The following is a 142,554-nucleotide window of genomic DNA, read 5'->3' on the forward strand; positions in this document are numbered from 1 at the left end:
AAAATAAAATAATAAATGTGACTAAATTCAGATTTCATGGGTTTTTGCACATAATATCATCCATTTTGGTTCTGCTGTCATAGACACAAGAGGTTATAACAAGAGGTTATATAATGGTACATTTGTTGGAATCAGTCAGGTGTTTAACAAACATGCCTCTCGTAGCAGGAAAGCAACACGCTAGATCCCCTGAGTTTTTAGTGACCGGAAGTCTTTGAATTTGTCTTTCTTGTAATCAATGGAAAAGTGTAGGAGGCTTCTTTCATCCGGCTGGCTAACAACACACCACGACAGCACCATCAAATCAGTAACAATCAATAATTGTAGAAAATGTGGACAAAAAATCATATTGTTAAAGCAACTTTTCCCCAAAAGTATAAAGATAAACAGGAAACCGGTGAGCAAGTTCCCAAAGCCTGGCAGTCACACTGAGGTATGATCTTATGAACCTAATGAAAAGTTGAGCTTTCAAACACACCCCACAGACACATAAAAATTTAAGCATTCAAACATCTTCAGTTTATGTTTCATGTATTGCACATTAAATAAGGCTTATATGATTTAGCCTTAAAAGTGGCCACTTTTATATGTATTTCATATATTAAACAAAATATGGTAATTTTACAGTGCTGAAGTTGGCCAGAGGTTCTCTAATCAGAACTGAACTGAGCTTTATGTCAACCATTCACTTTCCCACAGACTTTCACAAAGCTATAAATGCAACTCAGATAGTTAGACCATGTATGGGCATACAACGTCCACTGTCCAGCTCGATTGTATATCGGCTACTAAACACGCATTACTGCAAGTCATCTAAAAAAGGATCACAATTTGGGTTTCTGAGCTAATAAGGAAACTTTCTAAACAGAAATTTAATTTAACAAATGAAACTGGACCTCAGTGAAGGAAATGTCCATTTGTTGTTTTGTGAAGCATTGTGCAATGCCTGTTTTCAACATATATGTATTTTGGTGAAAATTACCAAAGAACAGTTGTTTAGTGGTACAAGCATCACTATAATGAACTCGGGTTATGTGAAAAGATAACCAAGTATTTACATTTATTCCAAAAGATAATGTGCTATATATGCAATCTCTTGATCTTGTGCCAAATTAAAAGTATTTCTCCCAAAATAATGAATGTAATAGTCTTTTATGAAATGCTTACAATGCCTCCAAACTGTTTGACAGAAATAACAATGAAGTGTCCCCTGCTTTTTGTATAGTCATGCATTTACTTAATTTTATCATCAGATTTGATTGTAGTTTATGTATATCTTATATTTGTGACAGCACAAGTATTTTCTATGTGTCTTGCAGTAGTTTAGTTTCACTGATTAGCGACCAGTCATATAGGTTTGATAGTAATATTTTTCTACTAAGCATATTGTATGTGAAATTACTGTCATATATTGTTCTGATAAGAACCCAAATCCTAAGTTTCATTTTGTACTAGTTTACCAGGATTTTTGTATCTGGTTTGACTGTCTGATGCATTACATTCAAGTTTCAACTAAAAGAGATACAAACTTTATAAGATGTATATATATATTTTTCATATGGGCAGTCACAAAAGACATTACACATCACCAAAAAGACCGCCATGCACCCAGCAAAATAATGAATGAAAATAATAGAAAGGTCCTTTAATGTCCCACAGTAGGAAAATTTGGGTGTACCAGCACTAAACACTGGAAAAAGTAATGTACAGTTAATAGAAATGGCATACATTAGCTTACATTTAAAAAAGTGTGCAAGTGAGTAGGGTGAGTTTAAGAAACATGTTAAACGTGTATGTATATTTAAGCATTAAAAACCTCAATAGACAATTTACAAGAACAAGTTTTTCAGTTTCAAGTAACTGAAACTAAACATTTGCTTCACTCAGTTTTTAATTTCTCATACCTTAAATAAGACCAGCCAAACATTATATATAAGACAATACCTGCTTTAAACTCCTGTTGATATCACTGCTATGAATGCATTTCTGCCTGTTATTGTGGGTTGATGGGTATGTTTTGATACAAGGCAGAAGAAAACACATTGCTGGAAATTAAAATATGTGTTTTACAACCCACAGTGGGTCACAAAACTCTACTTTGGAAACTGAAGCAAATAATGCATTTCAACAAACACTAGAGGGCATGAGAGGACAGCAACGGGAGCTTCAAAGCACCAGTTCCTCTACCTCTGAGAGGTTTTTGATTTATGTGTGTAAATATATGTTATACCTAACAGCTTACTGCTTCCACCTTCCCTTTTGGAATGTTTTAATCTCCAAACCTACATATTAATTAACCTTTAGTAGGAAATACGACTGTTGTGACTTCATGGAGAGATATGATGTAAAAAACAGTGTGCACCCCTGTAGATCTCAGTGCTCTGTTGTCCTACCAGGGTTCTTACCTCTTCAGCTTTTATTACAAACACATATCATTAGCATGTTAAAGGTCTTCCTTCTTGGCAAGGCACGTGTATTTGTGTAGCAGATTTCAGTAAATAGACAATTCAAATTGTTGTGCATGAACAGAACACAAGAAAATAACACATTACAGAGGAAAGCACATTGCAGTGGAATTGTAGCAGCAGGTTAGCATATAAAGTAATTAGGACTACAAACCTAAAGGACTACAAACCTAATGTAATGAAGTTTCAGTTAACTACAACAATTTGAATTGAACATTAACATTTAAAGGAAATTCTAAACAAACAGCTTTTTAACCTTGATTTATAGGAACTCAGGGTTTCAGCACTTTTACAGTCTTCTGGGATTAATAATAATAATAATAATAATAATAATTATTATTATTATTATTATTATTATTATTATTATTATTATTATTATTATTATTATTATTATTATTATTATTATTATTATTGTGTGTGATGGAGGCAAAACTACCCTCCGCGTTTTTCTGCGCGTGCATCCAGGTTAATGGAAACTGCATTCATGACGTCTCAGAATGGGAGGAATATTTAATGAAACGCTCTCGTTCACCCCCTCCTTCTCTCCGTTTTCTCTGCCCTGATGACGCATCTGCACGTTGCTTTCTCCTGTTGCTGAGAACTCCCCGTTTCCACCGGCCGTGCGCTGTTTCCGCAGCGGTGCTGTCGTGAGTCAGTACTACGCTGCGCGTCCACGGTCTGTGCCCTCCTTCTCTGTCCCCACGCCCCGCCTTTTCATCGGGAGGGTTTCTTCTTCCCCATCCAACCATTATTTTGATTCCCTTCTCAATTTAGTTTTATCTTCCCCCTTTTCATCCCTTTGCATGATCTGAACGGCTCGGTCAAACAAAATGGGGATTTAAAACAGGAGGAAAACTCTCTGAGTCTTTCTCTCTCCATCCATCCGTTGCAGTACAGCTTCAGAGGGATCATGCAACATCTGAAGCCATGGCGAGCTCTGCTCCTTTTGGCGGTGCTCTACCAACCAGCTGTCTCGGAGAAATACGGTAAGGTGATGATGTTGCTGCTTATCACAATTTACTTTAAAGAGTTTTAACCGCAAACAACTAAATATTGCAACGTCCACCGTATCTCCTCTTGTGCATGGTGTATCAGCTGCATTTACGCATTACACGGTCTGTCTTTACCAAATTAACTCAGTGATTGCCTCCATGGGTAAATACGGGGGTCTGTAATGAGATTAAACAGGGGAGAAGAGATGGAAGATAAGGGAGGATGGGGAGGAGAAAATCTGGGTATTTTTAAAAGGCAGTTTTGTTTTCTAGCCTCATAAAATAATCTTATCACTTTGGCCCTGTATTTTATTGTGTTTACTTTTCTGTTTTTTCTGTCTTAAAGGTAGAGTAACACAGAACCGTGGACTAAATGGGGGAAAAAAATATTTAATTTAGATGCTTAAATCTTTTGAAATATGAAATGAGAACAATAAAACGATTTAGGCTCTGTATTTTGATTGCACACCCTGAACTCTGTTTTCAGAAAAATGTTCTTTGCTGAGTAAAAGATGAGTGTGATTACAATGTCTAATATGTTTACTGATCGGTCCTGTATTTTACTACTCTTCATAGAAAATGCAGCAACACTTGTGTTTTTTATTTGGATGTTAATATTTCTAACAATAGCAGTTTCAGCTTCACTATTTAAAACAGATTTTGCATTGTGTGACATAATACTTGTTTTTGTTGATGCATAGTTTGGTCTATTTTAATGACACAATTCTGCAACAAGTGGGTTTTATATATCTTTTTTTATTTTATTTGAAGCCTTTAGATGATTTGAGCGTTGCATATCACTGAAGTAATTTGAGCCCTTGTTGACATCAAGTGAAATGTTTTCTCTTGCTCATACTCTTTGCCCCCTGAAAACAAAAAGAGTGTCACCATCAGCTTCCCCACTCCTGGTATATGTTTTATTTATATTCACTCACACTGGCAATCTAATGTTTATATTCCGTTTAATATTTTTGTTTGCCCAAATGTATTAAAAAAAAAGCTATGAAACGTTTATTTGGAAATTGATCAGGGCAAGTTCAGGGAATGCACATTGTACCTTCATCTATATAGAATAATAGAAAAGAATAGGAGATAGCCTGATGAGCATTAATGTCACAATGACGAGTGGACTTCAGCACCATGGAGAGAAACCAGTAGCTGTTCTGTCATCCGCTGGCATCTCTTTGGTGTTTTCTTTTTTTCACACTTTAATCCGGCCAACTGTTTTCTTGATACATCCATATGTGCGATGGTGTGATGCTCATGTCTGTGTTGACGTCTTGGCAGCCAGCTTTTTTTTTTTTTTTTTTTGTCTTAGAGCCAGATGTCCTGTTGCTATGACAAACGCTGCTGTTGGATGACCACGATCACAACGTTGATTGGAGCGTTTGGTCTACTTTGCAATTTTTTTTTTACATGATATCTGTTTAATAAGATACAATAGTAATGGTTAGTAAATCATATGGCGAGAAGAATGAATCTTTTCCAGCTTCATGCTCAAGCTTTGTGTCAAGACATATTGGAAACCATTTTATGCAAATATTGTACACTGTTGATATCAGCCATTGCAATCACCTACTAGTTTGCAATAACACTACAAGTAGAACCAAAAGTCCTACTCGTAAGACAAAACTGTGACACTAGTAACACTAAAGTCCCAACTAGTAGGCTTTTTGGTGAATAAGTTAATGACTGTCATGTTAGTTACCTAGTTGCTATTAAAGGTTAAATGAATGAAATTCTGCCTGCTAGCTTACTAGCCAACCATAGACTTGCGTATTTAGGAAAAGGTGATTTTTTTTTCAAATGTTAAATATCCATGATGCTTTTTCCATGCATTTTGTGTTACCAATCTGCAGCAGTTGGACATTTGCTCACACTACTTCCGTATTTTCCTTCTCTAGCGAAACATACTCTAACTCGTTACAGTTTTTGGCCCTTAGTGGCTCTTTCGCCCCACTAGTAGGCGCAGAAGTCCTACTAATAAGTCAGAATGCCACTCAGGTAGCACAAAAGTCCAAATCAGTGGGGTTTGTGATACACTAATCAATGACTAGACTCCATTTTAGTCTGTGATTACATTTTATGAGGGAACCAATTGGCATTAAAAGCCCTAACATTGAACTAGATGACAGATTCAGCCTACTAACATAAAACTGACCTCAAGTCTACATGCTATCCAAGTGGTGAACTGGTGGAGCGAGCCCAAATAATCACATGACTCTTTGAGCAAACCCTTTCTGCCGAGAAAACCTACCATAATAAAATTTTATATTGATTATACACACAGACAGAACCTCAATTCATGCACATTAATTTCCTAGTCGATGTTTTTATTGCCTTGCTAGCCTTACAAGATTACTCACTTACTAGTTAACAAGTTGACCATTTTTAGGGCTTTAATGGCAGCTAGTAATATGACAGTCATAAACTATGCTTGTTTGGTCATTGACTAGTGCATCGAACAGCCTACTGGACATTTGCGCTACCAAGACAAACTACTTTTGCTCCTTCTAGTTCTTTAAAACAACATGCATACTGATGTTATTTTTGACCAAGTGCAGCACAATATGGAACATGTTTGAGCATGTGTCTAGATAGTGAAGTGGCAAAGTAGAAGGTGACAAGAAAGTACCTGTTTACTCAAACTGGTCACTGTATGTGTTGGTCTTTTGCTCTTGACATTTTTAGTGGCAGGAAAACAATTTGTTTAATTGACTGGAATCTGATTCCTTGTTTTCACATGTTGCCTCTTGATGAATCACCAGGAGAAATTTAACCAAAGTGCAAAATAAAAATGACAATTATTTTTACATTTGATCCTTTGCAAGCTCTTAAGCTATATTTAGATACCATTTGGTTTGTTTTGTCCTTCTTTTCCGACCACTGTAATGAAGGTTAATCACTGCTGAAATTATAGTCCATGATGGCACAAGACACACAGTTGTTATTTGAAAAGGGCAGCAACATTTATGTAAAATTGAGGTAATGTAAAACAAAATGCTTCTCAAAACCAAAATAACCGTTTTAATGTCCTGCTCTGTAAATATGAGTCACCGTTACACTTTTCCTTTAATTTAAACGGATAACCTCACACCACCTTTCATGTGCTGCCTTTAATTTTGTTTTTAGTTATCTAAAGTTCCAACGCAGATTCGGACTGCTCTGATCACGGTTGATTTAGTGAAATATTTGGTTTCCTTCAATTGTAGGTTTCATAATTTGAAGAGATCCAAGGTGTGCTGTGAGAGAGAAAGGACAGAAAGCCAGACAGACTTATTCATGCATCCCTATCTTTCTCTGACCACCTGTTCCTTCCCACACTGCTAATACACCAAGGTCTTACTCACCAAACTAAAATAGGAAATGGTTTAAAAGCTAGAAAAATAAACACCGAGGTATCACCCTGTGCTCGTCTCCACGTTTAGAAAAGGTCATCTTTGTACCAATAATTTTTTGGATCTAAAGGCATGGAGTGGAAAAGGGTAAAGGGTTGATTGATCAGGTTAGGCAAGCATTTGAAATAGAGCATCACTATTATAAAGATTCACAAACACACACACTCACACACACACACATACATTTATATATATATATACAATTTTTTTTGTATTTATATATATATATTATATATATATTATATATATATATATGTATATATATATATATATATATATATAGAGAGAGAGAGAGAGAGAGAGAGAGAGAGAGAGAGAGAGAGAGAGAGAGAGAGAGAGAGAGAGAGAGAGAGAGAGAGAGAGAGAGAGAGAGAGAGAGAGAGAGAGAGAGAGAGAGAGAGAGATAAGAACATAAATGCACACAGATATTGTGAGTCAGGATTGGATCTTTTTGCGTCCTTTTCACTCTTTCGATGTGTTGGTAGAAGTAGAAGTGTTTGCAAAGATGGTCTGTCAACTTTCTCTGTGTCCTTCTATCTCAGGTTGCCTGTTTGAGAGAAAATTGTGCATGAGGGATCAGTTCTGCTCTGATGGTGAGTAAAACATGCAGTCATTTTGCATAATTCAACATTACATCCTTTTTTAAAACTTACTGTTGTATTTTTTTTACTAAAAATGCATCTACTTTGAGGGAATCCTTAAACACACCATAGGTATTGAAATAACAACATGCATTTATGTGAGAAGTGGAAAAGTATGCAGACGTACTAAAATGAAAACAAAAGATTCCTCCCCTTTTGCTTCATTCGTCTTCGTCTCTCCGTCACCTGTCCCTCATCTGTATTTAAACCCCTCCCCACGACCCCCTGTCTCCATAGCAACACTGACATCACGGGAAGGTCGACTCCCCCACACTTGTTGTGTTGACACAGTGATGACTCACTAACACGGGCTTACGTCCTTCTCTGTGGAAACGGCACTTACGCACACACTCGACGCTTGAGCAGAATACCAAATGGATAAGTGAGCTTGCTTAAACACAGAGGAGAAGGAGAACAGGGGGGAAATGTTTGGAGAAGTACTCAAATATATTATTTTGAGCCCCTGCACTTTCAAGAGCCTCATATGCAAAGTAACCAGTAAACAACCTCAAACATTATTCGGCACTAATTCACTTTTTTAATAGCGTGAGAGCGTCTTACAACCAGACAGAAAATAAAAACAAAGCCACTACATTCGCAGTGAATAACACTTCATAAGAAGTATTTAGCTACCATATTATACTTAGATAAAGATGTTGATGGAAACGTTTGAGGGACATGATTGCAGGATTTTTTTTAATCAACAAAAAGTCATATTTTCTCTTTATGATTTAAATAAAGTTGCTGCTTACTTCCTACAGTTTTATGCCCATATTTTCAGATAATAATAACATTGTTTTTAAACATTGCTGACAAAACATGCACTAAAAACAGAAAAAAATATTTATTTTCTGACTGATCAACTCTCTAAAACCTGCTGGATGAAATACTATTCGATTACGATTAATTTGCTTATCATTCTCGGGTCAAAAATGGACAGGTCGAGTTTGTTTATCCCAATCCAAATATGTTAAATTAAATTGAGATAGAACTATTTCTAGAAATAGAGACTATATGTTTTCAGAAGTAAAGCCCTGTAACGAGATTTAAAGAAATTTAAGAGAAATGAATTCAGAGAGATTATAGGCCCTAATCTGGGATTTGTGGGTGTTGGACCTTGGTTGCAAGCTTTTATTTTAGGGCACATAAAACGCTGATACTGTTTTCTTTCCTGCTTCAGTTCTGCTCATAAAACTGCATTCAGAATCTATTTAAGTTTCTTATTTTTATTTTGTTATGCTTCAAGATGTGATCAGGTGTTTTTTTCTAAGTAGTTTCTATTTATCAAAACAGACTTTTTCCGCTCAAATACAGTTTTATTAATGACGAATGACAACACGAAATTAAGTTGATGAGGTCGTAGAAAATAACTGTGACCTGGTTTTATTTGATGTATAGTAACTTCCAATATAGCAAGAAACATTTTACTGAAGAAAACATTGTCTTCTGAATCTCATCGGACAGATGACTAGCGAAGTTATAATAGTTGGAAATATATATTGCTTAATAAAATCCAAGATATTTTGGTTTTTATTCTGTTACCTGATTTTTCTTATATTCTCATAATGTATCAAATATGTCCGGCCATTTAAATAAAATAAAAAAGTGGTAAGTAAATTACATTTGCCTAAGCAGATGAAAAATAAACAGTTTATTCATCATGGATGAGACATACAGCAGCATATGTGCTTCCCTCCAGATCTATGGCTTCGCTGACGTTTGCTTTTGTGAGCGTTTCGCTTTTCTCTTATGACGTCAATGAGCCCTCTACGAGTGATTAAAAATTCCCTGGGTCCCCATTGTTTTTGCCACTGAACTAGTTTTCTCATAATCCATTGACATTGTAAGTTCTATTATCCTTGAAATGCCTGAAGGCAGTAATTGTGCTGCTGGGGGCACGACGCGTGTCTTAGGACCATTGCACGAATGCCATGTATGGGTTGAGGAGAGAGCTAGAGGGAGAGAGAGCGTCTCCTGCAAGCTGCACCTTACGTGTATCATCTTCATCTATAAATAGGTTTGCAGCGATTCAATAAAACGCAGAACAAAATATGACCTGATTGAGTTAAGCAGTTTTAACTGTCAAAAACCAAATGTTGTTGTATTTTAGTCGAAGGCTGAGTTAGGTCTTCCACCCAAGAAATGGGTGGAAGTTACCAATATCAATTGTGAAAGGAACCCAAAAGCGTGCTGAAAAGAATAACCCATAACCTAAAATAGCACTAGATTTCTATACCAGCATAATGCAAACAGGACTGCATCGGGGCCTGTGCTTATTTCTAATAATCAAAGGACACAAGCATTCTACCATGGATAGGTCGCCATTCCATCACAGAGACACACACAACAAATAGCCATTCTTAAACATACTCTCAACTTAAAGAGATTGATTAATCCTAACTGCATTATTTTTAAATTGCGGAAGGAATCATTTGGGACCAGAAAAGAGTGAAACACAGAAAGTTTACAGGCAGAGCAACAAGAAACAGGTGGTATAGTTTAACTGAGAGGAACCCAAGTCATTAGATGTATTGAGAAGCGCTGTTGGGAGGGAAGGTAAATTGGTGAAGCACTGAAACTGATTAAACAACTCAAGGGGCAACAACAATGAAGGAAACAGCAATCGAAAGAAACACAAAAAATAGGGAAAACAATCACAAATTATAAACACAATAATCTACTGAATTGTCTGAAAATACTCAAAATACACATCTTGAAGGCCCAAATGGCATGCCATTACCTTTATATTTCTGCATCATCCTACCACTGCTTATTTCATCCTGTGGAAAAGGTAAAGTGAAATCTGATCCAGTAATTAATCCAGCATAGTTGTCTGTCTCATCTCTTGTCTGACCCAACAATCTGGGTCACAATATTTGAAAGCCATGTTTGGTTAGAACTGCCAAGTGTCTTTTCAAACAGCATGAGCCCAGAACTTGGGTTAAAGAAGGGACAGCTGTGGCTCTTTACAAAGTCTTTGTGAACTCTTTAGTCTTTAACCAGCTGGACATTTTTGGTTCAATTCCAGCTTTCTGCCGGGCAAAATGTTGATGTGCCTTTAGGCAAAGCACTTAACCACAAGCTGCCTACTAATGCTAGTTTTTGAGTCTGGGTGCGACTGTGCGCAAGAGCTCTTGATCAGTTTTCCAAGAAATGTGCTATAAGTTCAGTCCATTTACCAATAAAATGTTTGGTGTCTCTCTAACACAAAGATGGAGGGAATTGGCTTCACTTTACTGTAGTTCATTATTAGAGCACAACAGAGTAACTTGCGGTGACCCTTTAAAGTTTAAACTAAACTGAACATAGCAATTTGAACTCGGACAGCAATGATTTCCTTTTCATCCTGGCACTGATAAGAGCTATTAGAGTGTAATGAGTAGAGCCCTCTAAGGCTTTTTCAATGCTGTGGTGCATCAAAAAGTGGCCTTCCAGCCATAATTGCTCTAAAATGTTTAATAGGGATTGCTAAAACACAGCTTTCCATCTACTTTCAGTAAATCCCAACAAAGTAAAATATAATCCACTCAAACCAGCAGTCTCTGCTTATAGAATCAACTCGTATCCACTTTCTCATGTTCACATATATGTATGTGTCAAAAGGGATAAAATTACCTACTTATACCTTTGCTTGTTTCCAAAACGTTACAAAGATTTTGTTTTTGCAGTAACATCATTGTGATGTGAATGCTATTTACCTTGAACTACTATGTCAACACTCTGGCAGTATTGTACTTAAAGAAAAAAGCTGAAAGCTGAAAGCTTGTTTACTCTTGAGGATATCGTAAATAATGTTACAAATAAGCTTAATATTTTTTGTTTTTACCTAAGGGTTGCTGTTTTTTTTTGTTTTTTTTTTGCTTTCTATAAAGTAATAGAATAAAGTAGTAAAATACATTTCTTTAAATCTATTTAAAGATACACAGATCAAGCGTTTTTAGACCAATATCAAGGTCTTTTTTAAGGTCTGAGATAGCAGTTGTTAGTGAAGCAAACTTTGTTTTTAGTCAACATTAAATGTAATAAACATTTAAATGCGCTTCATCTTCCATCATAGGTGTAGCAATTTTGAATTCACCTGAAAATGCAGAGAATCCTAGTTGTCCATTTGTGCACCAAAACATATGGTAACCTTTATCTGATTTTTACCTCTTTTGAAATAAACAGCATAAAAAAAGCATTTTACAGACTAAAACAAGCATGGGTTTTTAATTGGGATGCTTTAAATAAACAGGAAAAACAAACAGCAAAAATAGTACTTGAGTTGTCAGTCTGCTGTCAGAGCAAATTTAAATCAAATTTTCTAATTTACTGAGATGTATCTCTAGTCCAAAACAGCTTATGCTTGATTTTAAAAAGTGCTTTGCAATGCTTGATGTGTAAACTTTGGCAATCTTGCCACACTTCCCTGCTCTATAAGCAGCTGAGCACCTAATCAGCATTCTGTGGGTTTTCAAAAACAATCAATCCTTTTTTTTTTATCTGAACAGAAAGGATGCTGATTAGGTGCTCAGCTGCTTGTAGTGCAGTTGCCTCTATAGGCTGGATTAGTCAGTTCATGAGAGAGTGATTTGGGCCGAATCCCCTTGACGTGCATGTGGGTGTGACCTGATGCACTTTCTCGTTTACCCTGCTTTGTTGAGTCTCCGCTGTAACCTATGCATTAGCAAGAAAACATGGGCTAAATTCAATATTTATAGCTTTCTTACCATCACACCACTAAAAAAAAAAGACATGTGCAGTCGCCGCGGCAGATGATTTTCCTCTTCTCGCATGCACGTGCACAACACTGGTGTCATTTCAACTTGTCGCCAGAGGGGGCAGATGTCTGCAAAAATCATGGAATCTACACTATGCTCCTTTAATTATTTAATTTCTTTGTCTTTTTAAGGGCAGAAAGCATATCTGCTCATTTCAGAGTCTCAACATATAACATGGCCATATTGTAGGCTTTGCAAAAAGAAAACCAAGCAGCAAAAGGTACATCACTAAGTAGTTTGTGAAATGTTACTTTGAAGCTTTAGGATTTGGCCATCAATAATTCAGTAGTGCTAGAAGTGTTTATATTTGTCCAAGAGAAAGGAGAGTTGTTCTAAATAGGCCACAATGCTTTCAATGTAGGTTTAGTGTACAACTAAATATAGATCAAAAAAGACTCCCAGCGCAATATAAAGAAGAAACGTGATACACGTTATGATACATTATTTATGTTTTAACTATAGAATATATAGGAAAAGCTGATTTGTGTTGTTACAAAGCCTTGTCTGACCCGGCTGTTGTGTATGCAGGTCAGGTGGAAACAGCCTGAAGCTAATTCCTTCCTATCTAGACAGTTTGCATGGATTTAGTGGAGATGGTGTGCATAGATGTTGCACGATTACTCCTTGCAGTAAAGAGGGGTCCAGCCATTTTCACTCAAGTAAAATCATGTAGAAGATATTTCTTTTTAAATTACAATGAAAACCCTGATTCTTTTGGGGCCATAAATCCTCTCATAGACGAAGAGTTTTCTGCGTTATCCCAACCACTGAAGCTTAAGAAAAAAAGATTTAAGTGATGACATCTTAACAGTACCTTGTTGTGTTCTTGTAAGTATGTTGCTGTTACTTTGCAGGTGCCTAATCTGAGTGCAAATTCCTGTTAATCAGAGCATGAACATCACCTGAACCTTGTGCATGCAGGTGCAGCTTTAGGAAACCTAGCTGCAGTGTGAGGCATATATGGTCATTTATTATCTTTCTCATTTCTGAGGTTGGGTTGTAGGGGTAACGTGTTCGGGAGGGATAGCTAAGCATCCCTCTCACCTGCAATACTCATCCGCCTCATTCTGGGGGATTCCAAAACATTACCAGGTCAATAGTAAATCTATTGTTCCTCCAGTGATGTTTGAGGGTTCCTCTTAGTAGAAAGTGCCTGGAAAACCTACCTGTAATGTGTCCTGCAGGCCACCTGTACCATCTACGTGAACTACATCTGCAGAGGAGGAGCAGTGGCAGAGTCCTGCTATCCTATGAAGAAAGCTGGGTTCCGTGACTCAAACCCAGGATCCCTCTTTTGAACATGACCCATGTTTCCTGATCAAAATTAAGGGTTGGGAAGTGGTCAATAGATTGGGAGCTGTGTCTTTCAGCTTGGCTTTTAGTTTAGCACAAAAACTCAGACATGTGTCCACATGCGGCCAAACTGATGGCTTTCAAACAATGGTACATGTACCACTGGTGATATTTGGGATGCACCAGTCTCTCAAAATAAATTTTAGTATTAGCTATTTGTTCAAGCTGGTTAGGCTTTGCTTTCTCTAATGAGAATTGTAGGTGTAAATAAATGAGAAAACTCCTATAGCGAACTAAAATGGACAAAGGTAAACTGAATGAACAACTTATACTGTGTTGCATTCACTTCTGATGTTGTAACTTTGATCTGCCATTAACATTAAACCTAACTTAACACTCATTTAGTTTAAAGTTTAAAAACCTCTGTGACTAATTAATATGCTCCCTTATTAAATGTATACAAGCAAATTTTGCTGCTTTTTGAACTTTAAATATTCTCATTCTGTTTACTATTGAAGGTTTTTCAGAATGGTGTGTGAAATACTTGATGGGACAAATCCTCCAGAAATGCAGCCATATTGGATTTTGGGGTCAGGGATACAGAGAAAACTTGCCATTTCCTATTTGGAAAGAAAAAAAAATCTAACTTAAGCTTGTGAATTTTAACTAAGAATGTTGTTAAAAATGTTCCAGTGCATTATTTTTTGAAGGAGTTCGTCAGCGTGGTAATTCTTGAAAAAAAAAAAAACTTAATTGTAATGACTAATAGTGGTGAACCTGATATTCAGCCAGACACAGAGTTACGTTTCTTTTAAAGGTTTATTGTGACAGATGAATAGTGGCAGGTGAGGGAGACAAGCAGAACTAGACTTGAACAGATGTGTTATGGCTGATGATGCAGGCAGGCAGGGATGAGCAGGAGACCAGAGGATGCAGGTAGTGAAAGACCAAAACAGGCAACGTTTACTCGGGAACCACCAGAACGGTCAGAGCAAGCGGCTGGAACTCACAGGGAAACAGGAAGAACTGCAGCATGCAGACAACAGGCAACTTTAACTGAAGAGCCCAGCTGGCTGAGCACACAGGATCTGGTAGAGGCAGATCAGATCACACTGAACCAGACGGCCGAGAAGAGATCACATGAGACGAGAGACGTTTCGGCAGGGATGAGTTGGCTGACGCAGGTATATGTAGATAGGTGAACAGGTGAGCTGAGTAGAATAATTAGTAGCAACAGGTGAAGATGATCTAGAGTAGACTGGTGGCCGGAGGGAGACTGAGCTGATTGGATGATGACTGATATATATATATATATATATATATATATATATATATATATATATATATACATGGTCTCTAGGATCATTTTAGTACTCATACCACAGCACAAGCAAAAGCTAAATTGGTAAGCCTACGTCGATCCTGACGCTTGAATTCTCATTCAGGATTTTATTTTACTTGGAAATCAGTCTCACCTGACTCATACATTCCCCCATGCATACCTCCTGACTTTTTACTGTTCTGTTCTGGTTATAAAACTTTATTTTCAGCTCGGTATAACATATTCCCCTTTTATCTCGCTGTAGCAGATTTGGTTGTGTGCAGTTTAGCCGGTGTGGGGCCTGCAGTGACTCATCAGTGCACCAAATGAAAAAAAAAATCCTCTCCCCTGCGTTATCTTTCTTCTCACTACAGTTGTGCTTAATCTAATGATCTTTACTCACAGTCAAATCTCAGAAAAAACGATTTTTGGGAACAAAAAAAATGCACCTTTATCTATGTCATTAGGTTAAAATGGCCTCTGTTTATCATTAAATTGGATACCCTGCTGTTGGTGCACAGTTTCTCTCCTTTTGAATCTTCTAAACTATGTAAACCTAAAGAGTATAAATGTTAATTACTTTTATTTCATTTGGATTTCATAGTATGCAACGTTGTTTCCTTACAATATTGGACTAAAGCAAATGCGGATGTTGTCAGTCTTGGATTGATTCATATGCGTCTCTTCATATAGTCAATACATTAGCAAGTGCCTACGTTGATGTAAATGCTGTGTATGCTCTGCCAACTTATGTGTTGAACTCAACATAATGCATTTACTTAAAATAACATTCAACATGCAAGAGTGCAATAGCAAAATCCGTTATATTTGCATTAGTGTTCCAGCAGCGGATTCAGGTTTGCTGAGGAAAACAGACACTGTTTTCACACAATAGACAGAAACTTGTCAAACTGACTGCAAGAAGCAATGTAGGGTTGTAATTTTTCAAACCATGACACGTAAACATGTTAATTTCATGTCCTTTTAAATGCTTTAATCTTGAAAAATGGGTGTAATTTATATACTTCAATCATATCTCAGTAGCATTATATAGACACTGTCGACACAGTGTGCTTTGTTTGTTGACGAATCTGTGAAAATGGATCTATTTGCTTTCTTGAATTGTACATTTTCAATAAAAAATACTATCCACTTCTTGCATAAACATTGCATTAAACTAATAAAGGGATGACTCAGCATCCTGAATTATATGCTTTTAGTTTATCTGACATAAAATGTCTGCATTACCACTGAGATCGCTTTACTTTTGAAAGATTTCAGAAAAAAAAGAGTTCATCAAGCAGTTGATATATTGTATGCACATAAGGTTTTCTCTTTTGAGTACATGTGATATACTATATGTTTGCCTGTTCTAGATGGGCTGTTTGGCCAGTGTCGGAGCTCCAGCCAGGACCTGGTCCAGTACCAGGTGACAGTTCCTGTGCTGAAGAGGATGCAGGAAGTCCTCAAACAGCTCATGTTGCAAGGTAAGACAGACCACGAAGAACACCAGTAGCTGGGGTCTGTTTGCAGATCATTTTGGGTTGTGACACATAAAGTCAATCTTTAAGATCCTTGAATGATCTTAGAAAGAAATCTTATGGTGCCAGCAAAAGATAAATATCCATCCATCCATCCATCCATCCATCCATCAATTTTCTAACATGCTTATCCCTTGTGGGGTCACGAGGGTTTGCTGGTGCCTATCTCCAGCTGTCAATAAGCGAGAGGCGGTGCACACCCTGGACAGTTCGCCAATCTATCGCAGCAAAAGATAAATAAGTGTAGAAAATCTCTATTGGCATGTGTCCATTTTTCATACACCCTCCTCCAGCTTAGCTTTCACGGTCTTGATTGATGTTTCTGTGTGCCTGTGTGCAGGTCTGTCATGGCAAGATGACATCACCCAGTATATCTTATCAAAAGAGCTAAAGAGAGTTCCCCATAACACTGTTCCCTCGAAGCCAAGCTCCTCCTCGCCCTCTTCTCATTTTTCTCAGTGAGCATTTCTACTCAGCTATTTGATGAACAACCTAAGATTGCAGAGAAACGACACACGTGTAAATAAATCCTGCCTGCGTTTCTGTACCGTCTGATAGCTCAAAACAGCACGTCTCCCACCACCCCAACTCCAAATCAGGGACCCACATCTTCTGGCGGTAAATATGTGGACTATATGTATGTGGAGCCTCCTCAGTCCCCGCTGCGCATGCAAGCAGCGTCCTTGGACCCGTACGCATACCACCAGGTACATGAGCACACTTAATTCTTCCAAATCTGATTTTAAAGTCATAGTTTTCCAGATCGCAGCTGTCAAGACATTACATTCTGAAATGAAAATCAAAACCTCACTGTAGGTGGTGCTAATTAGAAGTGATGGTTTTCAATCTCCATCAATCACAGCAGAGATACCAAGATGAAGAGGAGAGATCTCTTCTGAGCGCGGGAGGCGGATATGCCCGCCCACCTTCCAGGTCCCAGGCCAGCCAGAGAGAACGAGAGCGAGACAGGCAGCTGCTGCAGGAAGCTCTGTCGCTCTACCTGGCTTCTGCACAGCCGTCTCAGCGGCACAGAGGGTCTGCTCCCATAGCTCCTGCAGGTAAATCCATCCTTGGCTTATTCAAGATTTAATGCTATTATCTAAAGGGTATTTCTAAGAACTCTTGCATGCTTGACTTGGAAATTAAGTACAATTTTTTATGCTAGTCCTCGGTTTTTGACCAAAACTATCCTCACAGAGATCAAATCAGTGCCGATTTTTCACTAAAGTAATAGTTTAAAATTTCCAATTTGGAGGCAAGACTTATCGCTGTTCATGCTTCTTTTAAAGATTTTTTTTTTTTTTTTTGCTATTCAGATTGGTATTATGCAAGTATGCTATACGTCACAATCAGAAAACTTGGTCTGAAAGTGAGTCATTGCAAACCGGACAGGTGCGTCATCATGTGTGGGAGAGCATAACTTCTTTTAGAGTGTAACTGTGTGAACACTTAACATTCTCTAAAATCTATATTCATCATTAGAAAATAAGCAGAAGCAGACAAAATACATATTATATCACATAAACATTTTATAATATTCAGTTGTATACAATAAACTGTAATACAATTGAAAACTTTTTCTTCAGTAACTCATTTTACTAAGTGAAACATAAATTAATTACAAGCACAAACGGTTGTTTTCAAGCCTTTCCATCTGTTAATTATGTTGAGTTTACACTTATAAATAATAAAAGCACAACATTTAAGACTATAATATAATTGGAACAATAAAAAATATAACACATAAATACAAGATTTTTGAAATATAGTTGTCATACCTGCTTAAACGTTGTGATTTTACAATATACTTTATGCTTTGAATCTGACCAATAAGCCTCATTGGAAGGCACAATCTTTTGTTTAATTGTTCAATACGACTGACATTCAGATTATGCTTCAAAAGAAGGAGGATTTATTTTGTAACCTTTTAAATCTTCCGTAATAGTTATTTGTTTTCTGAAAATGTATTACTTTTAGTCCAGCCACTGCATCCCTTTTAGGAGGACTATTTGTATTATTGTTTAATCAGCTACTTTTATCTGACATGGATTATTTAGACCTAAAAGGAACTCTTAAACTCAAAGGATGGATCTGCCGTGTCTGCACTTTTTGCTTGTTTGTATTTAGCCACTTTGTTTTTCTAACAGCAGAGCAGACACGAATAGTTGAAAGAGGTTACTACCCCTTAATCTCATTTTACTTGAACCTGTCTAAAAAGCCTAAAGACAGAAAAAAATTGACATGCAAATTATTAAAGAGTAGATGAACTAATTGTAGTTTATGGAGTTAGAAAGATCTTTTTTGATCCGTTTAGGTCTTTGATGACCCCCCCCCCCTCACCAAATCCCCCCCCCCCCCACCCTGTATGTTAAAAACCTGAACTTTAGATGCTACCCCCACTTATTTATCTGCTGTATTGTTAGACATGACACTTTTTTTCCTTTGGCCTCCACTTGTCAAATTCCATCAAAGTACAATGCAGCTCATGATGGCAAATGCCAAATTTCTTGGATAATATCACTCTTTGAGTCATTTTGTAGATACAGTTGTGCAACTTACTGTCAATCACACTGCAATTTGATTGGCATCCCTGCAAATGTGAAAGCAAAACAAAAAAACTAAATACATTGTATATTGGCAGCCCATCGTGAGTGTCAAAATAAGAACCTGAGTGTTTTTATGATTCCCTTGGTTAAATTCTACAAAGAGAATAACACATACATGTGCATTCTAGATCATATCACCAGCAAAACATGTTACTATGAAAATTATCAGGTAGATAACTGTTCTGTGATGAGAGAAAAACAGCCAAAATCTATTAAATTAGCCGTTCAAATTTTAAGAAAACAAGGGTGGATCATAACTGTACGTAGTACTAATTTTGTTGACGTATTTTAAGATGAAAAAATTCCTGCTAACATATCAGACAGATCACGAGCACACACATAATTAACCCATGATAACCATGTTTCTGTGCAGCTCTCCCTTATTATCAGGACATAGAGATACCAGTGGACTATGTGGAAGACTACACCCTAGAGGAGAGGCTTGGTACTGCAGGCAGACAACAAAACTTGCAGAATAAGAAAGTGCCACAGGACTCTGCTTCCCTGGCTGCTAACAATGGTGAACATAAGATCTTAAAATGAAATGTTTGTGTGCAACATAATACCTTTAAGGATAGTCTAGTGCGACTTGCTTGCTAGCCATGTAAAAACATTTCTCTTCCATGCTAGATGGCTTGCTCCAGAGGATGTTGGGTGTCTTGCAGAGGTACAACATTGATCCCAGGGAACTCAGTCAGGAGCAGCTCTACAAGCTGGCTCTCATTCTGCAGCTGTTGCAAGGGCAGGAGAAAACCGGTACAGCAAGGAATATCTAATCCTTTTTCATGAATTAACTAAAATGTTCCTTTTAGGAGGAAAGCAACAGCTGTATCGTGATTTATTGTAGCAATAGTCTGAAACTGAGCTTTGTCTCCCTCAACATAGACCCAAATGAGAAAGATCTCATCGCTCTTAAGCAGGTATGTCAGTCTTCATAATTAGCAGCAATCAAAACATGTCACCCATCCACTTTTCTACACTCACCTGTCTGCTACTACCGTTTTAGATGCAGTTTTTGCAAAAAGAGAGTATGCCTAAACCAGAGAAGGCTGCTTCTGTTCCTGGTCCACTTGATGCTCCTGCCGCTTCCTCCGCTCCACTCCCTGATAAAACCCTAGCTAAGAATGCCAGCCTCCCCACGTCTGCCTCCAGACCTCCACAGGCTGTCCCTGCTGAATTTGAAAAAGGCTTTAAAGAGCCTTTAGTGGAGGGTACCGGAGGCAAAGAGGAATATGGTTACATCGTCACCAACCAGAGGTGGGCAATCTGCGCTTTTAGCAACGTGCCATTGATATCCGTTGCGGCCATTTGTGGACAAAAACAAACGGAAAACATCTTATGCATAAACAGGATGATTTCAATGAGGACTTCTTTCTTTCTTCTGCAGTCCCCTGAGTCTGTATGACGGAGTGAAGCTGTTGCAGCTTCTGGCTGAAAAAATACACCTGACAACCAGCAGCTTCATCAACATCAGGTAAGGCTGCAGCCATGTCGTTCTAACAGAGGGTAACTAATTCTTCTTTTTCACGAGCCTTCTACACGCCATGTCCGTTTTTTTATTTTTTAATATGTATCCCCAGCGTGGTGGGTCAGGCGCTGACTTTCCGCATCCGCCAGAATGAACACAACATGACGGCTGCAGAGGTGGCCGCCAAAGCCGGTGAGAAGCTCACATTCGCTCTAACACCTATGATGCGTAGCCACACACACATACGCACACGGGCATTGTGTGTGGGCACCTTATTCTGTCACATTTGCAGTTTAATGCTTTTCTCCGATCTTGATTTCTGAGATGATTTGTCCACCTCAACAGAATCTGAGAAGAACTTTCTGGAGTCTGAGACTGGCCTGAAAATTGTCCAGACTGGGGTTGGAGAGGTAATTAAACGCATATGGTTTAAGAGATTTGACTGGTAGTCTTAACTATCTCGTACTGCTTTAATCATCTTGATCTACTTTATCAATGGCTTGTAGCTATTAGTATGGAAAGGTGATTCTTACCTTAATCTACTCTACTGTGAAATAAACTAATTAATAGCAAGAAAACAAAAAATACAAAACAAAACAATTAAAAGAAAGCTGAGAATTGATAGGAATTGAATGGTTTTCTGAGGGGCTGAAAGAAAAATTATTCAATGGCCGGATTCTGCGTTTTGATCCGTAGCTTTGATCTAAGATGTAAAATTTGGGTTTGGAAATGCCTTCAGTTGTCGACACCACCTTTATAGTCACGCAGTGGTGCATAACATGGAGCGTTACGTGAGCTTTGACTAGTTGCTGTCACACTGACAGTTGTGTCTGAGCAGCTAGATTATATATATATATATATATATATATATATATATATATATATATATATATATATATATATATATAGAATCCTGTGGCTATTTGCTAAATGTAAGTGTTTACAAGTCTATTATTTAGTCTTCAACTGATAACCCTTGCCCCACAGCAAACAGCAGTCCATATATCTCACCTTCAACCATTGTTTCCCATCCCCCATTGCCTTCTAAGCTTTAATGCCATGAGTCTTTCATTTTTCTTCTCCTGTGTTTGTCTGCAGTCTGCAGCTAGAGTTAATAAGTCAAGCGACACTTTCAGAGAGCCAGTACTCCACTTGTTGCCATGGCGTTTAAACTCCTCCACCTCCCACCCCTTACTCGCAGATCCCAGGTGCTATGGCAACTGTCACACAAGCATCGGTGACCTCAGTCTTTGCCATTCGCACAATGAGCCTTCACCACATCTCTCACTTTGCTCGTTATACATTAACAAAATAAATTGAGTATGGACTATAAGACATATGTAGCTTAAAGGCATAAGCTACGTATCCTGCCACATGTATTTACATTTTTTAAATCAGTGAATCATGTATGGTTTTACTCGTTGCACTTGCTTCTCAGTTATTTTTATATTGCTAAATTCAGATCCGTGCCCCCCCCCCCCCCCCCTCCCCCCTGATAATGTATATTATCTGATAGAGCACTGCATATTGGATACTGCTTAACATAATGCTAAAAAAAACAGGGACAGTAATAACAGGATTTAAGAAAGAAGCATTTATATTTTCTGGTTTTAATTAATGTTTTCTTTGTGACAACTGCAATGCATCTAAACCCAGCTCATCTGCAGATGCCCTTGATACAGACTGCCTTTGAAATTAATGTTAAGGCTTTTGTGTTATTGGGAAATTCATTTATTTATTTACTTTTTCTTGGATGGATGGATTGAGAATTAATTGTGAGTGAACGTAAAAACAAAAGATATTGAACCTGTAATCGCTCCTTCTGTAGATATGGGTCACATATTGCACAGTGCTTTAAAAAACAGGTGGGATGACATTGTTTGGATAGCGCTGATATGTGGACTGCCCCATGGGACGGTTGGTTGGTCTTTATGGGAACCTCAGCTGTCTTTTTACTAGATTTATAGAGCACAGCACCCTGACCTTTCAGACCTCTGTCTGTGAAACTCAACCTCGGCTGCTCGTCGAGCAAACACAGCTGTCTTGTGCTGTTACAGAGAATCAGATCAGTTGTGGAAATAAAATAAGGCGACCTTTAAATCAGAGTCATGAGATAGAGACATTCTGAAGCAGCTTAACGTTGCTGACAACTGAAGTTCGAGAAAATAACTGCTGCAACACCCGGTTGTCTTTACATTCCTTTCCCTGTTCTTTACAACGTTTTTTTTTCTTCGTTTTCCAGAGAACAGATGCACGAGGTCTTCCTCAGGTCATTAGGGTTCCCCCAGGATCCAGCGGTACAGTCGTCACCCTTGTTTCCATGGCAGTGGTTGGCGGTGTGCTCGTCCTGGCCATGGGGGTGGCGTGTTTCAGGCACTACGGTCATCAGGTGGCCAACGGGAAGCTCGGCCTGGGCCCAGAAGGAGGAGCAGACACACACTTTGACTACCAGGTGAGACTATAAACAACATATTAACCTTTAGCAGGAGTATTTAAGGAATTTACGGCTCAAAGAGGATGGACGCTTATTTTTGACAGACCTGTGTACTATTTGTTTTTTGTTGTTTTTACATTGGAGTAGGATTGAAAAGCAAGTAAATGTTTGCATGGAAAAAGAGACTGCTATAAAATAATTGCTTTCATTACTAAACTGTGCTACATTTAGCTTTGGTTGCTTTGCCACTTACCAGTCCTGATATTTCTTTTTTTCCCTGTAAGGCTGTGTACAGTCTATTGGAAAGTATTTAGACTTCTTGAACGTGTTCAGATTTAATCACAAGTCAGCATAAAACGTTGTTATGCCTTATTGGGATTTAATTAAATCGATTAGCACAACATGGTTTAAAGTGAAAAAAGATGATGCATCTCTTTCAAGATTTTCACAAATACAAATCAGAAAAACATGGCATGCATTTGAATTTTGACCCCCTAAGTTAAGCCTTTGCAGAACCAACGTTGCACGGGCTTTTCGGTTGTGTTTCTATGAGCTGTGCACATCTGGGTCCTCGAGTTTTTGACCACTCTTCTTTGCAAAATAGCTCAAGTGCAGTCAGATTGATGGCAAGCATCGTAAACAACTATTTTCAATTTATGTAATTAGCATCAGACAGCTTCTCTTCCTGTAGTTAGCTCCATTTTTCTTTCTGTCAACTCAGTCCACCGTCCCTGTCCTTGCTGAAGAAGAACATCCACAGAGCATTGTGCTGCCACCACTATGTTTTATTTATTTGTTTCTTTGAGATGGACATCACATATACATCGGGCAACCAGTTGTGCTGCTTGGATGTGTTAGCTCAAATGCTAGTTTTATAACTTACCAGCTGGGTTTCTTGGCTGAACAATTCTTCATCTTGTAGTTTTGGATGATGGCCATGCATTGGTAGGTTTTCAGTTGTGCTGTAGTCTTTACATTTTCCGATGATGGGTTGAACAGTGCTCCATGAGGGATTCAAACCATAGGAAATTGTTTCTTTTTTTATCTAACGTTGCTTTAAAGTTCCCCACGACTTTATCCCTGACCTGTCTGGTGTGTTCTTTGGTCTCCATGATGCTTGTTCTCTAATCTTCTCCAACAAACCTCTGAGGTCTCCGCTGAACAGCTGTATTCATAATGAGACATTGCAGGTGGTTTAGAAGTATCAGGTTTGCCATTGCTTGATACATCCTTCAGATTTTTACTTGTAAAAAAACAAAATGTATCAATTTCTATCCACTTTTTAATTATGCCCTACTTTGTGTTGGTCTAGATCCAGATAAGATATACTGAAGCTTGTGGTTATAAAATGTTAAAATGTCCTTTTACTGGGATTGGATTACCCACAGAGGGACTCTATTAGTTAAGGGACCTTTGGTTGCACTTAATTTTATTTAGAAATTTAGGATTAAAGGGACACAAATAGAGATATACTGCAAACTGACCAATGGCTAATTGAGCCACAAAGAGCAGGCAAACCTGACAGAGCTAAATTTGTTATTTACCAAAAATAAATGTTTGACAGACAAAAAAATAATACTAAGTTGCAAGAAGTCAAATCCCAGTAAACAAACTAGCTTAAATCTGGGTCTGTAAAATGATTAACTAAAGGATGATGCATCCCGGAAACTGACGAACTTGGGGATAGCTCTAGTGTTCTGCACATTACCCTAAAGGGAGGTTTGCTGTATAAATATGTTGTATAAAGTATCATTAGATTAATTCACTAAACGCATCCATTTTATTCCTTTATTTAGGAGCTCTGCCGGCAGCACATGGCATCCAAATCCTCCCTCTGCCGCCAAGATTGCGTTGCAGGGGTGAGCGGCGGCATTGCGGGGCCTGCCACGGGAGCTGGAGCTGGCGGACGGAGGGGCACTGACACGTCCCGTGTCAGCAGCGTGTCCTCCCAGTTCAGCGACGGCCCGCAGCACAGCCCGTCCTCCACTCACAGCTCTACCCCATCCTGGAGCGAGGAGCCAGCCCAGTCTAATATGGACATTTCCACGGGTCACATGATACTGGTGAGGGAACAGCAGAATCCTCAGTGCGGAATGGACGGCCAGGTGCATGCTGTGTGAACGTTGACTGCTCTTGTGGTGACAGGCGTACATGGAGGACCACCTGCGTAACAAGGACCGGCTGCAGAAGGAGTGGGAGGCTCTGTGCTCCTACCAGGCGGAGCCCTGCTCTGTAGCTGTGGCCCAGGAGCCTGCCAACATGGACCGAAATCGTCACGCTGAAGCCCTCCCCTGTTAGTCACCAATGAATCCCTTCTTTCTGATTATTTCTGTCACTGTCCTTTGCCCTGCAGTGAGTGCTGGTGTAAAAGAGTGGATAGAAGCACCACAACTAAACATATAGGACATGTTTGGTTTTTTTTTGAAAAATGTTTTGAACGTTATTTGTCTGAAAACCCTTTACAGCCAGCATTCTTGTATTCTCTTTTTTGTGTTTTCAGATGATCACTCTCGTGTGAAGCTGAAGCACGACGTAAACCCCAATAAACAAGATTACATCAACGCCAGTTTTATCGTAAGAAATCTTTAATGTGAAGATTTTATAAGATCTACTATTTAAACGATAAAGAATAATTAATGACAAGGAAAAACAAACACTCAACTTCTCTACAGGTCAAATGGAAAATGTCATAGCTTTTGCGCCCTTTCTTAGTTTTCATTATTGTCATAAATGCCTGCCATAAATCATCTAAATGTCCTTAGAAGTAAATTTACATGCCTCGTATTTCTCTTTCTTACTTTCAGTTTGATCATGACCCTCGCCAACCAGCCTATATTGCCACACAGGGACCTCTGCCACACACTGTTGCTGATTTCTGGCAGGTCAGTCGGCCCTTTCTTATTTTTTATTCATTTATTTATTTTGTGTTTGTGTATGCTTTATTTGCTTCCAGACTGCCGATGTGATGCATTTACTCTCTACAACCTTTTGTCCAAAGAAATCTGCAGCATATTGTGTGGAACATTGGAGATAAAACGATCTGAACATGAATTTTACGTAATAAACCAACACAGTGTTGTACATATATTTAAGTGGAAGGAAATCGTTACATCGCCTTCAGATGTTTACAGCTAGAAGTCTGAAAAGTGTGTCATCCATAAGCATAAAGTCCCATTTACTCTGACGTCCCTAAATGCAATCAAGTGCAGAAGTAATAGAAATCTAAATCCAACCCTGATGTAATGTCTTTTATACATGTTTGCTCTGTAAAGATCACTGGGGTTTGGTATAGGTGAAATAGCAGCATCATGAAGACCAGCGAACACTGTAGACAGGTCAGGGGTAAAGTTGCCTGTCGTTTTGTCAAGCTTTGCACATCTCTATCCACTTGAAAGGCCAAAGAGCATAAATTGGAAAAGCAGCCAGGGCTCATCATAACTCTTGAAGAGCTGCAGAGATCTACTGCTTAGGAGGGGAGAAAGCGTCAACTCAACAGCTATTAGTCACTGACTGCATAAATCTGACCTTTATGGAAGAATAGCAAAAAAAGAAACCAGAAGTCCAGCTTAAACTTCCCCACAAGCCGTGCAAGGGACACAGCGACCTTGTGGAAGACGGTTGTCTGTATAGATGATTGCAAAACTGAACCTTTTGGCCCACATGTAATACGTTTTGTGACATAACTAACTTTTTACATCACCCTGAATACGTCGCACCCAACATGAAATATGGTGCTAGCAGCATCGCTGCTGTAGGGTCGCTTTTCTTTAGGCAGGACAGGGAAGCTGGTGAGAGTTGACAGGATGATAAATGAAGCTAAACACGGCAATCCATTAAGAGAACCTGCCTGCACAATACGTTACTCTGGATAACTTTCATAACTGCAAAAATAAGGTCTACGAAATATTCACTCAGGTGGGCTGAATAGAAATGGCCATCAAACCTCATGTTTTTGGTATATGAAACCATAAATCAAATTCCTTCCACTTTACCATGCACTATTTCATGTTAAAGTTTTTATAGGGTACAAATACTTTCTTGAGGCACTGTTCAGCCCATAAACCCAATGCATAGTTAGAAAAAATCCATCTAAAGATCGGATCTTAACATCACAAATATGTAGTCCAACAGAAGACTAGGACATTTCACCTACTTCACTTCCATGTGCTAATCAGAGCGGTCTGTCTCATATGCAGATGGTTTGGGAGAATGGCTGCACAGTGATCGTGATGATGACCGCTCTGGTGGAAGACGGGGAGAAGCAGAGCGAACGGTACTGGCCAGATGAGGGTTCTTCTCTCTACCACATCTATGAGGTTTGTCTCTTAGCTGTAACTCTGGAAAACACATGGCGTTGAATCACAAAGAAAGACAAGGAAATTGACAATCTTCCTCTTTTCTTATGCAAACCTAGGGAGATTACAGCTGTTAATAAAGCAAGGCATTTTAAACCCTCCCGCCTTCGTTTTGGTTCTGCTCGTGTCTTTTTCTCACCCAGGTGAATCTGGTGTCAGAGCACATCTGGTGTAAGGACTTCCTGGTGCGCAGCTTCTACTTAAAGAACGTCCAGACGCAGGAGACAAGAACATTGACTCAGTTTCACTTGCTGAGCTGGCCGGGTGACGGCATTCCCACCTCCACGAGACCGCTGCTCGACTTTCGCAGGTAGAGAAACCACATTCCACAGGAACACCTGCTGTGTTTTCTCCTATGAAGGTTCCATATAACTCAGTCTTTTACTACACATAAAAAAAAACTACAGAGCTTGTTGAGTGTTGTGTTTAATTCCTTTTAATTACCTTCATTAAGTCCGTATTTCTATTTGTTTTCTTATCTTCTCAACCCTCTAATTAAATAAGCCATTCTTGCATCTCATTTCGTAGCGCATCCGTTGCCTCTCCCTTTCTCCCGGTGTGCAGGTTGATAGGTTTGTATTTTAACATCTCCCAGTGTCATTTTTGTGGTTTGCAGCTAGTACTCTGGCTCCAGTTGCATAGTCACAAAAATGAGCATTGGCAGGTGTGACTGGCTGCTGCAGGCTTCTCCTTCTCCTCGTGTCCCAGCCCCACATCCTCATATCAAATCTCCAATTTTTTTCTTTTTACTTTTTTTTGTCAGTGCGTCTCTCACTGCAAATCTGGACACTTTTATATGTCCCTTCACACGTTTCCATACTTTCATTCTTTCTGCTTCAATCATTTCATTCATCTTAACAATAATCCTCATGAGCCTGAATATGCTTAAGAAGCCTTTAGGTGTACATTGCCTTGCAAAAGTTCTTCTACCTGTTGGATTATTGTTTTCCTTTTTGAAACGTTTTAACCACAGAGATCACTGTGTTTAATTGTGATTTTTTTTATGTGACAGGCCAACACAAAATACTGCACAATTATGATGTGAAAGAAAAGTTTTTATTTGATTTTTGACATTTTTTGCCAACAAAATCTATACAATCCAGGGCAACCAATTTTTTTCAAAAGCCCCTAGTTTGTAAATATTCCGCCATCTGTGTGTAATTTACCCTTAGAATAAATACAAGGGTTTTTGTTTTTTTTTCATGCAAAGGCTACAGGTTTCTCACAAACGTCATTGTCAAGACCGAGTTACAAAAAGAAATATCCAAAGCCCTGACAGTATCACAGAAGACTGTTCCAAACCTGGCACGGCTAGAAACATGTCTAAACATGACTGTCCATTTAAACTGACAAGATGGGAGAGAAGAGCATCAATCAGAAGAACAGCTATGAGGATCATGGTAACTCTGGAGAAGCTGCTGAGATCCACTGCTCAAGTCGACATGACACCTCTTTGTCTTGCATTTCTCACCGGCCTTCATAGAAGAGTGTGAAGAAGAAAAACAAGAAGTCCAGTTTAATATTTGGCACAAGCCATATATTTGAGAAACTAAGCATATCAGATGAGATCAAAATGTGACTTTTTTTAGCCTATATACAAAACGCTTAATGACGTTAAAAAGAGGGAAATCCTGGAAGAAAACCAGTTGTCGGCTGCTTCAGATAAGATTTGAGACTGGGGAGAAGGTTCACCTTCCAACTGGATAGCAGTCGGATTCCCACAGCTACAGATGTAATGAAATTATTTAGATCATACTTTATGTATTTGTTAGAACAGCTAACTCAAACTCTACAGATGTTTTCTTTCCTGTCTTACTGACATTTATTTTACAATTGTTTTTTTACAACTTTTTTTTTTACAATGACTTCCAATCTCTGAAGGTGCAATGCAGGTAGAACCATTCGGGTAAAGATTTGCAGCTGTAGTGGCACTAAAAGGCGAATCTAAAAAGTTTTGACTGAGAAGGAGAGATTACAAATGTATGCCACCATTTTCACATTTGTATGTAAAAAGAATTGGAAAATTATAATTTTCCTTCCACTTGACAGTACTGCTTTGTGTTGGTGTATCACAAACAATCCTAATAAATATAGTGATGTTTGTGGTTGAATTGTGGCAGGAAATGGAAAACATTTCTTGGGTATGGATACTTTAGCAAGGCACTATTTATTGTATTAATTTAACTCATTTTCTAGAAGACTGAAACCTGCATATGTGTATGTGTGTTTATCTTGGGGTTTTCTTTACTTACAAAATCATTTTATGAATTTTTTAACTTTTAATAACACATTCTTGTTTTTGTTTGTTTTCTTCACTGTCCATTGGTTGTTCTTTCCAGGAAGGTGAATAAATGTTACCGAGGTCGTTCCTGTCCCATCATTGTTCACTGCAGGTAACAAAAAAGACTGATAAATATATACAGCATTAATGTTCTCAGTTTAGGTAAACTTTTATTAAAAATAGTCAATTTTGTTATTTGGTGTTTGCTGCAGCGATGGGACGAGCAGGGCTGGCACGTACATCCTCATTGACATGGTGCTGAATCGCATGGCTAAAGGTGGGTATCACACACTCACACACACACATACACACACACACACACATACACACACACACACACACACATTATAAGAAAACATTTTCAAAGATCCCATTTTTGTAGTCAGAGGATGTCATTAACATAAATTGACAGCAGAGGGAGCAAAAAACACTGATTTAAGTGCAGCTGGGTCTCAATAAACAGAATAATCAAAAAGTAAACTTATTTCAATTATTTGATTGAAAAAGTGAAACTTGTATTGTGTAAATATATTAGACACAGAGTGATATATCTAATTATTTCAGTTGTTTGCGATGATTATGGTTCACAGTTCAAAAAGTCAGGATTTTACATTAGACCATTGAAAGAAGCCTTTTAAATCCACAAATGTTGCCTCTGGCTATGTAGTTTGTGTTTGGCCCATGAATGAGAGCAATCAGCATTAATTAATTGGTGCCGATCCCATCACTGTTGCTCTTTTCCTGTGATCAGGAGTAAAGGAGATCGACATCGCAGCCACATTGGAGCACATCAGAGACCAGAGGCCTGGACTGGTTCGCACCAAGGTACCCCCTGTTTGTGTCTGCTTGTGCGCAGAGAGTTGCAGCTTTGGCTTTCCGACATCTACGGGTGAAGCTGTGGTCATAACCCAAATCTCTTGCTTTCATTTGATCAGGACCAGTTTGAGTTTGCACTGACAGCAGTTGCCGAGGAGGTGAACGCCATCTTGAAAGCCCTGCCGCAGTAGCCGAGGAACATGACCGCAACACACCAAAATAACGTGCTCCAAAGGAGATATCCCTCAGATCTGTTTAATCTAGGTTCATTGTACCGAGAAGAGTCGGATCAGCCACACAGAAACATAAATGTCATTACAGCCTCGTTTTCCCGTTGACTTTGTTGATTTTTTAAAGCTTTTTAAGGCTTAACGACATGAAATAAGGGTGGTGACTGGTGTCTGGCTGGATACAGATAGGACCACATTTACTCAAAGTCCACAGCACACACATAACATCTATCTTTGGTCTCTGACAAGTCCACCTAACTACAAAAGGATGCAGCCATCAGACGTAAAATTAAAACACTTGTGCCTGTTTGAGTATAGATCTATGTTTTACCAAGTGTCTCCCATGAGTGAAGAATATTTATGTGGCCAGTCAGAGAGGAGACAAAATACCTCCGTATGACTATGATGTCATAAAATATATCTCAGTGCCCGCTGGATAACAAACTTGACTTTTTTGCTGCATTGAATGACCAATGTTAAAACCAAACATCTATTGCATCCATCTTACTAAGGCAAGTAAGATTAATGTCAATTTTAAATATTCGGATGTGGTGTTTTGTGTCAAAAGAACTTTGAAGTGTCAATGGTGTCGCTTTCTGGACTTATTTTTGTTTTTACCTCTGAGGCTTTGTCTTTGGCTTGCAGATGCGTCCTCTTCCAGCGCTGCTTCTTTAATCAATGGATGGCATCCACTGACATCACCGGCTCTTTCTATTTCTGTGCACACCGTTGCTTTGCTCGTATTCCTTTACCATTTTGGTCAATGTGTGCCCTTGTGATTATTGTAAATAATTCATGCTGATGATTGTGTTTATTTCATGTAGCAGACAAATAGAAAATATCTATAAAAAATGTATTTTTGACTTGACCTAAATAAATTTGTGATGTGATGCAGCAGAAAAAAAATAATAATTCCTGCGTTGTCGCTGGTTTTGCTTTACAACCTGCTTCTTACAATGATCAGGAGGTTCAATAAGTACAATATATGTTTCAATTATTTTCTCTAAAACATCTTGATGAATCTCTGTGAGAGATGCACCAATCAGCTTTGCAGCTGATCTCTGTTACCACCTTTCACATATCACGATTTCTCTTCAATAGGTTTAAAATAAAATAAAAATGTGAAGAAAAAAAACCTAATTTCAAGCCATTCTGCTACGGGCTGCCATTATTTTTTTTTATTAAGATAGGTGGCATCAATACACTGTGTGAGAGAGCAGTTGCTGTGAAAAAGGGTTTTATTAATGTTTTGTTTTAAAAAAAAAAAGGAAAAAAAAGAAAAACAATTAGGGAGATACATTTTTTGCTGATTTTGGCATCTTATGTAAGCCATTAGCCCAGTTAGTTTTGCTCTGTGCATTCCCTTCAGAATGTGGATCCTTATTAACTCCTGAGACTTGGAAAATGCTGCCAACATTTCCAAACCCAGCATGTTGCATTAGGTTGGAAGCTCAAAGAAATAAAAGCAGAGCAACTTTGCTACGCTCTATGTATCCTTCCTGTTATCTTGTGAAAGTATTGCCCAAGCTCACTTTCTCACTGCTTGAAAGACCAAAAATACTCATTTTTTTGCTTGTATATAAGAGTAATTATTGCTTCTATTTCTCTGACTTCATTTCTGAATCCTTTAGCAACACTGAAAAGGCTTCGGGTCTGCTCCCATGACTCACGTCTTCCCCTCTGTAGATGCAGATGGTGCATTCTCCAATTAGAAATAAGATTGACCTTTGTAGTTTCCAACCAGCCTGCCAGGGCCAAACAAGTTCACCTCGGCTGATTCTGGTCAACAGCAGATTTTCCGGCGCTTCAGTGATTACTATTGTTCTCTCTTGCAGCAACAACAGGGAAATTAATACAAATTTAATCGAAGTAGAAAGTAGGAAAATCTTTATTTCCTCTGCTTTACATCTTGAAAAAGTTTTTTTTTTTCTTAATTTGTGCAACAATTTCACGAAGCAGATGCGCTTGCTTTTCCAGCTAAGTCATTTCTCATTCTTTCAACGTGATTTACATATTTTGTGCCAGTTTTCCCAAAGCAAAACTTAAGTAAAACTCAGAAACTATTATTGTATTGAAGCAACTCTTTCCTTGGTTGGCACAATATTTCCAGTTTCCATTTCTTTTCTTCAGCAACAGCTACAAAACACAGAGACACACAAAACAATAAATACAATGTTTTTTTTAAAGTTTCATTCTCATATGTGAGACGTCATGATAGGGAAAGTGCATTGTAGAGTGTCGGACATTTGACCTGCAAACACAGATATAAAACAAATATGTTAGGGTTTGTCTTAGGGATGGTGTGATGGAAGCTACATGGGGATCATAAGGAAGGAGAGGAAAACGTTTAACGTTCAGGGTGCCACAGAGTCACACTGGTTCTTTACCTCCGGGTCGAGCTTAAGGGCACAGAGCAGCCAATCGGGTTAGCTTGTGAAGGCCTTGAAGTCTGAGTCTGAAACAGGAAGCAGGAAGTGTAAGACAGGGGTTTAACTAATGCACTAACAAAATGACCAGAAAAAAAAAAGAAAACATTTCTCTGTTTAACGATGCAAACATAGCACAAAGTGCATTACGACTGAAGATGGCATTTAGCCCGACCAGTTGGAATAAAAAAGAAAAACATAAATATTGTTTTAAGCAGAGTATGATGAAGGAAAGAGGGGGAAAGAAATCTGAAAAAAATAATCCAAACTCATCTTTAGGCTCAGTCTTTATTAGTTATTATGCATTTAGCAACTTGAAAAAAGAAATAAAAACATGGTAGTGCAAAGTAGTACAATATTGCAAGGCAACCAGTATATATATAAAAAAAACAATCAATCTGCCTTTTCACTCTCAATTCCTCTTCTTTCCACCTACAGTTAAGAGGGGGAATGACTTGTAATTCATATCAAAATAATCCCTTCATTTCCTTTCTCTTTGCCTGTGATAAAGATTATAATATGATCTAAAAACAACATGCATTGTAAAACAAATCAAGCACTCGTGAAATATGTGTACCGGGACATAAACTTTCCATTGCATGAGCAGCTAAGCTAAAATGTACTTCTAATACTAGACAATACTGTTATTAGTTTACTTTTAATGCTTTTGAGATTTGGCACCAAAAAAATCTTTCATTAATTTCAGATATGTTTTCATTCGAACAAAAACAATCCTGTTTCACAGTTATTAATGTACCACTGAACATTATTTTTTACCTCATTAGACCTCTGAAACAAGGCATTTTTAAATCAGACAGCACCTTAAGCCCCTAAACATGAATGTGCACAAATAGAACTATTAATTGTAGTGTAAGTAATGTGCAAATACAGTGCATACAAGTAAAAAAAAAGGCTGAGATCAGCGGTTGATCGGAACCTGACATTCTTGTGAATCAGAAACAAGGCTTATTTGCCGTCCTCTTCAATCAGTGGTTATTTCTAAGTTATATAAAAAACAAACAGATTATAAATTGACAATTTATTAAGAACGTACGTTTTTATGTAAAGCAGCTCACAAGTGAGTGACACACTGTGAAGTAAGGTGGGATTTGAGTCTCTTGTCCAAGGACACTGATATGAAAACTGGGAGAGTTAGGATTTGAACCAGCGACCTTCAGCTGAAGGACTAAGTTCCCCATTGGAGCAACAATAATGCGATTTAACGCAACTGTAGCCTTGATTTGGATTATTTTGGTAAAGTATCAACAATGTACTATTTTTAAAAGGAAAAATTATGCCTCTGTATGTCACTGATCGGGTTTAAACCGGTTAGGAGAAGAAAAACAACTACGGCGGTCACAAATCGCTGAGGTTTGGTGTTAAGAACACAATAATCAAAACTTTACGCTGTTATTTCCACTTAGTTTTCCTTAGAAGCACCAAACAGATCTCAGAATAATACCAGAGACTCCAAAAAACATTACCAATTTTTTTGGAATCTAATTCATTAAAATAAATCTGAGTGTGACCTTAGCAGCAATAATTAACGGACTAATGGGTGTCAAAGTCCACTAAAAACAGATATAATTACAGCGCCTTGCAAAAGTATTCATGTCCCTTGAATTTTTTTTTAACACCCTTATGTTGTGACCATACATTTCCATGTATTTTATCCTAATAATGGCCACACCAACATATAGTAGTGCATAACTGCTATGTGGAAGGAAAAGGAGACGTGGTTTTCAAACATTTTTAACAACTAAAACTGAACATTTTGGGGCTGTATTTGTCTTCAGCCCTGTTGAGCTTTTGGGAAATGTCTTTGCACAGTTTGGCTCATCTAGAGATCACAGATTGTTTTTGGCTCAATTTTCTTTGCAAAATAGCTCAGATTCAGTCCGATTGGATGGATTAGATCTGTTAGCGTCAGTTCATAAGACTTTGACTAGGCCATTCTAACACACAAAGATGTTTCCATTCTAGCTAGGGCTGTTTGTTCGGTGCCACTGTTTGACCGGAAGGTGAGTGGGCCCCCGCCCCAATTTCAGGTCTGCAGCAGACTCTTCCCCACAGTTTCTCTGTATTTGGTTTCATCTCCAATCAAATCTCACCATCTTCCCTGCCCCTAGAGAAGAAAAGCATACCCACAGCATGATGCTGCCCCTACCATGTCTTACCATGGCTAATGTTCTGTGTTAGGTTTCATCTGACCAGATAAACACTTTTCCATGCGGTCGTTTATATTGGTTGCGGAAAGCTTTTAAGCTGAAAATGTTCAAGGGGTACTTTTCCAAGGCCCTGTACATTAAAATCACAGTTCTGTGAGACGGTGTGTTAATGAAACTCTGTGCATAATCTTCAGCATCACTGTGCATGTATAACGTATGTCTAAATCCAAACTTTGTGCTTCAAATAATTACATTTTCCATTATTTCTCCGTTAATTACAGAAGGCTTCTTTAATCAAAGTGTTTCTATCAATAGATCAGAACTGCCTCAGAAAGCCCCGCAGGCTTTATTTCTGTGCCTTGTTACAGACGGGCATGAGTTTGCCACAGTTCAATCAGTGAGTCTCGGCCGGAGACCCTGAATAAGAGCCGCTTGTGGCAGGGCTCAGCTAACCCACACACACTCACAGACACACAGACGGAGCCGCACGTACACATCTCTCTTTTATAAGGCATTTTCTCTAGCTCCCTAATAAGGACCTACTCTTTTTCCCTAGCACCGACCTGTTATAGAACAAACCCGATTCAAACCTTCTGGCCGAAACCAAAGCACTTCTACCTTAAATCAAAAAGCACATCCTCCTCGATTTCTAACAACTTCCGTCGAGAACGTGAAACCCGACGTGGTCCTCATCTCAGCTCCTGCCTATTCCACCGGTCAGCTCAGTTTCTGCTCATACGTTCTCTTTTCCGTCTGTGGAAATATTTAAATTGGCACGTCCACGTTGATTCAGAAGCAATCATTTGTTGTTCTTTGCCACTAAGAATCCAAACAGGTCAACGGGCACCGCGTGTGCATAATTTGAGATTACACGGTGCAAACAAACACCTGCAGGAATTTAAAGCGTGTTCTTATTAATGCTGTTTTTGACATCGAAATCTTTAGCCTCGGAGAATGATTTTTGTTTCTGCACTCACAACGAGTTGTGGCTATTAGCTGACACCATGGCAAGTAAACGCATGGGAAGCCTCCCCAAATATCCATAGAACCACACTAGCACACAACACACCCACACTTGTTCTTTTTCACACTGCCCTCAGATTTCTTTGCCACGGGATTGACCTTTTCTTCACCGGGCATGGCAGCGGTGGCAGCTGAGACTTCCTCTCTGGTTCCTTTTTGCTTTGTCTCAATACTGTCTCCAACTTTAAGCTGGCCTCCTTCGCCTTGCCCCTCTGCAGCTACTTTGTAACCGCTGGACAACTTAACATTTTGCCCATTAATAAGCACCTCTCTTGTGTGGCCCCCAGTTTTCCCAAATTTGGCCCTGCCCCTACTGCCAGCACCTGATAGGACGTCGGTAGCGCGGGCTCTCTGCTGGGCCTCCATTTCTGACAGGCTGCAAGCCAAAGCCATCTGAAGGTCTTCGTCTTCTTCATCCTCGTCGTCCTCCACGTGGTTGTAGAAGGGAGCTGCGCTAAACGAGCGTTGTGCCGGCGCAGAGCGGTGCCGGTCGGCGTTGAAGGCCGACCCGTTCGTGATCTGCGGTTTCTGGGAAGGCTGCTGGCCTTCTCTTCTGCTGAGCTCCAGGACGAGGGCCATTTCATCCTCCACACCTATGAAAAATGCACACAAAGGCATGGCTCCGTTTATGAAACACGTGGCAAAGCGAAAGTATAAGAAACCTTTTTTATTCTCTGAAACTGCACGCATGACTGAGCTGACACCTATTTCTGGTCATTTCCACTTTAATCTCATTATATATAGGACATTCTTAGGACTACTTAGGATTTCTTTTTTGTAGATATATAAAGAAACAAGTTTTTTCTCGGGAGACTTTATATAGATAATTCATCAATTATTAGATTAAAAAATGTACTAAATACTTTAGTCTTTAGTCATAAAGTCAAGATACTTTATTACTTTATCAGTCTGTTTGGTACCGTAATTTCCACACAGCAAAATTATTCAATCTATAAGAAATCAAAGAAATTCCCTTTACGTCAAATAAATGAATGCATTGATAAATTGTCATGGCCTTTTTCATGACAAACTGAAAAACAACCAAACTTGTTTGAGGACCATAAATGCTGCAAGAACCTGGTTGCCCAGGTTCAAATAAATAGTTTGCTGAAGCACCTTTGGTTTAATTTTCAAAATTCAGTTTTTTGACAGAATAAAAATGCCACATCTAAACTATATAGTAGGGCCATCTCTTTGCTAAAGCTGAGCAAATTTATTAGACTGTAACTGCAGAGCGTGATTTCGCCGCCATCGTGTTTTACTCTGAGCATCGGTTGTTTTTGGTAATGCGCAGCAATGTTTCTGTGCTAAAAATAGATTTTGACATTGTCAGCTGAACGTTCCAGTTTGGTTCCATCTAAACATAACACAGTTCTGATGACATCTGTAAAGCTGTTGCTATGTTCACTCGTGTCTCTGACAAAGACACAAATGGTGTTGAAACGTTAGTCTCCATGAATTTTGCACAGTAAAGCTGCAAATCAATGTCAGCCCAAACACCTGGTAAACACAACCGATTAAGTTCAGGCCGTATATATTTTTTAACATTTCTCCTGACAGATAACTTTGTACGATGGGATCATTTTGATTCTCTGCAACCTGCCTGCAAACTATGGCTATAGCTAAAAGGGCCCAGCTGAACTTTATTCCAGGTTCATCATATCCAGTATGGTTGATGGCAGGTGTGAACTCCAGAACACCGAATGCTGAAAGTAATACAACAGGTGCAACAAGTCTTAGTTTAAGGGTGTGTGTCCATAAGAAAACAAGTTATTGTACCTTTTATTATATACACTCAAATGCCACTTTATTAGGTACACCTTCGTAGTACTGGGTTGGACCCCTTTTTGCCTTCAGAACTGCCTCAATCCTTCGTGGCATAGATTCAACAAAGTACTGGAAACATTACTCAAAGAGTTTGGTCCATATTGACATGATAGCATCACGCAGATACTGCAGATTTGTCAGCAGCACATTTATGATGCGAATCTCCTGTTCCACCACATCACAAAGACGCTCTATGTGATTGTGAGCTGGTGACTGTGGAGGCCATTTGAGTACAGTGAACTCATTGTCATGTTCAAGAAACCAGTCTGAGACGATTCGTAAATGGTAAATAGACTGAACTTACATAGCGCTTTTCCAGTCATGCTGACCACAAAGCGATTTGTGCTTTATGGCATGGTGGACGTAGCCATCAGAAGATGGGTACATCACCCACACCATTATACGACTACCACCAGCCTGAACCATTGATACAAGGCAGGATGGATCCATGCTTTCATGTTGTTGATGCCAAATTCTGACCCTACCATCCGAATGTCGCAGCAAAAATCGAGACTCATCAGCCCAGGTAACGTTTTTCCAATCTTCTATTGTCCAATTTTGGTGAACCTGTGCAAATTGTAGCCTCAGGTTTCCTGTTCTTAGCTGACAGGGGTGGCACCCAGTGTGGTCTTCTGCTGCAGTAGCCCATCCGCCTCAAGGTTTGACACGTTGTGCGTTCAGAGATGCTCTTCTGCCCACCTTGGTTGTAACGAGCGGTTATTTGTGTTACCGTTGCCTTTCTATCAGCTCAAACCAGTCAGGCCATTCTCCTCTGACCTCTATCATCAACGAGGCATTAGCGCCCACAGAACTGCCGCTCACTTGATATTCTCTCTTTTTCGGACCATTCTCTGTAAACCCTAGAGACGGTTGTGTGTGAAAATCCCAGTAAATCAGCAGTTTCTGAAATACTCAGACTAGCCTGTCTGGCACCAGCCACCATGCCACGTTCAAAGTCACTTAGATCACCTTTCTTCCCCATTCTGATGTTAGCTTTGAACTGCAGAAGACCGTCTTGACCATGTCGACATGCCTAACTGCATTGAGTTGCTGCCATGTGATAGGCTGATTAGAAATTTGCATTAACAAGCAGCTGGACAGGTGAGTTTTTTTTGGTGCCGGCAGGCAGGCACCTGTGCTTACCATTAATAAGAACACGTTTTAGTACCCCATCTTCCTCGATCTCTACTCTCTCCTGTCCATTCTCCTTTATCCTGCAAGTAAGAAAAACACAAGGATTAGTCTGAGAGTCAAGAACATTTCATTAAATTAGTAGCAAAAGCAAAAAAAAAAAAAAACAACAACAAAAAAATTGTATGGCACAAAAAGTCTTTACTTTGCTGCTGTGTAAGTGGCTGAATGATTTTTATGAGGGGAGGTTACACATACTTCTTGGTGGTGATGCGTTTCCCATTTACGATGCGAGTGGAGGTGGAAACCGATCTCACGTTGCCCATTCCTCCTCCAATGCTCTCCATCCCTTCGAGCCCGCCGAAGGAAGACGTAAAAGAGCTAAATTCAACTGTAGAAAAGCAAAAGATCAGACGACAGGAGAAAAAAAGTTAACATCACAAATTATTGCAGATCCTCAGTATATGCAAAAAGAACACTGCCAACAAGCTACTGGAACAGAAACGATTAGTCAAAGCAAAATGATTTCCAGTTTAATTACCCCTGTCTGATTTTAAAGCACAGACATCAGGATTTGCACGCCTTTACGCAATGCAATAGCTACTTTAAATACGTAGCTATTGCATAAACTGGGAAAAAAAAATATTATGAAATTGCTTCTTGTTGATGCATTGTTTGAGCTTCTAGGTGGTTACCTCCAGCTGAAGGAAAAGAGAAGAATCGACTGGGGCCAAGGCGAGAATGTGGGACTCCAAACGACGCAAAGTCATCTGGAAGAGAGATGCAGAGTCATGTTAGCGTAGATCAGAGAGTAAACAGAGAAGGAAAGGAGACTGATGATTTGCATAAATGCCTTTTTCTTTCAGTACAGGTGGGGGCTTTCTAATCAATCACTTAACAGGAAATAAGTTTCCCAAGGGGTATAAGGCAAGGGAGAGAAAACAGTTTAAGCTGCATCAGGCTGACGTACCAAAAAAGCTGGCAAAAGGGTCCTGTCCACCAAAAAACTCCCTGAACACCTCATCTGGGCTGCGGAATGTGAAGGTGAATCCTGGGAGGTCTGAGAAGTCGGTGGTGGTCGAACCTGGCAGATAAAGACATCAGAGTCGGTGGGTATAGAAAGAGCAAATCTCACCATATAAACAATTGGAGAAAAGGATGAATTAAGTTTTCACATACAAATTATTCCAAATATTACCAATGAAATAAGTAATAACCACCGATCCTCATTTGATCACATATATCAGGGTATGAGTAATTACCTGAATGTCGCATTTTGTCATTTCCATATCTGTCATATGCATCCCGTCTGCTCTCTGTTGAAAGAAAAGGTAATACCACCCATAAATCGTTGCCCTTTTTTGCATCACTTTTCAAAACACATCGTGATAAGTTTAGAAACCAAGACCAAAAACCTGGCTGTTACATGCTATACCATTAGTACATCAGGCCAGTTTATTAGAGTTCATGTTTTGATTGTTCAAAAGACAATACTATCTAATGGTGAAAATAATTTAACTTTCTAACAAAAAAAACCTAATCAAAATTTAAATAAAGTTTATAGAGTAACAAAAGCACCCCAACACAAATATTCAACTCATGACTTACGGTCAGACAGAACCTCATAGGCCTCAGCGAGTTCTTTGAATTTTTTTTCTGCCTCCTCCTTGTTGTCTGGGTTTTTATCTGGATGCCACTTCAGCGCCTGTTTCCTGTACCTGTACGGCCACACACAGAAAACATATATTTAAAGCTAACATGTCAGATCACTGTTGGAAAATAAGCAAGGGGAAAAAAAACATGAAAAAGGATTGAAGCAGTTCTCTACATTTTTAAAAACACTTGTAATTTCACTTTATCTGAGCAGGCTGATTCCTTTATAATGTATGATCATGGTAGCATTTCTGTTTATTGAAACTATGTGTGCATTACTTGAGCATGTTTTTGCTTAAAACCTAGTCATATTTTTTTCCAAAAAGTTCTAAAAAAAACAATACACCTGAAATTAAATACATAGAATAGAATAGAATAGAATAGAATAGAATAGAATAGAATAGAAATAGCCTTCATCATCCCACTGTGGGGAGATCCAGATGTAACAGCAGCAAAGGGGAACACAAATGGAAGAATGCAGAAACAACAAAAAAACAGAAAAAAATTAAAAATATTTATTTACTTCTTTATATGGATAACATATAAACTTCAAAGGAACAAAGAACTAAGAATTATAAAGAGCCCAGAAGTTTTCATATCTAAATTACCTGGTGAGCATTAAGTTATAATGAAAATTAAGTTATTTTTGCTGTAATACCATAACACAGAGAACTGTCAAAAGCTCCTATGGGACTTACGCCTTCTTGATGTCGTCCTGCGAGGCATTCCTGGGCACTCCCAGGACGCTATAATAGTCCACCATGTCCTCTCCAGTCACTCCTTAAAACACCAACCCTGAAAATTCAATCATTTCCTCAACATTAATCTGGATGAATGCATTTCTGCATAATAATATTGACCATTACAGCTACAAAAAAAGCAAGTTAAACAGTTACAGCAGCATCAGCAAAGCGCGTGAAAAGCAACTAAAGGCAATTTGAAAAGGATAAATATTTATTGACATTTCTCAACAGTCAAAATAACTTTAAATTAGTATTTTTGATCCATGTGCTGGTTAAGATGCCATAAAATATTAACAAAACTGTTCTAGGTGAAAATAAGAGGCTTTTGCTTTGCAATTTAACCCAGTTAACACAACATAAAACTGGTGAGCCTTTTATAGCTACATGGCTTTTAAAGTTAAGCTACCTGAGGAGCTATTCATCCTTTAGAACTATAAAACACTACAAGCCAAATTATCCTTTTTTTATGTCTTAATGAAGAACAATAGGTTTATTTGGAAAAAAGCTTAGGCGATTTTGTTATATCAATAATAATAATAATAATAATAATAATATGAAGAATACTAATTTATTATTATCAATTCTTCTTATTATTATTATAACAAAATCACCTAAGCATTTTTGTCCTATTGTTCTTCATTAAGATCATCATCATTATTATCATTATTACTATTATAACTTTTTTGTGACACATGCGATACACATCAATGCTTAAAACAAGGTATGATATGTGCTCAGTATGACAGTTGTACTTACTTTTTTAAATGGTAAACAATTAACTTTAGCCAAAATGACAGCCATCTATCAGACACAGTTTGTTTAATGAATAATAATGAAAAACACTTTTGAACAAGGCACATCTTTAGTGCTTTGGTGCCCTTGACCTCAGTGCAGTCAGCAAATCTATAATAGCCCCTGACAACAACCATCATGCCGATCACATTAGTGTCCTGCAGCAGTTTCCATGCTGTGGGGGGCTTTCAGGCTGAGTCAAAAAATAAAATAAACTTAACTTTCTTTCTCCCCTCGGGAAACTCCATGTGCTCACACGAGTGTTATTTCTAGTGCTGTGGGATCTGACAACTGCTGCTGACGTGCCAGCAGGCCATAAGAAGCCTAAACACGGCCGATGCATTCTTACCCGCACAGGTGCTGCGCTGTTGCAGCGCGTACAGTTAGGGGAGTTACCCTCACTTCATTATATCAGAGGCATTAACTCCTATTATGGTGATTTTTTGGACTTAATATAAACAAACAGCTATGTGTAATGTGAGCTGCTGGTAGTTGCATCTTAAAAACAAAACAAAAAAAACTGCCTACCTTTTTTTTCTATTCTTGGGGTCCAACTGGGAGGCGGTTGAACCTCTTGTCCTCCTTGTGACACTTCAGATATCTCCCGGGGTGATTTTCTGTTGTGACAACCAAGTAGCTACCTCCGGCTCCTGTTTGCGCCCAAGATGCCTCGACTCGGATACGTTTCCCAGCGACGCTATCACCGCTGGTTACCGTTTAAGTCCCCCCGGCGGTAGCTGCTCCCCTGTTTTCGGCTAGGCTGAACGTGCAGACAGTTAGCCGAGTTTACGTTGAGTGCCGCTGGTCTGAGCTGTGCCCGCTACGTCACTGGGAGCGGACAGAACGCCGTGAAGCGTCTAGAAAATACCAGCGTTAGGGGAGACGTCACACGCTCCGCCCACTCGCAGCGTCTTGCGTGGCGCTCCAGCCAATCAAAGAACTGGTTGACGATTAGCTTTGTTTATTGTTTGTTTACATGAACGCTAGCTTTTGGCACGAGGTATATAATTAACGCTGCCTTTGAGTGATTGTAACTCCAAAGGTTAAAACAACCGACCGGATCTTATGTGAGACGACCAATATCTCTGACAGAGAGTTCATTTCATTTTATTTACTTTAACAGGGACAGTACAATTAAAAACGTTGTTACTGATGGGCAACTGATGCTAGTGTACATAGAGCTTATAGCAAAATTCTAATTTACGGCCCCCGTCACTGGTCAGGCTTTTGATCCAGGAGAACAAAAAGACATTTCTAAATTGCTTCAAAGTTACAAATGTAAGACCCATTTAAGGGTATTATAAAAATACAAATCACATTGCAAAGGTAAAATTCAGATCATCTGGTAAAGCGTTCCATAACTGATCCTTTGACTCAAAATGCTGATTGACCAAAAGTTGTTCTGCACCTTTTGCTAGACAGGGGATCTTTCTGAGTCATGCCGTGAAACAGTTGCATACATGAGTTCGGGCCTCTTCTGGTAATTGTAATTTTGCAGAAACTGTATTAAAATTAAATTAAGCTAAATTAAAATGAGCACATTTTTGTATTACAAAAGAAATAAAATAGAATTGAAACGGCCGAAGGAGATTTTGAATTGCCTTGACTTTCTTTTCACAATTAGAATAAGAAAACCAAGGAAAAACAAGTACTGGCTCATCCATTCATTCATCCACGTTTTTCATCTTGTGCAATATTGCTTGAATTATACTTGCGGGAAGTTGTAGAAAAACTGACCCGTTTTTGTCATGTTCTGACATTTCCAAATGGGTACTTGGAACATATTTTTGTTCATCAGTGCCATTCATAGTTTCAGTTCAACAAACCCTTTCCCCTCTTTTTAATGCTTTGGTTGTCATGCACTACATCACATTCAGTCTTCCAGCTGCTAATATTTACAGTTTACTCAAAAGCTTCTACCTCTTGTACTTCTGTAGCCTGTCTATTACTTTGATCCATAGCAACGAATATGCTACATTTTTTTGGCTTTTGCTATTGGGTTGTTGTAGAAATAGGGGGTTACCCAGATTTATTTATTTTTTTGTCAAGGCTGGCTACATAGTGTATGTATGCTTTAGCTCATCCACAAAACAGGTTTTCATTTCACCTTTAACAGAGTACCCAGATCAATATGCCTCTTTGCACTAATCCAACCGTGTTCCTCTTTTGTTAAATCTGTAATCAAATTTACAGGAACAATATTTTGGTTTAACTTTTTGTCTATTGTACTTAATGAGAGCAAAATGGAACCAAAGTAAACTTTTTGCTGCATGAAGCAACTTGCCTATTAAACTTGACTCTGATGTCTTACACACGCGTGTTTGGAAGGGGGAAAAAAAATAATTTGCATTTCCTATACAAAAAAAAAAAAAAAAAAAAAAAAACCACACACCTTTATAGGGTCAAAGACCGTTGCAATCTAGTTTATAGCCAACAGGTGTAATTTCACCCTATATGAATAGCATATAGTTGTGGTTTTAATGAACAGAGATACAGGGGTGAGTGATTAGACCTAGAAGGAATTAATATAAACTGTGGATCAAAAAGAAAAAAAAGAAAATAAAAAAAATTGAGAAGCTTGAGGTTTAAAATAAGTCACACTGCAGATAACTAATCTTAAAACCCAGCTACTGTTTCTAATAAGCAGCCTGTTTTTCAGAACAGCTGTTAATTTACTTAACGTTTATGTTGATTAAGTTTCACTTATTTCTCATTTTGAAATTCTTCACAGGCAGCGAAGTATGGGTGTGTCACTGGAAATGTACCTGCCAGTTTATTTTGCTTTGGCAAATTCATACCCAGAGGTTTATTGGTGTTTTTGGTTTATTTGCTACGTCTTTAAGTTTTCAAAAATATCACAAGTTCACATCACATGCTCATTTCAGCCTTTATTTCAGGATACAGACAAATCACCTCAGTATTTGTTAATGTACTGGGAATGTGTTGCTTTCAGAACAACATTTGGAATGTGTGGTGGTTTTGGCCCTGTTAATACTCCTCTCCCTCCTCATCCTCCTCTCCCACACTGTCGGTGCCCACCTCTTCGTAATCCTTCTCCAAAGCGGCCATATCTTCTCTGGCTTCGGAGAACTCTCCCTCCTCCATTCCCTCTCCGACATACCAGTGGACGAAGGCTCTCTTGGCGTACATGAGATCGAACTTGTGGTCAAGTCGGGCCCAGGCCTCGGCGATGGCCGTGGTGTTGCTCAGCATGCACACGGCTCTCTGCACCTTCGCCAGGTCTCCTCCAGGAACCACGGTTGGAGGCTGGTAGTTGATGCCCACCTTGAAGCCTGTGGGGCACCAGTCCACAAACTGGATGGTGCGTTTGGTCTTGATGGCGGCAATGGCAGAGTTGACATCTTTGGGCACGACATCACCACGATACAGCAGACAGCAGGCCATGTATTTACCATGACGTGGGTCACACTTCACCATCTGATTAGCTGGCTCAAAGCATGCATTGGTGATGTCGGCCACAGAAAGCTGCTCATGGTAGGCTTTCTCAGCAGAGATCACTGGTGCGTAGGTGGCGAGGGGGAAGTGGATGCGAGGATAAGGCACCAAGTTGGTCTGGAACTCTGTCAGATCAACGTTCAGGGCTCCATCAAAGCGCAGGGAAGCAGTGATTGAAGACACAATCTGGCCAATGAGCCTGTTCAGGTTGGTGTAGGTTGGTCTCTCAATGTCAAGGTTTCTTCGGCAGATATCGTAGATGGCTTCATTGTCCACCATGAAGGCACAGTCGGAGTGCTCCAGGGTGGTGTGAGTGGTCAGGATGGAGTTGTAAGGCTCCACTACTGCTGTGGATACCTGGGGGGCCGGGTAGACGGCGAATTCAAGTTTGGACTTTTTACCATAGTCAACAGAGAGACGTTCCATAAGTAGGGAGGTGAAACCAGAGCCGGTACCCCCACCGAAGGAGTGGAAGATGAGGAAACCTTGCAGACCAGTGCATTGGTCAGCCTGAAAAAAAAAAAAAAAATTAAAAAAAATAAATAAATTAGTGTCCCTATATATATATATAATAATAATAATAATAATAATAATAATGTCTGCACTAAGTTAAGAACCTTTCAAGAGGTCAAAATCCTGTAAGATTAAAATTGCTCAGCAAACTCACCAGTTTACGTGTCCTATCGAGAACGAGATCTATGATCTCCTTGCCGATGGTGTAGTGACCACGAGCATAGTTATTGGCGGCATCCTCCTTTCCTGTAATCAGCTGCTCAGGGTGGAACAGCTGACGGTAGGTTCCTGTACGCACCTCATCTGTAAAAGGGACAAAAAATAAATTATTGGGAGTGACTACCAATTTACAATGTCAAATACTTCTAAGGTATTGCGCATCTAAAGATTGCTGACCAATGACTGTGGGTTCCAGGTCAACAAAGATGGCTCTGGGAACATGCTTTCCTGCCCCGGTCTCACTGAAGAAGGTGTTGAAGGAGTCATCCCCTCCACCAATAGTCTTGTCAGACGGCATCTGACCATCTGGCTGGATCCCATGTTCAAGACAGTACAGCTCCCAACATGCATTGCCCATTTGGGCTCCAGCTTGGCCAACATGCATAGAAATACACTCACGCTAAAGAGAAAAAAGGAGAGAAGGTTTTAGTGGTTGAAGAATTAAACACATTGCTTTAAAAGTGTTGAGTCACATAAAAAATAATAATAATAATAATAATAATAATATCCTCTTCATTACTGGACCTATATTCTGTGTTTATTATCCACCCGTGTTCACATACTGTTAGAATGTTTGCACACAGCTTGAATTACTTAAAAACTCTGCCGTTACTGGAATAGAACTTAAGTGTACATGTTGGCGTTACTGAAACATTTAAAAAATAATAATAAAGATGTCTCCATTGTGTCTGGATATATATTTAAAAAAAAAAAAAAATAGAATATTTGGCAGACAGGAAGGCAATGCGTCAAGATAGGAAATTCTTACCCCCACCTCCTCATCCAGTTGCCCCTCCCTTTTCCTCTCCCATCCCCCTGTCTGGACCTCTCTCCTCCCCCATTCTGGTCACAGCTGCATACTATAGTGCTGTGTAACACTTAGTGATGTCCCCCCCTCTCCCGCCCTCTCTTTCTCTCCCTCCACATTTCCCAAAGCAGAGTCCTTACAAAATGTCCGCCATCGAACTCACTGCAGGCAACACCCCACCTCTTTTCTCTTTCCGTTTTATTTCATCCCTCCCACTGCCACGATTACCATGATCGATCCCACTGACAAAAGACAGCCTAAATCTACATTTTTCCCCCCTTATTTGGATTTGTTTTCTGCTTTTAGATAAGACAGTGACATGAAACACATCTGGGAATGGGGAAAAAAAAAGTTGTTACATATAAAGTGTCCCTAATCGGCTCTAGTAGTTTCAACTCCGCATGACATCAATTTATCTAATTTTTTTAATCTTCCAATTATTCTCGCTTCCCGATTCAAAAATGTTCAATATGCACCCTCTAAATAGCTTTATTGTATAAAACGCAATCCGATTGGCTATGGCGTGCAAGAACAAAAGTTTCCTTTTGCGTCAACGTTTATTGCTAGAGAGGCAAATGAGCATTGTAGAGGTTTCACACGTTTAAGCCAAACAATGAAAACAAGACAGTGGAAATTTCCATGCCAGGTCATCAGACAAACAACTACTCACCATTTTGTCTGCTTGTCCTTCTACTGACGATGAGGATTCAGACACAAGGAAGAAGTGCAGAAAAAAGGGAGAGCCGGGGCTTATATAGGCAAGGGTGTGACGGGGGCAGGCAGTAGACCGCAGAAAGCAGCTGCAGAGTTTATTGGTGGGAGGAAACAGCAGTTCAGAGAAAAAAAGAAAGAGGGGAATTTCCTGACAGCGCTTTTCATTGTAGCCACCCTTAAAGCTGCAGTAGGCAACGTCTGTAAGAATGTATGTTTTTTTTTTTTTTTGTTTTTTTTTTTTTACATATTTGTTAAAACTGTCACTTTCTCCTGACGGTAGAATAAAAGACAGATAATATCTGGAAGTGGTAGCACCACATTGCAGTGACACTTGTGCCATTTGCAGAAATACACCGCTCCTGGGCAGAAACAACCTGTAAGAGCCAGGAGGAGCATCTCAGCAGTGCCAAGTCACGCTCATGTATGCGCACTGCTCAAACCACAAAGAAGAGCGCTGTTTCACTTTCTTGTCTGTTTTCTGTTCTTCTGAGCTCCTACCATGGGTAAATACACTGTGTTGAAATGTTTGATTGATCATTTCTTGGGCCAGCTGTGCGTTTTGTGGAACAAATCTGGCCGGAAATTGCATATCGTTTACCTTGCGGTATTGAGATTTTATTTTGTATTTCCCCAAAGCGGATGTGCTTTATTTTGCGAATAAGACTCTCTTCCTGTCTGACTCATGATAGACCAGGGGTCCACCTAAAGCCGGGCGTACACTGTACGAGTTTTTCCCCTTTTCGGGCCGATTCTTCAGTCGTGCGAGCATTTTTTGAATCGGCCGAATTTCAGCTTGATCGTAGAGGGGGGGAGGAGGGGGGACTGGCTTCTCACGACTACCTCCAGATCAGGAATCGGACGATCGGTGAAAATCAAACATGTTTGAAATTCAGGCGGCTGTCGTGAGGTTTTTGTGAGCGCATCCTGCTGTTCAAGCAGAGCTACGAGGGGGCGCCCTCCCCTCCTCTCCGTCCCCGCCAGCGGAGGGAGGGAAGCGGGCGTCCCTGAAGCAACCTCCGGCCGGTGTTGGGGAGGGCGAGCCGTCCGGTCCGCGCAACGCGCTGGCCGCCTGTTTCGGCACTCCTCCGCGGTCCGCAACGCGCTGGCCGCCTGTTTCGGCACTCCTCCGCGGTCCGCAACGCGCTTGCTGCCTGTTTCGGCACTCCTCCGCTTGTTGGGGGGGCGGGCCGGGCGACCTGCCGTGCCGCGCGGCCGCCGGTGCGTCTCGTCCCTCCTCTCTCCCCTCCGTTCCCCTGACGCCCGGTGCCTCCTGCGGGCTTCGCCAGAGCTGGGCTCGAACCCCTGCTCTGGGTCCCTGTCACCTACCGTCGCTCGCCTGCCTCTGCCACCACAGCGAGCGGTCCCAGAGGGGACACGACGTACAGTGTGAGCAGTCCGGTCTCGTCCGAGCGTCGCGCCGCACAGATCGTGAGCGGTGAACTTTTAAACCCCGCGGTTCCCTCGCACAGTTTGAGATGTATATAAGTACCACGACTGAAAAACTCGTACAGTGTACGCCCGGCTTTAGTTGAACTACACAGACACATGGCACCAGGCAGAACTGCAAGAGAATCTGCCTGGCCACATTCACTTCCACTAGATGTAACTGCTACGACTTCATACAATCTGATTTTCTGTCGGATAGGACACTAGTTTGGATTTGGTGCTTCTTGGCCATAAGTCCATGGTTTTCTCCGAACTCCTTACTGCAGCTTTAAACACATCTATACTGTGTTTAGAGCATTGATAAAAAACATAAAGAAACAATGTTTCTTACCTTTATGACCTTTTATGCACATTTTATGTTTCCCAATGTTGATACTTTTGTCAACATTACCTGAACACGAACAAGATTATTTGATGCCTTGAATCGACGTTTCATTTATAAGCACACATTTAGCTTAAGTAAACTTTAATGGTTGTTTCCTCACACTTGCCTGCACAGCCTGAAAAAAAAAGCATTAAGTAATAGAAGTAATTGTTACAAAAAGTTGAATTGGACGGAGAGAAAAAAAATGTTTTTTATTCCAGGCATAGAATGGGACAAACACTTTGCATAATTATATAAGAAGTGGAGAGGGTCAGAAAGCATAATGCATAGTATAATGCTAAAGCACAGCATTAAATGGTAAGGCATAGTGCAGTACTTATGTATATTATTTATTAATTCGGGAAACACGGTAACAGCACTGAAGCAACTGTAATACATCATAATGAGAGACTAATTAACATGAAACCGCCCTATTAGTATCACAAAGCTGTTATTCATACATGGATGCAAAAGTGAACTGGGAGTCTTTTGTTGCCATAGCTCGCTGTCTGAGAATGAGCTGTATAAACAACACCAGCCAGTGAGGACATCAGTTATTTTCTATGGCTCTCACTCTCACTGAGTCACAGCTGAATGATACATAGAAACTGACATAGGAGCCCTTTCATAGCTTACATTCCTCATGGGAGATGATCCTGGGATGGGGGTGGGGCGCAAAGCGGAAGGTGTGGTCTAAGTTTTCTATTCTGACAACAAAAAGCTGAAAGAAATCTTGAAACAAATGCAGCAAGGGTAAGTTGTTCAGGTCGGATTTTTTAGGTGACACCACACCACATGATTATAATAAAATCCATACATTTTCAAGATAGACAGGGCTCAGCCTTAATTTTATCACTGAGTGCCACAATACAAGCCTTCAGTTTATACTGTTCAAATGTGTGTCATTAATGTGATCTAATGATAAAATATGTTGGGTTTGCATCTATTTTGTAGTTTTGAGAGCCGGTACCTAACTCATAAAACCAGGAAGAAATCTACAAATTATGCCTCAATGTCAGCTTAAAAAAAAAAATCAGTATTCCTCTTCATCATTCTCGTCCTCAACACTGTCAGCTCCCACCTCTTCGTAATCCTTCTCCAAAGCAGCCAGATCTTCTCTGGCTTCGGAGAACTCTCCCTCCTCCATTCCCTCTCCGACATACCAGTGGACGAAGGCTCTCTTGGCGTACATGAGATCGAACTTGTGGTCAAGTCGGGCCCAGGCCTCGGCGATGGCCGTGGTGTTGCTCAGCATGCACACGGCTCTCTGCACCTTTGCCAGGTCTCCTCCAGGAACCACAGTTGGGGGCTGGTAGTTGATGCCCACCTTGAAGCCCGTGGGGCACCAGTCCACAAACTGGATGGTGCGTTTGGTCTTGATGGCGGCAATGGCAGAGTTGACGTCTTTGGGCACGACATCACCACGATACAGCAGACAGCAGGCCATGTATTTACCACGACGTGGGTCACACTTTACCATCTGATTAGCTGGCTCAAAGCATGCGTTGGTGATGTCAGCCACAGAAAGCTGCTCATGGTAGGCTTTCTCAGAGGAGATCACTGGTGCATAGGTGGCGAGGGGGAAGTGGATGCGAGGATAAGGCACCAAGTTGGTCTGGAACTCTGTCAGATCAACATTCAGAGCTCCATCAAAGCGCAGGGAAGCAGTGATTGAAGACACAATCTGGCCAATGAGCCTGTTCAGGTTGGTGTAGGTTGGTCTCTCAATGTCAAGGTTTCTTCTGCAGATATCGTAGATGGCTTCATTGTCCACCATGAAGGCACAGTCGGAGTGCTCCAGGGTGGTGTGGGTGGTCAGGATGGAGTTGTAAGGCTCCACTACTGCTGTAGAAACCTGGGGGGCCGGGTAGATGGCGAACTCAAGCTTTGACTTTTTACCATAGTCAACAGACAGCCTCTCCATAAGTAGGGAGGTGAAACCAGAGCCGGTACCCCCACCAAAGGAGTGGAAGATGAGGAAACCTTGCAGACCAGTGCACTGGTCAGCCTGAAAAATCACATATTTACATATGTTAAGGCACAAAAATATAGCATATTTGGCATACCACAAACGTATGTCCTAAGCACATTTAGTCCCACCATTTTGCGTGTTCTGTCCAGAACAACATCTATGATCTCCTTGCCAATGGTGTAGTGTCCACGGGCATAGTTGTTGGCAGCATCTTCCTTTCCTGTAATCATCTGCTCGGGGTGGAACAACTGACGGTAGGTTCCTGTACGCACCTCATCTAGACAACAAACCAAACACATTTGCTGAAAAAATATTCCTCACATTAAAAATAGACAATATTGCACTGAATGATGTTCATAATGGCACCATTATTTTTTTTAGCAGCTAAAGCAGGCAATGTATCTCACTATGGTGCATTTAATTGTATAAAAATGAAAGAAATTACATTTAAGCTATCAAATATCCATGCCTATACCATTAATATGCAATGTAGAAAAAAATTCACTGACCAATGACAGTAGGTTCTAGGTCGACAAAGATGGCCCTGGGAACGTGTTTTCCTGCCCCTGTCTCACTGAAGAAGGTATTAAAGGAGTCATCCCCTCCGGTGGTCTTGCCATCTGGTAATTGTCCATCTGGCTGGATTCCATGTTCCAGGCAGTACAGCTCCCAGCAAGCATTACCTATCTGAGCCCCAGCTTGGCCCACATGAACAGAGATGCATTCACGCTGCAGAGACAACATTACAGTTACCTTTACTTAACCATTTCTTCCTTTTAATAGAGATACACATAAACAAAACAACAGAAATGAAAAGTTCAACCTAAAATAAACAAACTTCGAACTTCCAACAATTGCCGAGAGATTGTGATCTTACCATGGTGTTTGTCTCCTGCCTGACGTTCAGGTATCAGAAAGAGGATGTAGTGGTGGAAACGCCCGCTTCCCTCTGCTTTTATACACAGAAGGTACAGCTATGATGTACGGTGATTCAATCTGACATGAAATCAGAGAACTTTACTTGTGAGACCCGGATAAGTTCGCCCATTTTACAAACATACACACAATGCTAAAGCAGGTCACCACCCTAGCCATTATGTGTGGTGTTTTGTTCCCTTGTGTGCGCACCTCCTATTTCAGAAGGAAGAAGCAAAACCACAGATTCAGAGGTGGGTATTTAAACCTCAAAAACAAAGAGTCGTTTTGCTCTGAATTTTGTCGGGGTTGGTATACATTTGATCTAACAGAATCGGAAAGGGGTCTTTGTCAAAGATTGACAGTATAGGTTCTCAACATTTTTTTATTTTTTAAACTGGATGTGAATTGGCAAGATTTTCCAATACCAACATGGATAAAATGTGAACCAGGAAATTTGATCAAAATTATTTTTAAAATATAAAATAAAGCACCCTAAATAGAAATATTTATTCTAGCTTAAGTGATACTGCGAATGTGAAACCTATTCTACCTTCCTAATGATGTTTACAGTTTCTAAAAAGGAATATGATACGTGTAAAAGGCCTCATGGGACCCCAGGGTTTTTAACATAGAACAGATAGTAACTGCCTTCCTAGGCATCATTGTATACCACAAACAAAAGTCAACAATATAAAAAAAAGTTAAGTTGAGCTAGAAATTTCGTTTATTACATTTGATTTCTTATTTTTGGGTGTTTAAGGTAGCAGCCAAAACCAAAACTGGGTAAGCTGCCATAGATTTGAAGGCAGATAGCTCAGGTTTAGGATTTTAAAACAAGTCAAACTACTTTCAGATCCTGGAGGCACCCGTATTATCCGTACTTTAAACTGCGTGGGGCTGTTGACTTAGTAAGAGCCTTTGTGTCTGACAAATCTCTCAAAGAGTGTGTGACTGGTTTGGTAAAAAGTTCAAACCTTTGTGACTGAGTCCTGAGAAAAATATCTGAAGGCTTTTGAGTCTTTTGATCATACGAGGGGACAATATTAAAATGGTGCATGGTCAGGGCTATTGTTTGTCTTTAGGAAGTGAACTGACAAATGTCATTTTGGAACTTTTTTTTTTTAAAGAATCAAATTAAAAAGGATGTGGGGAAAGAATGCTAAGTTATCTCATCTAGAGAGTGTTATAATGTATATTTTAATACAATACCATTGTTAAAAAAAACTCAGGTTCACAACTTACTCCTTTATTCCAATTCAGTTCAGTTCATTTTAGTTACATAGAGCTACTTCACAACACATGGTGTCTCAAGGAACAAAATCAATTTAACTGAATTATACAGACAGATTCAAAGTGAATAAAATTCATTTGATTTTATTCTAGTTATCAAACAATATGGGCAAATTTGGATTATCATTAAAGTGGTCACAAAGTTTTCTATCCAGGAAAACTTTGTAGGGTGCACCAAGTCACCGACTTGCAGATTTCCTTTCTGGATGAGCATGTAGTCAAACCCTGACTGCCCCCGAGAGGTTTTGGCTTAGTTATAAAGCTCTGACCCACTTCCATTGTGTGAGACTATGGGTTTTTCCTGTATAGGTCCTTCCCACTCCAGCACAATTAGGTGTTTTCATAAACAGGCCAGAGAAATTCCAGTGCAGGACAACACAGAAAGAGTCGCATGACAATGTAAAATTAGGTGCTAGACAAAAAAACAACATATTAAATCAGAAGTGTAACCATGTTATTCAAGATAAGACATGAAACAGGTTATGTTAAAACGGACAGACATATTAAATCTAAGACATTATTAGAAAAGTTGTTTCAAAGCACTTGTATTGGCTAGGGCTTCGAAACTGATGGGACATCTGTTAACGTACCAAGGTAAGTCCTTCCGGCCAGGCAAGGAGAGTTTTATTCAGGAAAAACCGCCCATGACAGAGGCCGATGATAACTCCGGCAGCTGGAGAAATCCACAGCTCAAGTGGGAGGATCGCTTCACTCGCAAACTATTTGCTGTGGAATCTACAAATCTGGCCGTCATGGGAGATTGGCAAGGAGAAAGCTGTGTTTTAGAGTCATGAGAAGCACAGTTTAACATTTGACACAGGTCATGCAGGGGGACTGACTTTGTAAACATTCATATATGCTTCTTCTTAAACACATCTTCAAAATTTCAGTCATTTGAGAATATGGTAGCCTACCCCAAAAGATTTGTTGCTGTAATTGCAGGAATAGATTTTTTTTATTTGTTTTTACAGAGTTTTTGGGCAGTAGGGCTAAATACATTACACCTCAATCTTTTCAAATCATATGTCCCTTTTCTTCAACTTCAGATGTCTGCATTCATTTTGTGTAGATTTCAATAAAATATATTAAATCTTGTGGTTGTAACATAATATAATGTGAAGCAATGGGTATAACGACCTTTGCACAGCTTTGTAAGTGAGAGTAGAGACCAAAGGCTTTTTGACATGGCCAATTTGGGAAAAGCAGAGATTTGAATGAGAACATCTTGAATCATATGAGGTGGGATTCTAGCCCAACTTCTTATAAAAGTATAAGCTTTGAAGTTGCTTTAGAGCACATGGGTTCAGTTCATGGACAGTAAACCTTTGATGTGGTTCTGAATACACTGTGGGTTTAAGAGCTGAATTTATAGGTCATTTTGTACCTTAGGCAAACACAAGCTACCGCCAAACATTCACCCCTCACAATAGAAAACATGTTCTTTGAGATGTTCCTCTATTTTCTGCCTTTGTTTCTTCTAACTGAGTCTGAACAAATGAATAAAGATTTCAGAAAGATGCCGAGATGTAGGCATACGTGTTTAGGTGTTACTCTTTACCAAATTGTTAAGGAGTTTCATTCTATGTAATTCAAGGAAATGTTTTTTTTTTTTTGTTTGTTTGTTTTTTTTGCTTTGATTCTTTCAGTTTCTTATTTAATGTGTTCTTATAAAGAAAAGAAAAAGAAAAATTGAGTAGGTCATCTGGACGGGTTCTTTTTGTTGAAACATTTTGTCTCTTTTCCTAGAGACGTCTTCAGTCTGACGAGTGGAGATGCATCAGGATATCTTTATTAAGGATTCTATAACTCTTTGTGGAAAATATTAAATATAGGTACAGTCATTATAGAGCAGAACAGAAGGTGTCAAAGATCAGACTGATCCTGCTTGTGCTGATGCTGACCTACAGCATCTGATACTTTCAAATCCACGATTTCTATGCTGCCTGACTAAGAGGCAGAGATCTTCTTTATGTATACTTGTACTTGTCATTGAATGCAAAGTGGTATCAGTCAAATTACTTGTGATTAAGGCTGATGCTAATCAAACAGCACACTACCGGTTATATAAATTACGACCCCTGGCGTTCAAAATGTCAAACTGCAAACAAAGTTACACAAAACGCAGGTTTTATATATATATATATATATATATATATATATATATATATATATATATATATATATATATATATATATATATATATATATATATATATATTCCATGGTGCGTGACACCATGGAATAAATAAATACGGAGTGAAATTTTTTTTATGTATATTCAAATGATTTTTTTAAACAAAATCAAATGTAATTATTTAAAGTCATAATTTCAAAGGGACATTTAATTATCTAATGGCACGTTTCATAATTTAATGGTACAGTTAATAAAGAAATGTATATATTCAATGGAACATTCAAAGATACATTTATTTATTTCATTCTACATTTCATTATTTCATGGCACATTTATTTATTTTATGGTACGCGAATGATACGTTTAATGATTTAATAAGGCGTTTAATGGTTCATCTATTTATTTCATTCTACATTTGATTATTTCATTCTTTTTCATGGAACATTTATTATTTTTCATGGTATATTTACATTTATTTATTTCATGATATATTTATTTATCCAATATTATTCCCGTCAATGGAACATTCAAAGATACATTTCTTTATTTCATTCTACATTTAATTATTTCATTGCACATTAATTTATTTCATGGTACGCGAATGATACGTTTAATGATTTAATAAGGCGTTTAATGGTTCATCTATTTATTTCATTCTACATTTGATTATTTAATTTTACATTTCATTTGTTTTCGTGGAACATTTCTTTTTTTTCTTGGCATATTTACATTTATTTATTTCACGATAAATTTATTTATCCAATATTTGTCCCCGTCAACCCTCCATACAACCTCAGCCCGGCAGATGGCGGTAATGCACCGTGATTTTAAGCCGCCAATAAAGGCAAGAGAAGAAGAAGAACGCGCGAGACGCTCCCTTTCTGTTTGCTGCAGCAAGGTCCTTCTACGCAGTTCGGTACGCAGTAGTCCCACGCTCAGCCCTTACTCTACTACTACTCCACCATGGTGAGTACGACTCCGTCTGCTTGCCTTAGAGAAACATCCGCCGCCATGCTTTGTTTGTGCGGCGTGTCTTCGGGCTTTTTTGGGCTGATCCTGTTAAATGCGCGGATGTTGGCTTTCTGCTGCGGCCTCCTGAAGCAGAAATAGCGGCTTTGGCCCTGTGGCTGTCTGTAAAAAGCTGAGCTTGCTGACTGAGCAGGTGCTAATGACTTGTCTGTACCGGCACCTAATGATGGGGGGGCGAAAAAACAAACATTTAAACGACATTCAGTATGACAACTACTTTATTTGCAATCCCGAAGACAATTAAGTGCGTCGACTTTTCAGACTGTAAATGTGCTTAACTTTTAATATGAAACGCCTGGGTAAAATCCCAGTTATCTGGGTCGTCGCAAAAGCAATCTGGCTTAAAATCGGAGGCAGCCGGATTTACGCTGAGCCCTTTTCGAAAAATGTTTCGACACCGACCTATCCGGCGAGTCTTGGCCAATTCTGTTTGGCTCGCACTTGAGCAACCTGCGAACCGGCTCATGTGATTTTTGGAACTGCAGTGTTTTAAATACCTGGTGTAGTGTATGAACATGCCTGCCGAAGAAGGCGTGCCTCATCACAAAAACCAGTTGCAACAAAGGTAATGCAAATAACTCCCCAGAGCAGGAAACTCTTACCAATTTAATCTGAAAATGTGTCTCCAACACCCTATTTTGCATAATAAATAGCATTTTGCAGCAGTAAGAAACAGAATGCTATACAAACTTGAGTCTTTTGGAGCAGACCTCTGTTCCATGTGTTTATGGTTGCTCTATGTAATGTAAACACGGCTCGTATTTCTCCCTGGCCTGCTGTAAAAGACTCATGACAATAGTGTTTACTGAGTACACTGGAGCAGCATGACTGCCCTGCTCCTGATCACATAAAGCAGATGCTATTTAAAATGAAGTTCCTTTTTGTTGTTGTAGTAGGCGGTTTTTTTTTCTTTTCTCTTTTCTTTTGATCAGATAAATGTTAATATGGAAAAGTAGGACAGAAAAGGTTCAATCAGAATATTAACCAGTTGTGCCAGGCTATGTTTGAGGTGCTTTTTGTCCCCCCCTATGTTCACCTGCTTGCTGTTAATTCTGATGTACGGGTACAAAACGCCCCATTCAGGCTTGTTTTGAAAGAACTAGGTTTGAAAGAGAGGCTTACCTTGGAAACTATGTGGAATCAGCAGCCTCTGCAGTCAGCACTCACTGTGCAGCTGATTTTGAACAATAGTGGGTTTCTTTTTTTCCTTTTATTTATTTATTTTTTTCTGACGCACAAGATTAAGGAACTGTTGAGCATTAAAACCTTTGCATCTAACTCAAAGGTTCTCGTACATTTTTACAAGTACCACTTCCAACTACTGCATGCTGACATTTTAAAGCATTTGTATAACGGGAGCTGGAGCTGTAGAGTTTGTCGTGTTTTTGTGTCATTACAAAAGCAGGCTTGGCTGACGTCACTTTGTGTTCTGTTTTTGCCCAGCAATTGACATCTCCCTTTTTAAAAGTCTGAAAACTTGGGAAGAAGGTCCCCCCCCCTCAAATCAGCAGCACTCGAAATGAGAAAAACAAAGGTCAGCCCCAACCTCAAACCCCAACGGGACAGAAGGTCCTTCTGTCCCCTGTGGGAATGACCAGTGCAGAATGACTAGCCAGGGAGTCGACAGCGGAGGACAAACTGAAGTGCATTGGCAACAAAACAAAAAAATCCAGAGCTTCCAAAAATTAAATCTTCATAAATTGCAAATTTGAAACAGATAAAATCAACTCATCGACAAAACTCTACAAAATATGCATTACTTGCTATACAATTTGGTTTCAAAATAGTTTGTCGTGCAAAATTAGATTTTGAAATGTTTCTTCTGCCTTCATTTGCTTTTTCTTTGTAATCCTGTTTTATGATTTTTCAAATTTTTTTTTTTTTCAATTTTATTCTTTAAAATGCCAAACTTTACACATAACTTTATATTTGTTTGGTCTTATTGCGTCAATTTCTCAAATTGAATCAGATGTTATGATCGAACAGGTCCGGTTGTGTCTGGCTCGGTTCAGTTCAGTTTGCGTTCCATTTACACTCGATAGTTATCTCGGTTACTGAGCTCGGACTGGTCTCGGCACGGTTAAAAAAAGGGGTAGTGTAAATGGTAAGCAGACTGAACTGAACCGAGCTAGACATAACCGGACCGCGCTAAATGCAGACCAGTTCCTGGGCAGGTCTCGGCCTGGTTTTTTTTATCCCGGTTATCTGATAACGAAGAGTGCATGAGCAGACCGCGTCATCCCCTTACAGTCAGCTGACTGTCCGCGGTTTTTCCGGCGTGTCTGGCTGCACGTCCCGATTCACACTCCATCCAGACAAATTTCAGACATTCATAATAATACTAGCTTCCTTACCGTGCCACACGGTTTCCAGAGATGATTCTGCTTAGCAGTGTGATGAACCTCAGTGTCTGTTGTTGTTTCCTGCGTCTGTAAATCCTTATTAGACGTTCGTTTGTCTTATCCGAGTCCCAAAAGCCGACTCTGTCCAACCATAACTTCCTGAATGTTACGGGTGCCGCCATTTTGATTTGCTTTGTCCCGCCTTCAATCCCAGAGAGCAGTAGTACCGCAGATCGTCACTAGGAGGCGGGGAGCAACCAAGGAACCAGGATAGCGTGATGTGTAAACGGTCGTCAGAACAAGGCTCGGCTTGGTTAACTGATCCAAGCTCGGACTGTTCTCGGCTCGGATCGGTTTAACAAGGGTGGTGTAAATGGGGCTAAAGTCCCTCTAGTGTGTCCCGGGTCTTCCTCTGGGTCTCCTCCTGGTGGGGCTTGCCAGGAACACCTCACCAGGGAGGCATCTCTAAAAACAAATAATTCAGAAAAATCCGGCCATATGGCAAGTAAAAAATGTATGCTGTCACAGCAGTGCTGATTTCAACATTGGTGTTATTGACTGTTTACACAATGTGTAAAAAAAAAAACATAACATATCAATCAGTAACTAAAATACCACAAAGACGAGCTTTTCTAATGTACACAATTTTAAAATAAAATAAGAGATTCAAAACACTAACATTTCCTTGTTGCACCCAAAACACTTTTAGAACAGTGAAATAGAATAAAAAAAATACTAGGCTTTTCTTATTGCACTCAATGGTTTTTATTTATTCACACTGACTGTTCTTAAAATTGTTTAAGTTAGAACAATGAGGACAAATACACTTATTTGTAATGTAGAATAAGCTAACAATACATTTTTAATTGGGAGATTAGTCATAATATTGCCAGAATAAAGCGGTGATATGAGAGTAAAGTTGTGATATTACCAGGGGAAAAAAAGTTTCTACAATGAGGAGTAAGATTTGATAATTAAGATGTGATGTGATCAGCTCAAACAAACTGCAGACTCACCCTGAGCACAGCATTTTAATGCGGGGGGCGGGGGGAGACTGCTCTTTCTCTTCAAGCAGGGATTTATTTTAGTGCAACGACGGTTCAGTGAAATAATAACATCCTGCTTTGTAAACCAGGACAGGATCAGTGGCAGCTTTGCACATGTGATTCATTTGAAATGTGGACATGCAGTGGAACGAGTCTCCTTCGGCAGGCGGGCTGCAGGCAGCAGTAGGACGAAGCACTGACTTCATTGCTTGGAAGGTGGGAGGGGCAGGGCTTGCAGCAGCACTTACTGCTTGCTAAAAATGGTAAACTACCGACCGATTGGTTTTTATTAGTGCTATCAAACAATTAAAAATCACATTATGTTAATAGTTAAAAATAAAATATGCAATTTGCAATTAATCTCTTGTTCTGAAAGTGTAAAGCCTTTTTGGGCATTCACTCATGACACGAGTAAAAACATGCTTGTACTATTTATTTTTATCTTTCAAGCACTTTTCATAAATTGGAATGAAAACATCCTGGTGCTATAAAATGGTCTATAATAGCTAAATCATTAATCATAACGCCCTGATGTTTACACAGTGTGCAAATAAATACCTGTTTTCATGCTGAAATATTTTTTTCCCCTCTTAAACAAAGATAGACATGGTATTACATTAAATTTACATTTTAATAAAGTCTCAAGGTTTAATTTTTTTTTCAGTGTCACACATCTAATCCTGAGCTTTCACACCAGTAGCAACAATTTTATTTTTATTTTTTTTAAGCCTGGAAAAAAAGTTTACAATTTCCAGGAGATTCCAGAACACTTTGCTTGCATCTGGGGCAGGAGCTTAATACCTTTTGAGAAAGAGAACTGTTTAGCACAGCTTCATGTGCCGACACTAACTCCAGGCTACCTCGTTTGGCAATGTGATTCAGCCTTAGTTTGTCAAATACAGAGACAACAAATTAAAACATTAAAAGTATGGGTTGAGTTTATGCAACGTTGTCAGCGCGTAAAAGCTCATCTCCAGAAACAATCTCTGCTCAAAATGGTGATCTGCACCTCATAATCTACTTATAGTAGATTATGAGGTGCAGAAAATCTAGTTATCACCGGTGATTGCAACCGTAAACTGCAGAAAATACAGGCAACATTGCTCCCTCTGCCTTACTCCCATCGGCTCCTATGTCAGTCTAGAGGACTAAAGACCCAGCCAATATGGTGGCGATGCAGGATGTGCTCCAGCGCGTAATGAGGCGGAGGGATATTTTAGCCGGTTATACTCATGGTGTCGGTAGTGCAGCAGTGCAAGTGAGTCTCTTTATAACACGTATTTATCGTCACTTATTTTAGGGCCCAAATAAGCGACTTCACTTTCCGAAACAAGCCCAAAATACCGTAACCAGGCGGCTCACAGAATTTACAAGTGACTTTAGAAAAAGGAAGCCAAAAGTTGCTCATCATACTTGGCAACAGTGAGCGCGGGTCTGTTATGCTACAGTCTCTAGCATTCTCTGAACTACGGAAAGAAACAGTCAGGAGTGCGCTGCAGGAAAAAAAAAAGTAGATGTGTGTTTGTGTATTTTGACGAGCGGTTAACGTGCAAAAAAAAAAAGGTCGGCATTATGGTATAACAGTTAACACCTTAAAACTGACAGCCCTAGTTTTAAGGTGTTATCGCCAAAGTCTCCAACAAAACAGAAAAGTCACTAGTTGGTTTAAAAAAGAAAAAAGTCACTGGAGGGGTCTGAAAACCTGCTAAATCTAGCGACAAAGTTGCTGAGTTGTCAACAGTGTCTCTCCCTCGCCATATTCAGTACCGTTATACCGAACAACCCTAACGTGTACTATACACTTATATAATGGCTTAATCCGAAAACACCCAATTATAGCTCCTAGCTTCTGTTCCTTCACCTTTCATGAGGTCAACAGGAACAACTTTATTGTAGGTGGAAAAGGAGTTTCAGACTGTTGTGCTGATTTTGGACAGCCTTTAACACATATACGTCATTATGTGACGGAAACACACATGGATGATGCGAGTCAACTCCTGGCCTACATCCATCCGAAAAAAATGTCTACAAAACAAGCATGTTAGACAAATGTAGCAAACGGCTTGAAGCTCTCCATAGCACAAACCAAAACATAAGGTGTGTAAACTTACACAGACTTTCTAGTTCTAACAGTAACCGGTCCAACTGTCTATTGTCGTATTGAACAGAGTTCCTATAACCCCCAGTTCCTCTGGCTCTGTTTGGGCACTCGGCTCCACCCTCTCGCCAGGATTCTCGCCTGCGCATTTCAGCGTAATGGACCGTTACGCTGAAAGTCTTATAAAGCTACGCTGAAATCAGGCTAACGGTCGGTATGACGCAGATGTTTGAGAGCAACATGGAAAAGTCAGTAAAGCTCTTGAACGTGCAGCTATAAACCTCTCAGTCATTATAAGCTAGCGCTAGCTATTGTTAGCATGACACAAAGCCCCTTTAAGCTGCATTATATAACGCTTTGCTGCAGGTAAAGCGTTGTATTGTGCCCCCTCAATACACAGCCACAATGCTGTTCAACATCACCATTATTTTTCAAGGATTCTGACTGGCTGACACAGATTTTAGCTTAGCAGTACACCGCCCACTATAGGTCTCAGTGGGCAATTTATTTGGGTTTGTTTGGATGACACCTTTTCTAAAAACAATACTGTGTGTACAATATTATTTTTAAAGAAACATGGGAGAAATATTAATTTTTATAAATACCCAGCTAAGTGTGTATAAGGTATAGGTTTATACACCTTTGGCCATGGAAGTGATCGAGCACCTGATTTCAGTCATTTGGAGAAGTGACGGGATACTTTTGGTAATATCGTGTTTATACAAATGCAGAAACACTGGACCAGGTGTACTTTCCATGGGAAAGAAAACAAAGCAGCAGTAATAGACGATGTATAAATTTGGAGTTGAGAAAAATGGTTTAGTAAAGGCACCCTGTTGCTTCTCCGGCGGCACAAGCCTGTTGCAGTCCTGAATTTCAATCTAGAAATGTCATTGAATTTTAAATTTATTTTATAATTTAGGTACATTAAGGAAGGTTTGGTTGACTACTAAGATTTCCTCAGTGTGCTTTTTACTCTTCGTCATAACCCTAGGTTTTATTCAAATTCTTCATACATTTCTAAAAAGACATTTTGCCGCAAACGTGGTAAGACTTTACTTGATTTAAATAACTATATGATAAATTCCTGCCAGAACAGCTGGCCGATAAGCTGTTTAGGCTGTTTTCTGGTGCTGCATCTAGTTGAGTCTCAAAGGTCATCTTTAATTAATTTATGTAATATGGTCAGAGTGTCACTCTTCTTATTTTTATTCTCAGAATGTGACTCTAAGTCCTGAGCACTTTTTAAAACCCTTATTTTACGTCACCACCAGAACTGGATTCTCAAGTGGGTTTGACCGTACCTCCGGACATATGCCTTTGCAGCCACACCCAACAGGTTTATCTATCCCGAAAAGGTTGACAATGACTTTGTTTTTTTGTTTTTTTCTAATCTAACGCTGTTACTTACTCATACATGGCGTGCGGAGTTTTTCTTTCCAACCCTCATCACTCAAGTATCAAAAATAGTTCTGACAAACACTTTGTGTCGACAGGATTTGAAATTGTACCTGGCAATGACCAATGTTTGACAGGCGGGCAGTCTGTGTTTACAGCAACAGTCCGCCCTTACAGCGAAGTGTCAGGTTAGCAGGACTTAACAGAAATAGCTCTGCTAGACTGAAAGCTCTGACAAGTCATGGTGGGGGGGGGGGTGAGGTGTATTTACTCCTTCCCAATTAATCCCATATTTTCTTAACATGTTGCATCCACAAACTGCAATACATTTCTTGGTAGTCCACTGCAGAGTGGTGTAGAAGTGGAAGGTGGGGAAAATGCTCTACATTTTCTACTGCTGTCGCTTCATGCTTGCTCAGTATGAGGGATTGCTGCAAAGCCGTGGACAATGCAGACGACTCTCCCTGTGGCTCTACTCTTCTCCAGGAGTGAATGCTGCTTGTCGGGACTTTGAAGCAATCAACTGGTTCCCTTTTTATATAGGAAACTTTTGACCAATCTGTATAATCTGATTTGACTTTGTAAAGTGCCTTGAGATGACGTGTTTTATGAATTGGTGCTATATAAACAAAATTGAATTTGAATTTTAAAATGGAAATTCAGTAGAGTACAGTTAGACTGGCAAGTTTTTGTACATCTAGAGGCTGAAAATTTTCCCATTTCTTCTTTGTAAAACAGCCCAAGCTAACGTTCACTGACTCTATATATCCAGTAGCAGCTAAGCAGAGCTGGCTCATTATATTGGGGGAAGTGGTGGCCTAGTGGTTAGAGCATTGAGCTTGGGTCCCAGAGGTTCTACTCCCACAGACCGCCACTCTGGGTCCCTGAGCAAGACCCTTAACCCCCAATTGCTCCCCAGGCGCCGCACAGTGGCAGCCCACTGCTCCCCAAGGCGATGGATTAAGATGCAGAAGTGAATTTCTCCATTGTGAGATCAATAAAGTTCAATTATTATTATTAAGCAGATGAAATGAGGATTCCAGTTATAGCATCCACATTTCATTTAATAGTGATGGATTTAACGGTGATACAGAACTTAAGATATTGTTTTTGTTCTTTGTGTGCAACGAAAAAAAAGGGAAACAATGCATCGTTTTACTTCCTTTTCACGTTTATGCACCAATTTGTGCTGGTCGAACACATAAAATGGCAATAAAATACATTAAAAGGTTCGGTTTTGTTATGATGTAAAACAAGATCATGAGGTGTACATACTTTTGCAAGAAACCCTTGTTTTTCTTATTATTTATATAAGGACAAGGAAGCAAGTTATATCCAGAAATGGTCGAAACTTTGAAAACGTCTGAGCCTATGTGGTTTAATATATTAATTATATTCAAGAGACTCGCTGAGCATGACTCAGCAGAGCTTTCGGGATGACCGCCTCCCACTGACTGTCAACTGTCGTCCCCTATCTGATCAGGGGGAAGGAAAAGTTAGGCAACATGTAAAAATAGCAGCATAACATGAACAGAGGTTGAAATCCAGTCTGCTGTCTGGGACCATTTCCCATTCGGGCATGCTTTGAGCTGTTTACATGTAATTATATTTCAGTTTATGACACTGTATTCAAATCTAGATGGGGAGGTTAAAATGCTTTTTTAGTTAGGAACACCACCACAATGGTCTAGTAAAAAAATACTTAAAACGTATAAACAAAGAATGAGCAGCATGGAAAGAAAGTCTAATGAATATCCATTTTAAATTGTCTTAGAATACAAATGGTCATGTTAAACAAAAAAACCACCGGAAGTTCATTAGTAAGTACAGGATATGTATTTTTTTTTTATATATATGAACATTAAATGGGTAACCAGCAACAAATTGCTTTCGTGTTTAAATAAACAGAATATTTTTTGGGTGCGCCGTATGACGGAGGTGTCGATTGGAACCTTTCCCAACTCATAAATGGCAGCTCTAATATGTGGTGTGAGCCTAACCTCTTTTTCAGCCAATAAACGGGCTCATAAGTGCACACCAGCTCATAGCAGGCAGATGAAATGCAGTGACAGCTGCAGCGACTGTGATAAACGTGCTTTGCTGCCATCAAGTGGCAGAAATGGGTAATAACGCCGTTTCAAGACTTCAAGTCCGCTACTCTCATTTGTGCTGCTGGAGAAATGCCACATGCATAGGAAACCAAGATTTGAAATATCTTTTTTTTTTTTTTTCAAGAAATGTTTTATTGAAAGTAAACAAGAAGGCAGAGGAAACGATGGACATTCTCAAAAATTAAAATGCACAAAAAGAAAATCACTTGGAATAACAGATTGCTTATTTGCATATACTGCTGCCGTGTATGTTCTTGTAATGTTTTTTTTTTTAATTTTTCATGTTTCTCTTCCTTGCTCTTCTCTTGCAGCGTGAATGCATCTCTGTCCATGTGGGCCAGGCCGGCGTGCAGATGGGGAACACCTGCTGGGAGCTCTACTGTCTGGAGCACGGCATCCAGCCGGACGGCCAGATGCCGAGCAATAAGCCCATAGGTGGCCATGATGACTCCTTCACCACTTTCTTCAGTGATACTGGCACTGGGCAATACGTCCCAAGGGCAATTTTTGTTGATCTGGAGCCCACCGTCATTGGTCAGTAGTTTTTGTTCTGTAGAAATGCTGATTGAGGACTGTTTTGCTTTCATTTAGATGCATAAAAGTCAAATAGGGCTACTAAATGTAGGTTTTTGCCATCTTTCAATTGGCTTTATTTTTGAAATTCCACATTAAATATAAATTAAATCTTTTGAGTGACATTTTATAGAAACGAATTGGGACCAAACTCACCCTTGGATAACAGATTAACTTTTAAAAAGATTATTAATATGGTGATTTAATGTTGGTCATATTTACCAGCCTTTTATTCTTACACAATATTGGAAGATCACCAGGAAACACTATGAGAAATGTTTTAAGATGCTGATTTAACTTATTCTTAAATTATTTATCTTTTGGTTAGATTAGGAAATCATTCAGTCACTGAGATATGCTTTTATTTTGAAATTATGTAAAGGTGAAGGCCTTACGGCCATTTCCCATAGGGCGTGGTGTGCTCTATGCTTGCCGCAGGGTTCAGTGCAACCCTGCGCCGGGGGGGAGCTTCTATCAAATGCGCGCTGGTTCACAGTTCAGCATAGTTGCGCTTTGCTCGGCGCAGCGCTTTGGTCCGCCGTGGGCACCGTGTCGTATGCGGAAGGGCGTTTAGTACTAGAACAAACTGAAGTATTCTCCCACCTAGAGTCGATAGGATACAGTAAACCATCCCGACTAACTGCTATGTACTACCAAATCTACAACACGGGTAACTTCTTTAGCAACAACATGCCAGAAATTGGCTGTTTCTACTGGATCCTGTACAAAACCAGGCAGCTATAATAAGGCTCAGCACCTACTTCCTAGATCAGGGGTCTGAAACCTGCGGTGCCGGAACCACAAATGGCTCTTTGGACCTTCCTTAATGGCTCCTAATAATTTAGCTTTAAAATGATAAAGAACCAACTAAAGTTTTTAAATGTAGATTAAATAGCAAATTCAGGTTCCTTCCCAGCAGTGTTTTTTTTTATGGAGCAATTGCAGCGACTGTTCAATGGAGAAAATACGTCTGTTTTAAAAATGATATAATGTTTTTGTAAGTATATATATTTTTTTAGGGAATAAATATGAAAATATAAAAGAGCTGGGGATAATTCCATATGAATAAATTCACATATTTCAAAATAGAAAAATAAAGAGGAGTTAAAATATTAAATGAGAATTATAGCGCATAGATACATTCTTATAACTAAACAGTGAAATATTTTTGTTTTATATTTGGATCAGTTATTGAATAAATCATGTGCTATCTTGTTTCTTTAATGGCACATTTCTTCATTCAGCATTTCTTCTTAACTTTGACAGGATTGTTCCTCCATACATGAACACATCTTATAGCTGAAACTCATAACTTTTCCTCTCTCAAATGATCAGATGAAGTGAGAACAGGAACATACCGTCAACTCTTCCACCCCGAACAGATGATCTCTGGAAAGGAGGATGCAGCTAACAACTATGCCCGCGGTCACTACACTATTGGCAGAGAGATCATTGACCACGTCCTGGACAGGATCCGCAAACTGGTAAGGCAGTAAAATCATGCCTTTGTTTTCACAGACAAATCTTCATACAGAAAGAGTTAGTCCGGCAATGGCCGCATCCAATCAGACTCAACAACACTCCAAACAAGAAAATGATGCAAGCTGCTAAGAGAACAAGTTAATAAGCATTTATGTGTTTCTGCATCTACAGGCTGATCAATGCACTGGTCTCCAAGGGTTCTTGGTCTTCCACTCTTTTGGTGGAGGAACAGGTTCTGGTTTCACCTCCCTGCTCATGGAAAGACTCTCTGTCGACTTTGGCAAGAAGTCCAAGCTTGAGTTCGCCATCTACCCGGCACCGCAAGTTTCCACGGCTGTTGTAGAGCCTTACAACTCCATCCTGACCACCCACACCACCCTGGAGCACTCCGACTGTGCTTTCATGGTGGACAACGAGGCCATCTACGATATCTGCTGCAGGAACCTAGATATCGAACGCCCAACCTACACCAACTTGAACCGCCTCATCAGCCAGATTGTGTCTTCAATCACTGCTTCCCTGCGCTTTGACGGAGCCCTGAATGTTGACCTGACAGAGTTCCAGACCAACTTGGTGCCTTATCCTCGCATCCACTTCCCCCTGGCCACCTATGCTCCAGTGATCTCCGCTGAGAAAGCATGCCACGAACAGCTTTCTGTGGCCGAGATCACAAATTCCTGTTTTGAGCCAGCAAATCAGATGGTGAAGTGTGACCCACGTCATGGCAAATACATGGCCTGCTGTCTGCTGTATCGTGGCAACGTCGTGCCCAAAGACGTCAACTCTGCCATCGCCGCCATCAAGACGAAACGCTCCATCCAGTTTGTGGACTGGTGCCCCACGGGCTTCAAGGTGGGCATCAACTACCAGCCTCCCACCGTGGTTCCTGGAGGAGACCTGGCGAAGGTGCAGAGAGCCGTGTGCATGCTGAGCAACACCACGGCCATCGCCGAGGCCTGGGCCCGACTTGACCACAAGTTCGATCTCATGTACGCCAAGAGAGCCTTCGTCCACTGGTATGTCGGAGAGGGAATGGAGGAGGGAGAGTTCTCCGAAGCCAGAGAAGATATGGCCGCTTTGGAGAAGGATTACGAAGAGGTGGGCGTCGACTCGTATGAAGAAGAGGAGGAAGGCGAGGAATATTAAATAAAATGCCAAATAATAGTTATTAAAGAAAGGATTGCATGTTATTTTCAAATTCTAAATTATTGCTTTTACCTACTGTTGTAAACTAGCTTTTGACCTTTTTTTTTTTTTTGTGTTTTTTGTTTTCGTCACAATGAAGTTACCGGTATGTTTATTCAGTTTTTCAGTGTTTAGGTGTTCGTTATTTCATGTTGACACATTAAAACACAATCGGATTTTGGACTTTATCATTGCTCAATAAATGCTCATCCTGAAAATATAATGTGTGTTTTTTGCTACATGCTTATAGTACTATGGTTTTAATGGATAAGTACAAGTCAGATCCACATTCTGAACTAGTTTTAATCTCCTACTGTACCCTTTAATCCCTCGTATTTATGGATGTCACCTTTAAGGTCTGTGATGCCACAATTTCAGGCCTAAAAATACATATTTGTATCTATAAGCTTAACTTATTTGTATGTAAACTAAAGCAGTTTACTAACTATATAAAGATTTGCTGTTCTAAAGCAGACAGATCATTTGTACAGACGTATTGGCATAGACATTTCACTAAAAGAAATATTCAAATTTTTTCCCCGCATTTTAAAAGGGTAACAATAGTTAAATGAATGCAATACATTGACAATGGATAAAACGGGACATCTTAGCATAATGCTAATGTATTATGCTAAGATGCTTTAAGACAAGTGAATTAAATGATACCAGTTTCCAGCTTTGGCAGTGAAGAAATATAGTTTATAAGAATAGTTTTGATGTTTAGGCCCTGACAATAACTCATTATTGTTAAATTAATCTAATTGCATGAAGGTAAACGTGTACTTGTATACATACCCCTGTAGGTTTTTTTTTTTTACAACCATAAGCTTGTTTCAAGTGCACTTTTATATGATGGACCAACTAATAGTAGTCCTTAACTGTGGAATGGAAATAGTATTAAGATTTTAGGCCAGATTGTGACATGCACAACTAATTATTGTCCTAAGAGCACATTTTTCCTAGTTGTGGATCTCTAAAAGTCCTTTTGTTTTATTGTTTATTTGAGAGTCCGTATCAGAGTCAAGTTGATGCACACGACACATTTCAAATTCTTAGGTTTTGAAAACTTTGTAAAGCATATATCATTTTTGTTCCTGTCAACAAAATGTGCACCACTTTGAGGCTGTTTCTGGGAATCGTGCAAACGGCAAGTAAAGAAGCAAGATGTTTAAAGAGGACAGTTTTCTGGCTACTGGTGCTACCTAGCTCATTCGTTATTTTAAAGTAAAAGACTAGGAATTAAAAATGTTGACAGGAAACCATGCATACGTAACGCTTTGAGATGTGATATCCCCTCATTATTTATTTGGAAACCATCTCACTAGAAGTCGTCTGACCATTCCACACTGGACGTATCCAATGGTTACTAACTCCAGGTTACCTTATTAATGCTCTAAGGTAGGATTGTTTTATAAGGAGATAAAATAAGTTGACATAAATTTTACGCACACAGTAAACACTAACACTTTTTTTTTTTTTTTACATTTTATATTCTCAAGCTTCCACTGATTTGGACATTCAAGAGATAAACCGTTACAACCAAAGGAAGTTAAATTGTTGTATGAAGAAATACATGGAGAATGAATGCATCAAAACAGGCCAGTAGGCTACTATATAGTCCATTAGATGCGCAAAGTGTCTAGAGCAGCTCAGTAACAGCCACAGGAAGAAAAATATGATTTTTATATGGCTGTTATGTTGGCCTGAAAAGTTTGGTGTAAAGGGTGGACGTCTTTTTTTTTTTTAAACCAATAGTTTTAGTAATTGTGGCGCTTATACACAAAAAAATAAGATGATTTCTGCTGGTCCCTATAGGCTTATTCCATTCTTCTTTTCATAGCAACCTATCATGAATTCTCGTGTATTTCAAATATTTGCACTTTTTCTACGGTAGAAGTGCAACATTTGATTGGATGTCTTTGGGGTGATTCTTAATCTCCATGCGTAATCAGTTAAAGGCACAACAACAAAGAAATATAGCAGCACGACTTTCTCCTCTTCTGCGAGTTGGCCGGTTATTACTGGTGGTTGCTGAGCAACGGCACAGACGCTTTCCCACCTACCGGAAATGCGTGGCTCAGAGGAAAAATGGCGTACAACACATTGCATATAACCGCTATATGTGTGGCTTTAAGGCCTCTGTTTAGCTCTTTGTTTTTATCTATATTCTTCGCCTTTTCATTAATAGAAACAATAAAGTGTGAGGATGCGTTCAGTGCCGGCCGCACGGCCTCTGTCTCGGTCTCTCGCGCACGGGACCTACGGTGAGTTTACTGTCGTCATAGCTCGCTAGAAATGCTAGATTGAAAATGATCGTTGTTTCTTTACTAGTATTTAATTGCATTTTGTTTGTGCCTTTCGTACCATAGGGCAGCAGTCTTCCCCTTTTAAGCGCATGTTTTTGTTTCGTGTCTGTTACGCATTCATGGGCGTCTATTTCTAGCTCACTTCCTCTGGAGAACAATGCACCTGACTTCATTGAAAAAGTTGTTAATTTAATGAATTTCTACCTATAAGACCTATAACTCCTTTGCATGTGTGCATCTTATTAGGCTAACCAAACGCTCTTGTACTTTAGTTGTATTCGGCATAGAGAAAAATATAAATAAAAATTCCATAGACCTTATTCTACACTCCTATTTACTTTTAATTATTTGCAGTGGCCATTGTCGAAAGCTGTTGCCCTTTTCCCTAGCAAGCCTTATATTGTGTAGTCGTCTAAAGGTAAAAAGTTTTCAAACAAAACAAATATGATGGGTTTGTAAATAAAAGAGATAAACAAAATAATAATTATTATAATAACAATAATAATAATCATAATAATAAAATCATAATAATAATGATACATCAAACGTATAATGTGCTTGTTTGGACACTATACGATGCTTTCCAAATAAACAACAACCCAGAAATATATGAAAAATCATATTACAGAAAAGTAAGTTTGAAATAAGTGGGTTTTGAGATGAGATTTAAAGTTCTGTAATGAGTAATGTTCTTGCTAATTAGTTCGATTTCTTCTTTAAACCAGGTACCTGTTATATGATGTAAACCCTCCTGAAGGGTTTAATTTGCGAAGAGACGTCTACATCCGCATGGCGTCACTGGTCAAGACTTTGAGGAAGGAGGGGGATGACTGGGTATTGGTGCTTCCCCCATGGGGTCGCCTCTATCACTGGCAAAGTCCGGACATTCACCAGATTCGTATCCCGTGGGGAGAGTTCTTCAGCCTGACCAGCCTGCAAGCCAATGTCCCGGTTATCGAGTACGAGGAATTTATTGCTGGTGAGTACATTCATTTGCAACTTTAGGCATTTTAGACAGCTGTTTATAAACAAGGCAACTCAAGTCTCTGAGATCAAGTGTGCCATAAACAGAACATGTTCCCTTTTTGAATTCAGAAAATGGAGGCCCGTTCATAGACAGGGTTCTTGTACTGCAGAACTATGCCGAGGGATGGACTGATGGAAAGTGGGAGGAAAAAGTTGACGAGCGCCCATGCATTGAGAAGCTGCTGTACACTAAAGATAAACAGGGGAACTACAGGTAAAATTATACAATGCAGATTAAACTGTTATTGATGCAGAGGATATAGGTATAATTGATGCCAGCTTGAGAGAACAGCAGAAACAACAATGAAATAAAAGTTAAGTAATTTGTTTACCATGATGAAATTGATGATCAAACATGCAGATATTTATTTAGAAGGTTTACGCTTATTGCACTATATAAATATAACATAGCTGTGTTTTCTTGCTTGCACATTCAACCTCTTTCCCATCATCTGCACTATTCTGCATGTTTCTGCAGGGGTTGGTTTTGGGGCTATGAAGAAACTAGGGCTCGAAATGTGACATGTCTATCAGCTCAAGGCCACGCATCCATCATGGCTCCAGTTCTTCATAAAAACATCACAGCAACGTAAGTTCACTGATAAACTTCCAGTGACTGTGAAAATAAGCATCGTTTTTTACATTGACTTGCATTTGCTACTATTGTTGAACCCTTGATGTCAAAAGCGGTCCTGATGCTGACAAATTTAGTTATTGTTTTATGTCTCATTCAATTAAATTCAACATTGTATGAATGTACAAATTAAGTTGAGTGTGAGCAATACTTAATTTGTCTGTGTCATATTTTTAGAAGTTATATTAAACCATTACACTTTATTAAGGCTAAGAACAATAAATTCTGTTCAATAGTAAATATTGAAATATAATAATTAATTGATAATTGGAAGAAACAATACAGTCATTTTATTTAAAACTATGATTTAAATGAGTTTTAAAACTTCACATGCTGGTGAACTTATTTCATAGACAAAATCTCCAAACTATATCATGATGTGGCAACAGTTTGCCACATCGTGATATACAATCAATCATTCAGGGATCAGAATCCTCTGATCTTCCTTCACTAACTGATCTGTGGTCAGCAACTTAAATACCGAAAACCCTCTTTTTCCCCCTCTTTTCGTTAAATTTATCAAAACTAAAAACACTCACCAAAGTGCACAAACTTTGATGCACTTTCTTTTAGGTTTAATAAAATCCTGATAAAGGTTGTGGGGTGTATGCTGTGATTTATGAATTAGAAAAATCTACTTTATAATAATTTGTAAAAATATATATATATTTTTTAACAATAATTTACTTCTGCATCCTTTGCACTCTGCTCATTGCACTGTTGTCTCAGTCTGGTCTGTTTTGTTTATAGTCAGTTTGTATGTGTTCTCTATACTGTAGCCTATGTTTGATTTTATCACTGCATTATTGTGTTATTGTATTATTAAATAAATAAGCACATTGTGATCATTGTACAATCCAGAGTCAAATTGCTCGTATGTGTACACATACCAAGCACATAAAGTTGATTCTGATTCTAATAATCTTGTTTTTCTTTAATTTTGTGGGAGATTCAAATCTGCTATGGCTATCAAGGAACCTCCATTTTTTTTCCTTTGTGTTTCAGTCCTTAGGGAAAAAAATGGAATCAGCCAAATTCTAAAAACTGATCTATTCTATTAAATACTGTGAAAGATTAAGCACAAAATCCCTTGTAAAGTAGCCTATCCTTTATTTGTGAGCAGGGGAAAAGATGATATGACTTCTTTGTTGTATAAGTCTGGTATGACTCACAGTTTGTTCCCTTTGACCGCACTGATACTCAGATTGAATAAACCTGTCTGTGTGCTGTTCTATTTTTTTTTTTTTAGCTCAGTCATGCTTGATAGAGCAGAGACTCTCCTACACGATCACTATGCAGGAGGAGATTACTGGGATGTAAGTCAAGTAACAGTACCCCTGTGTTAGTGGTTAGTTAACAGAAGGCAGATTGTTGCTCTCTCTCTTTTTTATATATATAGTAATTTAGGTTATTGGATGATGATCTATTCTAGGGCATTAATCTTTTCTGTATGAAAAAAATAAATCCTGTGTTTGCACGCTTAAGATTACCCTGTTGTCTGTTAACTGATGCAGAGATATTTAAAACATTTTTCACGCCATTTAGACCCGGCGCAGCATGGTTTTTGCCAAGCACCTGCGGCTCATAGGAGATGATTTCAGAGCAAAATATCTGAACTCCACAGATGACAGGGACCATACACTGTATAATGAGGACTGGACCCGCATGAAAGTGAGTCACTGAGTCTGTCATTATGGCATGATTTGTATGACTATTACTCTTGTCGCAAAACTTCACATTTTAAAATGTTTAACATATCATTATTAACCATTTAGGGGATATATTTGTCTCTTTTTAGTGGGTTGTGTGATGTACTCATTCTAAAAAGATAAATTACATATCTTATCCAATAACCGCTCCCCTGTTTGAGAAGAAATCGGAAGTAATGGCTGCTTATGGACCATTAGCAATGACAACAGAAACCAACAACATATGTTGTCTCTCAGCTAGCTAAAAGAAAAAAAAAACACCTACCTAAAAGATGTGAATCTTTCTTGGGGTATATTGAAATTGCATATTTTCTTTACAGCTAGGGTTGGGCTATATGGACTTTGTCTACAATAATTTTGTCAAATCAATTCTGAGATGTAAATACTTAGGTAGTTAAAACAGCAACAGTAACAATCTCAACCGCACTAGCAGTTTTTAGTATTTGCAAACATAATTGAAGTTCATTTTACTATCAATATTTTTTTTCCTTGGTAGATGCTAAAAAAATAGGACATCTCCCATATCCATTCACAGCTATACTTGGATACTCATTCCTTACTGAACTGGCAACTTTTGAATTCAACACAAGTGGTGGGAAATATTCCGAATATGCAGTGCCTTGCAAAAGGAACAACACCCCTTGAATTTTTTCATATCTTTTTATGTACACACACACAAAGCTTAATATATATTTCATAGTTGTTGTTTTTCCTGTGCGTGTGTGCATGTGTGTGTGTGAGAGAGAGAGCAAGCAACACTAGTGATGAAGAATTGTGAAGTAGAAGGAAAAACTAACAGCCTGAATTGCAGTGTAACACTTGTGAAAAATATTTGCAGCATCAAGCTGAAGGTGTTTATTACTTTATCAGAATCAGGAAGTCGCTCAGAGTTAACGCTCTAAATTGTAACACTTTAGGGTTGGTAAACTAATGTAAAGAGTATAAAAAATTTATTATTATTATTATTATTATTATTATTATTATTATTATTATTATTAGAGACTGCGAAGGACTTGCCCCGGTCCGGGGTTCAATTTCCAGCAGAACCACTATGCTAAATCTAGAGTCAGAGATGTAAAATTTTGTTTAGAGCTATACTCTATCTAATCTGACTGATGCTAAGCTATTTTAGACACATCGACAAAGATTTTAGTCTCTAGATCTGTAAGGCTGGTAGAGTAAACCTTTTCAGTTTTTGTGTGTAAAAAAATATTTAAAACCTTTTATAGATTTCCTTCGACTTCACAAACGTGCACTATTTTGTGTTTGTCCATTGCAAAATAATCTTAATAAAACATAGTAGCCTGTTATTGCAACAAGACAAAAGGTGACATGGTTTAATGTAACATAAGTCTTATGTTAAGTATTCTGATGTTAACATAATCAAACTTATGTGAGGGAAAACATGTTATGTCTCTGAGTTGCTAGCAGTAGTTCAACAATTTAAAGTTTGTTGCTTTATATTCCTCTCAGGCCAAGCCCGGCTCTGCTGTGGGGGGTCCATATCTGGGGGTTCATCTCCGCAGAAAGGACTTCATCTGGGGTCACAGGGAGGATGTGCCCAGCCTGAAAGGGGCGGCCAAAAAAATCCGAAGTTTGATGAAGAAACACAAACTTCAGACTGTGTTTGTGGCGACTGATGCGGACGGAGAAGGTGATGACAGACTAGCTTATTTTTGAAAGAAATAGATTAAAATAACATGTCTAACATGCAAAGTTTTTTCAGTATATTATGTATTAATAATTTCCCATCCTACGCTCCTAAGTATTATTTCTAACTAATGGCTATCTTTTAATTTCTTCTGTCTTTTTCTTTTCACATCAAAACTCTAAACCAAAACCCTTCTAGATCACGCTCGATTAGATAAGAAAAGAAATTCCATTAAAAGCGATAAAGTCAATAGAACAAGCAACTGGTAATGATCTTATCATCCATGTAGAACTGAGAGAGCTGAAAAGGTTGTTGCCAGACATGGTGCGGTTTGAGCCAACCAAAGAGGATCTGGAGCTGCTTCGAGACGGAGGAGTGGCTATTATTGACCAGTGGATATGCGCTCATGCAAGGTAATTTCATCACAGGTTGTACTGACATTCTCCATAAAGCATTTTTTGCAAGCTTAAATAATGCCACAGAGACTTTGGAAATCCGTCCTAGTAACTGAGGCATTGATTAACTGTTTGCAGCTGCACACACTGACCTGTCAACGTTTTATTTTACCACAAATATGAGTGTAAACTAAATGTTTCTACAAAGCAGTTTTACTGTGAATAACGAGCGGTGAGGCCCTATATTATTACTAAACAATCTTTGTGCGTGTATTAGCATTAGCTCTAAGATTTACCGACCCGATTCTCAGCAGAAAAAAAAAAAAAAACATGGCACGATCAGGTGTGTTAAAAAGGAGCTGCGTCCCTCTTGAGTACAGAATTTGGTCTAAGTGAAATGCACTCATCACTGTTTGGCATGGTTTTATATCAAGTAGATCAAATTATAATCACTCTATACTTGTTTTGTTGCATTCCAACCTGTAATTTCAGCGTTTTTAAATCTAATTTTACGTGAGGGATTTGCCCAAAATAGTCCAAGTTGGTGAAGTGGAAAAAAGAAAACGTTTTTAGAAAATGCAAAACTGAAAATTGGCATCTGCCCTCGGTATATGTTTACCTCATTTACTAAGAAGTCCCTAAAAAGTTCTGGTGCAACCAATTACCTTGAAAAGTCTCATCAATAGTGAAATGAAGTCCACTAAGCAGGAGCCATCACACCATGGAGACAAAGGAGCTCTCCAAACAAGTCAGGGACAAGGTTTTTGAGAAGTCAGAATCAGAATCAGAATCGAATTTAATCGGCAAGTAGGTTTGCACTTACAAGGAATTTGACTTGGTGTTGATGGTGCAGACAAAAAAATAAGAATACAGTAAAATACGAAGTAAAAGGATATATACACGGAAGCTGTATACACTCAGCAGACTGTGCGTCAATGTAACTCAGAAGCTTGTAAGTCCTGAACGGGGGAGAGAGACAGTGTCCAGATTCAAGTACAAGTCAGTACAAGTACAAGTCAGGTTGAGGTTATAAAAAATACCCAAATCTTTCATGTTCCCCTAGAGCACCATCAAGTCCAACATTAATTGGAAAGCACATGGTACCACAACAAACCTGCCAAGAGAAGACTGCTTGCCTAAACGCATTAATCAGAGGCAGCACAGAGATCAAACATAACCCCAAAGGAGTTGCAGAGCCCCACAGCAGAGACTGGATGATCTGTCCATAGGACCACAATAAGCTGTACGCTCCATAGAGCTGGGTCCATATTCACAAAGATCCCCAGAGTCCTCTCAGAGGACTCAGCCTAACAATTCCTGCTAAGGAGTTTTAGCTTAAGAGTAATTCAAATTGTTGCTGAGAGCAACTCTGAGTAAGGAGACAGCATACTTTTTTATCTCGGTGAGGAGGTGTGGTTGCTAGGTCAATATTAACCTGATTGGCTTATTATCTTTACTATCCATTTACTACTTAATCTTTTTGATATTAGTATGCACTCACTTTTCAGCTTTTACTGTGATTGTCTGCTTGTATAAAGCAGGTTGTATTTGACCAAACGACCGACATAAAATGGAGAAAAAAAGACAGAGAAAAACCAAACCGGACATAGACGCATCGCCTCTGTCCGCACAGGTCTCAGAAGAGAGTAGAGGAGTGCCGAAAGATACATTGGTTACAGGCACAAATAGACAGACTTTTAAGCACATAGCCACAGATAAATGCCATTTTCTCTGTTTTCAAGCACCAGCCTGGAAAGTGAGAAAAAACAATCCTAAAATTCAGAATATTCTCAAATTTGTTCCTAAAATTACGTCACTTCTAGTCTTAGGATTCTTTGTAAATACAGGCACTGGTTGTGAGACAAGAAAACATGAAAACTGCCAACAGGGGGTGAAAACATTTACACGGCACTGTAGCCGTGTTAGCTTACTAGTGAGGTAAACTAAAATGTTTTTAGGGATTGTGCACATTTTCATTGTTGAGCGACGTCAGCATTAAGGTTAAATAGCACGAGATAAGCTTTAAGTCAAATCACATTTTCGATAATTGTTTTGGGGTATAAATAGATGGATAATGCATTGTGCCTTTGTTTGCCTCCAAATATCTCAGATGTTTCAGCCACGTAGCTCAACTAGATGAACTGGTCAGGATGACTCATGCTGTTTCTCACCTCGTTTTACATTCTTAAGCACTTTTATTGTCTTTTTGTCCCATTGTGCACTTTGTTCCACAGTGTTGCTTCATTTATACTCTGAATGGCTCTTTTCCAGGTATTTCATTGGGACATCCGTGTCCACCTTCTCGTTCCGGATCCACGAAGAGAGAGAAATCCTGGGGTTTGACCCAAAAACGACATACAACCGTTTCTGTGGAGACTCTGAGAAACAATGCGAACAGCCCACACACTGGAAAATTGTTTACTGACCTTACCTCACCCTACCCTGAAACACCCGTACCAAAAGCAGTATTACAGCTTACAGAATTATGATAGAAAATATCTGTTTTGGGACTGTTTTTTCCCCTCTTGATTTCAGTGTTAAATGGCCGCTGTGCCTGAGCTTTGGGCTCCAAAAGCCTAAACTCTGCTGCTCAACAGTGTAAAGCTTCAGAAACTACATTTGGATACAGTTTTATTTAGATTAATGGTCAGTGTGAATCTTTCATAAAAAGGCTGGTATCTGCTGCATTATCTTGAAAGTATGTCTATTTTTCACAAAAGTGAACTGTGCTGTATGACTGTATTTGGTTTTGATGTAATATTAAAATGTGTTTTTTTTTACTGTTTAAGAATGTTTACTGATGTATTTTAAGGATAAAATATATTTTGAAACGGCAAAAGAACAGAAGGAGGAAGAACTCGATCTTCGTAGGTGTAAGGATCTTGCATTCAATAAAGGTATATCTAGACAATGTGTACTGGCATAACTGGAATACATTTTTGTTTTTACCCCCTAGACAAGCAAGACATCTCAATAAGTTAATTTCATTTATTTCAGTTATTCAATTCAAAGCACAAAACCCCGTAAATTTAATTGACCTATTACACACAGCCACCCAGTCCTGGTATGCCCAAAGCAAGAGCTGTGTCTGCATTTGTGGCACAAAGGTCTGGCAACTGTCACCAATCCTGTTTGTGGTATGCATGCACAGGATTTCAAAGCATAGTCATGGAGATGGTGTCTGATTTGGGAACCTTTGGACACAATCATTGCTTTTTTGCAGATGATGTGGTTCTGTTTGCTTCTTGAGACCATGACCTCCAGCGTAGGGTTTAATATTTTCCCCGAAAATGAGATGTATCAAATCCCGGGAAAAGACGACGCATTTCCCGGGAATCCCGGTAAAATGGCTGTTTTTTGTAGTTATGCCTCTGGTGCGCTCTGAGGTGCGTCTGCCTTCAGCCAAGTGCATCATCCACCGTCCGGTGTCCTCCGCAGATGGGAGGGCTCAGACACACCCACACACCCGCGCGCGCGTATGTCCATATATATGCATTTTGCCATACTATTAAACGTAAATCCATCAAAAGCTGTCATCTAGGCTAGTATTTCACCAAGCGACTTGCTAGCTTTGCTAAAGTAGCCATCTAGCTTTTTCAGACGTTTTGTTGATTGGCTTTCTTCAGGAACTTTACTATGCTGAGATTCTAAATGTCTGCGCAATCCACTTGTCGACCCCCCCAGAACACCTGACAATCCGGTCACATAACATGCACTTTGCGTTTTCATTTTCAACCTTTTTAAAATGCTCCCATACAAAGCTGGCAGTAGACATCCTTAGGCGGTAGGCTACTGAATGCAACGTTACCGTAAGACAACAATAGACGCGCACTCCAATAAGAGCGCATTGGATTTTTTTTTTAACTTTCATTTCCCGTTTCCCGTCATAACATTTCCCGGGAATCGGTAAATAGTTTTGATCAGATTTCCCGGGAATCCCGTCTCCCGGCATTAAACCCTACTCCAGCGTGCACTAGAGCGGCTCGCTGCTGCGCGTGAAGCGGGCGGAATGAGAGTCAGCTCCTATAACTCTGAGGTTATGGTTCTCAGTCGGAAAAAGTTCGACAGGCCCTCCTCTGAGATAAGGGTAGGAGTGATGGTAGGATGGAACAAGAGATGTACAGACGGATTGGGTCTTTGCAGTAATTCGGACGCTGCCCCAGTCGCTTGTGGTGAAGAAAGCCGAGTCAAAACAGCAAAAGTCTCAATTTACCGGACCGCATATGTTCCAACTCTTACCTATGGTTGCGAGCAGTGTGCGAAATACCTGTCAATATTTGGGGGGGTCCCCATCTCCCCAGTTTGTTGCGCAATAACGATGTAAATTTACTCAATATGCAGTAGGCCTATAACATTACAATGTCAAAGTCAAAGTTAGCTTTAATGTCAATTTTTCACATTCACCAGACATACAAGGACTCGAGAGGATTTTCTCATTCACCAACAGTGAAACAGATAAAGTGCACAGGCACAACAGATAAGATCAGTTCCTAATACTAAAATTTAAACATTTTTAGTAACGTTGTCAACGTTACGTTATTCTTCTGTTTGGCGCGCACATTCCTAATTTGCATCCGCGAATAGGATTGGCTGGCTCCACTTGGCATAAAAAAGAACATATTTCCCCCTGGGATCATTAAAGTATGTCTGATTCTAATTCTGATATTTGTGAATAAATGTTTTGAATTTTAAATACTGGACATGTTGAGCTTAAAAAATTTTAGTGACCATTAGTGACAAAAAATATTTTATTTTTAGATTTTTTGACACAATTTAAGACCCCCTTTAAATTTTGCTTTTGAGGCTTTGAGGGGGTCTCATGGGTTAATCGGGGGGGGTCGAGCCCCCCCTGGAGCCCCCCGTATTTCGCACTCTGGTTGCGAGATTTGGATCATGACCAAAAAAAACAGATCCCAGATACAAGGGGCTGAAATGAGCGTCCTTCAGAGGGTGGCCAGGTTCAGCCTTAAAGAGATGGGGTGAGGAGCTCCATCATCCAGGGGGAAGCTCCTAAGTAGAGCCTCTGCTTCTCCATATTGAAAGGAGTCCATTAAGGTAGTTCAGGCATCTGATCAGGATGCCCCTGTACACCTCTCTTCCAGGCACATCCTGTTGGGAGGAGACACCGGTATTTTTCTTCTTCTTGATAATATTCCTTCAGTGTGTACAGTGACACCATGGTAATTAAACCAGGTTTTGGTACTTTTGGCACCGTGAGTAGGTGCCAAGTCCTGCTGAAAAGTAAAACCAACATCTCATTAAAGCTCGTTAGCAGAGGAAAGGGATGGAAGTGCTTCCCTCTGTTGGGAAGCTGTGCTGAATTTAGACATGATGAAATGCAGACCAACTCCAGAAGATGACGTGGCTCCACAAATCCTCACTGACGGGAAACTTTAAAATGACCCTCAAGCAAAACACTTTGGATGTTTTTGCAAATATGCTATAGCCTCTGGGGATGAATGGAAATAATGTTTGTTGCTCCGCCCGTCTGACACCTCGTCTTTCCGTAAGTTCATTTGGAATGATATGAAAGTTTATGTAGCACAGTCATTGCTGATAAAAAGTGCAATGTTAAATTATTTTAATGAACATTTTAACAACGCAGGGCATTTGTTTGATTATTTAAGCAGGGATTTTTAAAAGTTCTGTTTTAAACACTGAACCCGTTGTTACAAGCCGTCCATCAGCTTATTGTTCTGTTCGTTTAAAACGTGTTTGTGAGGTCAGTAGTAGTGTCCTGAAAAGGTGTGGACAGCAAAAAAACATCAGTTGTTCATAATTGGAGGTGAGACCTCGATTGTAAATAATTACACACCTTTCACAAAAATGTCCATCCTGGCTAAAGTGTTTGAGAAATTGTTGCGTGATCAACTGAAGGGCTTTTTAAAAATCAAACACTTGAACCCTTTTCAGTCAGACTATAGGAAGCAGATTAGCTTGTGTTGCTCTCTTTGTTGACTTGTCCTAGGCGTTTGATACTGTGACCCAGTCTTTTGACATTCTTTTTTAAAAAAAAAGGCATCTCCACCCATGTTATCTCCTGATTTGCAGATTACTTGTCAAGCAGAACGCAGTACGTTCAGGTGGCTGGAGTTAGTTTCACCTTTCTTGAGGTCGCAACCAGTATACCTCAAGGCTCAGTATTAGTTCCCATTCTGTTCACAATTTACATTAATGATCTGTGCGCAAACATATGAAATGCCTAATTTTTTAATGCAGATGATTCTATAATTTACTGCTGTTCACAATCAATCACACGGGCATTTGAATTTCTGCAATGAGCCTTGGAGACTGCTTTTAAATGTAGAGACATCCAAGATTATGCTTTTCTCCAAATGAGTCTGTTCCTTCAGAGAGCATCCCTTTAATTAAAACCAATCAAGGTAAAACTCTAGAGCTAGTCAGCCGCTATAAATACCTGGGCATAACTATTGACGAGGAGCTCTCTTTTAAAATACATGTTAAAAGCTTGATTTCTAAATTAAGGGTGAAACTTAAGTTCTTAAGAAACTTAAGTCATGTTTCTCCCTCGGAACTCAGAAGACTGATATCAGCTGCTATTTTATCTGTAATTGATTATGGGGATGTGGCGTATTTATGTGTGCTTCAAACAGCTACCTGCAGTCCTTTGACTCTTATCTACCTCTGTGGACTGAGATTTCTCACTAGTTGTAGCCAAATCACCCATCACTGTGAGCTCTACGTTAAAGCCGACGTGCTTTCCTTGGATGTAAAGAGATTTACACACAGTCTTTTATTAGCCTGGTTCCTACTTATCTTAACTGTCTTTGGAGAACTGATAGCACATTACGCCTTACGTTCTAAGGACATTTTGCATCTCTCTCTGTACCACGTGTTCAGACTGAAAAGGGAGAGAGAAAACAAATCAGTTTCTCTGCTCTCTCTGCTTTGAAAGCCCTACAATCGAAACTGAAGCTGTCAGAACTTGTTTAGCTGAGGGCCTTCCACTCTATCTTGACCGACAACGGGCATCCTTTGGACAGTGCCTGTGTTTTAAATCCTATCTTATTATGCTTTAACATTTTTAGCTTGTTGCTGAAATTGCAACTCTTGCATTTTACTAGTCAGTTTTACTCATGCTTTATGTTCTCACTGTTTGTTTTGCTGTTATTCTATTTGTCTTGTCCAATATGTTGTCTTGATCTCAGTAGGTTTTTGCCTGGTTAAATAATGGTTTAAAAATTAAATAAAAAATAGCTATGTATCTTTGTATAGGGATGAGTGGGGCAATTTAAACAATGTCTTTCGTTCAGCTTTTTATTCTTAAATCTTGCTCTTTGCTCTTTTATACAGTAAACTACTTTCTAAACCCTTTCTTGCTTTTATAATTCACAATTCAAGGATTTAATGTTGAGCTTCTTATATCATAGTTATGAAAGGGGAATATGTGGGGAATAGAAGTCTCAATTTTTCCCGGTGAATTTTCCTCATGATATTGTCTGTCTAATCCCAAGTGTGAACCTAACCTCCTCAACAACAGCCTGCAAAATGATTGTCTGTATTCGAGGGTTTTGTCCCACCCTTAACACTACATTGTTCTCACGTCTTTTTCTCGATGAAATCGCATAGACTCGCATGGAGTGGTACTTGGCAGTATGAGCAGTAATAGTCCCATCGGTAAATGAAATAAGCATCTCCGTAAAGCTGCATGCTCTACTGACAAGCTGAGCTGGCTTTAGACTTGATAAAAATATGATGGACCAACACCAGCAGATAACATAAATCCATGAATCATCACCACAGACTGTGGAAACTTAATCCTGTACCTCAAGCAAGTGGATTCTGTGCCCACCGAAGTAATATTTTTGTATTAAAAATACTTTGTTTTTAATAGTCTTATGTGAAATTGTAAATGTCTGAGAAAGAAAAGGGAGACCATTTTTTTATTTCAAAGGATTTCAAAAAACTAAAAGTTTTGTAACATGTCTTATTCAGTAATACCTTCAGATGAGGCTCCTTTGTCAGATTACAAGTAACTTTTAAAATAACCTTTAAGCAGCCATTAAGCATACTTTTCATTGATTTCTGTATTTACATTTTTTATTTGGTCTGAGGCAAAATCTCATTCTGAAATCTAATGTTTTCATCGGCTGTATGTAGAAAATTATCATAACAAACAGAAATAAAAGCTTGAAAACATCTGTCTGTGTGTTTTGAAGGACTTTCAGATAGTGTTGGGCCATTATCAGGCTTGTGTGAAAATTGTATTTAAATACACCTCGCTCTACCGTACCTGTGACGGTTTTTAACCTTCACACGATATCAGAATAAGAAAACCGGTATACCTACCTTAGACTGCTTTATACTTTACAATGCAAAAGTGTCACATGTCATCTATAATCCTGTTAGGCCCAACCCTTTATGTTGCTTACTGGAAGAATGTGTCTGCTGCTCAACCTGCCTGACGGCTGCACTACCAGCATGTTTAGTTACGAGATCAGTGAAGTGGCATCTTAATAGTTCAACATGTTTGTTTAAGGAAAAGTGGTTTAACTTAAATCAGATGCTTTTTTTCTTTGACATCTTCCCTTCAGTCTTTATATGGTTGGCTACTCCGTTTCTAAACTTTTTTCCAGCTTTTGTCATCTACTTCACAGTGACTTTATGTTGTGTATTTTGTATCTTAGATATGAAGGAGGGATAATCCATCCCAGTGGATTCTCCCCGTGATATTGTGTGACTAATCTCTCTGGAGAATCTTACTGTCTCAACAACAGCTTACAAAATGATTGTGCGTAATTTGATGCTTTTGTGCCACCCTAGTATGGCTAATTCTGTAGAACAACAGCAACAAATGCTTTATAACTCCTGTTTCCTATAATATAAAATACATACTATATACGTATATTCTAGTCTGTGAATCCATAGGTTTACCCATAGGCTTATGATTTAAGATGATATTCTGTCATTTATTATGACACAAGCTACAATACGGAGTTGCTTGATTTAAATTTAATTAATTACTGAAAAGCTATTCCATTTGCATAATTATTCTGAGGTTGGTCTATTTGTTCCAGGAAGTCATGCTGGTTTTTTTTTTCTTTCTTGTTTAGAATACAGCCAGAGCACACGCCCTTTCTCAGATTTACCAACACAAAGGAGGTGCTTGTCATTCTCAGAACCACAGGTGCATTTAGTGAGGTGAGGGTTGTTACTGCTGCAACCACTGCCGAGTCACCAAGGGAAAGTTTCTGGCTCTGAGTTTTTGCTTTTAACTTTTTTTCAGGCCAATTTTCTCTGTTTTCTCGAGCAAAGGACTGATGGAAAGGCCATCCTGCTAGGGGGTTACCTCCTGTGGCAAGATGTCCTTATTAATGAGCCCGCGGACTTCACATAGATAGTCAACAGTATAATCAGTTTACAAGGACAGCAGTGCTCAGGTAGGTCAAAACTATATATATATTTTTTACAGTAAACTGTATTATCAAGCTAAAGTACATTAATGACTTACAAAGGGACCAATGCTGATTAAAGGTCACTTTGATTTATTTGTTTTTGTTTAGTGTGAACACAGCTATGCATTTCTATCAAAGCTGTTGATTGTTAATAATGTCTAACTACTTCAAAATTAGTTTGTTGTTTTTAATTTTAAAATGTTAATCCAAATTGAACATGATTTTGACAAGTTTACAGTTTCCCATTCATAGAGTTTACCATTTTTATGTTCTACCAGGTATAGCTGATATCTGTTTTCCATTTCCTGATAAAAAAAACTAAAATGTAACATGCCAGTGTCATACAGTTGAAACTAAAAATGTTTATATCCCTGAATTATTAGCATTACCCCCTGTTTAAGTTTAAGATTCAGATTAACTGGAAGTCTTGATGGAGATTCAAAAGGAGCTATTAGGGAACCCTCCATGGCCGTTTAGTGGATGGAAAAACATAACGTGACTTAAATGTCCAGGGAACATTAGTGCTCCCTACAGCACTAATGTTGAATGTTGGAAACATCGTTACAACAGGGATCACCAACATGGTGCCCGCGGGCACCACGTAGCCCGCAAGGACCAAATGTGGTGCCCACAAGCCTGTACAAAAAAATAGCACAACCCTGCAGTGAGCTGCATTTAAAATGCTTTTTCATTGTATTTACATAGATTTAAAAATGAATAAAGCATTAAAAACATGTTTATACTACATAGAGTTAAGCTTGGACTCTTGTAGTTCAAAGGTAGCCCTTCGTAGGACACAGTACCGATAAAGTAGCTCCCAGTTTCAAAGAGGTTGGTGATCACTACAATATGACCGTCAGGAAGCGCTACTTGCCAATGCCTGATTGAACTGTCAGCAAACATTCACGTTATGTTTTCTGAAGGTTTACCTACTAGATAGGTGGTTGGTTGAGAGAAGCAGTCGCATTGCGAATTAAGTTTTTACTCATTATTTCAAACTTCCAAAAGGTTACGTGAAGTTGGATGGCCAAGTGACAAAGTTGGAGCTCTCATCAACCATTACCTTCAAATGAATAAAACGTGTTGCTGTTTATCAGCATTTCATGATTTGTGTCTCGTCAAATCTTTATTTCACACACAACTATAAGCCTAATATTTACAGGGAAGTACCTTGGTATTAAACTGTGCTACTAATAGCAATTAACATAGTCAATACGCATTGACAAGTTCAGTAGTTTATGAACTTAGAACTGAAACACTGTGAATTGGATTGGATTTGTATTCCTTTATCCAAGTTCCAGCTTCAAATGTAGATGTAGAAACACAGCAGCTGTCTGGCTTAGGAATGATTGAGTAACATTACTTTTCATAAAGTTAGTACAAATAAATTATCCCCACAATTCATTTATTTGTATTTACCTTGTAAGTAATGATACTAAAATCTCATCTGGGTACCATTAAAAGGTTCCCTTATTACCACTAGGGGTGCTTAGTGGTACTTGGGTAGTTTGAGGACCATGGAGCTGGTTAATTAAGGATATACATTTAAAATTTCAGTCTTGAAATAATTTATCCATTGTGGTTCTTCAGTATCATAATGCTGTGACTACAGCATTAAATCAGGCATGTCCTGGTCCTGGTGTGGCCAATGTAATGTATTCATCTTTTGATAACCACACTTTTTACATTCTATTTAAATTCGTATTAAAAACGACCACATCTGTCTGAGGGCTAACCCTAACCCTCAAATGCAAACCTTTGGGCATTAAAAGCTTTTTTTTCCCATATCATTTATTAAAATTAGCTAAATACCGCAAGTGTTTTGAAAGAAATACTGGCCCAAATCCTGTTCTCATATTGCTAGACCAAAAAGAATTCAGTGTATTTTTTTTTTACAATCGAGTCTAACATAATTTGCGAACTGGGTGACCATCTTTTAATAAGGCTAATGTGCAAAATGCATTTTTAACTTTGGGTCTACAGTGATTTGACATCATTTTCCTTCAGAATATCTGAATGATTTGTTTAATTGAAATTATCACTTTGTAAAGCAGGTAAAAAGGAAATTCACAATGTCATTTTTGAATATTTTTTATATCCTTATTATCCATTTTCTGGCCCTCGAGTACCTTTGACTTGAGAATTTCAGCCCATGTGCCAAAAAAGTTGGACACATTTCCTTACTACTTTGTATAACCATGTCATAAACAATATCACCTAATATTTATTTAATATAGGAATTACAGTAAATATGTCTCTGAACTGATGTATAATGATCTTTTATCTGCTTTTTTAGCCATCCTCTCCTGATGGCGTTCTTCAGACAGCTCAAACTTCTTTTGTGGAAGAATGGACTGGGAGTCATCAGACAGCCGGTGGGTGACTTTCCAAGGCCTTGGAGGCTTTCATTTACACATTCACATTGAGAAAAAACATAGAGTAGGCTCCCTGTAACTTGCAGAGGATACATAAATCTGGAAATGGACATTGTGATGATTGATTCTTTGCACTGATGCCCACGATTTCTTGCGGTGTAGTTGTGGTCCATTACTCTGATCGTCTGGCCTTTGATCATCTTCATCCTAATCGCCGTGACTCGGGACCATTTCCGTCCAATTGTTAGAGATACATGTAAGTATAAAACACCAGGAAACTAAGCATTGTGGGGATCCAGAAAGCCAAATGATGGGGTCATGATAAGTGTTGTTACAGTGGGTCCATATGAAGCATAAAATAAACTTAAGGCCGGAGAAGGAAACTGTATTTAGTTTTGTTTCTTAAAGGTAGATTATTACCTTTCACCCGCCTCCCTCCCCAAAACAGACAAAAATAAATGACTAAATAAATAGTCTTTTTGCGCATTATAAGACGTGTCAATAAAAGCAGTGGAAAAAAAGGCTCAAGATAAGTGCAAATTTATCTTACGTTCTGGAAAGACTGAATAAAGGATTCACCTGAAGCTGAAAAGAAACTTAAAATACGCATGACTTCATTACTGAGCTGTCAGTCAGTGTTGGTCATCTTAAAGGTCAGTAGCTTGGTGCTGCAGGACTAGTTTCTTAATCAGAGTAAATACATGAAGAATTAAACGCAAACATCAACTCCACCTCAGAATAAAGCTTGTTACGTAAATATTGACTTGGCATTTGTATGCCTTTATTGATTTAAATCCTTTGAGGAATTGTATTTTACTGAGGAGTGGCACAGGCATTCGTCTGTCTGTCATCTTGCAGCGATAGTTGAAAAACTCCTTGTTGAGGGAAGCCTGGAAAATGACCAACACATTAGGGATAGTGGTGGTATTAAAGTAAACTGCAACCTTCAATCCGAATGTCGGTCCGGAAAGAAAATAGCGAAAAACCACCAGTGAAAAGGTGTTGGCTGTCATACAAACAGCTAACCAACTTTCTTTTGTTTGTTCGGCCTATTCTAAATAGATCATATTTAATACCAACCCACACTCGTAACTTGATCTTCTCCGTGGGCTCGAATATAAAAGGATAAAAAAAAAAGATCATCCACCACCACAATGTTTTCTTTTGTATGAGCTGGAAACATGTACTGTAATACTAAACTCTGAAGTGGAAACAAAGCACTCTTCAGTGTCTAAGCTGACTAAATCACTGACACAAGCTTTGAATCATGTTTTATAGTGATTCAGACCTAGCATTAATTATTGTTTAAAGCTATTTTCTCATGATAAGCCATCTGTAGTTCTACAATAAAGAAAACACACTTTAGGCAGTAATGGGATCCTTACAGATGTAGTTTAATGTAATGTAAAAAATGTAGTTTAGAAGTTAAAAGTGAAATTAAAATCTTAAATATTAAGTTGTCATTTGTTTGGTGCCACTTTTCAAATGTATGGATACAAATACCGCATTCATATCCATGTATAAATACATAGCTTTTTGTTGTTTTAATGCAATAATCATGAGTTTTCTTTCTTTCATTTCTCAATTAATTACGCTTTGTGTCAACACTTTATTTACACAGTGAAACTGGGCACATGAAAACAAATAATGCCGTTGGTGTGTGACGTAATGCACGTTTTCTTTTTTTTAGAGGTCCTCTGTTTTGTCCAGATTTCACAAAGACCTTCACAATCACTGGGACTGTCACTGAGCAAACACTATGAGCTACCCAGAATGAATACCAAGAAACCATTGTACCATGAATTTAGTGACAATAGCTGCACGACATCTACTTGATCTTTGCGGTCGTCACACCTTGTGTTTTTTTTGTGTGTGTGTTTGTTGTTTTTGCTCCATACCAAGAGCTGATCGTATTTTCTTGACAAAAGGGTGGTGTTGGTTTTGTGCATGTGGTGATGAATGTCATTACAGCCCATACAAAGCAAGCTGAAACTTTTCACCCAGGGCATTTTTTTAATAGCTTCTCAGAAATTTAAACATGACATTGTCACTTCTAAAACATTATTTCCAAATAGAAAGAAAATTCATAAAAATGAACTTCTTTGGTTACTTATCACTGTTTTTGTAAAGCGTTCTGTCCATAAGCATCCACATCTGATTGTGGAAATTGTTTAACGCTCCTCTAGGTCATGTTGGACCCCGGAACCTACCAAGCACAGGCTTCTTCCCCTTCATGCAGACCCTCCTCTGCAACACAGACAGCAATTGTCACAACACGTCTCGCCTCGGGCACTCAACGGCATCGAAGTCATCAAGGGGTCGAAGGTAACCTGTCTAGCACATGATTTTACTTTAGTTGTATTTCTGAAAAGCTAAATACATTTTTTTATGCGATCACCTCAAAATCACATTGTTTTGTAGAAGAAAATTAGTGGCACTGATCCTTCCGGACAATTCTTTTTGTTATGTTTTCTTAAAGAAATTACTCTTAGGGAAAAAATAAAAGAAATAGGTTTATTTAATGGGTGAACTGTAAGAAAACAAAACAAAAACAGGTACAGTATTGCACCATAAGTCAGTCTAAGGGCAGCTGGTAGGAAAACCTGTTTGTGTCGTTTCTCAGGTTTTCCACTTTCTACTTTGGTTTGGATCTCTAAGAACATGGTCGACATTGAGAAATGTTTCTTTCACAGCCTGTATCTCAAGCAATGAATAAATAAATAAAAAACAATAAAAATAATGCATTTTCTCCTTAGAATTTTCCCATAAACAAGTATGTACAATCATGTAAATTCTTATCCAGCTTTGACACATCTATTCAACCAAAACAAGGAAGTATCCTCTTTGAAACAATTCTTCTTTCAGAAAAAAATTGTAGAAGTTTGAGTTTATGTCTAGATCTTCTTGGGCTTTTTTTTTCTTTTTCTTTTTTTTTTTTTTTACAGCTAAACTTGATGTTTGGGGGATTGTTTCTGGACAAGAGATTTTAACCTGGATTAGCAGGGGTGGGTTTTTTTCGGGATACATTTATACTCAACTAACAGATATGTAATCAGAAGACAGCTTCAGGGTTTGAGTAAAGAATGATGCAACTAATCTAAACCAGTGGTTAGTTGTTCTTAGATAGTTATACTGTGATCAACACAGCTGTTAATTGGCTACCATTGTCTTCTAACCTGAGTGTGTATGTAAAGGTCATGATGGCAAAGAGAGCAGAGCTGGTTTGGATAAGGTGCCTATTGATATAGCAGGTTGAACTGGAACACCCACACAAGTTTCTTATGTGTCAGAAAAGATTAGGCAAGGACTCCGTCCAAAAGGATTTTCCATCTCAATGATCTTTCCCTTCTTCCAGTGGATACATCTAATGTTAAGGATGCTGCATGTGCAATAGTTGATGAAGGTTGATGGTTTTCTCTTATGGCATCAACTAATGATGTTCTGATCAAGATTTGTCCCCGAAACTAGTCAGATTCACTGAAGATTAGGTATTCACCGATGCCAATTCTCAATCTGATTTCACATTAAAGTTAATAAAATCAGTGGTATGTTTATGCCTTGCTTTTTCCTAACTGGAATTCCTGCTGGACAGCCTTTATATGCTTCTTCAGAAAAGGATTAACTAGCTAAAGTCAATCATTTTCTGAGAACTCACCACCTAAAACTGGCATACCTTTTGTTTCTGAAGCTATATCTCACTCCACACATACAGCTAAATAAGTTCCTGATTGCGGAGGCAATGGGTTTAAATCGGTTGCCTCCGATTTAAGCCTGTTCACACAATTTAAAATACTTCTGTTAGTTTATAAATCACTAATGGATCAGCACCACAATACATTTAAAGGCCTGTTGTTGCTGTATCAACCCTCCAGACCACTCAGATCTTCTGGTTCTGGTTTACTCTGCACACCCAGAACCAGAACCAAACATGGAGAAGTAGCATCCAGATTCTATACTCCATAAATCTGGAACAGACTTCCAGAAAACTGCAAATCAGTCAAACCACAGAGTTCCTTTAAATCGGCTCATACTAAGAGGAACTTTAATCAACATATTTGATGTGTATTGAGGTTTTCACCTGTTACAGTTTAATGTTTGTTACTGGTCTCACAACCAGCTACTGTTTCCATGTGTTTGATGTTTTCATGATGAAAAGCACTTTGAACAGCCTTGCTGCTGAAATGTGCTATACAAATAAACTTAGCTTGATAGTTTGGGGGCTCTGTTTATGTAAAATGAGCCAGCAACTGAGTCACAATTATCAGCAAACCAAGACTCATTGATGGGCTGGGCAATTAGAGGAGATAAATCAATCCAGTGGGTGCAGACCAAAGCCACTTTCAAAAAGTCTCATATGTTTTATAGTAGACTTTCTATGATTTGGTGTTGGTTCATGGCTGCATTAACTAGCCAACATGGCTTTGCTGACACAGATAGAGTTTGCCAAGTGTCAGAAAACCCCTTAAATTGAACTAAGGTACTAAATGAATGCTGCTCAGTACTTTCATTTCCTTATCGTCAGACTAGTTTCAGCCTTATCTGTAGGTATTGTTTTAAAGAGGGTCTAAATTCTATCAAGAAAGACAACATTGACTCGGCTAGTACTAAAAGGAACTCCACATTGGAACTTTTATCCAGATATCGTAGATTTTAGTCCACCTAACTACATGTTCATATGCCGATTTCTTTCTCCTCAAGTTAGAAAAAAAAATAATTCAAACAATTTTTTCCCCCTTTTTTGGTAGGAATACACAATATATTAATCAGTTGTTTTGTGTTTGTGTCTCAGGTCTGCTCCGTTACCAGAGACATCTCCTTTGGCAAGTCTAATGCAAGGGAAGGAGTTTTTCAGCCAGACTTTCCCCAGTGACCTTTCAAATGACACTGCAATGTTGGTTAAATTCATGGAAAACATTATTGGTATGTACACACATTTGTGTCTGTACTGTCATTGCTAGGGTAATTATCAACAATTTAAGGTTTTATTGGCAAAGATCCGTTTATACAGGAAAGTAAATGTGTTTGGCAATTGACTGTAGTGTTTGGTATTCAGGTTATTGTATTTATTTGTCTTCAGGTGTTGAGCTGTTTGTTTGTATTTTAAAGGTTCATCCAAAAGAGCAAACTATACAAATGTTTCTCCCATGAGTCCCCTCGGCAGCACTCAGCTCAATCAGGTCGGTATCAACAAGCGCGACGGCAGCAAAACTAAATAAATGTCAGACGTCTCAGTCGTTTGTATTTGTGCAGGAATACATTGGCACTCATGATATGATAATTAAACGATAACACAGACTCTAAAACGTCTGACAAAGACTTTAATGACAGCAGAATGACTAAAACTTTGTCTTCAGTCAAACCAGTGTATGCAAGTCCCAAAGATAATAGGATGTTAAATGCATAACATTTTATATAACACCAATGTGAACTGAGTCAGTTTGTTGAAGGAATTAAAAAATGTATGACAACACGTATACCTAAGTACATATATGTAAAATAAATTTTAAGTAATTCTTATCTATGAATCCCAAGTTTAAGTTAGTAGTAAGTGACTAATGCTATACCCACTTCCTCATGGATACCTGTCTGACTGTGATAAATTACAACCCGCTTCTTGCAGGAGACCATGAACACAATTCTGGAGTCGATCAACATTTTTAAAAGAGCTATCTGCACTATTACACTTCCTTGGATAAACCAAACCTCACCCAGCACGGTCACCCACGCTATGGTAACCTTCTGCAACTCCAACAGCACTGTGTTAGGAGTCTCGCTTCAAACACTGAACGAGGTACGTTCCAGCTTGTCCCTTCAAACCGTCTGGCCTTACGTTTGCGTGTGTGCACATCTAAGCTTTTAGTTTCCTTGACGGTGGGACGGAGAAATCTCTAATGATCTGTTCTTTCTGTTTTGTGTAATCCTCATGGAAACTGGTAGACCAATGGGTGCTTTAAGCAGTTCTGGATAGCAGCTCAGATGCTTTATTTTGCTCGCAGGTACTGACAGATCTGATGGTGAACGAACCAGAGGCGCTAATGTCACTGGCAGGAGGGGCAGTCATGTTTTTTGACCAGCTGCAAAATGAGACGTTACTTTGGGAAAGTCTTCTAGCCCTTCCCAGGCTCTTCTCTGTTGATTCTATAGATGGCCTGCTGAACAGCACAGAAACCCTGCTCACAAGCATACAGAGGTAACATGATTTTTTTTTCTGATGAGAACGTGCAAAATATTGGTTTTATAGAAACCTTGGAGAAAGGTTTATGTTAGATCAGCACAACTAGTATCTGGTCTTGGCAATGGTATAAGCCTTTTAATGATAGTTTTAGCCAGTTTCTTTTTTAAAAGCCTATAATGTCTTCATAAGCTTGAGAATCAATTTGTCTGCATATGCATTTGTTCATCTGTCATCTCTTCGGGGTATTTGCTCACAGTTTTGTATTTTCTTTGTGCTGTCTTTAGCTTTTTGCGTTTCGTCCAGAACGCTTTCCCTGAGACTGCAGACACACTCTACCAAGTGCAGCCAGCGCTAGACGAAAGTGTTGGTGTGATCCAGTACTTCCAGAACTGGCCCGGACGAGGTAAGCATACGTTTTCGTTGGACTCACTTTTCTTTTTTTTATAAAGTGGCCATAAGGTCCTGTGGAAATGTTTTGAAACTTTGTGCTAATGTGTGATTTGCATCTCTTTAGATGTTTCGATAACCCTCGGAGACATTGTCAAGTTAAGGAATGACACAGTCAGCGACGTCGTGAAACGAATTCTGCAGGAGGTTCACATACCACTGCACCAGGTGAGCAAAGCTCCGGTGGCTCGCTTTGCCATGAGATTCATCTGTGGCCGTCGAAAAACCCGCAGCGTCACATTTACCACCAAGTGTGATTCAAGCAAGCAGATAAAAAAACAGCACGAAGAACTCAGATTTTATTATTCCTAAAACATTTGGAAATCTTCTTTGTCTGACTGGGACCTGCTGTGCCATCTCGAGACAAACAAATGAGGACTACAGTAATTGCCCTCTCTGTTCTAGGCTGTGGGGCTGATGTGGGACAAAGATATGGTGCGCTCTCAATTGTGTGGCAACAGCAACAACACGATGTGGCTTACAGCGGCGTGCAGCACAGGCACCGTGGACATGCTCCTGAGTTGGATTTGTCCTGACAAAGTGGCAGCAGAGGTACGGCGGTATTTTCAAGTGCTATAATCAGACAAAAAGGTGGTTTGGGGGATGATTAATGAACAAGTTGATGTATTTGTTTTGTGTGGCCACTTTTTTTTTTTTTTTTTGCTGTGTCATGATGCTAAATATACACAGAAGTATGCAAGAAGCCTGCAGACAAACAGGCAAATCCAGTTCTGGTCCTTCCAGAGCAAAAACCCTGAGAGCATTTGATTACAATGTAGCGATTAAAAATACAAACTTTGACAAACTCTTCCTATAGTTTATGAAACCATTCGGTTCGCTAATAATCTTAATCTATTGTAAGCGCATATGTGCGTTGATCATTTCCACCTAGTCACTTAGGTCCTGTTGACATAATAATACAGCATTAGTGTTTAACTGGTTTCATTTAACACAGCTCTCAGTTTCCACATGTTCAATGTTTTTAGCCAACATGGTCATCTATTAATTTGCCACTGAACAGGAAATAAAAACTCCTGTTCCTTTTCAAGACGTCTAGTTTTCTTTTATAACCCTTTGCGTAACACAAAGCCCACAGTTAACCAATACCTTCAGCCTCTCCGCTCCTATTTCCCTGCAACAAAGAACAGCTGGTATGAGGATCTTCTCTCTACAGCATCTCTCTTGGCATAGATGAAATTTTTAGTTGGTGTTGACTTTAGACTTCAAACTATGTTGCCAGACAACAGCAAAGACTAAACATGCATCTCTTTAATCACGTTTAGCCTGATTGGTCTGACCTGCAAACATTGCAGTAATTTGTGCTTAATACATTTACTGGGCAGAACAGAACTGTAACAAATGGCCAATGTACAACTGCAGCTATGATCTTTTATAATCAACTGACCTGCATTATGGTGTACATTTTAAGAATACCATCAGGTCTTAGAAGAAGGCATCAGATTATACAGTCTCAGTTGTCAGTTGTGACATTATTGACCTTTATGTTCTGCCACTGTTGCATGTTAATAATGTCTTTGCGTCGCCTGTAGAAGGCTTCTTTCTCTGAGGCAGACAGTGTAATGAACTAATACTAATACTAACTAATATTAATGCTAACTAATACTAATGAACTAATAGTCCCAAGTGTTTGGGACTATTTAGTTGGATAACCTTTTTTCTGAGACCTTTTAAGACCATTTAGTCTCATAATTTTTTCCTGAAATTTTATAGTCTGATGCCTTTTTTGCTGAGACTTGAGAATGTCCTAAACTGTACACCGTACTTTACATTTTATTTTTTTTATTTTATGCCCATTTGATGTAAAACTAGCAAAACAGCTCATTTTAGTTGCACTGTAAGACACAGTACGTTAACTATACTTAAAACATTTTTTTTCTCAAAAATGTTAGTATATGCAAGTTGTTGCACCTTAAAGCAGCACCGTGTAAGTTTTGAGCCAAGTATTAGCTTAAGTATTTGCTTTTTGCTCCCCTTTCCCACACATACCCTTACAATTTCCTGACATGAAAAATTAGTTTTCCTCTATTTACTACAGTTGCGTCTATAGGTTCCATTAGTCATTTATGAGAGAGTGATTCAGGAAGAATTTTCTGAGTGTTCTGGTAAGTATGACGCGCTGCACACTCTCGTTCACCTGGATGATGTGGCCATCAATTAAATCTATGTTGTAACATTTAGTTAATCACTTACCCTTAGTGTTCTAACAGGCCCAAGAACCTGGAACACTACTTTTGTGGTTAATACACTTTGCAACCAGCAGGTCACAATATTTTCAACATCAGTCTAGTTTAGTTTATTAGTTTATTTAATAGGGACAATGTGCAAAAAACAAAACAAAAACAAAACAAAACAATAGAAATCTTAATAAACGATGCTTTGCACCAGATTTGGTTTAAGCTAGTTTCCCTCTGCAGTACCCCGATTAACTGAGATAATAATACAGTTTAAAATCATACAGCAACATTCAATGTCCAAACAGCGAATGTCCAGTTTACAATCACTCCACAGAGTCATTTAAAACTACCACAGTAAAGCATACCGTAATTGCATTTTTCATTTTCAGCGCTGACAACTGCTGGTTTTCTAATAACATTTTTTTCCAGACATTACAGGATTAGTACTTTAGGCCAGAGGAAATAGATTCTTTCTCAGTAACATTAATTAGATACCATTAATTGAAGCGATAGCCTTGCTCGTGGTGTTGCAGCGCTGACCACACCCAGATAGTCAGCCAGTGAAGTCACATTCTCACGTTAATCTGTGCATGTTCAGAATGCTAAGCATTAAAACCATTTCCAATCCAAAAGTCCTCACCACTTTCAAATACCTAACTTTTTTTTCCCTTGGAATCAACCTAAATATATTAACTTTTCAAGCATTTTTTAAATCCAACCCTTCATACCAATTATTTAATATGAGAATAAACAGCAAGTTGATGATAACTGAGTTCTGTTCACTTAAAATCTTTTTTTCTCCCACTGTGTTTATCTGATGCTCTCAGGATGTTAGAAAATGGGATGGAGGCTCATAAATTGCGATTATATTTTTTATTTATTACATTTTTTGTTCTTTTCATCCTGTAGTGATCACGCATGTATCGGATGATTAATTTGTATTTTTGTGGAACGGCACAGTTTAGAAACAGAACCGCATAGCAGAAATGTAATGCAGGATGTCTTCACTTAACAAATGACATGTAGGATTTCCTCCTAATTCAACCTTCCTTTTCCCATGTTTGCCTTTTTGTGAACAATATCCACCCCAGGTTTTTCTGGCATGGACTAAGCATGTGGCAGCAGATGATGTGTCCTTTGTGAGAGAACTGGTGCAAAGACTGACGAGGAATTCCTCCTCAGGAAGACATGACGTCTCCAGGTCAAGGCGCAGCAAGGATACAGAAGAACCACAAAGCGACGAGGCAGAGCTGTAAGTACTGGGAGAAGTCCTTTTTATCTGCTGCTATTGATCCCAGTATTTATTATTTGTTGACATCTCAAAAAAATGAAAAGTTCAGAGGTACAGAGCAGATGTAATTAAATCAGGTTGAATATTTGTATTGGTTGCAGTGTTTCAAATGGTGAAACATTATTCAATGATTTTTATTGTAAATTATGGATTTATTTTTCATTCTTTAGTTTTGCTTTTTAAGCTTTTCATTGTTTGATCTCCTTTGCATCTACTATATGTCTTGTTCTTAACACAAAACACTATGAATTTCCTCATTTTCTTTCCTTGAAAGTTTCACGTAACTTTTTTTTGGCGAATCAGACTTTGCTGTTATATATCTGTACACAAGTTTTTAACGTTTTCCGTTTGTAATGAGTCAGACTTTGTGCTTTGGCAGGTTTTTGGGAGTCGGTCAAGCACTGCTGGAGATCGCAAAAATTGATCCTGAGGTGTACATGGTTGTTCAGAGAGGTCTCAAAACCGCCTTCCAGACCATGAAAGCAACGAGGGTGACTTTGGTCACTGTAAAAAGTAAGACTTCAAACAAACCGTGTTTATAGCAAAGCAGGAGGTGTGGAAATAATAACACTGGCAAGTTGTTTTCCACATGCTGTACTTGAACACTGACTGTTGTATGATGACACATGGAGATGCACCCATTAGGATGTCCCTGGCTGATTTTAGTCACCAGTTTTCTTTAAGGCCTTGTTTTGACTAATTTCTTTTACTTCTAAAGACTATAACACATTAAATAGCAAATGTGCAACAGTTTATAATATAGAGGTAAAAATTCTAAATCGAAAAGAATAAAAAGGATGTTAAAAATGATCCCCTGAGCCAGTATCTGTCTCAACAAAAAATTAACGATGATGAGAATAAAGGTTACTATATAAAGAAGACTATATAACGCAAACTTTTATGGACTTTCATTAAACTTAAAAAAACAACAACAACATGCAGTCAAGTGAAGATTGACTGCCTCTGATGAGTACAAGATTAACTCACCTTTTGTAACATTAATGTACTTTCCAACTGGCTTATATATGTCTGAATATTATGTATAGGTTCTATGTTGAGTAACAGAGCTAAATGATACACGGAAACACCCGTTCACTAGGGACCGATAAAAGAAAGATAGTCCTGATTCAAAAAGGGATTGCAGGTATTGAATGTTACACAAGAAGAAAGAAAAACAGGAACCCAGGACTAAAAAGATGTTTTCTAAAGAAATTATATCCCTCTGGGCAACTTAAAGGCGAAAATGCAAATGTGTATTTTTTGGCTGCCTTTATTTTTCAAGCATAAGACGACGTTTTTTCCGATCGAGCAATCAACTGATTCTGTGTTTGTCTGATTGTTATATATTTGTTGCTCATACTTACAGAGGTGATGAGCAATGTCCTGGAAGACATGGAAAATTTCCAAATGACCTATCACACGCTGCTGACCAATCAGTCTGAGGCGATACCTTGGTTCAGCCGGGTGATAGACAGCGTGGTGGAACTCTTTGAGGAGGTATGGTGACATTAAGTCAGTTCATGTTTTACTGTTCATAAGCCATGTTCAGCAGAAGCTCAGGCTGGATGACTAAGGTAGTCTCAAGCCATGTCCTTTTCTTCAGTAATTATTGGCTCACATTATAAACCTTGCCATGGTCTTTTCATCTGCTTCCTCAGGCGGTGGAGCGTGATGAATGCGAAGAGTTTGTTGAGCCCTTCGAGTGGCTGTTGTCCACCGAGACAGTAAAGGCGGAAGTGTGGAAATCTCTGTTCTGCCAAGATATCCATGAACTGAAGAAGGTTTTGCTGGAGGACTGGAATCCTGTCGTACAAAATGTATAAGTCACTCCATGTTTTTAGGAACATATCAAATTATTCATATTATTATTTTTTGTTTGTTTGATTAAATGCATCAGATGCTGAAGCCAGCACGTTTGCAAAGCCTGTAGTTCTACAACCCCAAATCTAGTCCCAAATCTTACTTGATACTTTTATTTTTTCACCTGCAGGCGAAAGAAGTGTACTGTGTCCTCACAGGCACTATGGACTTTAACCTGACACTTCCCATGATGCTCTCTGAGTGGAACAACTTGTACAATGTCAGCATGCAATTTGGAACGTTTCTGGGGAGACTGATGACCCGGCTGGGTCCAGACTACTGGATGAAATGGGGTTCTGGCACCTTCACATATGACATCATGGAAACTCTTCAACAAAGGTTATTTACAGTCTTGACAGCATACATGAACATCTTCATCTTTTAGGTGCACAACAAACATATCAGCTCAAAAAGTAATACTAATAATAATAATATCTCACTCGCTGAATGCTGGAGATAGGCACCAGCACCCCTCGTCGAGGGATAAGCATGCATAGATAAGGGATGGATAATAATAATAATAATAATAATAATAATAATAATAATAATAATAATAATAATAATAATAATATTAATAAACACAAAGTCAATCAGGCTTTAAAATTACAATTCCCATAAACTGGATTTATTTTCCAACCCATGAATTCCAAAAAATACATTTTAAGTCAATCAAAGGAGAACATTTGGAGCATCCTTCCACCAAGGTGTTACACATAATACATGTACTTATGCTTTATAACAGCCGTCTTATTTTCAGCAGTCTGAACAAGCATTTGCTTTTGTTTTTCATGCAGTTACATCATGTCAACGGAAAACTTGGCAGAGGAGCTTGAGGAGCTTGAGGAGAATGATTTGTGGCCCAGCATGAAGGATTACTTCCACATCATCTACTGGATTATGACCTACCGACCTGGTGTTGAAAAAGAGCCACCGAACTGTGAGCCCAGATACTTTTTATTTAATCTTTTTTTGTCTTATTTTCTGCTGTCAAGGCGAAAGATAAAAAACGCTTTTAAAAATAAACAGGTGACGTGATTGTATGTCCGATGTGCAATAATACGTTGAGTCGGTAAAATACAGTGTGCAAAAGGCACATACATAGCTTGAAAGCTGTCGTATTATCTTATCAGGCATGTGTGTGTCATTTGCTATAAAAAAAAAAAAAAACTCAACTCTACATCTGCCAGAGATGTGAATAATTTTGGAGTCGCCTATATTTGCTGAGAGTCAAATTGAGTTTCTTATCAAATAATCTACAGATTTTTACTAGTAAAACAACAACAAAAACATCCAGATGTTGTCATAAAAGTGTTCTTGCTCTCCTTTCAGGCTGTGTGGATGCCCATTCCATGGCCCTTCATTGTGACACTGGTCTGGAGTGGCCAAAGTTTGTTAAAACAGTAACAGATGCCTTGATCTCACCAAATGAAGATGTCCTAGTGAAGTAAGTGACACAGGCTGTTTGTCTTCGTCATATGTATGTGTAAAAAAAAAGATGGAATGCTAGCGATGCATGAAATTTGTCTCCGTGTCGACTTGTTTCATCTTCGCCGTCTTTTAGGTTTTGAACTGTGGTCTCAGGAAACAGCTACTTAGAAGTATTTTGTCAAGTGTCACGTCTAAATTAGTTCTCAGTCTTATATGATTATAAATATGATGCCAAAGAAAATAACAGACATTCAGACAGCCTCAGGACTATGTGGATAACCTGCTTTTTCTTGTTGGGATAAAATCAAACCAAAATAACTGCAAAAAGGGAACTTAAAGTAAGTAAAATGTTCCTGAAATGTGTGTATTTGTCTTTGAGTTAAGCATATAAATAAAATTATCTGCCAATGGAATGAGTATTTTGACCCCTAAAATGAGATAGTTAGATGTAATGCACTCGAAATAAGATGATGGAGATGAGTTGTTTCCTATTTTAAGTGCTAAAACTTGCCAACTCAAGTCAACAAATAGACTCCATTCCAGAAAATTGTACTTACTTTTAGTTTCCTTTTTGAACATAAACACATACAAGCCCAATTCTGAGGGTATACTCATTTGCCAAGGTTAATAACCAACTTAATACAAGTTTTTCTTTCTTTAGTTCAATTTGGATTTTTCCTTTCCCTGTGCTCCAAATTTCTATCAAGTTTTATGGAATTTAGTTTGCTAGTTAATACACACATAAAACATGAGCCAGCTCACAAGATGAGATGGTGCACAGTACTGTTCTCATAAAATAGGAGAAGAGTTTAGCTTTATTTATAAGAATGTAAGGAAACCACATTTTTTTTGTTTTTCAAAAATAAAGGGAAACACACATTGCTGGTTTAAGAAATGCATAAGAAAAAATACACCTTTATTATTTTTCTATTAAATTACCCACATTGCCAGTATCTGGTTAGCAGATACAGGTCCTAGTTTTGGCTTTCCACCTCAAATTTTACTCAGAATTTTTGTTTCATCACTATCATTGTTAAATTAACACTGCAACTTTTAATTTTTCTAATTTTCTTTCACACTCTTCTAGTGCTCTGAAAGGAACAGTGATTCTGCTGGAGCATGTGTACGGGAAAATCTACAGGAACCTTACAGCCACATATTTAAAGCAAGAGATTGATGGGGGGGATGCACTCTCTGCCTACCTGATTAAGTTGATTCTGAGCTTGGATGGCTTTGTCCAAACAGTCGCTGTTCTTCCTGACCGAAACATCTCTGACCCTGCCGTCATAGGTCCGCTCATCAGTGATTTGTTAGAATCTGCAGGTCTTAAGCCACTCCAGGCTCTGTTCTTCAGTGGCGGGCCAGTTAATGCCTCTACGGTGCTTGATGCAGTCTTACAGATAATCAGGATCAACCAGCAAATATTTACCTTTAGAGAGACAGACCCGGCAATGAAAGGACTCCAGCAGTTGATCATGGAGCTCCTCTCCTTGGAGAGTAACAAGACTCTTTCTTTCTCTGACATCCTGGGACACAGTCTGCTGACATATTCCTCTTTCATCAACCCTGAAGTTGTGGCCAATCTCCAAGAAGCGCTTAATAATTTCACAAACCAGACCTTGGATAACGCCATCCTTGATGCCACAGAGCTTCTGAAAGCACTAATTGATTCTCCATATGGCGACCCAAGCCACATAATTCTTGGGTTCCTACACCAGATTCAAGAGTTTGTATCTTCTCTTGTCAGGATGCAACAAATTGAACTTCTGTCATCCAATGGCCAACTAACTGCAGCTCAAGTCAGCGACTTTAAGGCAGCCTCCACGGACCTTCTTAACCTGCTTGACCCTGAGAATCCCCAGGGTCTCGCTCAGGTTGGACCAGACGCTGCCCAGAGGCTTATCATCCAGAAGTTGGTTGCATTCCTGCCACGTGATGTCCAGACAAATGCTACTTACTTTCTGCAGGATTTTAAAGCACTGCAAGGTCTGGTCACCAAATGTGTAGAAGGCAAGAACTGCCTTCAAGGAATTTCAGGGATCTTTAATTTTCTGGATAATGTAATAGAGTTCATCCTAACGGCCAGTGGAGATCTCACTATCACATTAAAGCCAACCAACCCCTGGAGCCAGGAGCAGGAGGAACTCATAACAATACTTTTCCCACTTATGTTGTCACCAAATGATGCAGCCTATGCACAGACATTCAGACAGACCCTTTATTTCTTGAATTTGGTCTCAGAAATGCAAAATGTCACAACTTCTAGTGTCCAGGAGGCTCTGACACAGTCAAACCTAACCACTTCTGATCTGCATGAAATTGCAACACTTGCACAAGCTTCCAACATGAATGATCTGATGACAAAGATGTTGGACATTTTCACCGACATTGACAAAAAGTGTTCTGGACCAGAGAGTAACCTGACAATGACATCAGACTGTATTCTGGGATTGATAAATGGCGTTAGCGGCTTTCTGCAAAACATTCCAGCTCTTCGAAATGAAACAACCCTCCTCACTTACGTCTCAGTTATTGTCAATGAAACACTCCAGGATCTTAACCAAAGGGACTTCAGCTCCAACCCTGACATGGCTATCGTCCAAATCTTGGAAGCCATCTTGGCCAATATCAAGATGTCACTTCAGTTTAACCCACAGAACAGTTCAGATATTATGGTTGAAATCACAATGGTGGAGAATCTCATACAGCTGGTCACTGACACGAAACCATTTAACAGCTTAAACGCCACATTGATGGAGGACCCACTTCGTGCACAGAAAGTGTTTCTGGAGCTCGTGGATTGGTATTTGATGAGGCTGGAAATGATCACCAGCAACAGTTCAGTCTCAGTGTTCCTACAGGACTTTTTCCACATAACAAGGATGCAAGTGGCAGGCCAGCTAGCACAGGTTGAATTCTCCCTGTTTGTCAGTGAGAAGACAGAGTTCCTGGTGAACAACCTCCAGTACCCATTGGATGGTGACGACATAAGTGAAATCGGACACACAACGATTGAGATCATTCGTCATCTGCTGGTCTACATAAACAACATCACGGAGCTTCAGGGTGACGTTTCAGATTTGAAAGAGCTGCAGTCCATTCAGGTCCAAATCAATCTCTACCTTGACCTCATTGAGAAGTGGCTGAAACAGCCGGACGTCCCACTGCTCCTCACCAGCATGCTCCAATGGAGAAACTCTTCTACGATGTGGTCAACCCCTGTGAGAGACCTGAATTTCCTGCTGCAAACAATGCCTCATTTGCTCAGCGAGGAACTGAGGGCATACCTCTTTTTGATAACCAACATCACAGAGTCCCTCAGCAACGCCATAACAGCGGCAGAGCAACCAGGTGGCTTGCAGAGTGATAATTTTGTTGCTGCGATTTTAACTGCCCTCCACACGACCATGCAGATCCCCAACCCATATTGGTCTACCCCTGCAGAACCGGTGCAGCAGAATCTTCTAGGAATTGCGCAAGGTTCCCTATCTCTTATTCTTAACCAAAACATGAGTTTTGCCTCGTCACAAAACATCTCCCTATACATCCTGGAAAGAGTAGAGAACGTTGTCCAACAAACAATACTGAACAACTATGCAGAATACCTGCTGCCAGTGGTCAAACTAGTCAAGACATACTTTGAGAGCACAGCTACAAGCAGCGGGCCAGATCAGTGGAATCAAATGTGAGTAATGGTGCTACTGCTGCTATTTCTGCAAAATTATCAGACATGCATGTTTTCACAGTAAAAAAAAAACAACAACTTTTAATTATAAAGGATTATTTAAGTAAAAAAAAACCTCTTTTAGACAATGTTATGACTTTAAATTAAAGTTTCAAGTTCTATTAGCATCTTTGTCTCTTTAAAGCTATCTTACTGTCTGAGCCAGGTATGACCTTTTATGCCATTCATTCAATAAAGTCAAATGTGCGCAGGAGGAATATATTATTTTGTTTCTTTCAAAGAGCAAATCTTCCCTACAACATCAGGTTACCTCCTAATTCCCGATACATCGACATCACATGCGGTACTACTCCCATTTTGTTCAGTTTGTACCCTTGAACCTAAATCATGGCACATCAGTTTATTTTTCATTGCAGATCAGTAATTTCCAGGACTTATATAACTAAACACCTATAAAATGTTTAGATGTCACGTATATTTTAACACACCTGGCTAATATTATCTGAAAACTGCATGATACTCTATGTCCATTTATTTTGGTTCTGGTCGCTGTTTGATTCACCTGAATTAGGTTTATCATAATTACAAACAATGCCAGTACTTATCATGATAATTATTATTTTTCCCTGATCACAATACGATAATCGGCCATCCGTAGTAAGGATGATTTTGGACCAGGAATAGTCAGTTACAAAGAGACTACTGAAAACTGCACAGAACAAAATGGCGATTAAATTAAAATATTTATTCAGTACTTACTTTAAATAACAATGGTATTTTGTGATAAACATTTTTTTTAGACTTAGACAGACTTTGTTGTCATTCAACTGCACATTCACAATGTAGATTTGAGCAAAATTTCTTTGCAACATTGAACAAACCATATGATAATGCAGATAGGACATGACAGAAAAATATTGTGATATTTGTCAGGAATGTAGCAGCAACCAAAAGAAACATAGTTAGTCTTCAACAATCTTCTATACCTAATGCACTAAAATGATTACACTCCCGTAAACTAAATAAGCAAATAACATTATAAACAATTACAATTTACCTGGACTTGTAAGGTACCACAGTTAATAAACCCAAGCCCAAAAACCCAAATCTAGCACATTGGTTCACAGTTCTCGCTCTCTCATTCCTCTCAATATTGCTATTGCCCTACTTTTATGCTCAGACAGAAGTTTGTATTGCTAAAAAATGACCTTAATCTCTGTTTCTTTCATACTCCTGTATGCATCTACAGAATATACATTATAGTTAGGAAGTAATATGTCAGATTCTTTTTTTCTTGTGGCAAACTAAACTTGCCAGTACAGACAAAACAACAATATAATATTTTCAAGACAGACTCTCTAATGCAAACCTGTTGTCATTGTTTTGTTTTTAAGAATTTTGAATGAAATGAGGGCAATCCAGAGCTTCCTGCCTCCAGACAGAACAGCACAATACTCCATCGCTCTCCTCATTAATATCACTGACTTCATCTTGAACCCAGGCCAAGGTAAGTCAGCTTCTCAGGGAAACAATATGTTGAGTTCTGGCAAAATCTAATCACATGTCGTGTTTTGTTACTCCAACTTAATGACAAGCCCTGATTTTGTCAGTTGTATACAGTAAAAGTAGGATATTTTGTACGTATTTAGTAATAAAAGTTTAAGTTCTCAAAATCTACCTTATCATTTCAGGCAACATGAGTCTCTGGGAAAGTTTCGAAGGGGCATCAGTGGAAACTCTACCAAAAGTTGTTGCCCAGGTACGGTTACAGTACTCTGAAACATGCACTGTGAGAAGCTTTGCAACAATTACTAGAATAAAAGTGTGCCTACTTGGTAATATTTCTTTTTGTTTTTGTCTTTTTCAATAACAGTTGGTCAAGGTTGCAGGGATGTTTCTGCAACTTATAACGGAAGGCTCACCTTCTACATCTTTGGACGATTTGAGTCTTGTTGTTCCTGTTTTCGAACAGGTGATGACTGGGAACGCAGATCAACACACATGGCAAAAGTAAGCATTTATTGCAGTGCAAACAGATTTTTAAACTATACTTTTCTACACTGTTTATGCCAGATAATTCAATTTATGTAAGTTTTCTTTTTAAAATATACTTCTCAATACAGTCATGTGTGATTGCCTTAAACCAAATTTGATTTTCTTTTGTCCAAGACTTGAACAGATGCTGGAAACCCTGCTGTCAACTTTCGAAGGAGGAGAACTTTGGAACAACATCTCATCTGCCATGCCTCTATTTGAAAAACTCACTGAAACTCTGGTGAAGAACACGCAAGCCGAGAATGGTGAGAACACTGAGAGACAAAAAAAAAAGAAAAGTCTCAAACACTGTTGCCTCGTCCAGACAAAACATACGCTTTTTAAATAGCTGAAAGGGATAAGACACAACAAAGTGCAAGTCATCAGAAATTTGAAGTGTACCAAGAGCGAGTAAATCTTGCCTCAGGGCCTTATTTTGCTGTTTTAAACGTCTGCATTATTCACGAAACTAAATAAGCACTTCCCTTTCAGCAACTCCATCTAAATTTTCTTTAATTCTAGTGTGTTAAATTAAGGTTATTGCCGCTAGACATGCAGACAAACACATTATCACAATACCACTGACAGAACAAAAGGAGTTCAATTATTGCATGTGGTCTGAAAATTTAGACTCTAATTTCTATTGAATGTTCACTTAATACACCAGACTTAATTATACCACTATACACTTAATTAAGCCAGACTTTTCTAATCCTTTTTTGTTGTTGCAACTTTTAGTAGAGATTCTATGTTGAAACTGAACTCAGTTCTCTCTAGAGATGTTCTCATGGGTTAGTTAGCTTTAGGCTGGTCACTCCAGGGGTTGTTTCCACTGTTCTCATTCTTCCCTTGTTTGAAATCAAGTCAAGCCTGCAATTCTTAACACTCTTGTTAAAAAAAGAGTGGTTCCATATTTTGCGGCATCCTTTTTTAAAGTCGTTTCTGTAGCTAGCAGCTAAGCTCCAGGCCCCTACTGCATGACAACATCAACACATTTGAATTTAGGGGTTTTATTTATAAGGTGTTGCTTGGTCCAACGCTCATTAAATCTGAAGATTTTTCTTTATTGACAGAGTTCTTAATAAAGGGGCTTAGTAAATTTTTTGGAAGCAATTAAAAAGGGGAGAACTGACAGATAGCTGCTCTACTAAAAGTGCCTGAAAGTGCACTCCCATCTCCTTTGTAGAGATCACCAGGTGTTTGGGTTTCATGCCTTACAAAGATGCTTCATCCCAGCATACTGTTAAGATAGGAAATTGCATTTAGGAGATCTTTCAGTGGTTTAAGACTTTTCATACTGTTTCACTGTCTAATCCGCATGTCTACAAATGAGTATCAGAAATGCGCCGATTAGAGTTTTCTGGCCCGTAGCCCTGATAGAAAATTCAGATTTTGCTCGCATTTAATTTCTATTTTATGCTTATCCTGAGGAATATAACACATTAAAGACAGAATATGTGGTGTAGGTGCTTTGATAGAGGTAGTTGTTGTGAATCCGCCGGAAAATTATGGAGTTGCAGCATTATCTCAATTATGTATCAGCCTTCCTGAGAGTCATCTGATCTTTATTAAAGTCAAAGCAAATGCATCACAGTTTCATATCTATACATTTCTTATTTAGCTTATTTGGATAATTTGCATTGGTCAGTTTCACTCTTTCTTTTTCTCAGTAATGTTGCTGAGCCTTCAGATGCCCCTGACCACCCTGGTGGAAGACATTTCCCGGGCCGTGAACACCAGCCATCTGAACACGTCTGAGCTCACAGCAGGAATGCAGTTTGCCATTGAAGGGACGCTTCAAGCAGCCCAGCAGGTCAGTCAGCATTTTTCACACCCCACCTATCTCTGTGTATCCTTACGATCATTTGCCGGCTTTCCCGTTTGTTGTCATTTTCTGCATGTCTGTGTTTGGGGAGGAGAACAAAGCTATTGTGCCAGCCGCAGAGCTTTATTGAACTTAAAAAATAGTTGTCTCTCATCTTTGTCTCACATCTTTTTATATATATATATATATATATATATATATAGTTTCCAAACACCTCGTTAATGTAGCTAAACTATGTTGGTTCTTGAAGCTTCATTTGCCTGTTCCACCAGCCTGAACAGGCATTTGCACATTTATTTACCTCAACAAGCCTCATGATGTACAGTATTGTCACACCAGGACTGGAAAAAAATGTGGGTATGACAAGAGTGGCAAACAATCTGAATGAGATTCTCAGGGTGTACAATAGCCACTGGTTACATGCAAGCTGAGGTTGATTTATGAATTATTCGTGTGCTATATACAGTATATGTTATATAAAATCAACTCTCTAGGTAAAAAATTGGATTATGAAAGAGTTTCTGTTGCTTGCACTCATCTGTGTATTTTGTAGGAAACAAGGAAGTTATGCAAGAGCTTTTGCATTTCAAATTCTGTTTCAGGCACAAGAAGTCTTAAGTTTATATTATCAGATGTCATTGGCTTTAATTCAACTGGAAACCACATGTATTGAGAGTACCTAAATTGGAGGAAATTATGTATTATCTGTACTAGTGGGAAGACACGTTACTATCAGACAGAAAACGTTTATCTAAAAATATAACTGCTTGAACATTTGCTGCTTGTACATTAAAATTGTCCATTTAAACTCTAATACTGTTTAGAGTAGTCATCTGTCCTTTTTGATACTTTACAAGGACATCCAAAGATGTGTGAAACAACAATACTATGAAGAGTTTATTTTAGCACACAAAATAACTGAAAATGAATTATTTGAGGCTTTTCCATGACAGCAACGAAAAAGGAAGGCCTGTTGAAAATAAAATAAATAATGTTGCCATATTTTTAGTTTGGTTTCAAAAATGATTGGTGATTTCTGGGGGAAATAAACTACTTTTTTTCTTCTCAGTAGAAAAAAGTAACATCGTAGAAAATTTTCCAGTAGATAATTCAGATAAGGAACCATATCAAACCTGGTTCTGAGTTGACCCTGGGTCATCTGGTTATTTGTCAAATTATAACCGTATTTAATATCTACATGTTGTCATTTTATTCCTTTCTATCTCCATCTCCTCAGTCACATAGTTGCATTAGAGTTCAGTTTTTGTTGCAGCTAGTTAAATGAACAAAACATTCTAAAATCCCACATGTAATATATTCTTAATTTCATTATATGTTATTATCTAAAAACCTTCTATCATACTCTCATTAAAATATAAGAAATTAACCAGAACTGCTACTCAAACCAAAGTAACTCTTAGCCTGAAGCTGACGTTTATTGAAGACTTATAACAACATTTTCTTACACTACTAAGTTAGAATTATAAAAAAAGTTACTTTTAATTGTTGTGTAGTTGTCAGTGTGTAGAAAAGCCCCCTGGCTGGTACAAATGGACGCATGAATGGAATGAACTTTGCAGTGGACCATTTTCACCATTTTGTACCTGAAAAAGCTGGTTATAGTTGCAGCAGTACAAAATCTACAGAGATCTTTGTCTCTTCTATTAATGATAAACAAATTATATTATGCTTTGCCGACCGGCCTCTCAGACGTGAGGGTCTGTTTCAACTTTTTATGTCTTAGCATAAACCAGAAAACCAAATTATACTTTGCCATAATTAGAATTTTGATTTAATTTCCCTAATTTTCCCTCTGTTTAGCATTTACATCTTTAACAGCGATAGCAATTCACATTTAGAGTTACTGTCTTGCTTATTATTTTCTCTGAGCTGGCACATCTCATCTAATTATCATTTGATAAGACTTTAAAAAGAGCCACACTAATTGTTGTCTCTGTCGTGATAAGACCACTGTGCAGTGGAGCAAAAATGCTTGTGTCTTAGCCTTCAAAACACGTCGCTGCCCTCTAAGCTCAGACATTGCAGAAACCCCATACTTCCATGTTTGCATTTTATACAGTGCTTATGTGGGTGTGCAACAGTAACAGCACAAAAAAGAAAGAAAAAAAAGAACAGATACCTGTGGGAGAATTATGTCCTTTCATTCTGTTCTCTGCAAACCAGCAAAGTAGAGCTATTAGGACTTTCCCGTCGCCATCCCCTCCCTCCCACCTTTTGTGTTTCGGGCACAATGTTCTTGTTTCTTTCAACAGGTTATTACAATGCACATTGTATGAAACATGATAGGACATTTGTTTATTCTTTTTTTTTTCCCCTCTCTGTCTCTCTCTGTCTAGGCAAGTGGCCCGCTGAACTGCAGCGAGGCTCTGAGAGCATGGGAGCCTGTCCAACAGGCAGCAGGGGTAGACCTTTCCACGTTTACTGTGTGGTGCGACATCAGCCTGCGGCCTGTTCTGGAAGCCTATGCAGCAGCAAAGACTGAGCCGTCCCACCTGAACATGAGTGTGAGTAGGAGCATGGCGAATCAAAAATGCAAACTGCAAACGTGTTCCAGAAATGTGCTTCCGACTTGGAAACAAAAAGAAGAAACAAACAGTTTCAACACTTGGTGGCAGTGTTGTCACTCAGCACGCAGGCCCTCTCCCATCTAACGCTCCTTTTTCTCCTGCATGGTTTCTATACAGCACATGGGCGTGGAACCAATAAGTGTGAGCTTCGCAGCTGGCAGGATTGTCGAAAAATTACGGTCTCTCTATCACGTCAGCATCAACCGCACAGATGCGATAGAGCAGTTCATCATGACTGTCTCCAGCCAGATCCCCCGGCTGACAGGCCTGCATTTGAGCTCTGAGGAACAGCATTCCTGGTACAAGCTACTCCAGGACATGCAGCTGCAAAGCAGGTCAGCCACAGTTGGATTGTGTTGTGCCTAAGACAATGTGCTCTTTACTCTTGCTGTAATTTAAATGCTCTCAAGGAAGTAAATCACTGAAAAATTCATTAGTGCAATTCAACACTAATGCCTATTAAGAGCTGTTTTGACAGTAAATCATACCAAATTAACCCATTAGTCTATTAAACAGAAGCATTTTTTTGTGTGCTAAAGTAACAACTTAATATGCCAAAAAGGGGAAAACTACATAATGAAAAAGAAAAACTTCACATAAATTCATATCAAATAGGGCTTTCTGGGATCATAACAACCATTTTGGGGTCAATTTGATTGGGGATCGAGGCTCTTTGCACCAGACGCCCATCTGAATCATTTAAAAACATGCATCAGCCAATACGGAGTCCCAGTGAAACACTTCATTGAAGTTAATAAAGTCATATTTATTAACTTCAGCTTGGCAGCTTGAAAATGCTGTAAAATGATGCACTACATTTAATCAGTATTACAATTCACTCCCTAGCCCTTTTTTTTTTCTCCTGATGCTGCAGTCTCTCCAGTTCTTCCCCATAATGTTGTTTTTTCTGCTGACAGCGTTAGATATTTTGTTCCAACCAGGGTTTCTATAGGTCAGCTTCAGTACGCTGCTCCAACATGGGTTAGTTCGGTTAAAAAAAAGCTGACTTAATGTTCTGGCAACGTGTCACCTCTAAGGTGCATATGTTTGTAATTTGTTTTGAACGATTTTTCTGACTCGACGTGCAGCCACAGTGATTAATGGTTTCCTATACGCCACAGTGTGCTTTGGTGCTTGGCTCATGCTAGGGTGTCTCTGTTTTGATATGACTTGTTGTTCACTCACATTACTACAAAGTCATTGTGGTTCCAGTTTATTTTGCACTTATAAAGATGTTCTCCAGCTTCAAAAACTCAGTGCTCCACCCCCAGCAACAAAACAAAACAAAAAACAAGAGATGACCTTGGAGAAATTTGTTGTGGGATAAATAAGGTGCTCTGTAATTATCTTTATTTATCTTAGAAAAATATTCTGAGAATTTGAGTTATTCACATGATGGGTCCCCTCTAAAGCTAATCTACTCAGCATATGTGTTGAAGGTTAGGCTTGGTTAGCTCATTTGTTCAGCCTCATCCATCTTCTAATAACATATGTACATAGTTTATTATCTTTATGTGGACATCTTTTTCCTTACAACCACTAATTCTGATTTATTTTCAGGTCATGTAGTCTTTTACTTTGTCTATCTAAAAGAAAAGAAAAAGAAAAAATAGTTTCTCTAATTGTTTTGAATGTTTGGGAAATGAATAACTGATGTTAAAAGTTGCATTGTAGCAGGTCACAAACTTTAACATAGATTCACAAGGTCTACTGATAAAAACAGGCGGCGATTAAAAAAATAAATAAAAAAATGCCGGCGCCTGGGATGTGGCGGACATATTCACATAGATCAACAAAAGGAATCAGGAACTGAGTTTAGTTTAGTCTCACTCCACCTTACCAAGGGCGTGAAGGAGAAAAAAAACTCATGATTGCTGTATTTAAAACTGCCATGATCAGGACCCCGAGCTTCTACCTGGGATCAGATCAGCACATCCCTGACTTCAGCGCTTTCATTACTGTGCTGATGTGCTGTGCAGCAGCCACAGAAGAAAAACATTCACACCGAGTTCTGTTTACAGCACAGACCTATAGAGACAGCTTCACCTGCAGCTAACATGAACTCACCATGAACCTTGTACTTAATTTGCTGTGTCCACATTATCCACAAAGCACCAGTGAAACCTATTTGATTCATACATAATTACACAAGGAGCTGAAGTGGTCACATTTGCATTCAAATTGATTAATTTAACGCTGGTGTGCCTGAAAACAGGCAGGTCTGAATAGATAGCAGCTTAGCCATGATTCAGCCTTCTTCCTTTCCCAAAATTGATTTCTCGTTTTATGTCAGCACCATTAACGAGCCGGGGGATGGGGATAAGGATCAGACTTTGAGTTTCTCAGGGAATCAAACAGGTCTAACTACATGAGTAAAAGACCTTTGTTCCTGACTATGAAGGGTTTCATTGGAAAACTACCAAAACTGAAAAATGAAAGGCACTGGGGACCAAGAAATACATGAAAACATAGGTTCCAACGCATGAATGTTAGATATGATGTACGAGAAAAGGATTTTGTTCATACAAACATGCTGCAATCTTACTTATACATTTTTTTTAACATTCTCCCTTCCACAGTTTGATGGGCATAAGGCAGCTCTCAAATCAGCTGCTTGATGTAGCTCCTTTCCTTCGGCCCTACATTGAAGCTGCATTCGAAGCTTTGAGCCACGTTCTGGACAATTACCACCTCACCGAAAGCAGCAGCTCATCCCAGGAGCTCATCGGAGAAGCAGCCACAATCTTCCTAACCTCCGCAGGCATTACTTTGAATGACATCTTTCCCGTGATGCCAGGAAATGCCTCTGGAGTTAATTTGGCCCTTCTCGCTGACACGATGGGGGAGATCATTAAACTGATTATTGAAACACGGGTTTTTGGACATTCGCCTGTGGTTTACCAGGCCATGGAGCACTTCCTGGCAATGAACAGCACTTACCTAATGGTGGAACGTGCGTATGAGATGGCTGTGTGGCTGGCCTCAATGGAAGCATATGGACTGGAGCTGCTGAGTCAGACTCTTTACAAACTGTATGGAATCGTCAGGCTGCCGTTATCTAGTCTGACCGCAGTGAGCGTGCACGTGGATACGGAGGTGTACGAAGACCTGGTGGGAAACCTGTTTGGTGCTTTTGACCAGCTGCTAGGCACCAGTGGCCTTATGTTCCCAATGCTCCAAAACCACCACATGTCCGATTCCCAAATGTACGGCGGCCACCACGGACTGAGGACCAGGCGAAGACGCGACCTGTCGGCCATGACGGCAATGACGGCAACAGACCCCGTGAACGACATCATTGACATGTTCAACATCGACTACCCAAGCATGTTCAAGGCCATCTCTGTTCCTCCGACCACAGCAGAGGTCACAGAGACAGCCCACGTGTTGTTTTCAAATCCGGACCTGAATGTTGTGATGAAAGGAGTCACGAACGACTTGCCGTGGAGCCTCAACGCCTCACGGGAAGCAACCATCGACGCCACCCTTGGGATGTTCTCCTTCTTCACGCACCCTCAAGTGTTTGAGACGTGAGTGTTCTTTTTAAAAGTTAAGAAAGAAAATCCTCAAAGGAAAATTTTTCTTCAGCCCGAACTTTGATCTTATTTTTCTTTGTTTGCCTCATATGGTATTCTGTGTTACATGAACATGTCTGGTGCATTTTTCCTCAGACCATCGTTGGATATCCTGACAAAAGCTGCTGAGATGCTTCCTGATGGTTTACCATTCGCATCCGAGATAAAAACTATTAGCAAGGCGCTGGCGAGTGAATCTCCAGGTAAGTAAATAGCTTTTTGGAGTATCCCCCTTTATTTATTGTGTTTTATAGGTTTGCATGTAAAATCAGTTTAAAAACAACAACAACAAAAAAAACATAGGAAGGAATAGGCCCTTTTTGGTTCAATACTGTCTTTGTTTTTTTTCTTTTTTCTGCTACATGTTAAGCAAAAAACGATGACTGATGGTGATTGATGACTACTTTTTACGCTAGAAGAAATTCTTCTACATTAAAACTTTTTTTAGTGAACTTTTCATTTATTCGTTGAAGGCTGAAAGCACAACAATTTATAAGTTATCAAAATTTTAATATTTGATTCTTACAATAATGGCGTTGAGTTAATGAAAATATTTTTTGATAAAAAAATATTTTGACTAATGAATTTAATACATTAGAAACCGATTAGGATTAAATAAAAATGAGATATTATAGCTTGAAGGTCATATAAATAAATAGTTATTTTATCTTTAAGTATTTAATACTTTCCATTAAATCACTTTATTTTAAGTCCTGCACATCAAAAGTCACTGGGCAGGATGAACATAGTCAAGGAGAAGGTTATTGGTCTCCAGTTGACCAAGTTAATTCATTAGATTTTAATGTCTGTTTGATGCGCATTAGTGAGTTTAAATTGTCATGATAGACCATAGTCCAGAGATAAAATATGTTTGATTGTAACATATAATGTAATTTCTTAGTTTTTTATATATGATAATTTTACACATTAGAATAACTGGAAATTATGTGTTTTTTGTTTTTTTTACAATTTTATAGAAATAATGACACATAAATATTTATTTAACAAATATTTAATTCATTGAATTGGGGATCCTTTGACCCTTGATACTCATCTGGTAAACTGACAAAAGTCCAACTCGGTTTAATTCAGTTGATCTGAATGGTGGCAATTCAAAATTAATATCATTTCAAGGCACTTTGCATGGCAAAGAGTTCAAGTAATATAGATTGAATTAAATTAAACATATAGAAATATGTCATCAAACAACCCAAGTCATACCAATTCAGTCAGAAGGGCAGATTCACTACGGTCCAACTTGATCGTAATTAAGGTCTAAATACATTCAAATTCTAATGGTCAAGTAGTGATTTTCAAGTGAAAAGTTATCTAAGAAAGCCCAGCCAACTGCACTGAGTCGTGACTTAACTCCTATACCTCCGTCTGAGTAAACACACACATTTAAATTTAGCTGCGTTTTCCTTCTCTTGCTGTTGCTACAGCTTGTGTTTGCATACCCACTGTGACAGTCTGAATGTATAAATACAGTCTGCCATGAAACAGTCACGCAGCTCGGAGCGGCGCCACCCTGTAATTTATAGTGGTTGCAAGACCAAGGGTAGACCATAAAGCATTTTGTTAGCGCTGTTGTAACTGTACATATGATTATAGTGCTTCAAATATTAATTCTGGAGATATGAGGAATAAGACTTCACACTGGCTTAGCTTCAACTCCCAAAGAGCCCAAGGCCATGTGGCCCATCTCCAACTGAAAGCCACTCAGCACCTTTTTAAATCTCATTAGCAAAGTAGAATTCAATCACTTATCCTGTCCGCCCTCGCCGAATGTCTCCCCTTGCACTTGCACAAATGTGCATCCATGACCTCTTTTTAATACGCCTGTGTGCTTGCGCGGGAAATTTATTTTTTTTCCTGTGTGCTTAGAATCCCTTTGTAAGCAGGTTAAGTTTTCTGCACTCACACCCCGTCAATAAACACTGCAGACTGTTGTGATCGCAAAGACCTGAAGGTATTGAGCAGCCTGAGCATAAAAAATTACATTTTGTCTAATTTTGGACTAATTAAATATTCTGTCATCACATCTTGCAGCCTGAGGTGGTGCTTTTCTTAGGGCTTGTCAGATGTGTTTTTATGCATGACAACGTCTGGGACTACTGGCCCTTCTGGCCCCATCAGACCCGCGCAGTGCTTCACTTTAAGCACATCATTTGCTGCTCATTGCTCGACGACGATACCACCGTAATGGCGCGTGTCGTAATGAAGCCCGGTGGGATGTCGTGTTATTCTGTCACCTCGCAGACCGAACTCTTTAAGATTCCAGACACTAATGGGCGTCTCTCTCAGCCTCCCTTTTTTTCACCCCTGCATCCCTCTGCCTCTCCCACCTGTCACAGAGAACCTGAGAGCCATGCAGGAAGCCGTCCGAACCGTCACTGAGCTCCTTCAGATCAGCCCCACTGACCCACAGTTCACAAATCAACTGAGCCAACTGAGATCGGAGGTTTGAACATTAACTTGGCTGTCATTTTTAATCCGTATTGTTTGATAGTGACTGAAAAAGGGAAGAAGGCTGCCGCTAATTGTATTCACAAGAACAGTCATCTTGAAACTCTTCTTGAATACAACAACCAATCTCCTTTTCTGAATTGTGTTTTAGTACAGGGTATGCCTATTTTTCTTTTGTACTTTAGATCCAAATGTGTGTGTGTATATATATATATATATATATATATATATATATATATATATATATATATATATATATATATATATATATATATATATATATATGTGTATATATATATATATATATATATCTATATATATGTATATATATATATATATATATATATATATATATATATATATATATATAAACATGTGAGTGTAACCAGAAGTTCTTAAAAGGTGTCTAAATGTGTATTTGATCATTTTATGTTGCCAGAGTTCTCTTAGTTGTATTTATACCCACCTTGTGTCCCACAGGTGTGTGTTTTGGAGAACGCAAATTCTGTGGCCATGCTCTTGCAGTCACTTTCCATGAAGCCTGGGGATCTCTGTCACACAGTTTTGCCCAGCCTGCAGATCTTAGCCGAGACTCTGCAGAGCAACATCACCTCTCTGTCAGAAATCGCCTTCCAGACCATAATCGGAGATCCCAGAAGCTACAACCTCCAGTCAGACTGGTACGAACAATTCTCTCATCTATCCACAAGATTTTTTAAGGTTGCAAACTGACCAAAGAAGGATGCTCTCATATTTACTCAAACGTTCAGTATCATTGATGTAGCTTCCCCAGAGCAATTAGCGGATGTTATTTAATCAAAGGTTGATGGTGTGTTATCCTGTAGAAATAAATGGAACAGCATGCATTTCTGTATGTTCAAGTAACTAAGTTCATCTAATATGTGCATGCACATAATTACAGGGCTACCGTGTTGAGTGAAACGCTGGGCTTAAACATCAGCAGCATGGGCATGCTCAATTTTACATCCCCAGGTGAGTCTATCCGTCTGTACATCCATCCGTCATTCTGCAATTGCTACTGTTAATAATGAGTGTCAGTTATGTCTTTGCATTTGGGTTTAATTTAGTTTTTTTTTAATCTAAGCTATCTTAACCATCATTACATTTTTTTTCTCCCAAAAGTCATTGAGTAGTAAATTATGGCAACTTTATCAGATACATCTCAACATGACTATGTTGGATCTCTTGTTGCCTTCAGAACTGCCTAAATTATTTGCTGAACAGATTCAACAAGGTACTGGAAACATTCCTCAAAGAGTTTGCTCCATATGGACATTACGACATCAGACCGTTGTATATGTCAATTTCCTATTTCACTACATCCCAGAGGTGCTTGTTGCTCAGTAAACTCATTGACATGTCTAAGAAGCCAGTTTAAAGATCCGCTGAGCTCTGGGACATGGTGCACGAAGCTGCTAGAAGTAGCCATCAGAAACGGTTTGCATTGTTGTCATGAAGGACTGTGCTGTTTAAACTCTGCTCAGATGCTACCGAACGACCCACAATTTGCCAGTTAAACCATTACATCATAAAAAACGACAATGCAGCATTCAAAGTAACTTGAATCCTCTTCCGTTCCCATTTCTGATGAGCTGTTTAAACTTAAGCGAGGTATCTTTACTATGGCTCAATAATTACTGCCTTGTGATTGGCGGTTTGTGTTCATAAGCAGTTGACAGAGTCCACCAAATGAAGTGGCCAGTGTGTGCACCACAGGCAGCAAACCTCACACTCCCTCAGAAAAGCGGGCTGCTGACGCCAACACTTTCTCTACTTACTGCAAAATAGTGACACACTGATTTCATAGGCTTTAAAAAGAAGTGCTAAATTAATATTTCTGGTTTTCCTAAGAATTTTTTCGTGACACAAGAAACTTTTTTTGCTTTCTATAAATGTTACTTATTTTTGCAATTGAACTTAATCTTGCGTAGCTGACTGATATCCTGTTTGCTCTGCCAGGAGAAGTGACATTTGGGGAGATGCTGAGGAATAAGGAAGCTTTCCTTCAGGCCGTCCAGGACCACATGAATGTAGATCCTGCAGCTCTTCTTGTCCTGATGGACACCCCTCTGCAGAACAACACAGAGGTGAGCCAAGACCCGCACGTCCTCCCTGCAGAGCATCACGATAAATTTACTTTTACTGTTCCTGTTCGGTGCTTTTTATATGATTGCTTTGGCCACACAAATCAGTCAGTTTATCCTTAAGGAAAAATGAACAGTCCTGCGGTTCGGATCAATTCACTTTGTGGCTGCTCTTTGCTTATTGTCCCACATGGAAACTATAAGGCTTAGCGAGTTTGTTTGGACACTGCTGAATAACTAAAAAACAATATTAGTACTGGGTTTTATTTCTGGCAGCTTTTCGGATTCGAAAACCTCTTGTGTGTTTGAGCAGTTCTCTGACTGCAAAAGGTTGTAGTTTGACACGGTTCTTCATCGACACTTTTTTCCATTTTTTGTGACAAAAAAATGACTTGATATGTTTCAAATAAACTGAAGAGAATTCAACCCCACAAAGCATTAGAATGGCACTAATCCAAAGAAATGTGAGGTATCTGGGATATTATCAGCTAAGCAATTTGCTCCTATTTACCCCCGCCGTATGTAGTGTATATACTACACCCTCGTAATGATGTCTTTGGCTTTATGGCCTATTTCCATATGTCTCATAATGCCTTTTGGAACAGATGCTGTCTTGGCTGGCGAACCTGCATTACTGTCACCCCAACGAAGCAATGAACACGACAGATGCGGCCATTCTGGCGACCTTCTGCGCTCTGTCTGCTGAAGACTGGTACAAGTTCTCGCTGCTGACGGCTGAACATGTAAACACGGAGAAGCTCGTTTACAGAGTAAGGCTCAAAGTCAACACGTGTCTTTTCCTCGCCTCTCATCAGCACTACGCCTAACTCTGTGACAGTCACAGGCTGCCACAGAGGACCTCTTGTTTTAGAAAAGTACAGGAAAATATCGCTATCAAGAGCTTTTTTTTTCTCTTTTTTTACATGTTCTTTCATTTTATGTTTTAATTTTTCAATTTATTATAGAAACAGACTTTTCTCATAATACTGTGAAATACAAATGGCTCTCTGTAGTACACCTCTGCCTGTAGGGAATATTGATCTCCATTTCAAACTTAAAGACTGTTGAATACATCCAGATTTGTCATCTTAGATTCACATTTTAATTAATTCTTTCATTTACTTTGTTTTTTTTTAGGAATTTTCCTGCAGCGTTGTTTGACCTCTTTGTTATTACGCTAAGACAAAAAAACTACGAGTTGATTAAACTACAGAAAGCTAACTTAAGTGGAAGAACTATAGCCTGGCCAGCCAGATTCAGAAGAACAACAGTATATTTAGCTAATTTACTTATCAAGTAAATTAAACATAAGTTAAATACATACAATGCCTTATTGTTTCTGAGTATACTCAGTGATAAATCCCTGAATATGTTAAAACTGTAAAATAACGTCTGAACCTCGCTGTCCCGCCTGCAGGTGGTGTTGTCTGAGGAACTCCAGGGCCTGGTTGGAGCCATAGCTCAGGTGGCAACGATTGCAACGGAAATGACCAACAAGATTCTTCCTACAGTCAGGCAACTGGAAAGCTACCTGCTTTCCGTCAGAGACCTTAACCTGGACTCCAGCAGTGAATTTGCCGAAGTGCGTCTTCATTAAACTTGCAGACGTTTTCCCTCTGACGTGTTTGTGATAAAACCTAGATGGCCAATTAACGGCAGCTTAGCCGAAAGAAAAAAGAAGAAGGTTTTATATTGATTGTCACTGATTATTGCATTGACTTTTTTTCTCCACCCAGATGACGAGAGGGAGAAGAAGCAGCATCTCCACCAAAGCTACGTTCGTGACCCTGTCCCGTGCTCTGTGCAGTAACGGCATCATCGCTCTGTTTGGGATCTCCAAATTGCCCGAGCTGTCTGAATCCAGCCCCGCATTCCCTGACCACCAAAAGAGGGAGGAGATGATTGAGAGATTCAAGATCCCGCGGGACGCCTGTATGTCGAAAGATTTGGGGTTTAATATCATTGATACAACATTGTTTCCTTTTTTTTTCATCTAAAAAAATGGGACAGTGGAAATCTTGTTACAGTGTGATTACATTGCAGCACAGTTTTAGGATTGTATCACTCTCTTTGAAACCATGCATCTTTTTTTGTTTGCTTTGCCGAAGCTAGTTTGAACAAAGCAGGAGGATTGAGATGTCGGCCCCCTTTTCTTAACCTTTTAATACAAATCCTTTTACTTACAGACCCCTCAAATAATTTAATATATTACTGAAAAGTTTAATGATGCTCAAGTCACTATGTTATACACTTTATATTGATTAATCACACAGACACAGATGTTTTCAAGCCTTTATTTATTTTATATATAATGTTTTCCACTTTTAGGTAAAGACAACATGACATTTTAGATAAGAATAATACATCAGACCAATAAAGATATTTTTTAATTCATAGAGGTGGGCTTTATGAAACATATGTTGAGGTTGTTATTTTCAAAAGGTAGTTTTAATCAGACAAACAAGCTTCAATGGAACACATATTATAATTTAGTGGACGTGACTGTATAAGCTATTTGAGGTCACACGACTTGTCCATTATTGAGCTCATCTCAAACATTTGAAAGCTCAGAATTTTGCATTGTTAAAAATAAAAAGGTGGTCCCTGTGGTAGCACATATGATCCATGTTGAGAGGCCTCAGTCCTCGACGCCTCCATCCCGGGTTCGAGTCCCTGCCCGTGGACCTTTGCCGCATTTCTTCCCCCTCTCTCTCAAACCCATTTCCTGTCACCTTACTATCACAGAAAGGCCACAAGTGCCACAAAAATATTACTACAATCAATTGTTATTAGAAAATAGTAAATCTCAAATCTTATGTCATTATTACACCCTCCAGGTTAATATTATCCACTAGTTTACCAATATATAGTGACCCACATGTTAAGACTCTTGTTTTATTTACAAAAAAAAAAAAAAGTCTATTAAAGCCAAATTAAATATTCAGTTCATTATCTGGACGAATTACAACCCTAACTACTGTGAGGGCTAATTAGCTGACCAGAGCAGCACAATGTGTTGAATCATTATTGTTATGGCAATCTCATTGGAGAATATTGAATATGCATCCAAACAAAATAATTGTTTGGATGCATTATTTAGGAGGTTGATGTATTTATCCATTTATGTACTTCACCAGTTAAATGAAATTTAGATCTGAAGGGATAAAGCGATCCTAAATCTCTTTAAATCTGGCGGGGATGTGATGAGGATGGGTATAAGACTGGGGATAATGGGGGTTAGCCGCAACAGGTTTCTTCATCTCAGTATTCCACAGTAATTGAGTTTTCCCGTTTTCCTGTTGCCCTTCAGCTCCATAACTATGACTTTTCCTTTTCCCCTCTGGGCAGCTCCATTCTGCATGAACATGTACCTGGACATGGTCAACACCACAGGAGGAGCCATCGCCTGGGCCTTCCTCAAACCAATGCTGATGGGCCAGATCCTGTTCACACCTGACACACCCGCCACCCGCGCCATAATGGAGAAGGTCTACACAAATGACTTTATTCACAAATACACTATGCACCTACTTAGTGATCCAAACAAGTTGAATGATTTATCATTTGGCTGTAAAGCCCTGATTTACTAACTGGTTAACAATGCTGTGTTTGTAACAATTTATATAGTATAGTATATCTTTTTTTTTTTTTATATTTGTTGGTTAGACTTTTAACAAGGGTTGACTTCCTAACCTTTAAGTATTTCTAGCTTCTTTGGCCTACACAAGTTAAAAAAAAAGGCATTCAAGGTTCTCCTACTGGAGACATTTGTATGCTTCACTCGTACCCGTGATTCTATTTTAAGCAGGCCTGATTTTGTTTTTCGGCAGACTCCAACCGCACACTTACATACACGCTCCAATACACACACTGGGTTGGGAAGTCGTGCTGATACACAACTATTTCACTCTTTCGTGTCCTTCTCTTAACTTTGCTCAGGCCAATGGCACCTTGCACGAGTTTGCAAATCTGAAGCAATCCTCCGAGGAGTGGATCGAATCCTCAAATTACATCATAAACTCGGCCAAATTGCTCAGCTCCACCTTGCCAATGCTGCAGGTATGATATCTCAGAGCTGCTGTTTTTTTTTTCTTTCTTTTTTTTATATCTGATTATGCCAGCTTGCTCTCTGTAGTTTGAAAATCCTTGCAGTGGTCTTCGATGAGTCTCTGCAGCTGAATCTTGATGATGTTCATAGTTTCCATCTCTCTCTCTCTCTCGCTCTCTCTCCACCTTTCTGCCAGAATTCCCTCAGCAACTCCTTTGTGAAGAATTTCATTGAGATGCAGACAGACATAAATGTCGACAGCATAAAGGAGACGCTCAGCAGCTTCTGTGAGTGTGCATTTGTGGGTCTTACTTTTGTAAGCTGCAGGTACCAGCCTTAAACTTAGATTTTCCTCTGCCTTATTACTCGTATAAAATATCCACAATACTAGAAAATATGATTGCTCTAGGTTTTAGGTGCAAAACAGGGGATTTACAATTTCTGTGAAGTTTTTCCTCAGTCTCTCTTTCATATTAAAGTTTTTGAACTGATTGGGGTTATTGTCTTAGTGTGTATAAGCCAGAGTAACGATTTAACGGAGCAGAGCATGACATTTTTGGTGCACAAAGCAAAATAATTTCTATTAGACTTTTAAGCAGCAGTAAAGCTGAAAAAAAGGTTACATTTCTAAGGTTACATTTAGACATCCTGTCTTTTTGTGAAAATGTTCCATGTCCAACCAGATAAACCGGAATGTGTGTAGGCTCAGTCATTGTTGGGTGACATCTGCACTGGGTGAAGTAATAACAACCAATGGTGTGCATAATTACTTAGTCAAATAATTAAGTTTGGTAAAACGGACCAAAATAACAAAGAGAACCCTTACTGAAAAGCCGAGAATTTGTGAAATGGCATTCAGACAAGTGCATCGCAGATAGACTATCTCGTTTTTTGAGATATATGTACACACATGTAACCCGTTATGAATAAACAAATGGGACCTACGGCTTTTAGCTCAAAGTAATCAGAAAGACTAAAACACCTATGCAAGAAAAGACATTTGCATACAGGTATTCCTCTATTTGGCAATTATCAACAGCGTTGCACTTCTTTATTTTTACTGCTGTATAAAAGCTAACCGAATAGCATTTATTTTTTCACATTAAAAAGACCATTCAGTCTTTTAGTCGGTGTCCACTTTTGTAAAACTCTGTTCTGCCCAATCTGATTTTACTAGGTCACCCTTACAAAAGATTTTTACAGCCTTCACGCTGCGAGAGGTCATTGTTGTTTATGTCACATACAGGAGATTCACCGTGAAAGCAGTATGCTGCAGTCACTTTAATAAAAAAACAAGAAGATGACAATGTTGACATCTTCAACTGTCTTTAGCATGCTGTAACAGGGATTAGGGTAGATGAGTTGATGTTAGTTGAGATTTCCAAAACGTTGACACCATTTCCAAGTCCAGCATGCCCCTGTGACTGACAGAGCCAGAAGCTCAAACAAACAAGATAATGCAACTCTGTGGACAAATGCTCAATTTTCTTATTATTTGATGGAGTCTTAATCTCTCTCGAAGCACCGGCCTGAATGAAAAGCCAACATAACTGAGCAGTTCCCTTTTAAATAGCTTTTTACACCTTTTGCTCTTTGTTTTAATTTTTCAACATCTTCCCACCACCATAAAGAATTGCTGAAACCTTTTGTGTTCTTCTCATGGTAACTTCCACACCAAGGGCTGTTATTCATAGAACAAGATGATGCACGAGTTTGAGTATTTCTGCAGCTTTTTAAAATGAGTGTTGTTGTTTTTTTCTCCACAGCTAATATTACAGAAATGCTGCAGAAGAACAAGAACATACTCGGTCAAATCACCACCTTGTCAAATCTGATGGTGAAGCTCTCCTCCTGCATCAAGTTTGACCGGTACCGCGGCTATGACTCCCCCGAGGAGCTCAACGCCGTGGCCCAGGAGCTCGCCAAAGACCGGGAGCTCTATGCAAGTGAGTGAATACAAGGTCATCCGCCTGCCATGCACGTACTGGGTCACTTCTGGTTGGAAACCGTTGTGGATTTTGTGTTTCCTTACAACTGGGTTAAGTGTGAGTAACAGTAAAAAAAAAAAAAAAAGTCAAAGGGAATTGGAGAATTTCACAAGATGGAACCAACACAGCACAGAGCTACATCTTGGCCTTCGACCACAGAAGTTGTTACTTTGTCACACTGCATTAGTTCACAGCTTTCTGCATGTGCATCCGTGTCAGTTTTGCTGTTTTTTTTTTTCTTCCAAAGGCTGTTAATAACGAGCTGAGATTAGGAGGCTTAGCATAAATACGATGTCGCTTATGAAAGGCAGCAAACTGTTGAGCTGTGAATCAATACCGCGTGTTCTGTATGTTGTTAAGGTGTCATCTTTAAGACTGAGGATTCGTCAAAGAAGCGTGAAGCCAGATCCTCCGACGCCGCCGCCTCCTCGTCCCAACTGCCCCCCAAGGTCAGCTACACCATCAGGATGCACATGGACAACGTCATGCGGACGGACAGGGTGCGATACCCCTACTTCGTGAGGGACAACCGCATCTCGTCCAGCCAGACGATGCGCTACAACCGAGGGTTCGTCTACCTGCAGGAGAACATCGACCGGGCCATCATCGAAACCCAGGCCGGGCGGAAAGTCAGCGAGCCGGCCGTGCAGCTGCAGCCCTTCCCCTATCCGTGCTATCTACGAGACGAGTGAGTTCTTCCGCGTTCACGGATATGCAGAAATGGGTGCATACGCGGTCGATGCATAAATGCATGCAGGGCGGCATGAAAGGATACACGGTCTCTCTGAGGGGGAACAAGCATTGATGTGGAATAATGTATGCTATTCCATTATTCATTTGTCACTTGGGAATGACAGTAAGTAGTCATTCACAAGAACCTGTCACAGTGTAATTAGCTCGGCACTATGTGCATTGACATTTCGCTGTAATTGTGCATTCATTTTTGAAGACCTTCCGTACACCGAACAGGCCGCGCACTCAAACAAAAGTAGAAAAACGTCCGTACGACACACCGCTTTTCTCTCTCTGTAAAACCTATCCAACATGGGTTTGACATTAACTTGTCCGTTGCCCTGCAACATGGTTTCCAATAAATAATTGCTGAACTTAATGCCTATGTGTGTGCTTGCCCTGGAGTGCAGCTTTTAACAGTGCTCATATCTCATCTGAGAAGCGCCAGCGGAGCTTCTCTCTCTGGCTGGCTGCCTCTTGACCAACTATGAGAGACCACAACCTTTCCTTTTTTTACCCCCCAAACAGCAATAAATCTAAGAAAGTATCTGTAGAATATTCAAGCAAATGTCACACCCCATGCACTGCAATCAAACATTTCCGGTTGTTATTTTTGAGCGGTCACACGACAGGAAAACAGAGTACAGATGCATCTGTTTTTTGCAAACAACGGTAGGATGATAGCGACGATGCGGTTGTCAGCATTTCCAGGCTCTCCCCGCTGTGTCAAGCCAGCGATAGGCCCCGTCCGTCTGCTTGGATGCTTGGTTTGCAGAGAACCTGACTGACAGCTGACATCTCTGTGTTCCTCAGGTATCTGGAGGCCATTTCTTATATTTTCCCTCTCTTGCTGATTCTACCCTGGGTGTTGTTCGTGGCTGACTTTGTGAAGAAACTTGTGCACGAGAGAGAGCTGAGGCTGCACGAGGTAACTGCTTTTTTCCCCTACATGAAAACTTATGGTGCTGCTTTTTGACTTGCGTAACTTTAATCGCTGCTTTTGATTCATTGTGAAGAAGTAGCAAGACTGACAGGAAACACGTAATTCTAAAAAATGCTGTTCACGCCTGAGCCTAGCAAAATGGTTTGTGCCTGCTAAACTTTTTTCAGATTTGATCATGTTATAGTCACGATGTTTGGTGTATGTTGTCATTTTAATTGGAGGGAGGAACACAATGTAGCACACAGCTGTGAAGTACGTAGAAGGTTTTAGAAAATATTTGAAAAATGGATAAGCGTGGCGTTTACATGGTTAGGTGCTTCTTAGTTTGCATTTTTACTAAAACGTGAGACTGGGGTTCAGTGTTAACCTCCAGCTAAATAGTTACCTTTATTTTACAGGCAGCGACACGATAGAATGATGAAGAATTTATGTATATATATATATATATATATATATATATATATATATATATATATATATATATATATATATATATATATATGATATGATATATATGATGTACAAGACCCCATCCTGTCTGACTAGTTATTTTGCAACTAATTATTTTACAAAGACAAATGAGCAACAATTTCAGCTTCTAAATATGTAAAGCTGGAAGATACTGAATGTACTCAAAAAGATTTACAGGTTCAATTGCAGCAACAGGTGGCAGTACAATTGTTTTTGACTCAGAGGGTGTGATTACAAATCCCCTCAACACTTTTCAGATTTTTTTTTTTTTTTTTTACATTAAACATTTTCCTTCCACAGTCATGCACTATGTTGTGCTGGTCTCTCACATAACATCACAATAACATACACTGCCGTTAGTGGCTGTAACGTGACAAAATGTGTCAAAGTTTTAGGGGTCCCTTTTTGGGGTTTTGACCTTCTACGAATGTTGAATTCTCTTTTGACGCACTCTCCTTATCCGTGTGCTCCATCACGATGTTTCCCTTCAAATTGCAGTACATGAAAATGATGGGCGTCAATCCTCTCAGCCACTTCTTTGCCTGGTTTGTGGAGTGTGCCGCCTTCCTGGTTCTGACCATCGTCATCCTCACGCTGGTGCTGAAGTGCGGACACATCCTGCCCAAAAGTGACGGCTTCCTCCTCTTCCTCTACCTCTGTGACTTTGCGTTGAGCATCCTGTCCTTCTGCTACCTGATAAGCTCCTTCTTCGACAAGACCTACATCGCTGGACTGAGTGGAAGCCTTATCTACATCCTCAGCTTCTTCCCTTTCATCGTAGTCATGTCTCTGGAGACTAATCTAAACTTTTCCCAGAAGAGCCTTCTGGTGAGCACTCAAGTGGTTTTATAAGTAGTAATTAGCATAAAACCTGTGTGTTTACTGTGTAATAATTAGGCCAAATAATGGTATTTGCTCAGGGATACTGCTCTTTAGACAGAAAGAATGGAAAGGCAAGCTATAACTTTGTTTATTCCCTCCAAAAGTTAAAGCGGCATAATTATCATGACTCAAAAGAATAAACAAAAGGCCCAGCCTTACAGGGAGCTTCTTAGGATAGCGCTCATCTTCATTTGTTTTCCAGTAAATTGAAAAGCAGCATGCAGTGAAGGACGAACTCATTTTCAAAACATGGGTGCACTCATTTGCATGTTACAACCTTAATTTTTTTTGAGCGTCTCAACAGTTCATTCTTACTTTACTCCCTGCTGTCTAATGCATATTAATTGGAGGTCAGACCTCCTAGCGACAAACAAATAAAGACAATCTACCTTGGAAAAGCACCTTTGTAATACATTTTGAACGATCTTGATAAGTATGCCCCTTTCATATTATGTAGATGTTGTGATGAAATCGTGTTTTAGTTTTATTTTTCGCTGCTTCTGATCTCCTGTTAACAATTCTCCAATTTTCTGACAGAGCTTGTTTTCGCCGACCTGCTTCAGCTACGCCAGTCAATACGTTTCCCGCTACGAGGCCCAAGGAGAAGGTACGAGCATGTGAATATCTGCACACCATCGGGGTATTTCTGACATCTAAGCCAGCCGAATCAAGCATTCACTTTTCTTTGCTCCTAAAGGAATTCAGTGGAGCAACTCTTACAGCTCCCCCATAGCTGGAGACACAGCGTCATTCGGCTGGCTGTGCTGGCTCATGCTCATCGACTCCCTTCTCTACTTCGTGATCGGGGCCTACATCCGAATGGTTTTCCCAGGTGAACTCCCAAATCATTTTTTTTTTTTTTGCTTGTGCTGCTTCTTTGTGATGCATTTCTTTATAGCTTTTCTGTACATACACTATAAAAAACTGCTGGATCAAAACAGTTCTGGGTCAAATATGGACCAATACAGGCCTTGTTTTGATATTAGGTAGCAGTGTTATGGGTTCGATACAGCTTCCTGGAACGGGCTTTCAATCTCCCAAAATTGGTCCTAATGTATAATAGGACTTTCATAAAGATTTGAATTTAACAAAATTTATAAATATTTAACTTTGTCATTTATATTATATCATATAAGTTTATATATTTATCTTTTTTTTTTCTTCACTTTAGTGAGTGTGAGTGCGTAACGTAGCTAGCTCAAGCTAGAGTGAAGTGTTTCTCCGGTGTAGCAGAAATTTGACATTTGTGTTAAAGAATTGCTCCAGATATGTTTTTGTGTGTCTGCACACATCTGCAGCTATCACCAAAGTTGTTCTCATGTTTTCCAATAGACCTACTTTTTTATTTATAACCCACCAGGAAAATATGGCATCCCAGCTTCATGGTATTTCCCCTTCAAACCATCCTTCTGGACTGGCCTGTGCAGTGACTTTAGGACAAACAACAATGCAGGCAAAGGGCTGCTCTTTTCCAACATCATGCAGAAAAACCTGCCCGTCTTTGGAGATGAAAAAGGAAAAGGTACACCTGGCAAGAATACGTTTACCTTTTACTCACACCTCTGTTTTACTCACTTTTCTTGCCATTTTTTATTTAGATCCTAATCCCACTATATTTGATTCACGATTTGTCTCGCTTTTTTATGTTGCTCTCAGGCAAAAGCAGCCTTTCCTACCAGGCTGGGGAGGATTTGTCTGAGCTCCCAGTGGGAGTTGCACTCCACGGTCTCACCAAGATGTACGGTGACCAAGCAGCCATCCAAAACCTCAACGTCAACTTCCACGAGGGCCACGTCACCTCACTGCTGGGTCACAACGGAGCGGGCAAGACCACTACCATGTACGTGGGGATTTTTTTATTGTTTTGTAAGCCGAATCTGTGTGCCCCAACCATTATAACTAAAGCAGGTGCCTATAGGATTAGATTTGTGTTTCCTTTTAATCATTTCAGTGCTTCAATGCTGACAGATTTCTGTCCAAATCTGGCATGGCACACAGTAGAAATTAGTCCGACCAGTCTTAGTCAACTTTATTCTCATTTTGCTCATGCTCTGGTCCAGGGGGACGTGTAATGACTTCAGCAGCGTCACAAGATTAAATAACACAGAAAATACAAAGGATGTTTTTAATTTTTGCCCCATTACAACTGTGGGAGCAATAAGTAACTATTAAAGAGACACATAAGAATAAAAAGCAACAAAAAGCGGAGTGAAAATGGTTTTCTTAGCACTTTGCTTTTGTTTTGATCGTCAAACTGTGTCCTAACCTCAAAAACCTGCTTTGTGCGCAGGTCCCTGCTGACCGGCCTGTATCCTCCGACGGCTGGCTCTATCGAGGTGTATGGCAAAGACATGCAGACCAACCTGGAGCAGGTCCGCAGGGAGCTGGGGGTCTGCATGCAGTATGACGTCCTCTTCGACCACATGACTGCCAAGGAACACCTGCTGCTCTACGGTCAGATCAAGGCTCCACACTGGTCACCAAGAGAACTGCGAGAGCAAGTCCGCACGTGAGTGGCACGCCGATCGGGGTGGAGGGTCGATGCGAAATGTCCAAAATGATTCAAAGATAATGTAGCGGTTGAATTTTATCTTTTCATTTTTTTATTCAACTGGATGTGAGAGGATGTCTTTTGCATAGATTCTTGCATGGTCAGTCAATCTAAAACCAGAACATGTAGAGGCTGTGAGAATCTTTGGGGGAACCAGTAGCTCAATAAAAGAATCGGTTTGCTAAAAAATGAAAGCATTAAATGAATGTTCTGGAGGTTTTCATTTGAACAGCCTTTAAGGGCAGTAGCTACCATGATTCGTATAAATGCCAGGGCTTCTGCAAAACGATGGTTCTAACTAAAATCATTGAAATAAGCTGTCGCCGCAGCTTTCCATGAGATGTAAAGCGGATTTTTATTCCACAGATGAAAGGGCAAGCACTAGGAAGAAGTTGCTGAAATGTTTTTATAAGAATGTGTAATATATTATCTATTTAGTTTAGTCTATTTATAGTCAGTTTTGCATCTTCTTATATCAGTCTAGGTGGGGGGGGGGGGTTCATTTTTCATTCTGTTTCATCTTTAGCTATGTTGCATCATCAGACTCTTTCTGGAGGGTTTCTATTTTGAAAGAGGAGCAGTATTACGCCTACCACCTTAAGGCAGAAAAAAAAAAAACTCTACGCCTCCTGTGATGCAGCGATATCAGGGACCCTCTGATGGCTAATTAATGCAACTTAACGAGCCGACACCTAGTCTTAACACAGTCAAGGTTGTTCACACGAGCACTAAGTTAAGCGTTTTCCATTGACTCTTCTTCTAGGATCCTGGAGGAGACAGACTTGTACGCTCATAGACACAAGCGAGTCAACGCCATGTCGGGTGGTATGAGGCGCAAGCTCTCCATCTCCATCGCCTTCATCGGGGGCTCTCGCTTGGTGGTTCTAGATGAGCCCACAACAGGAGTGGATCCCTGCTCCAGGCGCACCATCTGGGACATTGTCATCCAGCATAAGAAGAGTGAGTCTAACATAGTATATACTGACCCACTAAGCAGAATATATATCGGTATCACTAATTAATGCGACTATTATTACCATTTACCACTATTAACGCTTCAAGTAAGGACCACTTTAAATGTGACTGGAATTTTAATCTATTTCCTTACTCTTTTAATACTAATTTTAGGCCTTCAGCAGTCTTATATAAGAGATTTTCTGCACCGTGTTGTAAAATATTTATTTTTTAATTTTTTTAAATAGGGGGTTGTGTATAAAACAAAATATAAGTAGGATAACTTTAACCTGCAATAATGAAAAAAATCCCAGAATGAATTCAAATTTCACCACTAAATTAGCTTTTACAGTGTTTTGAAGTTTAATGATCACGCCACAAAAAAAGGATGTTCAACTGCACCGTTAAAATTCCCATTTTATTATCACGTTGATGCCCATGAAGAGTGTATGTGAAGTTTTGACCGGAACTGTAGTAATAGGTAGGAAAATGTGCCTCAGTGTGGGCTGTTTCAGATGTTATTGCAGTGAGAGTTTCTAGTCTATTTCAGAAACAAACACTCACAAGCCTGCTTTTTTTTTTTTTTTTGTTTGCTCGGTTCGGATATTTCCTGTTTCTTTTCCCTTCGTGGTTTAATAATCCCTGAGTCGATGATGCAGCTTTTCATATACGTGTGTGTCCTTTCAGACCGGACCATTATTATGTCCACCCACCACCTGGACGAGGCTGAAGTGCTGAGCGACCGGATCGCCTTCCTGGAGAGAGGAGGATTGAAATGCTGCGGCTCACCCTTCTACTTGAAAGACAAGCTGGGTCAAGGCTACAAACTCACCCTCACCAAGAAGGTAATCACCCTCACAGGCAAGCAGGCATGTCGGTGCAAAGCAATGAAAACTGATATCATACCAATGAAAACTCTATTACTGGTGTGTGTTTTTTCACAATATGAATTTTTGATCAGATCTTTTTATTTTTTTGTGTGTTTAGTCAAATATTTCATGATATTCCAGAGCCCCCACTTTGCTCATGTAGAGCTGAGGGGATGCTAGGGTCTAACCTTTATGCTCAGAGTGAATGCATGTCTGTCCTGCATCGTCACCGTTAGGGATAGATCTTGGCCTGCATAAAATATAACCTGTCACAATCTAAGATTACGGAGGAGCTCTGCCTCATGTGGAAATAAATCCTCGGTTTTACCTTCTGAAGGGTTTGACATATTGCCATAGTGTGATGTCTGTCACATACGTTGCAAATCTGAGCGAAACAGCGAAGCTACAAATGCTTTCCCAAACTTTGCTCTGCTTAGTTTTATATTAAATTGAATGTTTATATTAAATTGAATTCAAGTGCAATTGAATTGCACTTTTAGCTTGTTTTTTTACAGAGTGACCTGCCTGCCAGAAGTTTTTTTCACCCTGTGTTATGTCCAAAGACGTTTCAAAGGTGCCCATGAGTGGCAGTAACTTTTCTGGAGAACACTGAACATAAAAATGATGTTTTTTTTTAAATGACAAACTCTACTAACTGAGAAAATGGCAAATTGTAGCTACTTAAACCTTGTCTAAACTAAGAGCTCAATACCCTTAAAAGCTCATAGCCTGACCTTTAAAACAGATTACCGTAAGTTTTTTTTTTTTTTTTTTTTTTTTTTTTTGCACTGGTTCTGTTGTCACTGACCAGATGCCGGCTGCAGGCAGGTAGTGATAGCAGCTAGGGTTTGTCAGTACAGCAGTAACCAGCAGAGAGATGCGCCCCCATCTTAGTGCATTGTGTTACTTATGTCTAAAGTTTTTCTCTCAGAAATATCCAAAAATATCTGCACCAATGATTTCTTTATTTCAGGCGAGTGGAATAAATAATTAAATACTCCCAAATAAACATGAATTAAATCAGGTTACCTGTAACAAACTCATAACTGGTTCTTTTTAATAGTGAACAAATTTAATGCTATCTCTATATCCAAAGAGCATAGTATATAGCACAAACTAGAGCTATTTTATATACTCATTATTTTGTTTATTTTAGTTATTTTAAATATTTTTTTCTGTTTGTTTACAGACTTAAAATAAAAAAAAAGAGTTAATAAACTTTTCTTCAAATGCAAAATGAATAAAATGAAATAAAAATAGCTATAAATCATCTGCTCCTTAATATACTGCTGCAGTGAGGTTGGGTAATGTCACCAGATGGGCAAAAGTGGCATTTTTAAAATTGTTCTGCTCTCTTTCTTGCAGATCCAACGCCCAGAGGCAGAGCGCGTTGACAACGCTGACCTGAAGGCCTTCATCCAAGCTCATCTTCCTGAAGCACGGCTTAAAGAAACCCAGAGGGGGGATGTGGTCTTCTCTCTGCCCCCCTTCACTTCATCCAACGCCTCATCATATCGCTCCCTCCTGACCGCGCTCGACGCCAACCTGGACGATCTTCAGCTCGGGGGCTACGGCGTGTCTGACACCACGCTGGAGGAGGTGAGCCTTTTGCTGAGCCACATATGAGCACAGCGAGGGAGACCATGATCGAATGCGACTCTTTTACTCGGATGTATGCAGGTGTTCCTCCAGCTGACTAACGGAGGTCCAGGGAGCGAGGACGGACCTCTGTCTATCTCAGAGACAGTTTCTGACAGCGCGTCTATCGACAGCTTCCCGTCAGACTCCAGTGAAAACAGCTGCAACACTGGTGACCAGATCAGTGAGTTGAATCTCCTTTTTCATCGCTTGTTTTAACTGTTGCTTCTTGTCTCTCCCTGGGCTTGACCTGTAGTATTTTTGGCTCTACGTTTATCACCTACAGGGACTTTGAAACGTGTTTATATTAATTTATCCTGCTCACGTTTCGTCATGTTACCAACCACAAATCTCACTCCGTTTTATTGCAATGTTATATGACAGACCAACATAAGTAGTGCATCATTGAGAATTGAAAGGAAACTGATCCGTTTCTGAAGATCATTGAATACATAAAGCGCTTTAAAGTGTGTATTTATTTATTTAAACTATGCCGCTCTATCAGGTTTTCTAACAGGATCGTCTCTGGCATCCCCATGGCAAGATGCTGCAGTTTTTTTATGGTCATGTGAATCTCTAGTTTTTTGCCATATATGGCATTTTTGCAGGTTGGCTGAAAGGTTAGTTTAGGTCTCAACGGACTAGAAAAGCTGCTAGCTTTTTGCTTTGTTTTAACAATGTTTTATTTTAGCCAGTCTTATAACACGGCTAACAGCTGTCCAATCAGAATAGTTCTATTCATACTGAGACAAAGTTATTCACACAGAGGCTCGTTGACCAGGTGACTTCTGAAGGCAATTGGTTGCAGTTTATTTGGGGGTATCAGAGTAAAAGGGGGCTAAAAACAGATCTACCTCATGCTTTCACATATTCATTTGTAAAAAAAGAAATAATAACTGCAAACCACTTCATAATTATGCACATTTTTATGTTGCCAGGTAATAATAAACATTCTGCAGTTGTTTTATACTAAGTGATTTTTATACATAAAAAAAATAAAAAAATAAAACTTAACTAATTAACTAAGACCTTGCTGATTGCTAATGTGTTTCAGGGCTAAGCAGTTCCTCCCATCTGTCTGGCATGGGCCTGGCCTGGCAGCAGCTGACAGCCATGCTCATCAAGAGGTTCCACCACAGCAGAAGAGACTGGAAGGGCCTGATCGCCCAGCTTTTGCTTCCCGTTCTCTTCGTAATGATCGCTATGGGCCTGGGCTCCATCAAGAGCGACGTGAGGCACTATCCTGAGCTGGAACTGAGCCCAGCTCTCTACAACATCGGACCGAGCTACTCTTTCTTCAGGTCAGATCCCTATGGCAGAGAAATTGCCGGCCACACCAGGAATGGAAATCAAAGACGTAAATCAGGCTAATCAGGGCCCCAGACGAACGGTAGCACTGGCGCAATCAGGCCTCTCAGCTGGAAACTAAAAGCATTTCATTTGATCACACGCTTTTTTTTTCTTTTTTTTTTTTTTGGTCAGGGGAATTTAACGTCCTTATCAGCACAGTTTCAGTCAGGCTGTTATCAAGACTTCTCTGTTGTTGCATAGAGGAAATAACCTAAAAAAGAAGCAACACAACTCAGATGTCAAAGAAAACAGCCTCAGAGCATTTGAAATAGAAAAAAAAAGTAGATTATTCCACAACTGCTTGATTTAAAAACTGCGTCGCTGGATCATTTGCATGTGACTCTTGTTGTAAAATCAATTTGGAGTGGTAGTTTGTTGAAGGGCAGATGGACTCTAAGTGCAAGGTGCCGGGGAAGAATGCAAAGGGTTGAGATCATCGAGATTCAGAGAGGGCTGTGAGCCTTGATCAAAGGCAGAGAGATGAAGAGTGTCGGTGGATTGTGAGATGGCTTCATTCTCAACGTGTTCTGTTGTTTGATCAAGAGGACATTAAGCGGGGGAGAAAACGCTGAAGTGTGAATCCATATCAAAGGTGGAGTGGACACTCCTCCCACACCTCTTTAGCTTGATATACAAATTAGACCAAAATATGACGTTTTATTATATTTAACAGGAATATTAAGGGAGAGGGCACAATGGCAGGATAGACGCAGTTTAGGCTCCAAAGTGTGTAGATTTTACATTATTGTTTTCCTGTTTTTGTTGTGTCAACAGTGGTAATTCTCTCATTATTTATTTATGAGGGTGTGTTCCTGAGTTAAAAAGAAAGGGGGGTGGCTAAAACAAAACCACTCAAATCTAAAGTGGCAGGTCAATTGTCTCTGGTCTCCTTTCACGGGCTTGTGTTGTTTGGTTTGAACCACTGATTGTGTCTGCATCTCATTTGCATGATTCGATTATTGGTATTATGCCACCTTTCTAAAAAAAAAAAAAACTCAGCAAAACAACTCAGGCTGGCTTTTTTTTATTTGTTATTAACTGAAAAAATTCTGGGTTCTCTTTCAGTCAAAGCTGAATTATTTCTTTTTGTGACTCCACAGTAACCAGAATCCACAAGCCAGCCATCTGGTGGACACCATGATGTCATTCCCTGGGATCGATAACGCCTGCCTCGACACGTCTGATAACCAGTACGTAATTACGCTTCCAGCTGTTCCCATTTGCTAAAAAATACACTCATTTTGCTAACTGCCTCTTCGCTTCTCAGCGATTGCTATGCCTTCCCTGCCTCCTGGTTCTCTCTTTTATTTTATTTTGCTGGACAGCCTCTCTCCAGTCTTTTATTTTTCATTCTCTCTGGTCTCTCTCTCATGTCTCTCCTCTTCATTTCCCTGCTGATCAGCTCGAGGAACGAGGCTGAAAGCCTGCAGCAGGTCTCTGCGATGTGACAGCATCATCTGTATTCCATAAACACCTCGTGTTTATAGGGGAGATTTTCCCCTTGCAGGCCCTCGAATCAATGTTGGCACTCATGAAGCAGAACCCTGGGGAATTGTAGGCCCCCCCACCGCGCTGCCCCCGAAAGAAATCATTAAAATAAAACATTAAAAAAAAGGACAGCAAAAGCATAAAACAGTCTACATGTTTGCTCACAGCTTTCCGTTGTATATTGCTAAATATAGTGTTTGCAGAAGTGAATCTAAAGAAAGCCCTTTAACTATCATTACTGACTGCTGTTGTGCACACATTTTTGCATTCTGTTGTTTTATTTGCACATGGCGTCCCTTAAACCACTTGGTAGAAAGTAAACTGTGTAGGAGTTGAGCATTAGCCCACACAAACACGTTTCACACAATATCACATAACACATATTAAACAGCTTGGAAGACTGTGACCAGAGAATATATTTAACTTTTAGTTTCACCAAAAAACAAGACAATCAAATATGATCGACTCTTTCTGATCTGATTTATTTTAAAATATCAGGATGATCATAAAAACACAGGTTGAGCTGCCCTGTCACACTGCAAACATTGTTTTTTTTTCCTCTTAAAGGGTCTGCACAAGGAGCACAAACACCTGGAGCTCCAGTGGGAACGTCTCCAAACCATTTACCGTGTGTAAATGCACCAAACAGGAGCAGGTGAGACTGGGTCAGCCAGAACAGTATGTGTGCGAGTGAGTTTTTGTGTTCTCACTTGTCTCCTCCAGTGCCCACGTTCCCGATGGTTGTAAAAAAAGAGGGACAGTTGTGAAGCGTCTCTGTCTTCTGTGTGCCGTAGATTTGCGATAAGAACAACTTCCAGCCCCCCCACAAGAAGGTCCCCTCGTCTCAGATCGTCTATAATCTGAGTGGCCTCGATGTGGAGAACTACCTGGTGGCTACAGCCAATGACTTCATCAGGAACAGGTGAATGATGGATTAGTTTGCATTTGCTTGACGAAGGCGGTGTAACATTTTTACTCATGGTTTATAAATGAGTTGCAAAACATCATTCATCAAATCAAAGTGTAATGCTAGCGTGTCATTCCTAAGTTTATCATGTTGTTTTCCATTTCAGATTTTATTTAACCAAAATGGTATCCTCTTAACTGACTTTGAGCAAATATTGTATTATGCTGTTTTGGTTTAGTTGACATTTGATGCAGTTAAAAAAAATATATATTTAAAGTGTTTTTTTTTCCTGTTATACACCACATCATACGTGCTGAAAGGCTAACAGCTCGTCAGATAGACCCCCATTTGTTTTAGCTGTATATAACATTTTATACCCAAACCCAAACTAAAATTGTTCAAAAATGAGGGACAAAAGGATATAGTATGGGTTATTAAAGTTCTATCACAGGGGTGTCCAACTTCAGTTTTTATTGGCCGGCGTCCTTCAGGCGGTAGTTGTGTCCTTGTTCCTACACAGCTGATTAAAATGGTTAACTTATTTCCTCAAGATGTCTTCAAGTTCTCCAGAGGCCCAGTAATGCATCAATCATTTGATTCAGGTGTGTTGACTTAGGGTGACTTCTAAAACATGTAGGACATGGCCCCTCGAGGCCCAGCTTTGGACACCACAGGTCTACACTTTTGCAAGATGTTGCTGATGTCTCAGTTTTGGCACTAAGCAAGGCTATGTTGATTGAGGTTGCCAGCTGTGCTGATCAGCTGTAAATTGTCATTGTACCTTAGGTCTGCCAAAAGAATACCCTTTTGGATTGTGCGTCAACCCGCCATTTGTGCACTGGCACCAAAGATGCTACATTTCTTAGCTTTTCCAGGTCTATTCCAGGTTATAAGGTGGATCAGCTAATCAGGTTGACACAGCTGACAGCCTCATCCATCACAATTTTGCATAAAAAGGCTCTGTAGTGCAGAAAATGGTAACACACTTGACAACTGTGTCTTGTGAAAGTAAAAGCATTTGATATCCAGTAACAGAGCACTGTGCCCCATGGTGATGCAAATATTTCCATTAATTTTCAAAACTGGAGCACATAGAACTGAGGAACCTTGCATCTTACAGGCAGTTCTCTAAATCAATGATGCATTTTTTCACTATTTTGTCATAAAAAAAATTCCATTTTAATCTTGTTCTGTACAATCAACCAGGTATGCAGATCAAAGTTGGCCTCTATGGCTAAATGCTTAATGTGGTACATTTTACATATTGGAGTGAAATCCTCATGTTGATTGATGTGCATTGTCTGTCTAAAAACAAGATACAACAATTATACATGGTATGTGCCACAACTACAAAATGATACGCAAAGGTTGTAACAATAAGAGGATAAAACATTACATACTAATCTCATGCGACACTATGCAGTTGCTCTGTTTGCGCTGATAAAGATTCACTAGTCTTGATAGGTCAAAAAATAAGTAAAGTGATTCAAACAGAATGGTAATCCGATCTATTTTCTCATAATTTCAGCTAATACTTATTTAACCACTTGGGGGCACTCATATGCTAGTATTGACCTTTCAGTCCAAGATCATTTAGGTATGAAAAGTAAAAACGAACAGTGATGATGTAAAATCGAAGAGTAACTTTCTCAGCCCCAGTGCTGAGTTCAAACATGCCACACATGCTTCATAGATGTGACAAAACTCAACGTTTCACAAAACGTACACCATGAAAGATAAAAAAAAAACAGCGTGACAGCACTTTGAGACTTTTAAATTAAATGTGCCTCTCAAAAAATAGTTCTACTATATCGAGGAGTGAGCAGAAAAGCTGCAAAAAAGCCTGTTTGATAATGTGTGAAAGCTTTCTTTTCATTGTTGCTCAGCTTGACACAAACTAGCCACTTATATACTTTAGATGACTCTTAATCTTCATACTTTGAGGTTTTATCTCAAAATGGGTTTTATCTCTGTGTTGGATATTTGCTGTGAGAACAAGAAACGCATCCCCTGAAAAACAGAGTGCATGTCACATTTTATTTCTCACCTGCAAGCAGGGCTGCTTGTTTTGATCGATGTGTCCACTCTGATTTTTCAGGTACGGTGGCTTTGCTTTTGGCGTGCGGCTCCCGCCTGACTTGCAAATGGACCTCAAGGCTGTTCCGAAAAACCGCACACTGTCCAAGGTAACTTTCTTTTCCTACTTGTCCACGCTGTATCTTCTTATCATTTTAACCGCTGCACTGATGAGTCTTAAAAAGCTGATTTATGACGTCCTAATTACACTCGACTGCAAGATTAAGCGCTCTCAGATGGAGCTGGACTGTTAAATCATCACTGTTATCGTAAATATGGTTTACAGTGACAGATGTGCAGTCTTTTAGCGGGTAATGTTTTGAGAACATAATGTCTGAAGCTCTTCGGATCTTTTAGGTGTTTTTGTTTGCAGGTCATTACTATGCCCTGATTCTCTGTGATGTGGGTGATTGCTTTTAATGCTTGGCTTCATGATCGCAGGTCTGGTTCAACCCTGAGGGCCACCACACAATGCCAGCATACTTGAACAGCCTGAACAACTTCATCCTGCGCTCCAATATTCCAGCAGACAAAGATCCACAGAAATATGGTGAGCTGGTTTATAGCAGAATAACAGAAATGATCATGTAATATGATTTCTATTTGTCAAAGCTTAATCCCATTTTGTACCACTTTTGAGAAGTTAAATATGCCGTTTTTGCTGCGATCCCCTGATATTCCTGAAGGCGAACAATCTGTCCTTATTGCATAAAATAAAGATTATATTTAAGAAAAAAGAAAGACTTGAGAGAGCACAAATAAAACTATCAGCAATATCAGCATATCAACATTACCAGGTGCAGCCTGCACATTTTGTGTTCTAAATAAAGACAGCTGCAAACTGCTTGTTTACTCATGGTTCATTTTTGCCAGATTAAAGCCAGGGGGTGCTGTGTGTCCTTACACTAACAGCGTGATGCATGGTGCATACTAATTAGTGTCACTCACTGGGGAACTAAGCTAAAGAGAGACAAGGCTGGCCCACGTTTTCTGTTTCGTTTCAGCCCTG

At 39.3% G+C, this 142,554-nt stretch overlaps 7 protein-coding genes across 9 annotated transcripts in view; 4 read left to right on the forward strand and 3 right to left on the reverse strand.

The window, feature by feature from the left end:
- The first annotated feature begins 3,375 nt into the window (after window positions 1–3,375).
- On the forward strand, window positions 3,376–31,515 carry ptprna (protein tyrosine phosphatase receptor type Na). The gene is given in 25 exon segments (XM_012870847.3): window positions 3,376–3,451; window positions 7,398–7,448; window positions 16,247–16,357; window positions 16,752–16,869; window positions 16,970–17,006; window positions 17,008–17,118; window positions 17,274–17,469; window positions 19,391–19,537; window positions 19,648–19,773; window positions 19,903–19,937; window positions 20,024–20,274; window positions 20,405–20,491; window positions 20,598–20,677; window positions 20,831–20,895; window positions 22,728–22,937; window positions 24,716–24,982; window positions 25,065–25,212; window positions 25,420–25,493; window positions 25,724–25,801; window positions 27,116–27,235; window positions 27,418–27,584; window positions 29,614–29,667; window positions 29,768–29,832; window positions 30,307–30,380; window positions 30,491–31,515. Coding segments are annotated over 25 exon segments (2,820 nt in total). The 3' UTR covers window positions 30,563–31,515.
- A 952-nt stretch (window positions 31,516–32,467) lies between these two features.
- On the reverse strand, window positions 32,468–43,218 carry dnajb2 (DnaJ heat shock protein family (Hsp40) member B2). Of its 2 annotated transcripts, XM_021320749.2 has the most exons (11): window positions 42,893–43,215; window positions 41,528–41,624; window positions 40,785–40,894; window positions 40,439–40,492; window positions 40,147–40,260; window positions 39,872–39,946; window positions 39,435–39,567; window positions 39,189–39,259; window positions 36,542–36,811; window positions 32,989–33,056; window positions 32,468–32,852 (listed from the first exon to the last, which is right to left on the reverse strand). In XM_021320749.2, exons 2-10 carry the CDS (start codon window positions 41,590–41,592, stop codon window positions 33,028–33,030), a joined length of 921 nt encoding a protein of 306 aa, XP_021176424.2. In that variant the 5' UTR covers window positions 41,593–41,624; window positions 42,893–43,215; the 3' UTR covers window positions 32,468–32,852; window positions 32,989–33,027. The 2 variants fall into 2 exon arrangements, with proteins under 2 accessions (XP_021176424.2, XP_012726323.2); XM_012870869.3 differs by lacking the exons at window positions 32,468–32,852; window positions 32,989–33,056 and having other exon boundaries at window positions 33,297–36,811; window positions 42,893–43,218.
- Window positions 43,219–45,234: 2,016 nt separating this feature from the next.
- Window positions 45,235–48,165, reverse strand: tuba8l3 (tubulin, alpha 8 like 3). The gene is made up of 4 exons (XM_021320754.2): window positions 48,031–48,165; window positions 46,730–46,952; window positions 46,488–46,636; window positions 45,235–46,330 (listed from the first exon to the last, which is right to left on the reverse strand). Exons 1-4 carry the CDS (start codon window positions 48,031–48,033, stop codon window positions 45,353–45,355), a joined length of 1,353 nt encoding a protein of 450 aa, XP_021176429.2. The 5' UTR covers window positions 48,034–48,165; the 3' UTR covers window positions 45,235–45,352.
- A 1,986-nt stretch (window positions 48,166–50,151) lies between these two features.
- Window positions 50,152–52,751, reverse strand: LOC110369031 (tubulin alpha-1D chain). Its single transcript, XM_036139488.1, has 4 exons — window positions 52,734–52,751; window positions 52,366–52,585; window positions 51,985–52,133; window positions 50,152–51,892 (listed from the first exon to the last, which is right to left on the reverse strand). The coding sequence occupies exons 1-4, from the start codon at window positions 52,734–52,736 to the stop codon at window positions 50,918–50,920; spliced, it is 1,347 nt and encodes a 448-aa protein (XP_035995381.1). The 5' UTR covers window positions 52,737–52,751; the 3' UTR covers window positions 50,152–50,917.
- A 4,278-nt stretch (window positions 52,752–57,029) lies between these two features.
- On the forward strand, window positions 57,030–69,680 carry LOC105931956 (tubulin alpha chain). 2 transcript variants are annotated; one of them, XM_036139487.1, is made up of 5 exons: window positions 57,062–57,164; window positions 58,671–58,761; window positions 66,534–66,756; window positions 68,131–68,279; window positions 68,449–69,680. In XM_036139487.1, exons 2-5 carry the CDS (start codon window positions 58,747–58,749, stop codon window positions 69,421–69,423), a joined length of 1,362 nt encoding a protein of 453 aa, XP_035995380.1. In that variant the 5' UTR covers window positions 57,062–57,164; window positions 58,671–58,746; the 3' UTR covers window positions 69,424–69,680. The 2 variants fall into 2 exon arrangements, with proteins under 2 accessions (XP_012726347.1, XP_035995380.1); XM_012870893.3 differs by lacking the exon at window positions 58,671–58,761 and having other exon boundaries at window positions 57,030–57,164.
- A 1,837-nt stretch (window positions 69,681–71,517) lies between these two features.
- Window positions 71,518–80,096, forward strand: pofut2 (protein O-fucosyltransferase 2). The gene is made up of 9 exons (XM_012870907.3): window positions 71,518–71,726; window positions 72,494–72,747; window positions 72,864–73,008; window positions 73,273–73,383; window positions 74,678–74,744; window positions 74,974–75,099; window positions 76,611–76,791; window positions 77,078–77,201; window positions 79,455–80,096. Exons 1-9 carry the CDS (start codon window positions 71,551–71,553, stop codon window positions 79,606–79,608), a joined length of 1,338 nt encoding a protein of 445 aa, XP_012726361.2. The 5' UTR covers window positions 71,518–71,550; the 3' UTR covers window positions 79,609–80,096.
- A 6,237-nt stretch (window positions 80,097–86,333) lies between these two features.
- The window catches only part of abca12 (ATP-binding cassette, sub-family A (ABC1), member 12), a 75,601-nt gene continuing 19,380 nt past the window's right edge, over window positions 86,334–142,554 (forward strand). Inside the window, exons 1-57 of the mRNA XM_036139490.1 lie at window positions 86,334–86,584; window positions 88,896–88,974; window positions 89,137–89,230; window positions 91,161–91,299; window positions 93,764–93,894; window positions 94,081–94,151; window positions 94,595–94,765; window positions 94,971–95,164; window positions 95,434–95,552; window positions 95,664–95,764; window positions 96,002–96,148; window positions 98,883–99,043; window positions 99,462–99,595; window positions 100,449–100,579; window positions 100,741–100,899; window positions 101,073–101,281; window positions 101,737–101,879; window positions 102,272–102,386; window positions 103,458–106,055; window positions 107,450–107,562; window positions 107,747–107,814; window positions 107,929–108,065; window positions 108,225–108,355; window positions 109,760–109,902; window positions 112,272–112,439; window positions 112,620–112,837; window positions 115,082–116,032; window positions 116,174–116,280; window positions 118,432–118,538; window positions 119,024–119,223; window positions 119,466–119,536; window positions 120,524–120,651; window positions 121,254–121,418; window positions 122,066–122,230; window positions 122,385–122,580; window positions 123,997–124,136; window positions 124,588–124,707; window positions 124,893–124,983; window positions 126,463–126,642; window positions 127,045–127,372; window positions 128,230–128,344; window positions 129,329–129,658; window positions 130,250–130,319; window positions 130,410–130,544; window positions 131,073–131,234; window positions 131,369–131,552; window positions 132,003–132,221; window positions 133,027–133,223; window positions 133,905–134,062; window positions 135,452–135,685; window positions 135,767–135,908; window positions 136,779–137,025; window positions 138,175–138,264; window positions 139,130–139,217; window positions 139,357–139,484; window positions 141,568–141,655; window positions 141,987–142,095. Coding sequence (XP_035995383.1) covers window positions 88,909–88,974; window positions 89,137–89,230; window positions 91,161–91,299; window positions 93,764–93,894; window positions 94,081–94,151; window positions 94,595–94,765; window positions 94,971–95,164; window positions 95,434–95,552; window positions 95,664–95,764; window positions 96,002–96,148; window positions 98,883–99,043; window positions 99,462–99,595; window positions 100,449–100,579; window positions 100,741–100,899; window positions 101,073–101,281; window positions 101,737–101,879; window positions 102,272–102,386; window positions 103,458–106,055; window positions 107,450–107,562; window positions 107,747–107,814; window positions 107,929–108,065; window positions 108,225–108,355; window positions 109,760–109,902; window positions 112,272–112,439; window positions 112,620–112,837; window positions 115,082–116,032; window positions 116,174–116,280; window positions 118,432–118,538; window positions 119,024–119,223; window positions 119,466–119,536; window positions 120,524–120,651; window positions 121,254–121,418; window positions 122,066–122,230; window positions 122,385–122,580; window positions 123,997–124,136; window positions 124,588–124,707; window positions 124,893–124,983; window positions 126,463–126,642; window positions 127,045–127,372; window positions 128,230–128,344; window positions 129,329–129,658; window positions 130,250–130,319; window positions 130,410–130,544; window positions 131,073–131,234; window positions 131,369–131,552; window positions 132,003–132,221; window positions 133,027–133,223; window positions 133,905–134,062; window positions 135,452–135,685; window positions 135,767–135,908; window positions 136,779–137,025; window positions 138,175–138,264; window positions 139,130–139,217; window positions 139,357–139,484; window positions 141,568–141,655; window positions 141,987–142,095 — 11,506 coding nt within the window. The 5' untranslated portion in view covers window positions 86,334–86,584; window positions 88,896–88,908. The remainder of the gene's footprint in view (window positions 86,585–88,895; window positions 88,975–89,136; window positions 89,231–91,160; window positions 91,300–93,763; window positions 93,895–94,080; window positions 94,152–94,594; window positions 94,766–94,970; window positions 95,165–95,433; window positions 95,553–95,663; window positions 95,765–96,001; window positions 96,149–98,882; window positions 99,044–99,461; window positions 99,596–100,448; window positions 100,580–100,740; window positions 100,900–101,072; window positions 101,282–101,736; window positions 101,880–102,271; window positions 102,387–103,457; window positions 106,056–107,449; window positions 107,563–107,746; window positions 107,815–107,928; window positions 108,066–108,224; window positions 108,356–109,759; window positions 109,903–112,271; window positions 112,440–112,619; window positions 112,838–115,081; window positions 116,033–116,173; window positions 116,281–118,431; window positions 118,539–119,023; window positions 119,224–119,465; window positions 119,537–120,523; window positions 120,652–121,253; window positions 121,419–122,065; window positions 122,231–122,384; window positions 122,581–123,996; window positions 124,137–124,587; window positions 124,708–124,892; window positions 124,984–126,462; window positions 126,643–127,044; window positions 127,373–128,229; window positions 128,345–129,328; window positions 129,659–130,249; window positions 130,320–130,409; window positions 130,545–131,072; window positions 131,235–131,368; window positions 131,553–132,002; window positions 132,222–133,026; window positions 133,224–133,904; window positions 134,063–135,451; window positions 135,686–135,766; window positions 135,909–136,778; window positions 137,026–138,174; window positions 138,265–139,129; window positions 139,218–139,356; window positions 139,485–141,567; window positions 141,656–141,986; window positions 142,096–142,554) is intronic.

This window comes from Fundulus heteroclitus, chromosome 7, assembly GCF_011125445.2.
Source record: "Fundulus heteroclitus isolate FHET01 chromosome 7, MU-UCD_Fhet_4.1, whole genome shotgun sequence".
In the NCBI taxonomy this organism is placed as follows: domain Eukaryota; kingdom Metazoa; phylum Chordata; class Actinopteri; order Cyprinodontiformes; family Fundulidae; genus Fundulus; species Fundulus heteroclitus.

Excerpts from the sequence above, each read along its gene's own strand:
- tuba8l3 (XM_021320754.2), bottom strand. Across the intron at positions 46,637-46,729 it reads CCTGGAACCCACAGTCATTG|ATGAGGTGCGTACAGGAACC; the intron begins GTCAGCAATCTT and ends TCCCTTTTACAG. Across the intron at positions 46,331-46,487 it reads TCGATAGGACACGTAAACTG|GCTGACCAATGCACTGGTCT; the intron begins GTGAGTTTGCTG and ends TTTTTTTTTCAG.
- dnajb2 (XM_012870869.3), bottom strand. The coding sequence starts at position 41,592 with ATGGTGGACTATTATAGCGTCCTGGGAGTGCCCAGGAATGCCTCGCAG. Across the intron at positions 39,568-39,871 it reads CTCTTTTCCTTCAGCTGGAG|TTGAATTTAGCTCTTTTACG; the intron begins GTAACCACCTAG and ends GCTTTTCTACAG. Across the intron at positions 36,812-39,188 it reads AAAACGTGTTCTTATTAATG|GTGTGGAGGATGAAATGGCC; the intron begins GTAAGCACAGGT and ends CATTTTTCATAG.
- LOC110369031 (XM_036139488.1), bottom strand. Across the intron at positions 52,134-52,365 it reads CCTAGAACCTACTGTCATTG|ATGAGGTGCGTACAGGAACC; the intron begins GTCAGTGAATTT and ends TTTGTTGTCTAG. Across the intron at positions 51,893-51,984 it reads TGGACAGAACACGCAAAATG|GCTGACCAGTGCACTGGTCT; the intron begins GTGGGACTAAAT and ends GTGATTTTTCAG.
- pofut2 (XM_012870907.3), top strand. The coding sequence starts at position 71,551 with ATGGCGTACAACACATTGCATATAACCGCTATATGTGTGGCTTTAAGG. Across the intron at positions 76,792-77,077 it reads GACTGATGCGGACGGAGAAG|AACTGAGAGAGCTGAAAAGG; the intron begins GTGATGACAGAC and ends TCATCCATGTAG. Across the intron at positions 77,202-79,454 it reads TGGATATGCGCTCATGCAAG|GTATTTCATTGGGACATCCG; the intron begins GTAATTTCATCA and ends GCTCTTTTCCAG.
- LOC105931956 (XM_036139487.1), top strand. Across the intron at positions 66,757-68,130 it reads TCTGGAGCCCACCGTCATTG|ATGAAGTGAGAACAGGAACA; the intron begins GTCAGTAGTTTT and ends TCAAATGATCAG. Across the intron at positions 68,280-68,448 it reads TGGACAGGATCCGCAAACTG|GCTGATCAATGCACTGGTCT; the intron begins GTAAGGCAGTAA and ends CTGCATCTACAG.